Raw genomic sequence first — 121,896 nt, 5'->3', positions numbered from 1 at the left:
GTGGGCGTAGTGGGGTGGGGAAGAGAGAAGATTTACAAAGAGGAATTATGATTGTTCCTTTTGGAGCCCTTGGCACACGAGATAATCCTGGCTGCTTGACAAATTCCCTTTCTGCCTTTAAGAGCTACTTCAGAGGTCACCTCCTCTGCGAAGCGTTCTCTTCCTATTATTGGGAGCCCCTTTTCAGTGCTGCCATGGACATCGGTACATATGTCAATTATAACACTTCTTGGCCTTATGAGTGAGTGTTCTGTGCTTTGTCTGGGCTGGGCATGATAACGTGCGTAGCCCAGGGTAAGCGGAAGCCTATATGCTCCCGAAGTTCAATTCAGCGAGACCTGGCGTAAGCATCGTTTCCAACTGTCACAAGGGGATTGGGATCCATTTTCAAGAAAGTTATTACAAACTATAGATAAAAACGGAGGAGACCCCTTGCCGTGCCACTGCTTTCGCAATGCCGTGACTCGGATTCGAACCGAGGTTGCTGCGGCCACAACGCAGAGTACTAACCACTATACGATCACGGCGAGCTACTAGGGACCCATGAGTTTTTTCTTTCTCGCCGAAGCTCTTCTCTGTTTAAGGCCCCGCCCCTTTGCCGTGTCACTGCTGGTTTCCGCCCATCTCTAACCTCGCCTCTCCCTGAGGGAACGCAGGCGCACTGCACACTTGCTTTCTAGATATCCGTCCGCCCTCGCCCGCCCGCGAGATCCCACCGCTTCATTACCGAGGTGCGGGTGTTCTGCGCGTTCCCCTTACTCCGCATCTCGAAGGAAGTTGTGCGGCTGGGTCCGAACTGATTTTACTTCTTGTGGGATTTAAGAGACGGCCCCATTCCTAGCAAGAGCCCATTCAGATAGCGTGAGCGCCAGGACACGGTGGGTGTGAGAGGGACGCAGCACCGCCATTCGGACGACCCCCGGGCCTCACATTCGTACAGGCTGCGGGAGAGTCCCGGTCGTAGGCCTGGCCTCCTAGGAGTCCTTTAGTTTGCAGAGGACTTTCATGTCCTCTCTTTCACGGGCCGTGCGGACGACCAGCAGAGACCTCGGCCGGGAGTCCACGGCGCCCCTACTCCACTTCGGGCTGGGCGCCAGGGCCAGAGGGGCCTGGTCGACAGTGAGCGGCTTGGGAAGGCGAGAGCGGCAGCCACCTAGACGAGGACGACACTCAATGACGCGCCCCTCGTGGCGTCCCAGTAGCTCGCCGTGATCGTATAGTGGTTAGTACTCTGCGTTGTGGCCGCAGCAACCTCGGTTCGAATCCGAGTCACGGCATTGTGGGAACAATGGCACGGTAGGGGCTTCTTTTTAGATTCTGGAAGCCACATTCTTCGGCGGTTAGGCCCCAGCTGTTGCTTGACGTTAGGTCAGGGCCGAAATTATAACGGGGCAAAGGGTGAACGCGGGGACTTCAGTGAATCAGCCAATTGTCATCTTCCTTCCTATATGATTGTTTAATCTGGGGGGGGGGTTATTCCGTGTTGTACTCATTATCTTTCCTCATTTGGCCCCTGTCAATGGTGAAGTCATCTATTGGGTTTTCTAAAAAGCCTTCACACTCGCTAAAACTTCAATACTTTGGAGTGCAGGGATTATAGGAATACTGTGCAAACATTTATTAAGCGTTAGAAGAGTGCAGAGTAGACAATACAGTGTGACGAGTGAAAAATCTGACTGCTCTGGAGGTGCTGGTTCCCGTAGCCACTATGAGGGTGCGAAAGAGGACTTTGTGGCCTCCATCTCCACAGCCTCCTGGGTGAGAGGGATATTCTCGTTGAGGATTTTTCCTAATCTGCCTCAGGTTTAAAGCAGATTTTATTTGTTACTTTGTTTTATGAGCACTTAAAAAATCCAGACTCAACAAATTTAGGTCTGTCATTTAGGCATTAGGCGAAAATGGAAATATGTTTTGGATTTGGCTCTCAGGTGGCTGGCAGCGGCTGTGTCACTGTCAAGGAAGGAATGAGATAGGACTCAGTGAGCAGTGAGCCTCTCCAGCTTCTCCCAGGGAACCTGGGGGTGGCAGAGCAAGTCAGGAAGCATTCCTGGGAGAGATGGATTGCAGTGGGGTTGTGCTCCGTTTACTGACAGTCTGTCAACAAAGGCTTACTGAACAGCCTGTAAAAGCAAGAAACTGTGGAGGGCTGTAATTTTCCGGGTCTCCCCACTCCCACTTCCGTAAGTTTGATGACTTTAAAGCCACACAACAGGACAGCTCAGACCACGAGAGAATAGAATGAGGGAAGGTGAGCCTGAGAACTTGCCAGACTTTGGACACTGATTTAAGTGTTATACGTATAGAAAATCAACATCACCAGCAAAAAAAGAACCAGCCAACAGAAATGTGACAACTTCTGTTCCTCTGACCACTTACCAAATAACTGTACTGAAGGTTTTTTAAATCTGCAGCCTAGAATAAGATGTCAGGGTACGAAGCAAGGAAAGGATCCAGCTTTTTCTCTGAAGGCCCTCCCTCCAACCCCCATTCCTCTCCTGCTGGTGCTTCAGTGCTGGGCAATGAGCTGCTCTCAGAATCTGGGGAGAAATTCTGGGGCAGTCACTTCCTGAGAGTATTTTGAGTAAAAACAGTCAACCAAGAAAATGAAAACTACAAACATACATCAATGGAGGTAACCCACTCTAGCCATTCACATCCATCCAAGGCAACTGAAGTGTATTTGAAGGCAGGAATGCACTAAAGAAATCTGAACAGAAAGTTCCCAGTTGCAGGAAGAGTAACAGAAGGGGAAGGTGCTCTCCTAACTTCTGACTGCTGACCTTCTTGGCAGGTATGCAATTACCCATGGAGATGGGTGCATCCAGCTATCAAAATGTCATAATATCCTCTTCTGAGGTCGCTCACTCGATTCCCCTTGCTCTGATTTCAGGCCCCCAAACAGATTTTTGATAATGATTTGCCAGCCCACGTAGACATTCCTGCAGGGAAAGTATTGCTCTGAACAAGTTTCTGATTAGTTGGCGTTTGTTCTTCTTACTGTTGGCATTTGGTTTAGACTTTTAAGGGTCTGGCTGGTATGATTCATTTCCCTTGAGTCTGCTTATCTCTGGGTGTACTGACAAAATGGAGTTTCCAGGCTGGCAAAGCTGAGAGCTAGAGACTCTGGCTGCTCTGGGACACCCTCTGAGCAGTCAGTCAGTTCCCTCCCCTTGACCTCTTGATTTAAACCGCGTTTTGCAGTTTCTGATTCTGGGAATGTGTCCTTTCCCGTACCCCTTCCAACTGGAGGTCGAAGCTTTTCTCTAGGGTCTCAGCACCAGGAAAGAGGCAGGCAAACCTTCAAGGGACAAACCTTGAAGGGGAGAAATGTACTTCATAAGCTTCAGAGTGTTTACGTAAATGATCAACCCCATGGCTTGCTGGTCAGACTTGGTACATCTGGGAGCTGCTACTGCTGTAACTGCCAGTCACCACAGGGGTGCAGTACAGACTGGACCAGCATCCTTTGGTGTCACCGGAAGCTAGTTCAGATTCAGAATCTTGGTCCACAACCCAGAACTACTGCCTCAGAACCTTCATTTTAACAAGATTCTCTCCAGATTATTCATTTGCACCTTAAAGTTTGAGGTGCTGGTCTGCTCTAGAGGACTACCTGGCTCTGATGCAGCCCTTCATTATTTACCTTGTGAGTACTTGGGGTTACTAGAAAGGACCTGCCTGAGTCTGCTGGGCCTCATCGTCTACTGGGCTTCATTGATGAGGGTGACATTGAGGGTTTTTTTTTTTTAATTTATTTTTATTCTTGGCTGGGTCTTCGTTGCTGCACGCGGGCTTCCTCTAGTTGCAGTGAGCGGGGGCTACTCTTCGTTGCAGTGCATGGGCTTCTCATTGCGGTGGCTTCTCTTGTTGCGGAGCACGGGCTCTAGGCGTGCAGGCTTCAGTAGTTGTGACTCACAGGCTCTAGAGCGCAGGCTCAGTAGTTGTGGCGCATGAGCTTAGTTGCTCCGCGGCATGTGAGATCTTCCCGGACCAGGGCTCGAACCCGTGTCCCCTGCACTGGCGGGCGGATTCTTAACCACTGTGCCACCAGGGAAGTCCCATTGAAGTTTTGAGGAGGAGAAGATGGAGTTCTGGGAGGGAGTCACCGAGGGCCCATGTTTGGGAGCATCTAGGAAGGAGGAAGCAGCCCTGGACTTCCACTAGGAGGTACTGCACCCCAGGAAGTGGCTGTAGAATGCTGAGGCTGGATAAAACTTAGCCTAGAAGATACCACTTTGGGTTTAGCCCCTATAACACTGAGCCCATTCCTCAGGGATTCTCTGGATATTTAGGACTCAAGTTCCAGTCATTCATTCATTCAGTAAACTAGCATATTTTAGCTCTTAAAGTGCTGTACCTCATGGGGAGCTGCAAAGCTGTATATGATCCTTCTTGCCCAAAATAGTTTATTTTCCAGCTGAAAGAAAATGCTAGTCCACAGGCAACAGTCAGAAAACAATACAACGAATGCTGTAGAAGAGACATCTCTTGATGCAATGGAAGGAAACTCTCCAAGGAAGAGCTAACATAAACTTCCAGAATTGTAAAATAATTGAAGTTTATTTTCAGCACTTCCGGCACCCTCATTCTGATCCCCTTCTACCTCTTTGTGTTGTCCTTATCTCATTCATTCTCGTTCATTTGATCAACAGTATTTACTAACAGCCTACTATGTGCTAGGCACTGTTCTAGGTTCTGGGGTTATAGTAATGAATAAGACAGATGGGTTGTTCTCATAGACCTATAGTCTAGTGCAGGAATCAGAAAGGAATGTTAAATAAAAAATAAACAAAAGAATGTGTGCCAATGGAAAATAACGTGATATAGTGTCCTCCTGTTCCCTGCCTATTATCCACCCATGTAACCCCTCAGCTCCTTTGTCTGTACAAAGTAAGATGACTGATAATAGTAAGTGTTGCCTTTTAATAGGGATGGAAGTTTTACACTAAAAAGATAAACTCTAACCCAGAGTGGCCCACATGTGTCATAAAGAGCCTTCAGATGTGAGGCAGTCTTGTGTGGACAGCGTGAGGAGGACTCCGTGGCGACCTGCGTGGACCTGCAATATAATCCAGTACAAGCAGGTGGATGCTGAGGGCCAGTGAGCAGGACCAGATGACCCTATAGGTAGGTCAAGAACTTGCCAAGGACACAAGGAAAACAAAACATCCACCCAGAAAGTAAGAAAATTTTTTGAAAGAATAAAAAGCAGTGAAGTGATCAATTTCAGGACGAATAAAAACCACCAGAACTTTGTTGGGAAAAAATAAACTATAAAATAATTATTTAAAAAACTTCCAGTTACATATGAGGCAACATAATTTTTTCAGTGCTTAAGACCTTGGGAGGTTTAATCCAGCCCCATTGACGCCCTAAATCAGTCCCCTGGATCAGAGATGCAACCCCTAGGGAAAGAAAGGGAGGAGGGGACCCTGAATTAACATTTTATTTCTGTCACTAGGTTGAACATACTTGGATAGATAATAAATTTGGTAAGCAAAGAAGTAAAATTGCATTTTTTTTGCATTCTTGAGTTTGTCAACTGAGATGTGCACCTCATATACGTGCCAAGTGACTAGCATAGAGGTGCTCAATATACATTAGTTGGTCTCTTGTTCCCAGGTACTTCTGTCTACACCCACACACAAAAAAGCCATGGGAAGATCCTACAGGACTATTCCTGTCATGAGGCCTAAAACTCATTCTTGAGTCAAGAAGATTGCAGGAGCCATGTCTCAGAAGCAAAGGTCAAAATCAGTGGTTTCCAAACGTTATTCTAGAGCTCATAAACAGGGATGAATTTTTCATCATGGAATGAGAAAAAATAAGGTTGATGTGGTAGGCTTTTCAAAAGGCTAAACGTGTTTAATTCAAAGAACTGTTCTCTAGGCTAAGTTATGGTCTTCCTACTTTTGAGGTGTTACAGTGACTTTTTAAAAAGTAGGTGATAATTTTTTTAAAGTCTTTAAATTTGGAAAAATTAAAAATTGGCAATCCTATTTTGGTCTCCAAAATTACTTTTGAAATTTTACTGGTCAGTGAAATCTAAAAGTACAAAGCTCACTACAGAGCCCAGAGAGCAAAGCATCAGACTGAGAAGAGATGGTCCTCAGTTTGTAGTGGGTCTGCAGAGAAATGCTCAGAGGGAGAAGGGTCCCTGTTCTGTCAGGCAATGGTCCAGGCTAACCCCTATCCACCCACCTAACAAATAGTAGTCCCTAGTATGATCTGTGCTAGGCCTTGGAGATACAAATTAGAATAAAACATTCTTACTCAGAGATCATGTTACAAATTCAAATAAAACATTCTTACTCAGAGATCATGTCAGTGCAGGGTTAATCAGATGAGTGAAGAAGTAATTACAGCTATATACATACAAAGTATATTGGAACTTAAATCATTCATTCCTCCAGGATATGACATTTGAGCTGGGTTCCAAGGCATGCAGAGTAGTTTTCCTGTCAGAGAAGGTGAAAGGGTATTCTAGGCAGAGAGAAAGGCAGAAACAAAGGCCAGGAAGTGTGAACAAACAGCATAGGGAAAGATAAAGCTGTGACGTAAGATATGGAGGGGAGAGTGGGTGCAGATGTGGACTGAGAGAAAAACACACAATGTAAGTTGTGAGTTAAGTTTTATCTGAGGAACTTACTGAGGACTATAGCCCAGGAAACAGCCTTTCAGATAGCTCTGAGGAACTGCTCCAAAGAGGTAAGGGAGGAGCCAGGATATATATAAGCTTTTTTGCTGGGAAAACGGTAGTCAAGCATCAAAAGATTACTGCTAATTACAACAAACAGGTATCTCAAGTTAGCGATTTTAGTGCTTTTCTGTGTCTGGGAAAATGCAAGCATCTGAATTCATTTGAAAACTTTTCTTAGATATGCATCTTAACTATCTAAAGGCCATTGTACCCAAAGCATAGAATGTTTCCTTTGTTTCTTCATCCTGAATTCCCCTAAGGGCACAGTGTCAGTGGGCAACTGCAGTGGCTGATGGCCTGATCCTTGTAGAACTGGAACGGCAGGCAACATTTTTTTTTTCTTAATAGAGAGCAAGGGTGGAGCCAAATTGATGAATCTCTTGCCCCTTATTGAGACAGGACTTTATCCTGGAGGCTGGTGGATCTTGACATTTTGTGATAACTTATTGCTTTGGGGATCCCTTGAAAGTTATAGGCTTGTTCTCCAAAATAGTGCAGCTATGATAGAATGTCAGGAATTCACAGAGGCTTTTTTTTTTAATTGAAGCATAGTTGATTTACAACGTTGTGGCAGTCTCTGCTGTCCAGCAGAGTGACTCAGTTACACACATAGAGACTTGCTTTTTTTTTTTTTTTTAAAGGCATGTTTTTCTTTTTTTTTTTTTTTAATTTTTATTTATTTATGGCTGTGTTGGGTCTTCGTTTCTGTGCGAGGGCTTTCTCTAGTTGTGGCAAGCGGGGGCCACTCTTCATCGCGGTGCGCAGGCCTCTCACTATTGCGGCCTCTCTTGTTGTGGAGCACAGGTTCCAGATGCGCAGGCTCAGTAATTGTGGCTCACGGGCCCAGCCGCTCTGCGGCATGTGGGATCTTCCCAGACCAGGGCTCGAACCCGTGTCCTCTGCATTGGCAGGCGGATTCTCAACCACTGCGCCACCAGGGAAGCCCTAGAGACTTGCTTTTTAAAAAATATTCTTTTCTGTTATGGTTTATCCCAGGAGACTGGATATAGTTCTATGCACAGAGGCTCTCTTATAAGCATTGTGGGACCATTTAAGTCTCCAGTTTTAAGCAGAAGTGGGACATAATCGCATCTTCCTTTTAGAAAGGTGAGGTGTAAATGGGTAATTATTGACAAAAGTCTTAATTCAAAGGAGAGATAGAAGAGGATTTCAGCCCCCTGGTCTGGTGGTTGAGGTTGGGGCTTGGGGACTAATCTAGGGGGAGAGGCTCTTCCCTCACATCACACCCGTAGGTGTTTCCTCTTGAGCTCAGAGGTAGAGGGGATGGACATGTTGGATGAAGGGAATGAATGTGAAGCTTGAGAGAAGGTCTAATATCAAGAGTAGAATATTTTCTAGAATCACAGTAGTCAAATAGTATGAAAATAGATGTATCCGTGTTACCCTTATGTATATATACTATATTGTTAGTATTGAGATGTGGATATGCAAATTCAAATGTAACTTTAAGAGGGAGAGACACATGCACAGGTTGCAACAAACTGACTTGACCCTTACTTTTCCTCATAAATTTCAGAGTCAAACTACTTCTGTGTCATGACTACTCTTTGGTTCAGTAGCCTCAGACTGAGTCTAGATGAATTCCTTTCTTACCATATCATCAAAGCTACTAAGAACTCCTTTTCCACTTAATTCTCTTTAGATCAAATGCTCTGAGAGAACTTGTGGTGGTTTTAAAATATGTTCACAAATTCTTTGATACTCCTCTCTTCCAGAGGTAGAGCTGTATTTCCCTCCCTGGACTGAGGGCTGGACTTAGTGACTCCTTCAAATGAATAGAATGAAGTAGAAGTGATGGTGTTTCACTTCCTAGATGAGGTCATAAAGTGCATGTCGCTTCCTTTTTGCTCTCTCTCAGATCACTAGCTCTGAAGGAAGCCAGCCGCCATGTCAAGAGGACACTCAAGCAGTCCCATGGAGAGACCCATGAGGTGAGGAACTGAGGCCTTCTGCCACAACAGGCATCAAAGAAATGAGATTTTTGGCCAGTAGCCATGTGAGTGAGCCACCTTGAAAGCAGATCCTCCAGCCTCAGCCAGACCTTCAGATGACTGCAGCCCTGGCTGACATCTTGACTGCAATTTCTTGAGAAACACTGAACCAAACCACTCATCTAAGTCATTTCCAAATTCCTGAGTTAAGAAACTGTGAGATAACCAATGTTTATCATTTTTTTTTTAATTTATTTATTTTTTGGCTGTGTTGGGTCTTCGTTTCTGTGAGGGCTTTCTCTAGTTGCGGCAAGCGCGGGCCACTCTTCATCGTGGTGTGCAGGCCTCTCACTATCGTGGCCTCTCTTGTTGCGGAGCACAGGCTCCAGACGCTCAGGCTCAGTAGTTGTGGCTCATTGGCCTAGTTGCTCCGCGGCATGTGGGATCTTCCCAGACCAGGGCTCAAACCTGTGTCCCCTGCATTAGCAGGCAAATTCTCAACCACTGCGCCACCAGGGAAGCCCTGTCATTTTAAGCTGCTAAATTTTCGGGTAATTGTTACACTGTGATCGATAATGAATACAGATTTTGTTACCAGAGGTGGGGCGCTGCCATAACAAAAACCCAGAATGTGAAAGTGGCTTTAGAACTCGGCAGACACTGGAAAAACTTTGAGGAGAGTGTTAGTATAAGTCCTAATAGCCTTGAAGAGACTGTCTTCCTCAGTTTCCCCATCTGTAAAATGAACGAGTTGGGCTGGATGAATACCTAAATATTTTATAATTCTCTTAATCTTTATCTAATCAAGGTTCTATAAATAATATTACCCTAAACAAAGTAGTTATAGGAGACAGGTAATAACTGACCCAAGGCATAATTCCCCAAGGCATAGCTCCACAACAGAGACAAGAGGCCCTGCACCTGACTTTTGTGCTGTCTGTAAACCTAGTTTCAGCCTGGTTTAATCTCAGGAAACTGAAGCTGGCTCTACCTTTAACAGGTTGCTTCAACAGCTCACAACCACATGCCCCAAAAGGAGTAGGGGTTTCTGATTCTTTAACAAAGGCTGGTCCAGAGAAGAAGGTTCTTTATATTCGTTCTTCACCTCAATGATTTAACTAAAAGGTTGTCCAGAATAAAATTGTTTTCCTTCTTACCACTGAATTTTACAAATCTCTGTCCTTGTATATATTGCTAGTGTCATCCTGTCACTGGATGGGACCCCTTCAAGGGCCCAAGAGTGGGCTCTTGTCCAACACTCGGAAATGAATTGTCCGAGGAGACACATGTACTGACAAAGCAAAAGATTTTATTGAAAAGGGGCACTCAAGTGGAGAGCAGCAGGGTAAGGGAACCCAGGAGAACTGCTCTGCCTTGTGGCTTGCAGTCTCAGGTTTTATGGTGGTGGGGTTAGCTTTCCAGGTCGTTTCTGGCCAATCATCTTGCTTGTGCCTTCATTTGGTCCAGTCAGGGCCCTTCCTGGTGGTGCGCGCATCTCTCAGTCACGATGGTTTTCATCGTGAGGGTTTCTGGGAGGTTGGTGAGACGTATTATGGACTGGTGTCTCCTCCCCTTCTTGACCCCTCGTGGGTTTTCCCTGGGTTGCTTTTGGACCCTTCACGGGTTGTGTGTTCTTTTGAAGCGTCCTGAGGTGGGAGACTTAAGCAAATCTGTTATTGTTGTGCCTGGCCAGGGTGGGCAGTTTCAGCCAATGGTTCCCTAACAATCCTATCATCTTTAATTTGCTTGGGTCTCAGAAGGCCGTAGTACAGATTTCATGACTCTTGAAAAGAAAATTGTTGGAATGCTTTATTTATATATAAATTGTATTCATAAGTTATTCAGATATATATGAATGGCTATTTTGGCAGCGGAAACCCCAGCAATTTTTAATGGGCCCTAAAAAAAAAATTGTTGGGTCTGTGCTGAGTGATTTAGGGGCCTGCTTTCCTGGAAACCAGCAAGGCAATGAATGCTCAGCCACTAGACAACAGAGTATCTTTTTTTTTTTTTTTTTTAACATCACTTTTTTTTTTTTCTCACACACACACTGTATTTTATTTTTACAAGAGATAAATAGACTGACACCAGGCATTGTACATGGATGACCACAACAAAAGCAACAATGATTGCAATTACCTAACATGAAACACACTCATACTATGTCATAATATTGACATTCAGTCCAGTAATCCTCCACTGTAACAGCTCCTTTACTTTGCAGTGAAAATTGATTTGTATATTCTTTGCCTCTGAGTCCTTGTGTGATTTTTTTTAAAATTCAAACAGAAAGTCACAAAAATTATACTCATCCTCATCAGTTCACTCAGTCCCATGTAATTAATTTTTTTTTCATCTTGATATTTTGTTAGCACTTTTATGAGTTCATCAGTTTTTCATTAGAGTTCTGAAAATGCTTATTCGTTCATTTCAGCAGTACAGTCAGTTACCAGAAACCTGTACTTGTCAAGAGTCTTTTCCATGAATTTATTGAAGATGAAACCCTTTTATAGGAACATATTTGCAAAAGCATCAGAGTACACCCAGAACTGTCTGTAAATGACAGAAGACTTAAAAATGACCACGGTTAAAGATTTGATGAAAGTTCATAATAATGCAGTTGACAGGAAAATTAGTTATTTCTGAGATACACATTTTAAAGTAATAACTAGGATTATGACTTATAACATTATACCAGAACATATAAGATTTTTAGAAATTTCATGTAATGTCTGAAACATTTATATTAACATATTTCCATACAAATAACCCAATGAAAGTTTAGTATTAGTTGTTTTGTTTGTTTGTTTTTTTATACTGCAGGTTCTTATTAGTCATCAATTTTATACACATCAGTGTATACAAGTCAATCCCAATCGCCCAATTCAGCACACCACCATCCCCACCCCACCGCAGTTTTCCCCCCTTGGTGTCCATATGTCTGTTCTCTACATCTGTGTCTCAACTTCTGCCCTGCAAACTGGCTCATCTGTACCATTTTTCTAGGTTCCACATACATGCGTTAATATACAATATTTGTTTGTCTCTTTCTGACTTACTTCACTCTGTATGACAGTATCTAGATCCATCCACATCTCAACAAATGACCCAATTTCGTTCCTTTTTATGGCTGAGTAATATTCCATTGTATATATGTACCACAACTTCTTTATCCATTCGTCTGTTGATGGGCATTTAGGTTGCTTCCATGACCTGGCTATTGTAAATAGTGCTGCAATGAACATTCGGGTGCATGTGTCATTTTGAATTACGGTTTTCTCTGGGTATATGCCCAGTAGTGGGATTGCTGGGTCATATGGTAATTCTATTTTTAGTTTTTTAAGGAACCTCCATATTGTTCTCCATAGTGGCTGTATCAATTTACATTCCCACCAACAGTGCAAGAGGGTTCCCTTTTCTCCACACCCTCTCCAGCATTTGTTGTTTGTAGATTTTCTGATGATGCCCATTCTAACTGGTGTGAGGTGATACCTCATTGTAGTTTTGATTTGCATTTCTCTAATAATTAGTGATGTTGAGCATCTTTTCATGTGCTTCGTGGCCGACTGTATGTCTTCTTTGGAGAAACGTCTATTTAGATCTTCTGCCCATTTTTGGATTGGGGGGTTTGTTTCTTTAATATTGAGCTGAATGAGCTGTTTATATATTTTGGAGATTAATCCTTTGTCCATTGATTCGTTTGCAAATATTTTCTCCCATTCTGAGGATTGTCTTTTCGTCTTGCTTATGGTTTCCTTTGCTGTGCAAAAGCTTTGAAGTTTCGTTAGGTCCTGCCGCAGACCGGCTGCAGAAAGCTAGAAGTTCCTGGCGGTGAGGGGTAAGGAACTGAAAAGCACCAGTATGGGATCAGAAGGGCCAAGACAACTGATGGTTGCAAGGCAAGTTTATTCAAAGAGCATGAATGTATATATAGGTTTAGTATGGAATGAATATTAGACAATAAATCAGTAAACCTTGTATTTCCACATAATTCTGTCGCCACTATCTATGCGTCAGCATGCCTTATGGGCCATTCTTTGGAGATACAGACTTCCCCCTCAGGGCAGCACGTCCTTCTTCTGGGGAACAACCAGGGGCTCTTAGATCCAGAGCAGGCACCTGGAACGAAACTGGCCGCAAGCCATTTTCCTTTTTTACGCTCAATACCGCAGCGTCAGGAGTGCATACCAAGAAAGAGACAAGCAGTTCTCCGGAAAGCAGAAAGCTGAATAAGCTTACAGCTTGGGGGCCACCACAAGGTCCCATTTGTTTATTTTTGTTTTTATTTCCATTACTCTAGGAGGTGGATCAAAAAAGATCTTGCTGTGATTTATGTCAAAGAGTGTTCTTCCTATGTTTTCCTCTAAGAGTTTTACAGTGTCCGGTCTTACGTTTAGGTCTCGAATCCATTTTGAGTTTATTTTTGTGTATGGTGTTAGGGAGTGTTCTAATTTCATTCTTTTACATGTAGCTGTCGAGTTTTCCCAGCACCACTTATTGAAGAGGATGTCTTTTCTCCATTGTATATCCTTGCCTCCTTTGTCATAGATTAGTTGACCATAGGTACGTGGGTTTATCTCTGGGCTTTCTATACTGTTCCATTGATCTGTGTTTCTGTTTTTGTGCCAGTACCATATTGTCTTGATAACTGCAGCTTTGTAGTATAGTCTGAAGTCAGGGAGTCTGATTCCTCCAGCTCCGTTTTTTTCCCTCAAGACTGCTTTGGCTATTCGGGGTCTTTTGTGTCTCCATACAAATTTTAAGATTTTTTGTTCTAGTTCCATAAAAAATGCCATTGGTAATTTGATAGGGATTGCATTGAATCTGTAGATTGCTTTGGGTAGTATAGTCATTTTCACCATATTGATTCTTCCAATCCAAGAACATGGTATATCTCTCCATCTGTTGGTATCATCTTTAATTGCTTTCATCAGTATCTTATAGTTTTCTGCATACAGGTCTTTTGTCTCCCTAGGTAGCTTTATTCCTAGGTATTTTATTCTTTTTGTTGCAGTGGTAAGTGGGAGTGTTTCCTTAATTTCTCTTTCAGATTTTTCATCATTAGTGTATAGGAATGCAAGAGATTTCTGTGCATTAATTTTGTATCCTGCACCTTTACCAAATTCATTGATTAGCTCTAGTAGTTTTCTGGTGGCATTTTTAGGATTCTCTATGTATAGTATCATGTCATCTGCACACAGTGACAGCTTTACTTCTTCTTTTCCGATTTGGATTCCTTTTATTTCTTTTTCTTCTCTGATTGCCGTGGCTAGGACTTCCAAAACTATGTTGAATAATAGTGGTGAGAGTGGACATCCTTGTCTTTTTCCTGATCTTAGAAGAAATGCTTTCAGTTTTTCACCATTGAGAATGATGTTTGCTGTGGGTGTGTCGTATATGGCCTTTATTATGTTGAGGTAGGTTCCCTCTGTGCCCACTTTCTGGAGAGTTTTTATCATAAATGGGTGTGGAATTTTGTCAAAAGCTTTTTCTGCATCTATTGAGATGATCATATGGTTTTTATTCTTCAGTTTGTTAATATGGTGTATCACATTGATTGATTTGCGTATATTGAAGAATCCTTGCATCCCTGGGATAAATCCCACTTGATCATGGTGTATGGTCCTTTTAATGTGCTGCTGGATTCTGTTTGCTAGTATTTTGTTGAGGATTTTTGCATCTATATTCATCAGTGATATTGGTCTGTAATTTTCTTTTTTTGTAGTATCTTTGTCTGGTTTTGGTATCAGGGCAATGGTGGCCTCATAGAATGAGTTTGGGAGTGTTCCTTCCTCCGCAATTTTTTGGAAGAGTTTGAGAAGGATGGGTGTTAAGTCTTCTCTAAATGTTTGATGGAACTCACCTGTGAAGCCATCTGGTTCTGGACTTTTGTTTGCTGGAAGATTTTTAATCACAGTTTGAATTTCATTACTTGTGATTGGTCTGTTCATATTTTCTATTTCTTCCTGGTTCAGTCTTAGAAGGCTATACCTTTCTAAGAATTTGTTCATTTCTTCCAGGTTGTCCATTTCTTTGGCATAGAGTTGCTTGTAGTAGTCTCTTAGGATGCTTTGTATTTCTGCCATGTCTGTTTTAACTTCTCCTTTTTCATTTCTAATTTTATTGGTTTGAGTCCTCTCCCTCTTTTTCTTGATGAGTCTGGCTAATGGTTTATCAATTTTGTTTATCTTCTCAGAGAACCAGCTTTTAGTTTTATTGATCTTTGCTATTGTTTTATTTTTCTATTTCATTTATTTCTGCTCTGATCTTTATGATTTCTTTCCATCTGCTAACTTTGGGTTTTGTTTGTTCTTCTTTCTCTAGTTCCTTTCGGTGTAAGGTTAGATTGTTTATTTGAGGTTTTTCTTGTTTCTTGAGGTAGACTTGTATAGCTATAAACTTCCCTCTTAGAACTGCTTTTGCTGCATCCCATAGTTTTTGGATTGTCGTGTTTTCATTGTCATTTGTCTCTAGGTATTTTTTGATTTCGTCTTTGATTTCTTCAGTGATCTCTTGGTTATTTAGTAACGTATTGTTTAGCCTCCATGTGTTTGTGTTTTTTACGTTTTTTTCCTTGTAATTCATTTCTAATCTTATAGCGTTGTGGTCAGAAAAGATGCTTGATATGATTTCAATTTTCTTAAATTTACTGAGGCTTGATTTGTGACCCAAGGTGTGATCTATCCTGGAGAATGTTCCGTACGCACTTGAGAAGAAATTGTAATCTGCTGTTTTTGGATGGAATGTCCTATAAATATCAATGAAATCTATCTGGTCTGTTGTGTCATTTAAAGCTTCTGTTTCTTTCTTTATTTTCATCTTGGATGATCTGTCCATTGGTGTAAGTGAGGTGTTAAAGTCCCCCACTATTATTGTGTTACTGTTGATTTCCGCTCTTATAGCTGTTAGCAGTTGCCTTATGTATTGAGGTGCTCCTATGTTAGGTGCATATGTATTTATAATTGTTATATCTTCTTCTTGGATTGATCCCTTGATCATTGTGTAGTGTCCTTCCTTGTGTCTTGTAACATTCTTTATTTTAAAGTCTGTTTTATCTGATATGAGTATTGCTACTCCAGCTTTGTTTTGATTTCCATTTGCATGGAATATCTTTTTCTATCCCCTCACTTTCAGTCTGTGTGTGTCCCTAGGTCTGAAGTGAGTCTCTTGTAGACAGCATATATATGGGTCTTGTTTTTGTATCCATTCAGCATGCCTGTGTCTTTTGGTTGGAGCATTTAATCCATTCACGTTTAAGGTAATTATTGATATATATGTTCCTATGACCATTTTCTTAATTGTTTTGGGTTTGCTTTTGTAGGTCCTTTTCTTCTCATGTTTCCCACTTAGAGAAGTTCCTTTAGCATTTGTTGTAGAGCTAGTTTGGTGGTGGTCAATTCTCTTAGCTTTTGCTTCTCTGTAAAGCTTTTGATTTCTCCATCGAATCTGAATGAGATCCTTGCTCGGTAGAGTAATCTTGGTTGTAGGTTCTTCCGTTTCATCACTTCAAGTATATCATGCCACTTCCTTCTGGCTTGTAGAGTTTCTGCTGAGAAATCAGCTGTTAACCTTATGGGCGTTCACTTGTATGTTATTTGTTGTTTTTCCCTTGCTGCTTTCAATAATTTTTCTTTGTCTTTAATTTTTGCCATTTGATTTCTATGTGTCTCGGCGTGCTTCTCCTTGGGTTTATCCTGTATGGGACTCTCTGCGCTTCCTGGACTTGGGTGGCTATTTCCTTTCCCATGTTAGGGAAGTTTTCGACTATAATCTCTTCAAATATTTTCTCTGGTCCTTTCTCTCTCTCTTCTCCTTCTGGGACCCCTATAATGCAAATATTGTTGCGTTAAAGTTGTCCCAGAGGTGTCTAAGGCTGTCTTCATTTCTTTTCTTTCTTTTTTCTTTATTCTGTTCTGCAGCAGTGAATTCCACCATTTTGTCTTCCAGGTCACTTATCCGTTCTCCTGCCTCAGTTATTCTGCTATTGATTCCTTCTAGTGTAGTTTTCATTTCAGTTATTGTATTGTTCATCTCTGTTTGTTCTTTAATTCTTCTGGGTCTTTGTTAAACATTTCTTGCATCTTCTTGATCTTTGCCTCCATTCTTTTTCCGAGGTCCTGGATCATCTTCACTTCATTATTCTGAATTCTTTTTCTGGAAGGCTTCCTATCTCCACTTCATTTAGTTGTTTTTCTGGGGTTTTATCTTGTTCCTTCATCTGGTACATAGCCCTCTGCCTTTTCATCTTGTCTATCTTTCTGTGAATGTGGTTTTTTTCCCACAAGCTGCAGGAATGTAGTTCTTCTTGCTTCTGCTGTCTGCCCTCTGGTGGATGAGGCTATCTAAGAGGCTTGTGGAAATTTCCTGATGGGAGGGACTAGTGGTGGGTAGAGCTGACTGTTGCTCTGGTGGGCAGAGCTCAGTAAAACTTTAATCCACTTGACTGTTAATGGGTGGGGCTGGGTTCCCTCCCTGTTGGTTTTTTGGCCTGAGGCAACCCAACACTGAAGCCTACCTGGGCTCTTTGGTGGGGCTAATGACAGACTCTGGGAGGGCTCACGCCAAGGAGTACTTCCCAGAACTTCTGCTGCCAGTGTCCTTGTCCCCACGGTGAGCCACAGCCACCCCCCGCCTCTGCAAGAGACCTTCCAACACTAGCAGGTAGGTCTGGTTCAGTCTCCCTTGGGGTCACTGCTCCTTCCCCTGGGTCCCGATGCGCACACTACTTTGTGTGTGCCCTCCAAGAGTGGGGTCTCTGTTTCCCCCAGTCCTGTCGAAGTCCTGCAATCAAATCCCGCTAGCCTATAAAGTCTGATTCTCTAGGAATTCCTCCTCCAGTTGCCAGACCCCCAGGCTGGGAAGCCTGACGTGGGGCTCAGAACCTTCACTCCAGTGTGTGGACTTCTGTGGTATAAGTGTTCTCCAGTCTGTGAGTCACCCACGTGGCAGTTATGGGATTTGATTTTACTGTGATTGCGCCCATCCTACTGTGTCATTGTGGCTTCTCCTTTGTCTTTGGATGTGGGGTATCTTTTTTGGTGAGTACCAGTGTCTTCCTGTCGATGATTGTCCAGCAGATAGTTGTGATTCTGGTGTTCTCACAAGAGGGAGTGAGAGCACGTCGTTCTACTCTGCCATCTTCATTCCTCCCGACAACAGAGTATCTTGAAATTCTACAGAACAGCTGGTGACTCACCCTAAGACATTTCCAGGGTTGCAAAGGCCCAACATTTTAATGAGGCAGAAGGTTGGGATTGCAAAATATGCAGAAAATAAGTCTGATAACACTTCTTAACGATTTCATAGAAAAACCCTTATTTTTCCAATGGTCTCTTTTTAGCCCCCCTCCTAAGCAGTTGGTTGTGTATCAGTTTGGAAAGGGCAGTAGTCTTTGTGATTAATGTCCAGGATTATGGCTACCCCAAGACATGGCAGTGATATAGGTACAGTTGTCAGTCAACAGAGTTCTCCCACCTCCTGTCTCTGGCCAACTTACATACTCCTCCCCTTCCCCTTCAGCCTGTTCTAATAGAGTGCCCTCCTGCTACCCTCTTCCTACCCTGGCCCCCCCCTCACATATATATATATAACTTTCTAATCAGGTCCCATACCCTGGGGCCCTGTTCTTTAATTTCCAAGATAATCAGTTAATCATTTAAGGTCTTATCTTAAATGCTTTATAATTGTTTATTAACCTTTGCTGAGGATTATGCTTTGCCAGCATCAAGTGCTTTATTGTAGTTTTCTATCTTCTGGGAAATAGGGGAAAAACTATCAAGTAAGCAAACCTGGTTTGCTGATTTTAGCTTCACATTCTTGTAGACACCAGCTCTGGTTCCTAAGCTTTCCCTCCCAGGGCTCTTGAACCTTCTTTCCTCCAATTAAGTATATCTGTTTATCCAGCTCCCTTCAGAAGGAGCCAGCTGACCTTCAAAGTTGTTGAAGGGTGTTAAAAATATTATCCTCCTACCCCAAAGTAACATGATCATTTTAATGGAGACATCTTTTTTTTTCTTTTTTTTAGATTTAATCCTCACAAAACCCCTTTCAGATAGGTACTGTTAACATCCTTATTTCAAACATGCTCTGTGCCTCATTGCCAGTAAGTAGCAGAGCCTGGGTTTGAAACCAGGAAGTATAGGTCCAGAATTAATGGAGACATCTTAAGCCCAGCCCACCTCCTTGATGCTGAGACCCTGAGACCAAGACAGACTAAGAGAGAAGACTCTCTGTACCACCAGGGCTTCATAGTATACCTGGATCTTCAAAGCATTCTTGTCCTGCAGAATCTGCCTCATTTGTGACTTAATATATAAGATGTGGCGAAGGAGAAATGGAGTGTGAGAAAAAGCAGTGTTGTGTCCATTTATGTGGAATAAAAGATGTATAACAGGAAGAAATTTGGCTCGGGTAAGAGTGGGCCTAGAAGGTATGTCTGCTCATTGGAACCTCTCTGAGCATAAATCTTGAAGCATTATAGAGGAAGCAGGTGTCTTGTTCTGCTCAGGTTGTCATAACAAAATACCATAGACTGGGTGGCTAAACAACAGAAATTTATGTGTGCTGGCCAATTTATTTTCTGGCGAGGACTCCGTTCCTGACTTGCAGATGGCCACCTTTTTGCTTTGTCCTCACATGGTGGAGAGAGAGTGACCACTCTGGTGTCTCTTCTTATAAGAACGCTAATCTTATTGGATTAGGGCCCTGCCCTTATGACCTCATTAAACCTTAATTACTTCCTTACTATAAATATAGTCACATTAAGGTTTAGGGGTTCAACATATGAATTTGGTGGGGGGTGAGGGGGAGGGACACAGTTCAGCACATTAGCAGCAGGGAAGGCTTAATCCAGACCCCTTGCTCTGTGCCCAGAAAGTTGGGGGCATGTCCTCCAATGGTAGAGCCAGCATTCTACTATTTTGGAAGCAGGGATTAGAGGCAGGGGTGAGGCTTATAAATCTCTGCTAGGAGCTGAAGGGCACCCTGGGTACGTGTAGCGATACAGTATTTAGTGTTCGCTTCGCACATTCTGCTGCCTATCTCTCAGCATCAGAAGTTCGTTTGCTCAGAAGCTCTAACACCTGTGGCCCACAGGTCCACAGCCTGGGGCCAATAGGTGTTCAATTTTAGTGTCTTGAGAAGGACTCCCTGGCCTCCAATATTCATTTAGTCAACAACTAAAGAGCCAGGCAATGATCTAGGCACTGGGGAAATAATCCTGAATCAGACAAAGTCTGCCTCCCTCATTTGCTCACCAATTCTTCAAAGCCCTTTACAGAGCACAGAAACTACATGGTTACTTCCTGACTTTGGTTCCCAGGGAAGCAGCCAATCTCAGATCTTTTCCTGAGGACAGATTTTGATCAGGCTGGAGAGGAGGAAGACAGAGGATGGAGAAAAGGAAAAAGAGAGAGGGGGCTTTACCTCCAAAGACTCTCTTTGCTGACTTCCTGTTTATCTGTGCTGTCCTTAGTGCATGTCTCAGACATGGCCCCTCCTCTCTACACCCCCGTCTGACCCAGGTTGGACCCCATTTCCCCCTCCTCTCAGGTGATATGGACAATGGTTTCCTTGGAAAGGCTTGTGGAGGTGGAGAGGAGAGGAGTGAAGCGAGGAGATGGTAGCAACCACTCTGTTCCATCTTTCTCACAGGCAGGTCCCACTCTTTTAGGCCATGGAGTCAACAGGACTGGAAAAGTTCTTGAGAACTTGACGTATAGACTGAATCACAGGCGGAGTTTGCAGACTTCAAAGCTTGCGCAGCCCAGCTGCCCTTCCCTACTGTCAGAATTGCCTTAATTCCCTTAAGGAGAATGCCATTATACTTATCTTCATTGCAACACTGCTTGTGGAAGGCTTTATCAGTAACTGGAGCAGCTTCCTGAGGAGATGTGAACTGAGGGGTGAATCAGTGCTCCAGCTACAATGCCCCTATCAGCACCCTCTGATTAGGGAAGACAAGGCAATTTTGGAACCTACCGATTAGGAGTTTGTGATTCTCCTTGAGAAATACCCAACTGTCTGGATTCAAAACTAAGATTTCCACTTAACAGAAGTTGGGCAAGTTGCTTAACCTCTCTTAAGTCCTAGTTTTTATAAAATAGGGGTTTTAAAAAGCAGTAACTATCGGACTTCCCTGGTGGCACAGTGGTTAAGAATCCGCCTGCCAATGCAGCGGACACAGGTTCAAGCCCTGGTCCGGGAAGATCCCTCATGCCACGGAGCAACTAAGCCTGTGTACCACAACTACTGAGCCTGTGTGCCACAACTACTGAGTCTGCGTGCCACAACTACTGAAGCCCGCGTGCCTAGAGCCCGTGCTCCACAACAAGAGAAGCCACCGCAATGAGAAGCCCGCGCACTGCAACGAAGAGTAGTCCCCCCAGCTCGTGGCAACTGGAGAAAGCCCACGTGCAGCAACGAAGACCCAACACAGCCAAAAATAAATAAGTAAATTTATTTTTTAAAAAAAGGCAGTAATTATCTTGGAGGGGGTTGGGAGGATTCAGTGAGATAATGCAAGAAAGGCCCTTGGCTCAGAGCTTGGAACCAAGTAAGCTCTCCATAAAGGTTAACTATTTTTTTTTTTTTTAAAGGAATGATTTTTTTTTAAAATTATTTATTTATTTATTTATGGCTGTGTTGCGTCTTTGTTTCTGTGCGAGGGCCTTCTCTAGTTGCGGCAAGTGGGGGCCACTCCTCATCGCGGTGCGCGGGCCTCTCACTATCGCGGCCTCTCTCGTTGCGGAGCACAGGCTCCAGACACGCAGGCTCAGTAATTGTGGCTCATGGGCCCAGTTGCTCCGCGGCATGTGGGATCCTCCCAGACCAGGGCTCGAACCCGTGTCCCCTGCATTGGCAGGCAGACTCTCAACCACTGCGCCACCAGGGAAGCCCCAAGGTTAACTATTTTTATTAATAATAACTGAGTTTTTGGTAATCACATGAGGACATGCTTTGTGTGAGCCTTTTCTCTCTCCCCCTAAAGGCCTCTGTCAGGTTCCACTGAGCTCATTCAGTGCTCTGACGTGGAGCTTGACAAAACCTCATCAGTGTCTGGACTGGGCCCGTGGTGCCTGGGTGCCAAGCTTAAGCAAGACCTCCCAGGCAGTCACCACTAAGGCTGCATTCTCCTATTATGAAGATAGGGGATATACACTGATACTTGCCATACTATTTCAAAGAGTTATTGCCAGGATCCAGTGTGTCAATGTACAGGAATGTAATTCATGCAAGGAAAAAAAGCCATACAGATTCAGTGCAACACCTTGTCATAGTTCCTATCCCAAATAGGTTACAATACAGCTAAGGGGATATAACTTAAACCAAGTGATAACAGTATACATGTGACTGAAGTGTTAGCCACTTGGATGTCCCCAAAGTCTTCTGACCTACTGGGAACACCCATCCTTTAATATTTAAATAAAATTGTCTTGAACCCACATCTCCTGTAGAGTGAGAATAATCACCATCATTCCCAATCTTTCTGAGAATTCTTGGGGCCCCTCTCCTTGTTGTCTCTGGCTCTGTTTGAACACTTCTGATGAATTTTCTAACTTTGCTGGATGGGCTGCCTTTTTTTTTTCAATATCATATCCCTGCCCCCACCTCCACCCCAGCAGCCCTGAACACCATCTGGCTTTCTGAATTCTCCAAGCATCACTGGCACCGAGCTGTATGTGTAGCAGATTTTACTGAAGACTTGAGGGAAGGAAGGTGAAGTTCTAGCTCAGTACAGCAAATGTTAAATGTCCCTTTCCCTAATTGCCCCTGAAAAGACCTCACTGGCCCGCTTTTTACGTAGAGACCCAGCAACCACCCTATTGCTCCATTTCCTTCTTCTGCCGTCTTCTACCTGCTCCTCCTAGGTTGGTCCAATAATTCATGCTATATTACTTATGTAGGACAAAATAGACACACCATCTATTGAATGCTTACTTTGTACCAGGCACTATGCTAAGTGCTTTTACATTTCTCAAATAACACACATTCTCACTTTCCTTTGCTCCAGACAATCCAGGCACATATCCTAGGAGCTTCTATTTTTTTCAATAAATAAATTTTACAGAACTTTTATGTGCTAGGTGCTGGGATCTTTGCTCTAACGGAGCTTCATAGCCAAAGAGCCAATCAAGATAATTTGCTAAAAAAAAAAAAACCAAAATAAAAAACCCCCCCCCAAAACCCCACAATTCTCAATGAGGAATTCTACTGCTACTTTTATACAAACTTTTTTCCCTCTGGACTACAATTTAAGACAACATTATAACAAACAGCAATATTAGAGAAAAATATAAATGATGCCACGTGATTGACACATGAGTAGCTCAGGCAATAAAAGAGGACAGTGAATTCACTGGGGACTGAAATAGAGTCCAAAGACTTTCAGGAAAAGGGGGATTCATCTATGTTGGATCTTAAAGGATGAGTGGCATGAAAATAGGAAGAGAAGGACTTCCCTGGCGGTCCAGTGGCTAAGACTCTGCGCTTCCAATGCAGGGGACGCGGGTTCAATCCCTGGTTGGGGAATTAAGATCCCACACACCGTGCGGTGAGGCCAAAAAAAAAGAAAATAGGAAGAGAGGAGGAAGACATGGGAGGCTAGGGCAGGATGAGCAGTAGAGAGGCATGTTTAAGAGCAAGGACTCTGGGCTCAAACTCAGCTCTGTCATTTGCTTACTTTGGGACTTTGGCAGATTGTTTCAGCTCTCTAAGCCTGAGTTTCCTCATCTGGAAAACTGGGATAGCAACAGTACTTTCCTCAAAGGTGTGTGGTCATGATTAAATGAGAAAATGCATGAAATGCATTTCAGGCTTGGAGTAATGCCTGAAATATGATAAGTGAACAAAATAGCTTTAAAAAACAAGCAAAGGATCTATAATAGGATCTTTATACTTCAGCTATTAAAATTTTGGGAACATCTTACCATTTATACAAATGTTTTTTTCCTTTTACTTTTGTTCTCATTTAGTAGGCAGATTCCAAATCTTGTAGGCAGATATACTTATCATCACTTCCATTTTGCAGAAGTGGAAATCAAGATTCAAGAAAGTTAAATACTTTCCCCAAAGGCATGAGGTCACTTTGCTCATGGAGCTTCTGACTCCAAATCTTTCTAATCCTGCCTTAAAAGTAAAACAAAACAAAACAAACAAACAAAAACCCACCCACCAAAAAACCAAAAACCAAAAACCACACACACAAAAACCCAAAGAGACAAACCCTGAAGTGGTTAATAACAAATAGTTTGGCCAAGGATTACTTTCTTATTACTTGTTTTCCAAACAAGGATAGACTTTTACCAATGGCATATAGTTAGAGCATCTAGGGGGAGGGTCAGGAGTGAGAAACCAACACCAACTTTCCTAGACTTTGTCCACCTCACAATTTAGCCATGGAAAATAATTGGCCAACTATAAATCAATAAGGAATACTAGAGGTCAGACTTTTCTAATCAAAACCCAAGCTAAAAGTCTCCCAAGAAGTTCAGCAAATAGAGAATAAAGGTTCTAGTCATAGTCCTGTAAGACTAATTGTGGGAGGTAGTTGTTAACGCTGAAGCTCTGGAACACATGAGCGTGCTCACAGGGCCTCGCTGGGTTCTCCACAAGCATCATCCATTCGCATCATAAAGCCTTGACTGCTCAGCTACCTGCTCCGTGACAAACACGCCCTGAGCACTGTCTGCCTCAGTCGCCAGCTCCACTCTGCAAGGACTGAGGAGGCCCCCGCAGGCATTCCCGAGGCTGTTTGAGTTCTCTCTATCACAGCTTTCTCAGGCAAAGCACTGCAAGGTATAAGTAGGAGAGGTGGGAAACAGAGAGGAAGGGGTTTGAGAGAGAGAGAGAGAGAGAGGAAAGAGGAAGGGAGGTAGAGTCAGAGAGATAGAGAAATTACAAACAGTGTGTCGGGAAAGAATCTTTAGGAATAGGATTCCTTAACACCAGGGCGGAGAGGTTATAATTCCTTAGGATTTAACCATATTTTCACTCTGCTTTCTGTAGTGAGATAACATTTGGTTGATCTTTCAATTAGGTATTTCTAGAAACTCTTTACTGAAAAAGCAGGTTATCCAGCACTTGGTCATTCAATTGGCCAAGACTAGTCCTGTGGAACGGAAGGGGATTTATCATCTCCCCCCTCTATTTCCACGCCCTCCACACATTCAGTGTCTCACTACTCTGAAAGGAACCCGTGTGGGAGACAAAGCTAGAGAGAAAAAGACCTTAAATTTCTCATAGGCAAAATTTTAAAAAGCAGCAGAATTCCATGAAAAATGGCAAACATTTCAAAAAATAAATCATAGTTGGATGTATAAGACATTAAAAAATAAGGGGGTGGGCTTCCCTGGTGGCGCAGTGGTTGAGAATCTGCCTGCCAATGCAGGGGACACGGGTTCGTGCCCTGGTCTGGGAAGATCCCACATGCCACGGAGCACCTGGGCCCATGAGCCACAACTACTGAGCCTGCGCGTCTGGAGCCTGTGCTCCGCAACAAGAGAGGCCGCGATAGTGAGAGGCCCACGCATTGCGATGAAGAGTGGCCCGCGCTTGCCGCAACTAGAGAAAGCCCTCGCACAGAAACGAAGACCCAAGACAGCCAATAATAAATAAATTAAAAATAAATAAATAAATAAGGGGGTGCTTGGAAAACACTAGTCATCACCACCCCTTTAAACTTGCCTTTGTTTTTTTTTTTAACTTTTAATTTTATATTGGGGTATAGCCGATTAACAATGTTGTGATAGTTTCAGGTACACAGCAAAGCGACTCAGCCATACATATACATGTATCCATTCTCCCCCAAACTCCCAACCAGGGAGTCCCATCCAGCCTCCCCTCCCATCCAGGCTGCCACGTAACATTGAACAGAGTTCTCTGTGCTATACAGTAGGTCCTTGTTGAAAGCAACTTTTTTTTTTGGCCATGCCACACAGCATGCAGGATCTTAGTTCCCTGACCGAGGATTGAACCCCTACCCCCTGCAATGGAAGCACGGAGTCTTAACCACTGGACCACCAGGCACCAGGGAAGTCCCAATAAGATCTTTTTTTTTTTTTCCCTTTGGTCACACTGTGCGGCCTGCGGGATCTTAGTTACCCAACCAGGGATTAAACCCACACCCCCTGCACTGGGAGCGTGGAGTCTTAACCACTGGACCGCCAGGGAAGTCCCTAAACCTGCCTTTATATTTTGGCCATACTGCAGGGCATGTGGGATCTTAGTTCCCCAACCAGGGATCAAAGCCCATGCCCCCTGCATTGGAAGCGTGGAGTATTAACCACTGGACTGCTAGGGAAGTCCCTAAACCTGCCATTTTAACTGTCCCCAGTAATTCACATGGCCTGGTGTTCAGGGTCAACCCTTTTAAAACTTGTGACATTGAAGAAGTGGATCTTTAGATGCTTTCCTTTGCCCCCTACTCCATGTCTTGTTTTCTCCTTCACAGTGTCTTCTCTCTGGTGAGAGGGAACAAAGGCCCTAGCTCTAACTCAAGCTCTATACCTGGCTCTAACACATGCCTACTTCTACACAGGGCCAAGTGAGGAAAGCACCACTGGGGGGACAGAAGGAGAAAAGTAAGTAAAAGGAATGCTTTACCTAGTGGGTAACAGAGGGGATTTGGGAGGAGATGGCATCTGAGAAGATAACTCTAATTTTGTGTTTAGAACAATTAGTGCTGAGACATCAGTGGATCTTCTAAGTGGAAAGGTTTTTGGGAAGACAGGAGAATGAGGGGAGATTTCTCAAGGTCACCGTTAGAGAGAGGGACTGGATGTCATCTCCATGAAGTGGAAGGTGTGTAATAGGCTGTCGGGTTCACTGAGGGCCTGAGTGCACCACCAGCAGAGCACAGGGTCCTTACACCATGCTCACCAGGCAGCTGCTTGCAGCTTGATGACGGGCGTTACCCACAGTCAGTTCAGTTGTGGTTAATAGGAAGATCTTAAAGGTCCATTTTGCTCTAAAAATCTATAAGATTCTACAAGATAACCTGCTCCACCCCTCCAGACAGCAGCTATTTTATGACCCTGGCTGGCACCAAGGCCAGATGGAATTGAGCAAGGGAGGAATGGGAGGGCCTAGAAGTTCTTCTCCTTGGATCTTTGATTTCTTCAATCACCCTCTTGAAAGCAGGATAATTTCCAAATCTGTTCTCTTCATTAGGTGGTAACAAGATAATATAATACTATATCCACTTAACATTAGCTCAGCCAATGATTAGAAAGTTGAATTTTCAGTTTGTTGGTTCTCTGCCTTTCCTCTAAATATAATTTCTTCATTTTAAACAAATTTTCTGCATTTTCTCGAAAGGTTGCTAAATGACATTAGCACAGTATGAACCCTGGCAGATCTATCCTTAGAGCTCAAGAAGGGATAACCCACGTGGGAAGATTGCATGGGTGCCGGAAAAATCCTGGTGATCAAAGCTTTTCTAGCTCCTTTCCTTAGGGCATGATTTCTTCCATCTTCTTCATTATTTATTATCCAACAGTGTTTATTAAATGCCTGCTGTGTCACAACACTAGGAGAAGCACTATGCATTTGAGCTGGGAGTGATGAGTGTTTTGATTGGTTTGCTTGTTTGTGCTAACTGTGTTACTGGGCTGCTGGAGAGCCTTTCTGTCTGTCTAACAGATGGTTGAGGGCATCACAGAGGAGACTGGAATTTGTCTGGAGGTGAGACAGGAGCAGGAATGGTTTCATGGGTGTGTGACCTAGGCAGTCACACAAGGCCCACTCTCAGAAGGGTCCTGTGCTTGGTTTAATACTCTGCTGTCAAAATCTGGATATTCTTAATATTTTTGAACAAGGAGGGCCACATTTTCATTGAACACTGGGCCCCACAAATTATGTAGCTGGTCTTGAATAAGAGAGATTCTTCTGGAGAGAATTCTGCATCTGGGGACAGAAGACTATAGGAATATAATAATAGAAGTTGCATAGGAGTGGGAGAAAAGGCACCAAACACTACTCTGAGCTGTAGGTTTGTCCATAATTATTTGCCAGATTGAATTGAAGTGAGAAGAAAAGCAGTCCCCATCGAGCATTGAGCTAAGTAAGTACTTCACATGAATTAACTCAATTTAGGATTCTATTGAACGGGCACTATAGTTACCCATGTTAGCTCTTAAACTAATGCTATTTTGTTACAGCCAACTACCATTCTATTTACAAAATGACAGGCAACATTTTTTTATATAGATGTCTGCTCCACCTCTACCCCTCCGCTCAGCCCTCCAGTGTAATCTGCTATTGTTTGCAGCTACAGCTTTAGATCTGGAAGTCCTGGAAGGTAGAAGTGAAGACTTTTTAATTGTATCCATTCCTGCTATAGAACCCAATACTTGTCTTCACAGGCCTTTGTTAAAATGCCTCTTCCCAGAGGACAGGACCCTTGTCTGTGTGGGTCACAACTGTATGCTCAGCATCTAAGGCTGCATCCAGCACAATTAGTAGGCACTCAGATATTACTTAGAGAGTTCCACTTCTGGCCAAGATGGAGTAACAGGGACCAGACTTACTGTCTCATTCTAAACAACTAAAAAGTCCTGACCAAATATATGGAACAATGATTTTCAGATGTTGGACAACAGGCAGCACAGGATGGTGATCCTTGAAAGAAGGGTGATAAAATGAACCCTATGATTGTCTCAGCTTACTGCCTGGAGAGAGTTTCCAGGCCGTAGCTCAGAGAAGTACGAAAGGGCCCAGTGATCTCGTGGAGTTCAGAGTTCAGTTCAAGGTGGCTGGAATTCACAGGGCAGAGTACTGAGGAGGAGAGAGTAATAGAAAGCTCATGAGGACATGCATGTGAGGAAACCAATGAGGCCTGAGAAAGATGAACTGGAAAAGAGCAGGTAGAAAAATCCTCAGAGCTCACGTAGAACTGGGAAACTATTAACCCAAGTGGAAAGACCTCCTAATCCTTGGGGCAGTGAGTAGAGTTCTCAGAAAAGGACTGCCTCATAGAGCCAAATTAGTCCTAGTTTAAAGGCTGTTTTGTTTTTGTTTTGGCCACGCGGCATGTGGGATCTTAGTTCCATGTGGGATCTTAGTTCCCTGACCAGGGATCGAACCCACACCCCCTGCAGTGGACATGCAGAGTCTTAACTGCCAGAGAAGTCCCTTTAAAAGCTGTTTTGGACCTATATATAACAACCCAGAAAAAAACAAGACTTGCTAGATTCAAGCTGTTTCCAAGTAATAACTTAGCTACATCCTAGAATGAAGTCCAAAAATATTTAAAGGAATACAGAAAATACAGCACCCAACTATGTAAAACTCATATTAACTGTCATCTGACTTTAAAGTACCATCTTACTTTAAAAAATTTTTAATTTACTTTATGTAATAAAGCATAAAAATAAGGCTCATAACAAGGGGGAAAATCAATCAATAGAAAAAACAAAGAAATGACCCATGATAGATTTAGAGGACAAAATCATTAAAACAAGTATTTTAATACATCCCGTATGTATTAAAATATGTTCAAGAAGGTAGAGAAAGTAATGAGCTTAATGAGGAGAGAAATAGAAGATATTAAAAAAAATTATAAAAAAGATATAAGTTTGAAATTAAACTTCTGGAGATAAAAAGTACACTATCTGAAATGAAAAGTACACTGGATGGGATTAATAGCAGTTTACACACTGAGGATAAAAAGATTAGTGAACTTGAAGACATAGCAATAGAAACTATCTGAAATGAAACATAGAGGAGAGAGAGAGAGAGAACACTGTATTAGAGATCTGTGGAATATCTTCAAGGGCCTGATGTATATCTAATTGGAGTCCCAGAAAGAGAGAATAGATGGTGGAGACAGAAAAGTATTTGAAGGTACACTATTTTAAAAATTGTATGGTAAAGTATCTTTCATTAAAATTCATTTTTTTGGTACATAGAAATATAGTTGATTTTTGTATTTTGTTTTTGCATACTCTTGTAGAGATCATTCCCACCAGCAGTGTATGAGAATTCCAGTTGCTCTGCAAACTCATCAGTACTTGGTATTGTCATTTTTTTCTTTTTAAAAAAAATTTATTTATTTTATTTTTGGCTGCATTGGGTCTTCGTAGCTGCGCACGGGCTTTCTCTAGTTGTGGTGAGCCAGGGCTACTCTTTGTTGCAGTATGCGGGCTTTTCATTGCAGTGGCTTCTCTTGTTGTGGAGCACGGGCTCTAGGTGCACAGGCTTCAGTAGTTGTGGCTTGCGGGTTCTAGAGCGCAGGCTCAGTAGTTGTGGCGCACGGGCTTAGTTGCTCTGTGGCATGTGGGATCATCCCAGACCAGGGCTCGAACCCATGTTGCCTTTATTGGCAGGTGGATTCTTAACCACTGCGACACCAGGGAAGCCCCATTTTTCTCTTTACTTTCTTTTCCTTTTCTTCTCTCTCTCTCTTTTTTTTTTAGTTTTAGCCATTCTAATGGGTGTATAGTTGTATCTCATTGTGGTTTTAATTTCCCTTTTCCTGGTGACTGATGATGTAGCATCTTTCCATATGCTTTTTTGCCATCTGATATTTTCTTTGGTGAAATATCTAAGTCTTTTGCCCATTTATCAAGTTGTTTGGTTGTTTTTTTCTTAATATTCAGTTTTGAGAGTTTTAAATATATGCTGGATATAAGTTCATTATCAGATATGGAATTTGCAAATGTTTTCTACCTATTTGTGGTGTATCTTTTCATTCTCTTTATAGTGTCTTTTGAAAAACAGAGGTTCTTTTTTTTTTTTTTAGAGAGAGAAAACCTTATTTATTTATTTATCTATTTATGGCTGTGTTGGGTCTCCGTTTCTGTGTGAGGGCTTTCTGTAGTTGCGGCAAGCAGGGGCCACTCTTCATTGCGGTGCGTGGGCCTCTCACCATCGCAGCCTCTCTTGTTGCAGAGCACAGGCTCCAGATGCGCAGGCTCAGTAGTTGTGGCTCACGGGCCCAGCCGCTCCGCGGCATGTGGGATCCTCCCAGACCAGGAGTCGAACCCGTGTCTCCTGCATTGGCAGGCAGACTCTCAACCACTGCGCCACCAGGGAAGCCCCAGAGGTTCTTAATTTTGATGAAATCCACCTTATTAATTTTTCTTTTATGGATTGTGCTTTTGACATTATATGTAAACATTTTTTGCCTAATCCAAGATCACAATGGTTTGCTCTTATTTTTTTTTTCCTAGAAGCTTTATAGTTTCTGATTTTGGATTTCGGTCTATGATCCATTTTGAGCTGCTTTTAAAATAGGGCACAAGTTATGAATTGACATTAATTTTTCTTTTTTGCATATGGATACCTAATTTTCCTGGTGCCATTTGTTGAAAACATTATCCTTTTTACATTGCGTTGCCTTTACAACATTGTGGAAAATCAATTCACCATATATTTGTGGGTCTATTTCTGGACTCTTTATTCCATTGAACTCTGTGTCAGTGCTTTCTCTGATACCACACTGTCTTAATTACTGTCTATTTATAATGAGCCTTTGCCTTAATCTTCTCAGGCTGCCATAACAAAATGCCATAGACTGGGTGGCTTAAACAAGAAATTTATATTCTCATAGTTCCGGAGGCTAGAAGTTTGAGATCAGGATGCTAGCATGATCAGGTTATGGTGAGAGTTTTCTACCTGGCTTGTAATCAGCCGTGTTCTTACTGCATCCTCACATGGCCTTTGTGCTTACACAGAAAGAGATACTTCTCTTTTTTCCTCGTTTTATAAGACCACTAATCCCATCATGAAGACAGCGCTCTCATGACCTAATCTGACCCTAACTACTTCACCAAGGCCCCATTTCCAAATACCATCATATTGGAACTTATGGTTTTGATGTATGAATTTTGGAGGGACACAGTCAATCCATAACAACCTTGAAAACAAGTACTATGAATCTTCCCATCTTGTTCTTCTTTTTCAAAATTGTGTTGACTATGCTAGTTCCTTTGACTCTCCATATAACTTTTAAAATCAGTTTGTCAATTTTTATTTAAAATCTTTGGGAAGAATTGACATTTTAACAGTATTGAGTCTTTTAATTCATGAACATGGAATATGTCTCCAATTATTTGTTTTCTTTGATTTCGTTCACCAGGGTTCTATAGTTTTCAGCATACAGGATGGGGGTGGGGGTGGGAGGGAGGTCCAAGAGGGAGGGGATATAGGTATACATATGGCTGATTCACTTCATTGTACAGCAGAAACTAACACAACATTGTAAAGCAATTTTACTCCAATAAAAATATAAATAAATAAAAATAAAAATAAAGTAAAATAAAATAAACATAAGTATTTCATGTTTTTTGGTGCTCTTGTAAATGGTACTCTTTTTAAAATTCAGTTTCCAACTGTTCATTGCTGGAATGTAGAAATACAGTAGATTTTATTTATTGATCTTGTATCCTGTAGCCTAATTAAACTCGCTTATAAGTTCTGGTTGTTTTTGTTTTGTTTGTAGATATTTTGAGATTTTCTATGTAGAAAAGTATATTGTCTGTGAGTAGAGATAATTTTCTTTCTTCTTTCCAATCCATATGTCTTTCAGGTCTTTTCTTGTCTTATTGTACTCTCTAGACCTCCAGTATGCTGTTAAATGGCAGTGGTGAGAGCATTCTTGTTCCTGATCTTAGGGAGAAAACATTTATTTAGTTTTTCATGATCAAAAATGTTGCTAAGTTGTAGGGTTTTTTGTTTACCTCCTTTATCAGATTGAAAAAGTTGCCTCTATTCCTAGTTTGCTATAAGTTTTTATCATAAACAAATATAGAACTTTGTTAAATCCTTTTTCTGCATCTACGGGGGTAATAATGTGGCTTTTCATTTTTAGTCTGTTGATGTGGTAAATTAGATTGATTTTCAAATGTTGAATAGCCTTTCATTCCTGGGATAAGTTCCACTTTGTTATTATACATTATTCTTTTTACGTATTGCTGGATTTGATTTACTAGTGTTTTGTTGAGGATTTTTTTCATGTTATGTTCCTGTGGAATGTTGATCTGTAGTTTTTTTTTTATGTTACCATCTGGTTTTTGTATCAGGGTATTGCTGGCCTCCTAAATGAGTCATCAGTGTTCCCTCCTCTTTTACAGTCTGGAAGAGTTTATGAAAACTGGTATTATTTCTTCCTTATGTCCTCTGAAAAAAAATGCACAACCTAAAAGTTGAGAGTTATGTTTTGTTTGGCGGACATTCTTAGGACTTCAAGCCCAGGAGGCAGGATCTCAATTAACTCTGAGAAACTGCTCCGAGAGGGTGAGGGGGGAGCTCAGATATGTAGGACTTTTGCAACAAAGGGCAGGTAGTCGGAAGTCAAAAGATTATTGTTAATTAAAGAAAACCAGATATCTCAAGTTAAGGAATTTAGCGCTTTTCTATGGGAATATGCAAGAGTCCTGGCTCTCTGAAATCATTCCTTTGATATGCACCTCAGCTATCTGGGGCCAGTATCCTGTAGGTTCTCATCCTGAGTTCCCTCAGGGCTTACCAGCTCATCATTGGAGGTGGCTGCAATCGTTGATGACTGTGCATTCCTTTGTTTACAGATATGGCAGGCAATATTTTATTTCTCACTTAGATATTTGGTAGAATTTTAATATTTGAAGACATCTGGGCCTAAGTTTTCTGTGTTGGAAGGTTTTTATGTGTACATTCTTTAATAGATATAAGACTATGCTGATAATCTACTTCTTCTGAAGTGAGCTTTGGCAGTTTTGAGTCTCATGGAATTTGTTTCATTTAAATATTTGAATTTGTGAGCATAGAGTTGTTTTTATTATTCCCTTATTATCTTTTTAATGTATGTAGGAACTATAGTGGTGTCCCCTCTTACTCCTGATATTTGTAACTTGTTTCTTCTCTTTTTTTCCTTCACCATTCTAGCTAGATACTTATCAATTTAATTGTACTTTTCAAAGAATCAAGCTTTTCATTTCATTGATCTTCTTTATATTTTTTTTCTCCTGGTCTCACTTTTCTTGTTTTCTGCTCTTAATTATTTCCTTCAGTCTGTGTTGGGTTTGATTTACTCTTCTATTTCCAGTTTCTTAAGGTGACGTTTTAGATAATTGATTTTAGACCTTGTTGTGGGTTTGTTTTCTAGTATAAGTACTGCTTCAGTTGCATCCCATAGATTTTGATTTAAGATTTTTTTTTTTGATGTGGACCATTTTTAAAGTGTTTATTGAATTTGTTACAATATTGCTTCTGTTTTATGTTTTGGTTTTTTGGCTGTGAGGCATGTGGGATCCTAGATCCCCGACAAGGGATCAAACCTGCACCCCCTACGTTGGAAGGCGAAGTCTTAACCACTGGACTGCCAGGGAAGTACCCCCCCCCCCCCGCATAGATTTTTATTTTATTTATTTATTTATTTTTAAAATTATTTATTTATTTATTTGGTTGTGCTGGGTCTTAGTTGCGGCAAGTGGGCTCCTTTGTTGTGGCATGAGGACTCCTTAGTTTCGTCATGTGAAGTCTTAGTTGTGGCATGCATGTGGGATCTCGTTCCCTGACTAGGGATCGAACCGAGGCCCCCTGCATCAGGAGCACGGAGTCTTAATCACTGCCCCACCAGGGAAGTCCCGGATTTTGATATTTTAAAATTTTGATCAATTAAAATGTTTCTAATTTCCCTTGTGACTTCTTTGAGTCATGGGTTATTTACAACTATCTTGTCTAATTTCCAAATATTTGGGGACTTTCAAGGTATCTTTTTGTTAAACATTCCTAGTTTAACTCCTTAATTGCCTTAGAACATATTTTGTATGATTTCAATTATTTTAAATATTCCAAGGTTTTTTTTTTCCCCTAGAATATGGTCTGCCTTGGTGAATATTCTGTATACTCCTAAAGTCAATGTATATTCTGCACTTGTCAGGTGAAATGTTTAAATATGTCAGGTCAAGTAAATTAATGATGTTGTTTAGATCTTCTGTTTTCTCATATTTTTTTCTATTTATGCTATCAATTATTGAGAGAAGAGTATTAAACTCTCCAGCCATAGTTTTGTACTTGCCTATTTCTCCTTTCACTTTTATCCATTTTTGCCTTGTATCCTTTGAAGCTACATTATTTAGTCCATATGAAACAGGAGGGAAGGGGGCAGGGCACAACCTTTAAAAGAATGACATAGCTGTTGAAGATGTGACATAAACTGGTTAGAACCAACTAGGTCCAAGATGGTGGAAGATTCAACTTCCAGTGGACCTTGAGCCTCATTATACACTCATTGTAATACATTAACATGCTAAATGACACACCTACCAGCACCAAGACAGTTCCAAGGCTGACCATAAAAGGTCGAAAAGTGGGTGGTGGCTCAATTCCTGGAAATATCCTCCCCTTCCCCAAAATAGTTGGAATAATCCTCCCACTCATTAGCCTATGAAATTACCCAGCCCATAAAAACTAACCACCCCATATTGTGGGGCCTCTCGCCTTCTGAGATGACCCACACTCTGTCTGTGGAGTGTGTTTCTCCCAAAGCCATTCTTGCCTTTTGAGAGGGACTGTATTCTGTCTATGGAATGTGTATCTCTCTAAATAAATCCACTTCTTACCTACCACTTTGTCTCTCACTGAATTCTTTGTGTGATGAGACATAAAGAACCTGAGCTTCGTTAAGTCCTGAGACCAGGTGTGTGACCTCAATTAAAAGACAGTGTGTTCAAGTCCCCATCTGAGTTGTGTGGTTTCACATACACATTTAGGATTGTGATATAGTCTTGGTGAACTGACTCCTTTCCATTAATGTAATGTTCCTTTTTATCTCTGGCAATATTCTTTGTTCTGAAGTCTACCTTTCTAATGTTAATATAGACATTCCAGCCTTTTTTTTTTGGTGTTAACATGATATGTCTTTTCCCATCCTTTTACTTTTATTTTGTGTTTTTATATTTAAAATGGATTCCTATAGACAGCATATAGTTGGGTCTTGCTTTTTTTTTTTTTTTTAAATCCAATCCGACAATCTCTGTATTTTTTGGTATGTTTAAACTATTTATATAACGATTGACATGTGTTGACTGAAAAAAAAATGCACAACCCAAAAGTTGAAAATTATGATTTATTCGCTAGACTTACTGAGGATATAAGCCCAGGATAATACAGCTTCTCAGATAGCTTTGAGGGCTTGTTCCGAAGAGGTAAGGGAAGAGCCAGGATGTATAGGAGTTTTTGAAAAAGAAAAAAAAAATAGAAAAAACAGGTAGTCAGAACATCAAAAGATTACTGCTAATTAAAGAAAGCCAGACTTTGAATTTAGCACTTTTCTATGTATGGGAAGATGCAAGAGTCTGGGCTTATTGAAATTATTCCTTTGATATGCAGTGTAACTATCTAGAGCCAGTATCCTGTTCTTTCTCTGTCTTGAATCCCCTCAGGGTGCACCGCTGGGGTGGCTGCAGGGGCTGATGGCTTGATGGCCTCAACATCCTTTGTTTACTGACATGGCAGGCTGAAAGGACTCTAGAGTGAAACCTAGAGGAGTTAAGCTCACAAACCGCAGGATCTTCACTAGTGATTTTGTCTCTACAGACCAACTTTGGAGTGGGGAACAAAGCTTTCATACCCAAAGAAAAAGGAGCGACAGATTGTCAGCCTCCAACTAACATCCCAACCAGGTTTATGTACATACAAAACTTATACTTACAAGTACTTACTTAATTGGGAATTAAAGGAAATCTCACCCTGAAAATGACTAAGATGGAGCTCTTTATTGTGTTTGCTGTTAAGTTAGAGAAAGCCAGCTTGATAAAACAACGCTTCAGAAACATTTGGCAGTCAGTTGAATAGACTGGGATTCTAAACAGGGAATTCCCAGAACTCTTAATTTTCAGTTTAGTTGGAGATCATCTCACTGATACAAAAAGGCAAATTAAAGAAAATATAGCTGGGCAAGTCAATCTTTTAATATCATTTAGGTGGCAGACCAGTTTTTTGGAGAATTAAAAGTAACTGTCTTTGTCTTGCAAATCTCTACAAATCAGAAATGTAAATGCAGTCCACAGTGACCTGAGACTGAGCCTAATTCACTCAATCAGGTAGAACCTGAAACCAAGGGAGAACAAAAAAGGGAAATAAGGCCTTTTTAAACTCAAACCACTGGAAAGGCTCCCCCAACCCAAATCTGATTCATAGCCTCCTTAATGGTTTATCAAGGACAAATACAAATCATAAAAGTCTTTTCCACAAATAGTAAAGCCTTAGTCATCTGAGTAAACAAATTTAACTTATTTCAACTGTTATTTATAAACTAGTAAGTTTATATTGTAATACCTGATTCATAACTGTTAAAGTGAAGCTATGAGATCTCTAGTTTTGTCTGTTTATATGTCTGTATGTACATTATACATATGAAATGTCTCTAACCTCCAGAAAATATTATCAAAACTAAATTTATAAAAGAGTTCTATCTAACTGACTTAAAAGTAAGTGCTTACAAATTAAATGTTTCTAAATATAAAGGAAGCAGGCCAGAATGACTTTCAGGTTCACGTAATCTAGAAAATATTAATATTAAATTAATATCTGGTATTAAAGCTAGCTTAAGCTTGTTGATTTAATCAATATAGACATGTCTTACTTTTATTGTACCTAGGTATACTGAAGGTCAGTAAGTTCATGTTATTTCTATTGCAGAGTTTATCAGCAAAAAAAAGAAAAGAAAGAAAAAAATTAACTTGGTATGATGATATTTTCATAAGTTATAAAATAAAGATAAATGAGGTAAGAATTTTCATGTGCAGTCTTTAGGAATAATTATGTTTTGGGTGTGTCTATCTAAAATAGTTTCTACAGATTTTTTTTTTTTTTTGGCTGTGTTGGGTCTTCGTTGCTGCACGCGGGCTTTCTCTAGTTGCAGCGAGTGGGGGCTACTCTTCGTTGCAGTGAGCAGGCGAGATGGTGCCTTCTCTTGTTGCAGAGCATGGGCTCTAGGCGCGTGGGCTTCAGTTGTTGCAGCACACAGGCCCTAGAGCATGAGGGCTTCAGTAGTTGTGGCATGCAGGCTCAGTAGTTGTGGCGCACGGGCTTAGTTGCTCCGCGGCATGTGAGATCTTCGAACCCATGTCCCCTGCATTGGCAGGCAGATTCTTAACCACTGCGCCACCAGGGAAGTCCTCTGATAACTTTTAGATCATACTGTTACTCAAAAAACTGTGTTTGCCTCTTGAGCCAAAAGATACAGCCAAGCCAAAGACTGGGAGAAGGAAGGATTTATTACTTGCAGCAAGTAGGGAGAACATCAGGGATCTTTCCCAAAGCACTGTCTCCCCAAACAGCAAAATTGGGGAAGTTTTAAGCTAAGGGTACATGCATATTCACGAAGGGGCTTGGGTGGTGTATGTGTATTCATGAAGGGGCTTGAGCAGAGGAGAATTCAGCATAGAATTGGGGCAAAGGTCCACAGAGTCCAAGCTTCAGTTGATTGAAGTCAGAAAAGGTCAACATCATCATTCCATCCTTTACCTGGGTGGGGTCCTTAGTTCCTGCAGAGCTCAAAGATATGTATCAGATTGTTATGTACATCCCTTGAGAAGGAACCAGGATCTATTTTATCCCATTGTTTCTTGACTGTTTTTCCTTTGTTCCTGTATTCTCTCACTTCCCTTAAGATCATTAATTACTGAGACATGATTAAGGGCAAGCACTGTGGCCAGGCTTAGACCACAAACTGACTTAGGCCCACAATGGCTTCTCTTACGTCAGGAAAGCCATACCTGGTTCTCTTTCTCCGGGGACCCCCTCCCCTATCTGCTTACAATACCACTGAACTAGGTAAGAAATTACAAAACTCTAATGAAAAACATGATGATTTCATCCAGATCAATAGGAATTAATTACCTGGGGCTGAATGAACTGATAAATATGGTTTATAATGTTATGACATTTTTCTGAAATATACTGGCTAAACATCTTGAGGCAGTTGATCATATACTTATCTCTACATAGAATAATTATAATAGAGCAACTCTAGATATGGGAAGAAGCAACAAGGGAAAATACTTCCTGGATTATAAGAGACTAGTAAGAAAAGAGAGCCAGAGAATTTCAGATTATCAACAGGGCCTAATCCAAAAAAAACCCCAGCACATTGAGTGGCCTATCAACAGAATCTTCACCTGATCCAGCAATGAGCCTTCCTAGGGTAGTGGGACAAAATTGGTCATGAAATGCCTACCAAATATTGGTCAAATTTATGTCCAAGAGAGGGTGCTGTGGACAAAGAATGTCACAAGCCATTTTATTATAGTAAATAAAGGATGTTGAGGCCATCAAGCCATCAGCCACTGCAGCTGCTCCTGATGGCGCACCTGGAGGGAATTCAGGATGTAGGAAGAAACAGGTTACTGACCCTAGATTGTTAAGGTTCATATCAAAGGAATAATTTCAATAAACCCAGACTCTTGTCTCTTCCTATTCACAGAAAAAGGCTAAATTCATTAACTTGCAATGCCTGGTTTTCTTTAATTAGCAGTAATCTTTTGATGTTCTGACTATCTCTTTGTTTGTGTTTGTTTTTTTGCAAAAACTCCTCTATATCCTGGCACCTCCCTTACCTCTTTGGAACAGACCCTCAGAGTTATCTGAGAGGCTGTATCCTGGACTTAAGTCCTCAGTAAGCCCACCAAATAAAATATAATTTTCAACTTTTAGGTTGTGTATTTTTTTTTTTTTTCAGTCGACTTGTCTTTCCCTAGATTTGGGGATAATTGGTTGCCCTGCAACCTCAGGTCACTGATGGGTTAAAGAAAATTGTAAATTTTCAGATTATCTGAATTTTTAAAATTGTTGTTATGAAGATGGGAGCAAGACTTTTCCAGCTTTCTACATCCTAAATGGAAGATAGAGGTTTTATTCTGCTTTTTACCCCTAAATTTTTCTCTCTGTGCTGTTCAGATATTTTCTCTTGACCACTCCTTGAGTTCACTCACCCTGTCTTCTGTTTTATCCAGTTTGTTAAACCATTTTAGTTAGTTCTTTTTTTTTAATTTATTTTTTAATTTTTGGCTGCATTGGGTCTTCGTTGCTGTGTGCAGGCTTTCTCTTGTTGCGGCGAGTGGGGGCTACCCTTTGTTGCCGTGCGCGGGCTTCTCCTTGCAGTGGCTTCTCTTGTTGTGGAGCACGGGCTCTAGGCATGCGGGCTTCTGTAGTTGTGGCACGTGGGCTCAGTAGTTGTGGCTCGTGGGCTCTAGAGTGCAGGCTTAGTAGTTGTGGCGCACAGGCTTAGTTGCTCCGCGGCATGTGGGATCTTCCTGGACCAGGGCTCGAACCCTTGTCCCCTGCATTGGCAGGTGGATTCTTAACCACTGCGCCACCAGGGAAGCCCAGTTAGTTCTTAATTTTAATCCCTAGAATGTGCATTTATTTTTTACAAATTTTAATTGTCTTTTCTAAATCTCCATCTTTTCATCTATTTCTCCACCTTTCCCCTTATTTTCTTGAAAAGATTAATCATAGTTATTTTAAAGTCCCTGTTTGATATTTTTAATATTTGAGTCATTTACGGATTTGTTTCTATTATTATTATTATTTTTTAAGAATGTCTTGTTCTTTTAAATTAGATGCTGGACATTATAATTGAACATTTGTAGAGGCTCTGGATGATATGTTATATATGCTTAAAGAAGGTTAGCATTTCTTTTGTCAGGAAGATAGGGTAGAAATAGACTGACTTGATTCTGTTGAGCCTTTGTTTTATGTTTATCATTTCGGCTTTGTCTTTCCCCTAGGGCATAGTGTTTATTCTTAAGGCATGTTTCTTATTACTAGGCTATGGCCCCTTTAGGGTCTGAATAGAAAGCCTGATGTGTTTATCAAGGTCCAAAACAAACACTTGTCTCTCCAGTACCACACAGTTGCTGAAATCTCTGCTCAGGTCTTTTTTTTTTTTTTAATATATTTACTTTATTTATTTATTTTCGGCTGTGTTTGGTCTTCATTGCTGCGCGTGGGCTTTCTCTAGTTGCAGTGAGCGGGGGCTACTCTTCGTTGTGGTGCCCAGGCTTCTCATTGAGCTGGCTTCTCTTTGTTGGGGAGCACAGGCTCTAGGGGCACGGGCTTCAGTAGTTGTGGCACGTGGGCTCAGTAGTTGTGGCTCGCGGGCTCTAGAGCACAGGCTCAGTAGTGGTGGCGCATGGGCTTAGTTGTTCCTCGGCATGTGGGATCTTCCCTGACCAGGGCTCAAACTCGCGTCCCCTGCATTGGCAGGCGGATTCTTAACCACTGCGCCACCAGGGAAGTCCGTCTGCTCAGGTCTTTCAGCACTCCAAATACTGTTTTTCACTGAGTTTCTTGGTGTCTTGTTCTGAGCATCTAAAATTTTTGAGTTGGCCAATGACTTTGAAATTGGTTGCAGGTTTTTAGGCTCCTTCTTCATTGTTCTCTTTTAATGATTTTTTTCCTCCAAAAAGACTGCTTGAGCATTATTTCTCTGCATTGTGATTTGAAAAATAAAATGCCCTCAGAAAAAGAGCTAGGATGAATGTGGAACTCAACTGGTATGCTTCCCTTCTCTCAAGGATCAAAAACCTTCAAGTCCTGCTTCCATTGGTTGCTCTGCAGTGCTTTCACCTGTTGATTTATATATTTGTCTAGCCTTTTTAGTTGTTCTCAGCAGGAGGGTTAGTTAAATGTAAGTTACTTCATTAAGACCAAAATTGTAAGTTTCTATATGCTCTCTAGTTCCCCTTGTTTGTACTAGTAATCAAGGAGAGGTCAAAGCAGGAAGGATAAAATCATTTATTATTTATACCCTACTTATTTCCCAGATGGGTTTGTGGCAGGCCACCTGGTTTTCCAGGAGCAACCCCAAGACTTTAGGAGAGCTCTAAGGCCAAGCTTCCATGGAAATGACCATAGCTAGCCTCCAGTCCTGACTCTGCCCTAACCAGCTGTACGACTTTAGACAAATTGCTCGTTTTCTTTGAATATAATTTTCTCTGTACCTAAAATAGGATTAGTAGTTGACTTGCTTACAGGAATATTATGAGGATGAGCAGTGAAAGTACAGGAAAATCTTTTGAAAAACTGTAAAAGGCTGCAGAGACAGAAGCATCTCTTATGTTTCACCCTACAGCCCAGAAATAGCACAAAACCAGGAGTGAGGATCCCAGGATATTGGTTTGGCTTAGCCACTAACTAGCTGTTGACCCTGGGTAAATCATTTCATTCTTCCTGATCTGTACTTTGAGAGAGTTTATCAAACTGTAAATGATAAGAGAAAAAGAAAACATTTAAACAATGAAGCCCAAGCCTGTGAGCCAGCAGTTACTCAAGGGGCGGTATCAGCCGAATTAATTCTCTTCCTCTCCACAGTTGGGTGTTATCAACTGTACCTGCATTTAAAAGAAACTTGGATCTGCTGGAAAAGTGAGATGAGTGCTGTAGGCTGCATTTAGAAGATGAACATGGATTTTTCACACCTTCTAGAGGAAAAAGAAAGAGGGAAGAGGAAGGGCAAGAGAAGACAGATGTGATCACTGGCATCATTTCACCTGGACTGAATGCTAGGCTCTGTGCCTTTAACTATACCTGGGCTTGACCCCAGAACTGGCAATTTTCTAAGGTAAAAATGAAAACAGAGATGAAGTGTGAGCTAGGATGAGTCAGAGAGACTTCACAGTCATACTGAGATTGTAATCAGATGTCAGCTTGAAAATATCTTTAATTTTCCTGAGTTTCTATAAGAATGTACAATAGTATACTACAACTGCAAGTTTACCTACTGTTTTTCAAATTCTTTTTCTGTATTAAATTACTTAATTTTCCTAATCATCTTGTCAAATGGCATTGGGCAATTAGGCAGGGCAGGAATAACAGAAGGGGCCCAGAGAGGCAAAATGAGTTGCTCTAGGTTGCAGAATATAACACACATTTACTCTGGTAGGGCTTTTATGTTGTGTGTGTGTGTGTGTGTGTGTGTGTGCGCGCGCGCGCGTGCGTGCATGGAGCTAGGGGAATAGAGATATGTTTTCCTATTTTGGTGATTGTTATCATCATCTACATACCCAATAATCTAAGCCAGAAATCTGTATTTGTTTGTTTCACTTATTTTACAAGTCTTTGTTGATTGCCTAATATTGTGGCAGGCCTTGAGCCTGGGGATACAGTGGTGAACAAGACAAAGAGCCTGTGCTTGATGAGATCATGGTCTACTGGGAGACAAGTAAGCATTTAGAGCACTAAATGCTCTGTAGACTTCTGCAAGAGCATGTTGCAGTAGGGGTATGGGGAAAGGGATCTTAAGTCTCATCTGGCGGGAATCATGGAAAACTTCATTGAAGAGAGTAGCCCTGCAACAGAGACTTGAAGGTGGTGTAGGAATTTGCCAGGTAAGTAAATAGGAGCAGGGTGTTGGAGGCAGAAGGAACAGCATCCACAAACAGTCACACAGGCACAAGGGAACATCAAGTGTTTAGGGAACAACATACAGCTCAGTATTACTGGCAGGTAGGAGCAGGAAGAAAATAGATCATTTTGAACAATTTTGAAGAATTAACTTCCCCCTTTCATTTACTCCCTTATGCCCAATTAGTCACCACATCCTGTAGATTTGTTTCCTTCTGTCCATCTACTGCTTTGGTTAGAGCCTCACCAGGTCTGACCTGGACTATTGCTTTTGTCTCCTGACTGGTCTCCCTGTCCCCAGTGTGCATCCTTCCAATCCATTCTCCTCTTGCCTCCGCAGTTGGTTCCAAATAAGCCCAAACTTCTAGCCTGACTTACAGAGCCCATCTCCATCTGGCACTTGACTGCATCTCCAGACTTATTTCTTGATAAACTACCACCGTCTCATTCACATTTCCCCCCTCCGTTCCTTAACTAATTTCTTACTTTATTTTGTCCCTCCTTCGTTAGTTTCTCAAAAATTTCCGTCTGTTCTTTAGCTATTTTTTTTTAACATCTTTATTGGAGTATAATTGCTTTACAATGGTGTGTTAGTTTCTGCTTTATAACAAAGTGAATCAGATATACATATACATATATCCCCATGTCTCTTCCCTCTTGCATCTCCCTCCCTCCCACCCTCCCCATCCCACCCCTCTAGGTGGTCACAAAGCACTGAGCTGATCTCCCTGTGCTATGCGGCTGCTTCCCACTAGCTATCTATTTTACGTTTGGTAGTGTATAAGTGTCCATGCCACTCTCTCACTTTGTCCCAGCTTACCCTTCCCCCTCCCCGTAACCTCAAGTCCATTCTCTAGTAGGTCTGCATCTTTAGCTATTTTTTACAGCCTCCTTAGTGTGTCAGGGAAGTCTTCACCTCTGTGCCTTTGTTTCAGTTTCTCGCTCTGGTGGTATATCTTTCCCCTTCTCCATCAGTGATTCCCTACTTACCTTTCAAAACTTTCCAGACTCAGGGCCAATGTTACCAACTCTGTAAAGCCTTTCTTGACACATGTCTTTCTTCACTGATTTGTAATTCCTTCATGGCAGAGGCAATATCCCATTTATCTTTGTGTCCTCAGCCATGGGTGATGGTGAATACATAATAAATATTTGTTAAATGGATTAGTTAGTAAAAGACTTCTTAGCAGTCATTTAGAATTGAATCATGTACAGTCCTTCATTCTTTTGTTTTCTAGCAACTGTCGTTCCCGTACAAAATGATGCTAAGTTTTCTGAGTACAGAGATCCTTCTCTTATTTTTCTTCTCCATGCTACCCCGTGCCTAGTTCTGTGCTGGGCAACGCTCCTGCTGATGTGCCTGTTAGGAATTCCTGCAGAATTCTTAGACCTGACCCTGCAAAATACTCTTTAGAACATATAAATATTTAACTTGAGAGTTGCACTCCTCCTCTACAGAGAAGGGCAGGCACAGCAAAGGAGGGCCCAGGGCAAAATGGGCCAATCAGGAAATCCCTCTCTCTCATCTCCAGCCCATCCCTTCAGAGTCAGGGTCTCGTGGAGCTGAGTTTTTCTTTCTGTCCTTCACTGAGGCAGCAGGGGAATCCTACAAACTGGAGTAAGTAATGGTCTTGGAGGAGGGCAGGAACCTGATTTGCCAGATTTCTTAATTGATCATATTTAGACCAAATTCAAGTAGTTCTGTGCCTATACAGGAAAGCCCTGAAACAAAAGTTGTTTGTTTATGTATGTTTAATAAAATATTTAAATGGTTGAAGAGATCACAGTAAAAAACAAAAACTAAAACAATTCCATAAAATTGAAGGAAAATTTCTACAAAGTAAAAAAAATCTCAGATGAACCTATATTATAACTTTGAATGTTTATCTATTAAGGTTGCTTATAGTGAGGCTCAAGTGTTTGTTTCTTTATTCTCTCATTTTGTTTTAAAACTTTCTTTACTGGAGATAATGAACATTCATACTGATTATTCTACGTGTAGGTTTCTTTTATTTATCTCATGAGGTACTCTCTTAGATGCTCCAAAAACAATTCTCATGCTACATTATAGTCAGGAACTGGAAAGTCTGTTAATCTTGGTTTCTCAGTAATAGGTTGGGGGCTGTGGTCTTCCCAGCCCTCTGCCTTCTTGTTTTCTTCTCACTCAGCACAGCTCAGTGGGGCCACCTGGAGGCTAACGGGAGTAGTTGCCCTCTAACCATTCCTTAAGGGGACTGAAGAGGGTCCTTTTTAGTCCAGGTCCTGGAGCCCTGGGTGAGCCACTGATTCATTTCAGTTCCCTTGCCCTTCATTTCTCTTTTCCTATCTTATTTCTCCTTCCTTTGCTATTCACAATAGGAAGTAGAAGTCTGTATTTCATTGTTTATTATTTTAGAATTATGTTTCCAATTTTCTCAATTCTCAGTTCTTAAACAAATCAACTAAATCTCTAAATATTTTTAGTTTTGTTTTCCTGTGGGTAACTGGCCCTAAAAGTTCTATCCGGCCCCATATTATAGAACAACTAATCTTTCAGCCTTGGGTCTGAATTTGTTTTTCAGGAGAACAGGAGATGGAGAAAACAAATGGGAGAGAGGGCATTGCTCTGTCCACAGTGGAGACTGGCATAGAGAACCCAGGGCTGGAGCTTATGGTAACTCACCAGTTTAGTTTCTGCACATCTCTGTGGGCTGATGCATGGCCTCATGTAGGGTCTTTGGTTGCTCACAATCCCTATCACCCCTGGCAGGGCCTTATGACTGACCTCAACTCTACCTGTGCTTACAGGAAGAAGGAATAAATCCTGAGGGAACCAGGAAGACTGAAGAGCAAGGACACAGCCTTGGGGATGGATTGGAACCTCCCACTCAACAGAGATACAGGTGTTCTGGCATTGATTCAGTTAAGGCCTAGGGTTGGCTAGTATGGTTGGTGGACTCAGAAGAGGTCAAACTTGCCCTGTTCTCAGGAGCTTATGATCTTGTTGTCGAAATAAGACTCACAGCTACCTGCTGTTACCAAGTGCACATATACATTTTTATGTAATTAATTGTTACATAAATCTGTGCCATAAGTAATGAGTTCAGCGATATCAGTGTTGGTTGGACCAGCAACAAAAGAACAAAAATGAGAATGACAACAACATTTATTGAGTACTTACTATTGTGCAGAATGCTTTATGAAATTAATTCATTTAATTTTCATGCCAACAGGTGGGTACTAATTTTAGTTCCCTTTTTCAATTAGAAAATTGAGGCTTAGATATTAACTGATCCATATAATTTTTTTTAAATAGCTCTTTTGGAATACTCAGATTTGGGGATGAGGAGAAAGAGAAATCAGAAATTTAAAAAGATGGAGAAGGACCCACCAAAAGAGATAATAGAGAAAGGTAAAAAGTACAGTCTTGAAAGTCAAAAGAGAAGAAAGTGTCAAGAATGAAGGTACAATCAATCCACAATGTTCTGTGTATCAGGAGACAAGGAAGGAGAAAAAAATCTCTGAATTTGGTCATGGTTATAGTCGCAGAAGTAATGTCTATAGAAGTTGTTGGGGTAAAATAGGTCCGATGGAAGCCGTGTTCCACGGTGTGGAAAAGAGTCTGGATATTTATAAAAAAGTGCAGAAGTCATACGTTGAGAAGCTTAGAAGAGGATATTGGATAGTTTCTAAAGGGAATATATGGATATATGGATATGTGTTTTTTTTTCTTTTTTGGCTGTGTGGTGTCTTCATTGCTGCACGTGGGCTTTCTCTAGTTGCAGCGAGCGGGCACTACTCTTCGTTGTGGTGCGCAGGCTTCTCATTGTGGTGGCTTCTCTTGTTGTGGAGCATGGGCTCTAGGTGCGCGGGCCTCAGTAGTTGTGGCATGTAGGCTTCAGTAGTTGTGGCACACAGGCTTAGTTGCTCCGCGGCATGAGGGATCTTCCTGGACCAGGGCTCGAACCCATGTCCCCTGCATGGGTAGGCGGATTCTTAACCACTGCGCCACCAGGGTAGTCCTGGATATGCGTTTTCTTCTCTTTATTTTTAGGAATTAACTAAGTGACTTCATAGAGAAAACAAGCTTAACTTTTTAAATTCTATTTTCTTCTCCAGAATTTCACGTCTATATACAAATTGATATATATCAATGTGGACATTACTACTTTATATTTTTGTTTTTCCACTTATTTTATACATCACATTTCTATGAACTGACAGTAAGCTTTCTATAAATTTTTCATGCTTACATAATATTTCATACTTTGTTTAGCAATATAGTGGTTAATGTGAATTCTAGAATCAGACTGCTTAGGTCTATATATGAACTCTACCCAGTGATGTGCTGGTAAATGTTTAAGAATTGGCTCTCCAAGAGTAGTTTTGCCATGAATATTGGTTCATATTTTTGCTCGCCTTAGTGAGTAAGACCCTGGGTTGGCAAACTTTTTCTGTAAAGGGCCTGATAGTAAATATTTTAGGCTTTTCAGGCCATAGGGTCTCTGCCACAGCTACTCAACTGTACCATTTTAGTGGGAAAGCAGCCACAGATGATACTAAACAAATGGGCACGGCTGTGTTCTTAAAACTTTATTTATAAAAACAAGGATGGACTGGCCCACAGACCATAGTTTGCCGCTTCTTGATCTAGACAAAATAATAAATCAACCTTTGATTTGTAGCATTTGCCTGTAGTATAAATACTCTCAACGTGGCTTATTTCAAGCTGCCAATGGGACGTCATTGAATGAGGCGTTGGGAAGAGATGGGCAGTGGCACATCATTACATAAGATTTCCACCATACACACAGAAGAGAGACCCTTAAGAGCTTAGGTAACAGTAAAGTGTAGCAAAATAATTAGGAGTTGTCCTGAGATTTATGACCTGTCTTGTTAAAAACCAGAAGCTTGGTGTCCTAGTTATGGCACATTAGTCAGCCTCTGCCTCTTCCAGTAGCGTCAGGGCCTCCTGCTTTGCACCTGCCATGCTGTGGCTCAGCTTCCAGTGACGTGTCCTGGTGTGCCTGGCGGTTGTTGAGACAGGGGTCAGGCTACCTATAGATTAAAGCCTATTTAAACACAGGGCTGTGTCTTTCTCTATTAAACTTAAACCTTCTGACTTCTGTGGAGCCTTTAGAAGATTGTTTGATAATTGGTTTATATTTAGCCCAGTGACTGTGCTGGGCATAGAAAAGACAGAGTATAGATCCACCTTAAAGTGCCCCGCCCAAGTTAGGGTGTGGGTTCCATGAAGCTGCTGATCAGCTCTTGACTCTTCTAATACTGGGCTTAAATTTTTTTTTAATTTCATTTTAAAAAATTGAAGTGTAGTTGATTTACAATGTTGGGCTTGAATTCTTATTCTATTTTATTCTTTTCTGGCTGCATTGCACAGCATGCGGGATCTTAGTTCCCCAACCAGGGATGGAACCCGTGTCCCCTGTAGTGGAAGGGTGGAGTCTTAACCACTGGACCACTAGGGAAGTCTGTGGACCTTCCTACATTTTGTCAGGTTGCTGTTGGTATCTTAAACTGCTCTGATGTATAATTGTGTCCAGTTCCCTCAAATCTCATCAACTTTATGTTTTCTCAGATGAAAAATTTGTTACATAGATGTTAAATCATGCTTTAAAGTTATAACTTGCATTTCTTTGAATCCTAGTAAAGCTATACATTTTCCCCATTTAGTTTACTTTCTGTATTTCTGTGTGTGGTTTGCTTTCCTTCTTTTACCACCTATAGTAGAATCTGGATTTTGAAACTCATTTTGTTTCTGCTGAACTATTCAAATAGCACCCATAAAGATTCTTGTTTCCAGTCCTTCCCACTTGCTACACACCTATCTTATATAGATTCTACCAGAACTGCCTAAAGCATGACTCTGAATTGCCTTGTTCAAAAACCTCTATCATTCCCCACTGGTTGGCATTCAAGTCTTCCCCACTCCTCCTGCTCTCCAACCATGGTTTGTACCTAACTTGACTTTCCAAAATTAACTCTTACAATTCCCTTTCTAATGCTCCTCTATGCATTAGAATTAACCCTCAATTGTTCCTTAAATATAACCTTTCATTTCCTGCCTCTGTGTCATGTTTTCCATCATTCCCTCTGAGTGAAATATGTTTTCATTTTACATCTTTCTGCCCAGATACAACATATCTTTTAAGGCCCAACTCAAGAGCAATCATGTCCATGATATTATCACAAATGGTCTTCCTCCTCCTCAACCTCACTGGCCGCAGTCCAAAGAGGCCCCTTCTTCCTCAAAACTCCCATAACATTTCTATTTGATTTTCTCTAATAACACTTAAAAGTTTTGACACTGTGTTACAGATTTATATGTATATTGCATCCCCTAAACTGGACTGTAAATACATTGAGGGCAGGATCCATGTCTATTTCATCCTTTTATCTCGTATAGCACCTGGTACAATGCTTTACCCATAGTATATACTCAAAAATTCAAAAATATTCAGAGTTCAATAGATACACTTTTGAAGTAGAATTGACAAGATTTGATGAGTGATTAAGGCCAGTCATTCTCAGGACACATACTCATACCCCTGTCTTTATCCTTTCTTCTGTTCTTGGTTCCTCAGGATATCCTTAATCTGATTCTTCAGTGCAAATTATTTTAGCTTCTCTTTCTTTTCATTACTCTTTCTGAATTTAGCCATTTCTATAAAGCAATTTAGCAAAACATAAACATTTTAAAGAGGGTTCTTTCTATTGTTGTTAGAATTCAAAAATGTATGGTGGTGGTGAGGGGTGTTTGTTTTAAAGAACTAGTGAACTTGAGCACATCTGATGGCTGAAAGAAGGAGCCGGGAGAGTCAAAGAAAGAAAAGGAATGGACAATAGAAGAGGATGGAGATAGTGAGATAAATAATTGTCAGATAAGCCCTTAGGAGTTGCAAGGAGGTGGAATTGAGATCAAGAGTTGGAGGATTTGCTTTGGTAAGCGGGAAGGCCAGTTTTCCCTAAGATTTTAGAAAGGAGGCTCAGAAGCTATTGGATCAGAGATGTGCTAAAGGATCTAGGGCGAGAGAGACTGAATTTCTGTAAAATAGAGGGTATACCTGCTGAAAGCAAAGGAAACTAGGCTTCATAAGAGCATCCCTCTCCCCCTCAGTCCCACAGACCCTCAGCCATATGCCCTTATGCCCCCACCACCACCCCCACAGTGATGCTAGGGTCCTGGGGCTGGCTTAGCAGGGAAGCATCCTGTCCTAAGTTTAGGTCTGGCTGACGGAAGGGCCAGTAGACCTGAGAAGGGCTCTTCTGCCCTAGAGGAGAAGAGTCATGTACTTTTTCCTAGCTTGTCTTCTAAATACTAGCTCTTCTGGTTCTTGATTCCAGAAATGAAGAGTTGGATCATTAAAATTTTCTTTTACGTGAATGGTTTTTTCATTCAAGCCAATTACCAGGAAAAAAAGGATAATGATCATGTACCAAATTAATATTGCTTTAAATCTTGCTGAATTTCAGCTATAAATTCTGTTCAGACAGGCCTAGTCTTCACATGGAGCCCAGTAAAGTCATCACAACTTAAAACAATTAAGTGGAACTTTGGTGCCAAACTGGACTGCCTGAGCCGTCTTCAGTGGTTTGGCACTTCACTTTGTTACATGTGGACTCACCTGCTTATTTACCTTTAGTAGTTGTTTTACAACTTCTATTCTTTACAAATTCTCAACGCCATTTTTTCTTACCCATCCCCATCTCCACTGGTATATAATAGCTATACAGTCTCCACTGTATATAATCCAATATCATTCCTTTCTAAGAAGACTAAGTATTTTTGTTACTAAGACCCCCATTCATCACTTATAATTTTCTTTGTCTTTGTCCTCTTTTTTTTCCCATTCTCTCAGAAAAAGAGCAGTCTCCCTCTTGCTTTTTAAAGCTAACCTTCCAGTCTCTGCTTTTTAATTGGCGTTTTTAGACCATTTACATTTAAAGATTTAAATCTACCATCTTGCTATCTATGTGTGTGTGTGTGTGTGTGTATGTTTTTGTTTCGTTTTGTTTTGCTGCACTGTGTGGCATGTAGATCTTAGTTCCCTGACCAGGGATCGAACCCACGCCCCCTGCAGTGGAAGCATGGAGTCTTAACCACTGGACTGCCAGGGACGTCCCAGCTATTTATTTGTTTTTATTTGGCTCCACTGCTCTTTTCTTTTCTCAACATATCAAATTTATTTCTTCCACTGTTAACTTTCCCAGTCATCCATTAAGAATAGATTGTCTTTTCACTAGTTACCCAATATTACATTCCTCTCATCAATTAAAGTCACCCCATGCCACTGATTTTATGAAAGTTTTCTTAATGATAAAATTTAGGATTTGGGAAGCATTTATAATTTCATTTGTCACTCTTGGCTCCACAAAACAAAACTAGACAAAATAAAAAGTAAAGGCCCAATTCACAATCAATGAGAATTTAGCTCAGCTGTTTACCCAGATCCTTCCTCTCATCTCTGGATTGCAACTAAATGTAATTTTTAAAGTTGAAATATGTTTGACATATAACATTCTGCAAAGATAAGGTGTACAACATGTTAGTTTGATACACTTATATTTGTAATATGATTGCCACTGTAGCAATAGCTAGCACCTTTATCATCTTACATAATGATCATTTCTTTTTAGTAGTTGGACTCAAGTTCTAGCCTCTTAGCAAGTTTGATGATTATAATACAATACTGTTATCTATATTCACTATACTGTGTATCAGTTCTCTAGGGCTTATTTACTACTTGTTGAAAGTTTGTACCCTTAACACCATCTGTCCTATCCCCTCACCACCCCATTCCTTGGTAACAACCATTTACTTTCTGTTTTTTAATGTTTGGCTTTTTCATTTTTAATTTATTTTATTATTATTATATTTTTGGCCATGCCACAAGGCTTGCAGGATCTTAGTTCCCCAACCAGGGATTGAACCAGAGCCCCGGCAGTGAAAGTGCCAAATCCTAACCACTGGACCACCAGGGAATTCCCAAGTTTGGCTTTTTTATAGATTCCACATATAAGTGAGATCATACAGTACTTGTCTTTCTTTCTCTGACTTACCTCATTTAGCATGATATTCTCAAGGTCCATCCATGTTGTCGAAAATAGCAGGATGTCCTTTTATCTCATGGCTGAATAATATTCCATTGCATATATATATGCCACATCTTCTTTATATATTCATCCATTGATGGGCACTTAGATTGTTTCCATATCTTGGCTATTGTGAATAATGCTGCAGTAAACATGAGAGTGCATATATCTCTTTGATACCCTTTTTTCTTTTCCTTTGGGCATATACCAGAAGTGGAAATGCTGGGTCATATGGTAGATCTATTTTTAATTTTTTGAGGAAACACCATATTGTTTTCTATAGTGGTTGAACCAATTTATATTCCCACCAACAGTGTATAAGTGTTTCCTTTTCTCCACATCCTGGCCAACACTTGTTATCTCTTGTCTCTTGATGATAGCCACTCAAACAGGCGTGAGGTGATATCTCATTGTGGTTTTGGTTTTTATTTCCCTAATGATTAGTGATGTTGAGCGTCTTTTCATGTACTCATTGGCCTTTTGGATATCTTCTTTGGAAAAAATGTCTTTTCAGTTCCTCTGTCCATTTTTAAATTGTATCTTTTGTTGTCATTGTTGTTATTGAGTTGTATGAGTTCTTTATGTATTTTGGATATTAACCCCTTATCCAGTATATGGTTTGCAAAAATTTTCTCCCATTACATAGGTTGCCTTTTATTTCATTAATTGTTTCTTTTGTTGTACAGAAGCTTTTGTTTTTTTAAAAAATTAATTAATTAATTAATTATTTTATTTTTGGCTGCATTGTGTCTTTGTTGCTGCACATGGGCTTCCTCTAGTTGTGGTGAGCGAGGGCTACTCTTTGTTGCGGTACACGGACTTCTCACTGCAGTGGCTTCTCTTGTTGCGGAGCACAGGCTCTAGGTGCATGGGCTTCAGTAGTTGTGGCACGTGGGCTCAATAGTTGTGGCTCACGGGCTCTAGAGCTCAGGCTCAGTAGTTGTGGCGCACGGGCTTAGTTGCTCCGCGGCATGTGGGATCTTCCCAGACCAGGGCTGGAACCCATGTCCCCTGCATTGGCAGGCGAATTCTTAACCACTGAGCCACCAGGGAAGTCCCGCTTTTAGGTTTGATATAGTCCCACTTGTTGACTTTTGCTTTTGTTGTTTCTGCTTTCAGTTTCCTATCCATAAGAGTATTGCCAAGACCAATGTCAAGGAGCTTCCTCCCTGTGTTTTCTTCTAGGAGTTTTATGGTATCAGATCTTATGTTTAAGTTTTTGATTCATTTTGAGTTAACTTTTGTGATTGGTATAAAATAGCGGTCCAGTTTCATTGTTCTTTATGGGTTTATCGAGTTTTCCCAACACCATTTGTTTAAAGAGACTATCTTTCCCCAATTGGGTGTTCTTGGCTCCCTTGTCAAATATTACCTGACTGTATATGTGGGACTTTAAGTCTGGGCTGTCTATTCTATTCCATTGGTCTATGTGTCTTTTTATGCCTGTACCATACTGTTTTTATTACTATAGCTTTGTAGTATAGTTTGAAATCAGGACATTTGATACCTCTGGATTTGTTCTTTTTCTTCAGGATTGCTTCAGCTATTTGAGGTCTTTTGTGGTTCCGTACAAATTTTCGGATTGTTTTTTCTATTTCTGTGAAGAATGCCATTGGAGTTTTGATGGGGACTGTATTGAATCTATAGATGGCTTTGGGTTGTATGGACATTTTAACAATATTAATTTTTCTGATCCATAAACACAGATGTCTTCCATTGTTCTTTTTTTTTTTGAATGCCTTTCCTCTTTAATACCCTTTCCTCTTTTTATGCCTTCTTTCAGATTAATTGAAAAAAATTTTTTTTTGGCTGCGCTGCACAGCTTGCAGGATCTCAGTTCCCCAACCAGGAATTGAACCTGGGCCCTTGGCAGTAAAAGCATGGAGTCCTAACCACTGGACCACCAGGGAACTCCCTGAATATTTTTAAATGATTCCATTTTACCTCCTTTATTGGCTTATTAGGTATAACTCTTTGTTTTGCTATATTAGTGGTTGGTTTAGAGTTTGTAGTATATATTTTCTTTCTTTCTTTCTCTCTCTCTCTTTCCTTCCTTCCTTCCTTCTTTCTTTCTTTCCTATGCGGCATGTGGGATCTTAGTTCCCTCACCAGGGATGGAACTGGTGCCCCCTGCAGTGGAACCATGGAGTCTTAACCACTGGAGCACCAGGCAAGTCCCCCGTAGTGTATATTTTCAACTTATCAAGTCTACCTTCAAGTGATATTATACCCCTTGGCATATAGTATAAGAAACTTATAATAGTATACTTGGCATATAGTATAAGAACCTTATAATAGTATACTTCTGTATGTCCTCTTCCAGCCTTTATATTACTCTTGTTTATGTTTATACATTTTACTTTCACATATGTTATAAACCCCATACTACAATATTATTATTTTTGTTTAAACATTAAGTTATCTTCCCATATGTTCCAACTTAAATATACCTGCACCTGCATGAATCCTTATCTTTTCCCCTCCTTATCAGAAGGCCTACTCTCCCTGAGTTTGAGGCCAACCTCTTTATCCATCTTCTTAATGCCACCCTTCTCCATCCCCTTCAACAGGGCCTCTTTCCTCTACCTCTTCAATTATTCCTTCCCTCCATCTATAAATATACTCAAGTTTCTTTCCTCAAAAATCAACCTTATCTCAAACTTGTGTAATCTTTTTCCTTCATGGCCAAGTTTCTTGGAAACACAGGATTTCCTTGCTCTTTCCATTTTTCTCACCTCCCCATTCAATTTTCAGCCCAGTACAATCTAGTTTTCACCATCACTGCTCTGCTGAAAATCTTTTACTCAAGTGAGCAATGAAAACGTACTTACCAAGTCCAATGTACACACACTTTCACTGGGCATCTGCAGCATGACCCTTCTGACCCTTTCTTTCTGGAAACTCACTTTTTGATTTTAATGGCACTATCCCCTCCTCATTCTTCTACCTCTCTGGATGTTCTTTCTTGTCTGTTGTTTTCCAGAGCCTGTCATTTGTCTTCTCTTCTCACTCCTGCACTTAATGTCTTGATTCCTAAAGCCACATCTGAAGCCTGAATCTTTGTTCGAAGCTTCTGGCCTATATATCTAACCACTTACCAAACACCTTCATCTAGGTGTGACATACACACTTCAAATTAAACATTAAAACCAAATTTCTGTCAGCATGGGTTTGATACTTTTCTACTCAGTCAGGCCCTAGTCAGGCTGGGCTCTAGGCACATAAAGATAAATAAGCTCACATTTCCTCCTCAGGTCTGTTCCTCCTCCTGTCTTTTCTATTTTGGTTCATGTTATCACCCTGACTGAGTCACTCACAGAAGGAACCTCATTTGTCATCCCAGGTTCCCTCCCCTTGATGTTGATCCTCTTTCTCAAACACCTATGCCTTTGTTACAAAGCTTTAAAAGAAGAGATTTTTAAAATCTTCTAAAGTGGAAATGGAAAATAATTTAAAATAATTCAATGCCTTAATGAAAAACTGATTAATGAATTAAAGTGGCCTAATGGAGATACAATTTCATGAGCAAAATTCAGCAAGGTTCATATGATTCTGAATAAAATGTTTATAATAAAAACATGAATTTCCTAATGAATTAAGAGATCCTGGCAACAGTCGTCAATGCTAACATCTCAAAAATAGAGACAGCCTGTGCCTCCTGATAAAAGCATGCAACGTCTCGGACACAGTCCTGCACACCCGCCTCCCCCCCTGAAAATGGAATCTGATCAGGTCTCTAACTCTACCTACAATTTATAGGAAATACAGGGGGAAGGAGTAACAGGTTCAATTGTTCCGCAGGGATGCAATCATCAAAATGCAACCTGGGGGAAACCTACAGAACAAACAACCTACTTTCCTCAACAAATAAAAGATGGCAGGACATTCAGATGGAAAGACACTTGAAAGAAGCTTCATCCAGCTGCAACATATGGACCTTAAAAAGATCCAGATTCAAAACCCAAACTGTAAGAACAAAACTAACAACGCTTATGAGAAAATCAGGGGAATCTGAACTCTGACTAGATAACTGATATTAAGGAATTGTGTCATACTGTGATTAAATTGAAAATTAAACAACAAACAAACACCTATGCCATTCACCTCCTATCAGTCCTCCCCTGCACCTTCAGTTACTTCCATACTGGCCCCTAGCCCATCCCTCACCACCTGCCTCCAGAGTGATCTTTCTAAAAAATACATATATACTTATGTTATTACCTTGCTTAAATTCCTCAATGGGTCTCTGCTTTCTACAAGATAAAACTGAAATTCCTAAGCATGATATATAGTCTAAATGACCTGGCTTCTGTCTTCTTTGCATGCTTTCTTCCCACCATCCATCCACATGCTCCCTGCTTCTCAGCGACAGTAAATCATACTGTTCTTTCAAAATGCTTGGCTCACTCAAGTATGCTTTTGCTCCTCTAGTGGTAGCCCAGCCCTCTCTTCTAACTCCTTGAAACACATCCCCTTGGCAAATGCCTTCCCCTTTCCCTTTAGGATCAGTTCATCTGTCCTCTTCTTTGTGAAAGCTTCTTTGACATTCACGGGCATGGTTACCTGCTCCTTCTCCTCTACTCTCTTCGCAATTATAACTTTGGAATTCTGGAATGTTCCCTGTGGAATTCCAGTCTTTCATGTCTAATTAGAAGCCACATGGAGTAATGGAAAGATCTGGGGTTTAAATCCTAACTTTGCCAGCAGGCTCACTTTCCTTGCCTGTGAATATAATATTAACCCTGTGGTTTTGGAGGAGGATGATTGATGAGGTCTTGCAGTACCTGGTAAAAAGTGCTTACTAAATAGTATCTGGTTTTTCTTTCCTTTAGAGGCAATTTTTTGAAAAAGTGGTCCATATATACTCACACTCACTCAATCCCCTGCAATTCCATTTTCATCCAGTCACTCTCCTGTAAATGGCTCTTTCAAACAGAACCAGTCACCTGTTCACGGCCATCTTCTCATTTGCTATGCTACCTGATCTTACACATCACTGAATGTTGTTGACCTCTCCTCCTTTTTTTTTTAAATTATTATTATTTTTAAAAAAATTTATTTATTTTTGGCTACATTGGGTCTTCGTTGCTACGCACAGGCTTTCTCTAGTTATGGCGAGCGGGGGCTACTCTTCGTTGCGGTGCACGGGCTTCTCATTGTGGTGGCTTCTCTTGCTGCGGAGCGTGGGATCCAGGCACACAGGCTTCAGTAGTTGTGGCACACGGGCTTAGTTGCTCCGCGGCATGTGGGACCTTCCTGGACCAGGGCTCGAACCCATGTCCCCTGCATTGGCAGGCGGATTCTTAACCACTGCGCCACCAGGGAAGCCCTCTCCTTCTTAAAGATCATTTCTCTTTTTCGCTTTTCCTCCTAGCTCTCCAACTGCTCCTACTAAGTCTGTTGTTTCTTCTGGCTGCCCTATCAGAGCAACAGTTCTAATTTCCTGGGAGGATGATGGTAAGCCTGGCAGGGACAGATGGGGATGGCAAGATAGGTGGGTGGGTGTGAACTGCACAAGTTACTGGGAGGGAGGTCTGGAAGGGCATCTTGGGCTGGACTAAGTTGCATGTCAGTTCACATCTTGAGTGAAGAACTTTAGGCAGCTCATCCTTGCTGGGAACTCCTCCCCCCAACCCCTCCAGTTTTTGTTTTTGTTTTTTTTTCTCTTTAGGGCCTCAGCCTGAATTCAACAGCTAAATGAGCCAGAGCTCCTTTGTCCTCAAATTCCTATTGAAATAGTTAAAAGAAGATGTAAATAGGGACAAATTGTCTCAGCATAGGAACTACATGATGAGCATTAATCATATACTAGAAACTAGAGAAAGTTTTGCTAAAAATGGAACTAAAGGGCTGGCCTGCAAAGGCCATTGGGGAAAGAGTCATGACTCTCCCTAATGAGAGGGAGCCTTACCTAGGGAGACTCTACTGTTTTTCAGAATCCCCGCTACCTCTAACCTGAAGGGATAAGAGTTGTGGAAGGAAGAAGTTGAGGCTGGGTAGAAGGGCCGGTTGGAAAACCCACTAACTAGGTCCCTCTTGTTTTTGTGGATCTTTGAATCTCTACTTTTAGTGTGAAGAAGATCTGACTTTTTATTGCACATCAAGCAGAGATTTGGGTCCTGTGTGGAGAGAGGGTTCTTTTCCAAGGCAACACATCCATCACAATTCAGCAGTTAAGCACCCGGCTGTGTTCTGGTTTAGGTTCCCTTCTCACTCTACCTGGGCTGATGGTTCTCAGAACTGGTCATCCCTCGGTGCACAGAGCCTCTGACTCCAATGTAGGTTTGCTGGCCACCATCTGATAGACTTTTCTCTTGCCTTCCCTGGTTTTCCAACTCCTTTTTGGCTTTCCACTTTGGTTTATTAATAAGCTTTTTGCTTCTCAATCACCGTTCTCCCTTGAACACTTTTTGTAACTGTTCTTGAGCTCCTCTACAACACTATCCAGCAACCCTTGCCCATCCAGTTTTAAACCAGCTTTATACACACCTTTGAATCTGGCAAAGTGGTACCCAGTACAGTACCCACTGACCAGTTCTTCTTATGCTATCATCAAATGAAAACTTTGGACACCTTGAAAAGATTCTGGTCACTTCTACCTGGAGGCCCTTGCCCTTTACTCAGACCATCATTTGGTACTGGGTTGACTCATTTTCTTTCTTCTAGTTCTTACTTCAAGCCAGGGCGAGCAAGGATTCACCCAGGGCCCCACTGTCAACAGTCACAGGAGATGGATTTTTTGAAAGCTATCTACGCCTTCCATTCTAACTGCTAAAAGATAGTACCCCAGACCCTGGGAATTTCCATAGCTTTGTCTCCCTTAGTTGGGGGAGTTTCCACAACTTGTGGAAAGGGTCACTGAGAAAATGCACGAACACCCTTGCTGCTGGGCCTGACCTATAGTGACCACTAATGCTATGTTCAGCTAGCACAACCTATCATCCTTACCCTACTCTTTCCCATGCTGTCACTTGAGGCTGCAGGCAGTAAGCATGTAAGTGAGAGCGTTACTATTAGTCCATATCTGCAAAGCCTTCCACACGCATACCTGGAGAATTTATGAGTGGGTACAGACATCACAGCAAGTTATGGACAAGATATCAAGTGTCAGCATCTACCAGACAGGTTTTTTTTTCTCAATTCAGCTTCTGAGTATAACACAGTTACTAACTCTCAAACTGAACCATTATGTAAAGAGCTTGGTTGTATTAGCAAGATCCTAGGCCAAGCAGGATGCCAGGATCATGAACACCCGTGCACATACCTCTATGCACTGCTTCTCAGTTGGTTTAAAAGGGTCTGAGAACATATATTCTCTTTTCCTTGGAATGTCCTGTATGATTTTTTTTTTATTTTAATTTTTTAAAGCAGATGTCCAGTTGTAAATTGGTATGCTAGGATCAGGTTGTTCATGGGTTTTACAGAAATGAGTGTTCTTCAGACTTCTGGTAGTACCCACTGATCTTTAGTTCCCAGGGAATGGTTGAATGTGGTCATGAGGTAATGGCAGAAATCTTTTCTAGGTATGTGGTTTATATTTATCCTAGACTAGTGAGTGTCCCCTCTAATTTTGCAGTGGCTTTGCTGAACTGGCATTTGATTAGGTATGATTTTAAATCAGCTTCACCTAATAGATCCGTTTGGGTCCTAACAGGAACAGACATAATACTTAAATTAGGATAATTAGAGAAGGGTTTATTTACAGAGGGGGTTTATTTACAGAGAGACCATTACAGGGATGTGTGCAAGATGTAGTGGAATCACAAGGAACAATAGTGCAAGAACCTGAGGCTAGAAGCAATGAACAGTTACTATTCCTAGGCCCAAAGGGACAAGATATAAGAGAAACCAGAAGGAGAGTCAGATGAAGACTTCAATATGCTGACCTCAGTCTTTTCATACACTCTGATCTCCTTTTGGGTCCTCTTGGTAGAACCCAACTAGATAATCCAGAGGGTTATGTAATCCCACTGATGCAGTCCACATGGGTTAGAATCCCAGGGCACAGAGCAAGATGGAGAGTGGATCTGGAGGAGCAAACCAAAGATATCTGGCACACATGGGAAGTCTAGGATTGAAATTACATTAGTTCCTTGATATACTTTGCAAATGATATTCCAAAGATATTGACATCCGTCAGGTACACTGACACCTCTAAGCAACGCTTTTTACTCACTACTTTCTCTATTAAGCATGGAAAGGTAGCAGAGTTCTTGAGATCCTAAAGTGTCCTCTTGAACTGATAAATCAGGTGGTGATAAAGAATGTTTTCTCCTTTCTCAGATCACCTATATCTGATAATACACACTCTACTCAACTAACACAGGGTTGGACTCCCTGAAGAAAGAAGAAATAAGGGGAAGGAGAGAGGAGTGAAAAGGAAGGCTTTGTATAAAGAAGAGGGAGTGTGTTAGATGGGAGAGGTAGCAATGGAGAAAGAGCCATGGAAATCTGTGAGCTAAGTCCCCAGGGCATTTGGAGCTAGTGGTTGGTCCCAGCCCTGGCTAAGCTGTCCTGCCTCAGCATGATGGCCAACTGGGACCTTCTTGCTGGGCTCATCTTCTTTGGAGCTTCTAAGAGTTTGGAAATTAGAGCTTTTTGTTCATATGACTTCAATGTGCTGAGGACATTTAAAAGTGGCAGAGACAGGTGAGCCTGGGGCCTAGGTAAGATGCAGCAAAGGAAGATGGTTAAGAGCTCAGATTCTGAAGCCAGACTGCCTGAGTTTACATTCTGTCTATGCTCCTTACAACTTCCATGACCTTGGGAAAGGTACTTCTCTGTTTTCCAGTTTCCACATCTGTAAAATGGGAATGATAATAGTAGCCATCTCAAGAGTTCTTATTAGGAGTCAATGAGTTAGTACTTTTAAACTTTTTAGAAAGAGTTCAGCACATAGAAAGCACTAGATAAATGTTTGATAAATTAAACTTGAAAAGTTCTACTTGCTGGGTACCTTCTCTCAGGCCCTCTCACCCAGGGATTCTTGAGGGTGGTCGTGTTTTCCATCCAGTCTGTCAATGCATATCTGATTGACTGTTCAGGGTTATGGGTTTATGTGATTTTTATTTTCTCTCAGAAGAATAGGCCCTTTTCTGCATCTGGAAGCTGAGCAATCCCTCATCCCTAGGGAACAGGAAGGAGTAGGTCCCGGTAGTCTCTCCCTGATGTGACCAGTGTTCCCTTCTGTGGTAGGAAATTACTGAGGATATTGCTAGTCCAGGTTGGGTAGGAGTGTTCTGACCTGCTGCCCATTGGCAAGGTTGACCTGGCCTTTTTGGCATCGCTAGAACACTACCGAACTTCCCCAGGATGAATTTCATTAAGAGAAAACTCTTCCTCTGGCCAGGCAATTTAAGTTCTGGGAATTGATATAAACGGGATGGAATAATTTTTGGATCTTAACTTTTGGATTCTCATCAGGAGGAACCTACAGCCTTTCACCAGGGCAAGAAGTTTCTGTAAGACACATGCTGGCTTGTTCAAGAAGATCCTGCTGAGCCTGTTGTGTTTGGGTAAGGTATTGAGGATCCACGGAAGTGAGAGACACAGTCGTTTTAGAAATGTGACCTTGTGTCAAGACTATTACTAGATGGAAAGCAACTTTATTCACAAGTTGATCTAAAGGGCTATGTGATGTGAAGATCTTAATTACTTGTAGGTGAGCTGTACTTTATAGAGTTTCACTTCTAGGAATAAGTAAGTAAGTTGCACTTCTGAGAATAAGCTATTTTTCAAAATGTACTATTTGATAGACTTAAATATGTCAGAGAATCTGGGCTTGTCTCTTTTTTAGTATCTTGATTAGATGAGGGGCATGGTTCTTGAAGTCTGTGAAAGAAGCCTATAGTATGTTACTTATTTGCTGGTTTACTGGTGAGATCAATGATATAAAATATTTTTAAAAGATAGCAAACCTCTTGGGAATTCCCTGGCGGTCCAGTGGTTAGGACTCAGTGCTTTCAATGTTGGGGCCCGGGTTCGATCCCTGATTGGGGAACTAAGATCCTGCAAGCCGCGGGGCATGACCAAAAAAAAATAGATAGCAAACCATTATTTAAAATATACCATCAGTGACGTATGGGACTTTGATGTGAATATTAGAGGCAGCTGGGGTAGTGAGAACAAAAATTATATTTTGGGGTGAGTCAAGGGGCCATGGAATGAGAACCATATGGCTGTACCTCCTAGTAGTAGCCTTGTTTACATGGCTCTGCTGAAGAGGAAAGGTTAAAATGACTGGGGTTATAAAGTTTTGAGAAAAGATGACTTTTTAAGAGTATAAAGGTGGGTGCTGATCAAATCCACTTCCAGGGATAGAAAGAGAATATCAGATAAAATAGAAGGGAATGAGATTTTATCAGGGACAAGTGAAAATATGCAACATTCAAACTAAGTTGTTTCCTCCTTGGGATCCCCCAAGAAAACAGTTAGCCATCTATCCTGGCCTTGAGAATTGCAGCTCAGTCTGACAGGGCTGGGTGGTAAGGTCGCTGGAGGGTTTTACCTGCCTTAAGTCCCAGACATTCATGACTAAATCTTCATTTGGTCCTAGGGGGCTCTGCCTTGCTGATCCTTACTCTGTACTTTCTCTTTTTAGCTTATGCTGCCTACTTCCTGGCAGCTTGCATCTTGAATTTCCATAGGGCACTGGCCTTGTTCGTCCTCACCTGTTTGGTGCTTTTAGTCCTGGTTCACCGCTTTCTGAAAAGGTTCTTTGGTGAAAAGTTAACGAGATGTCTGAAGCCCCTTGAAAACTCCTGCCTGAAGCTTTGGATGAAAGGGTAAGATAAGAATCTCAATATCCCTCATTCCACAACTTGTCTTAAATCCCAGTCCATTACCATTTTCCTCCTTTGACGGTTCCTGAACTGTCTCTCAGACCCTCCCCTATACTTTACAAAACCAAGGCTCATACGGTATTTGTTTTTCTCTTTCAGACTTACTTCACTCTGTATGACAGACTCTAGGTCCATCTACCTCACTACAAATAACTCAGTTTCATTTCTTTTTATGGCTGAGTAATATTCCATTGTATATATGTGCCACATCTTCTTTATCCATTCATCTGTTGATGGACACTTAGGTTGCTTCCATGTCTTGGCTATTGTAAATAGAGCTGGAATCTAAAAAAAAAATAATAATAATAATGGTCATGAAGAACCTAGGGGCAAGACGGGAATAAAGACGCAGACCTACTAGAGAATGGACTTGAGGACACGGGGAGGGGGAAGGGTAAGCTGGGACAAAGTGAGAGAGTGGCATGGACATATATACACTACCAAATGTAAGATAGATAGCTAGTGGGAAGCAGCTGCATAGCACAGGGAGATCAGCTTGGTGCTTTGTGACCACCTAGAGGGGTGGGATAGGGAGGGTGGGAGGGAGGGAGACGCAAGAGGGAAGAGATATGGGGATATATGTATATGTATAACTGATTCACTTTGTTATAAAGCAGAAACTAACACACCATTGTAAAGCAATTATACTCCAATAAAGATGTTAAAAAAAAACAAAAAAAAACCAAGGCTCAGCGAGCAAATAGCAGTGGGCATCTGAGCACTGAACTTAGTCCAGTTTCTTATAGCCTCATGTCTCAATATTGCTAGGGGGCTGGAGGGGTTCCATTTCAGAGAAGAGTTTCAGTCTGTTTATTGTCAGGGCTGGTATCAGAAATGAGAAAAACCATACTCCTCTTCAATGAAGAAATCAAGGCAAAGAGGCTTATAGCAGCATTAAACTATCAAATTGATTTGGTGGTCATGTGTTTCTCCCTTAGTTCCCAGATACTTTTTGTGCTTTTTTTCCCTTTAGTCCTCCAGACTTCCTGCACCCACTGGTGTCTTATAATTCCCTAGAGTTTAAGGAGCAAACTCACTGTTCAGTGTATACTGAGCTGGATGCTACAGCAGCCGCACCTCATCTAACTAACTGTGGCATGCACGTGTCCTTTGATCACACGCCTGGGGTGAGAGGATAACTTGCAGACTCTCTATATGTTCCACTTTTATGCCTTTTGTCCAATGGATGCACGGAAAATAGCTGTTCACGATGTTTGCAACAGCGATCATTTGGAGAAACACACCAGACTACAGCCTAAATTTTGGATCATTGATTTATTTGACATTGGAGAGATAGAGCGAAAGGACTTTCTTCATTAACAGGATGGATTCTGGAAGCCAGATTTATTTATTTATTTTTTATGTTACTTTATTTTTTCAATTTTATTTTTAAATTTTTTATACAGCACGTTCTTATTAGTTATCCATGGAAGCCAGATTTAATTCACTTTGAGTTCACAGTGAGAACAGCTCCAAAATTCAGCCCTGACCTGTGATCCCTTCTGTCATCGTCATCGTTGTTCCTACGGCATCTCAACGGACAATGTGCTCTTTTTGTTTTCTTTTCTTTTCATATGTGATTCACCTTCTAATTCTTCTCCCTTGAATTGAAATCACTCCAACACTCAGACATGAGGAGACTAGTTTATGTATTGATCAAGCATGTTTGGTACATCAAGGGACCACAGGGCACTAAGTAGTTCATTTGTGACTTAGCGTTTACTCTTGCCCTTGGAGTGGTTGGAAATTGGGTGGAGATCCATGGGAGGACTTTTCCTCCTTCTTTTTAAAATATTTTGGTTATGCATTAGAACATTCTTAAAGACTAAGTCTTTATATCACATCTTACTGGTATGATAACTTGAAGAAAAGGAGGTCATGAGATTTATGTCCTCAGATTGGACTCTTTCAGCTTCATTCTGTGAGTAAAAGAGTTGAGGGGAGGGAAGAGGTGGTAACTGGGAAACCACCAGATGAATAAGTCTAAAGATATGTCTCTGTGTCTAATCTATTGAGTTGTTTCATTTATCCTTGTGGTGAATATCTATTTTTTAGAGGTAAAGTTAATGATTTCTTATTCACTCACTGATTTGATGACATGGTCTTGAAATTCCCTCTCCAGTGTGTTCGTGGGAGTCTTCTTGGTTGGCCTTATCCTGTGGCTGGTTCTAGACACAGCCCAAAGGCCAGAGCAGCTGATCTCCTTCACAGGAATCTGCATGTTCACCCTCATCCTCTTTGCCTGCTCCAGACACCACAGTGCAGTGAGTTTTGGGTATTGCAGGGTGGGCATAGTAATACCTAGCCAAGGACCATGTGTTACTAATTACAAAGTGCATGAGCCAAGTATTGATTACAAAGGCATATAACTAAGTTCTTAACAATCTCTGGAATTTGCCCCTTTGACAATTTTGCTCGTAAGTGAAGTTTAAAGTTCTCACAGGCCCTAGACCATTTATTTTCAAACTGTAGGTTGTGACCCGTTAGTAAGCCTTGATATCAATTTTGTGGATCCAGGCCAGTGTTAAAGAAAAAACAAACAAAACAAAAAATAAAGAAGGAAAGAAAGAAAATAGAATACAATAGAGAATCAGCTTGCATTGTACATAGTAATATTAAAGTATTCGTTTATGATGCTTTTATATATTTGTGTGCGTGTGTCTGTGTGTGAGGTCTAACCTGTAGACATAGTTTTGAAAACCACATAGACATATGTGGCTCTTTATATACTACTGCCCTATTTCCCCCTGCTCCCTGTTCCATCTTACCCCAGATTTACTGTTAACATGCTAGGTTGGTTCCAGAGTACACGTACCCATGTTTAAAACCCCAGCCAGGTAATGAACAAGTTGGGTTTAGAGCTCACATTAGAATAACGTTCTTATTGGTCCCAGGTGTCCTGGAGGACAGTGCTTTGGGGCCTAGGTCTTCAGTTTGTCTTTGGGATCTTGGTCATCAGAACTGATCCTGGATTTAATGCATTTCAATGGCTGGGAAACCAGATTCAGGTATGAGAAATTGAATATGAGAGCTCTGGTCTTTTAGAACCCTAGAGAAAGGAGACTGGGGGAAAGCATGAGGAGATCAGGCTGTGTCTTGTTAGTGATGGTGGTGGGTGATCTGGTGGGAAAGGAGAGAGTATACTGGGGTACAACTAAGCATACAAATAAAGAGAACGGAACTGCTGAGTCCTCTGTCATTCAATGAGTAGCTCATAGTGACTTAGGCTGCTTCCCATGCTGTCAAAGGGAGGCCAACCTCAGTAGCAGCAGTAGGTCCTCATCATACATGAGGCTGATCCTATCTTCCCTGTGTCCTTTCTGGCTTCACTCTTGTTCTGTCTCTCTTTTTTTTCTTTCAGATTTTCCTCAACTATACTGTGGCTGGCTCCAGTTTTGTTTTTGGGGATATGCTGGTCAAGGATATCTTCGCTTTTCAGGTCATATGTTTCATGAGCAAGAATGAACGTCAGTGGCAGTGAGGGTGAGGGGGATAAAGCGAGATGATGAAGATGTGTGTCCAAGAGATCAGCCAGTCTGTATACCAATTTGACCCTAAGAAGAGGATTTGATCTTATCCATATAGGAAGCAGCATTAATCTCTTTCCCTTTGATCATTGTCATACTGAAATTGGAATGAAATAGGGGTGGGAGAAGAAGGCTCTATTATTGCAAATAATAGACTTGCAATACATTTAACATTTATTGCTAGACTAGCTTGTGTTTAAATATCCAGAGTATCTATACTGTATCAGCTGTGCTTGGGATGCTAAGAACTTAACTTAGAGACCTGAAACACTGTCTTCTTATGGCGCACAGTTGCACATTCAGTGTAGTATCTCACTGGTTGCCCCATCTTTCTCATTATAGGCCTTACCGATCATCCTTTTCTTTGGATGTGTGATGTCCATTCTTTACTACCTGGGCTTTGTGCAGTGGGTAGTTCAGAAGGTGAGTCATTCTCCTGCATGGTCAGGAGGTGGGCCTTTGTCTTGTGATCTATCAAGAGGCATGAAGATGGCACTTACTTTGGGAAAAAATGATCATATGTCAGATCTAGAGCATTAGAACCAATGTGAAAAGCAAACTCTTTCAAGCGTGCCTGATATCAGATGGTCAGGACCAGGCCCTAGGCAGGCTGAGGGACAGAGCAGGGAGAAAAAATGGGCTGAACTGCCATTTCATACTGAGTTTTAATCTACTTTTTCTGGAAGCCAAGAGTCCTGAGTTCTGGTCCAGGCTCTGTTTGTAACTTGGTTTGTGGTCTCAGCCTTGTCCCTCTTCTTCTCTAGGCCTTAGTTTCCTTACCAACATAATGGAGGAGGGGTTTTGATGGATACACCCCAAGATTTCTGCTAATGTTAATGGTTTGGATCTTTGTATCCCTTTAGATTGCCTGGTTTTTGCAAATCACCATGGGCACCACTGCCACAGAGACCCTGGCTGTGGCAGGAAACATCTTTGTGGGTATGGTAAGCACCCTGAGGCCTTCTGATCTTTTCTCTGGGGAACAGAGAGTATGGCAGAAAACAGTTTGAGAAATGTATGCTTTCCTTTTGAAAAGTCAAATAGATGAAGACTGTATGGGCAGCCAGTCACTCTGATGAAAGAAAACTTGGAACTCAGCTCATTGCTTTCACCTTTCATACCTAATAATACTTATTTGGGTGTATGTAATGGGGACATACTTAACCACAGATCCAACTTCTTACACAGGAATTTAGGGAAATGGCCTGGTCCAAGTCATCCCCCTTCAGGGGCTATGAAAGATGTTTCCTCCGTATTCTGGTTTCTTCCTGTGACCTTTGTTTTCCAGGGTCTCTAAGGAGACAATAGCTTGCCTTGCTCAGGGCTAAAACCAAAGCTTGTCCCCATAATACTTGTTTGATGCATTTGTCTGTATGGAGTAGGTGTTCAATATATGCTACTGACTGATCAACTCAATGTTAGGGACAATGGCTTGTCAAACTGACAAGGAATTAGTATTGAGGTCTTTCTCTCCTAAGTCCTTAGGCTGATTAATGGTATTTGAAGTGTTCTCAGAATACTTCTGTACACTTCTACCATAGCATGATGCATTTTGCTGAACTTCTCCATAATCAGCTTAGTTTCCTCTGCTAGACTATAAAGTCCTAAGAGTAGGAACTTTGTCTTATTCATAGGAATGTCCCTAGCATATCATGTAGCACTAGGCACATAGTTGTCACTCATTAAATAATAAGTATTTCTTAGGTCAATGCTAGATATATATTTTTTTAATTAATTAATTTATTTATTTATTTTTGGCTGTGTTGGGTCTTCGTTTCTGTGCGAGGGCTTTCTCTAGTTGTGGCAAGCGGGGGCCACCCTTCATCGCGGTGCGTGGGCCTCTCACTATCACGGCCTCTCTTGTTGCGGAGCACAGGCTCCAGACGCGCAGGCTCAGTAGTTGTGGCTCACGGGCCTAGTTGCTCCGCGGCATGTGGGATCTTCCCAGACCAGGGCTCGAACCCGTGTCCCCTGCATTGGCAGGCAGATTCTCAACCACTGCACCACCAGGGAAGCCCCAATGCTAGATATATTTTACATAGTTGGGTCTTCATAATTTCATACCATTTTCACAAACATTATTTCTTTGGATTCTTTCATCAACATTGGGCTTCAGTCATCTATTTGCAATTCATTTAATGAGTACCTTTTAAGCAATTAATATGTACTCAGTAAGTACACTATACTAAAGTCATTCACTAAGTATATAGTTTTTGTTTGTTTGTTTGGGCCACACCACATGGCTTGTGGGATCCTAGTTCCCCATCCAAGGATCGAATCCCGGACCTTGGCAGTGAAAGCGTGGAGTCCCAACCACTGTACCACCAGGGAATTCCCAAGTATATAGTTTTAGACATTGAGAACATACAAAAGAAATATACCGTTTGTCTTCTATACCAGTCTAAATTTTAAATAGATGAGACAAACTGATATGAAAACACATGAGAAGAGTGCTAGCCAGGATATGATTAGGTGCCAGAGTGGGTGAGCCAGACACTGGGAGAGCCTAAGAGCAGAGCTTAGTTTTGGAAGAGCACCCACACTGGAGGGATGTGTGCCCGGAGCTGGGGCGGACACTCTGGGATGGGGAGCTGCACCTTCTTGATTCTGACTCTCTTCTCCTTTTTTATAGACAGAGGCACCTCTGCTCATCCGTCCATACCTTGCAGACATGACGCTTTCAGAAGTCCATGCAGTGATGACTGGAGGGTTTGCCACCATCTCAGGCACTGTCTTGGGAGCCTTCATATCCTTTGGGGTAAGCATAGTCTGTTTGATCACTCCTGGGTGAGCCCAAGTCTGGGTTCTGTAGATGCTCATTCCTAAGTCTGGCCTTACAGATTGACGCGTCATCCTTGATTTCTGCCTCTGTGATGGCTGCCCCTTCTGCTCTTGCTTTGTCAAAGCTGGTATATCCAGAAGTGGAGGAGTCCAAGTTCAAGAATAAGGAGGGGGTAAAATTGCCCCGTGGGTGAGTCCAATGAGGCATATAATTTGGGAGATGGTGAGGTCAGGTGCAGAGTCAAGAGTGGTGCTATGGTGGCAGAGGCTTCAAGTCTTCTGGAGAAGAAATAATATGATTCCATATCCCCTCTTGTCTACCTCTGCCTTTAGATAATCATGTTGATTTTTTTCTTTTGTTTAACCCTCCCACCTGCCTCTCTCTTCTGCATGCCATTATCCTCTGTCCTTTGTGTCAGTACCATTTCATGGCGATTAAATCTGATACTGCTTCAGTGTAATTTCCACAAAAAGGGTCACTAGGAACCCCCATCACCCCTCAAGCTGTTCTTGCACTCTCCTGTTGCACTCCTGCACTGCTGGGACACTGGGACAGCTCTTCTCTGAGGAGCCGAGATTACTCTAGACACCGTATTCTTCCCCTATGCCCAATAACCACAGGAAGGAGAAGAGTGTTCTGGAAGCTGCCAGCAATGGAGCCACAGATGCCATAGGCCTTGCTGCTAACATAGCAGCCAACCTGATTGCCTTTTTGGCCGTGTTGGCCTTCATCAACGCTGCCCTCTCCTGGCTAGGGGAACTGGTAGACATACAGGGGCTCACTTTTCAGGTAAAGGATTCCATTTGTTGGGCTGTCCCTCTAGGGTGTGTTTAAGTAGTCCTTGAATTGTGCATGTCCTCCTGACCCACAGTGCACTGAGGGAGCGTGGAGAGGAGAAGGGTGGAGGAGACTGAGTCAAGGCTCCAGAGAAGTCTTTGTCTCCTGACTGTCTCTTTCTCTCACCCAGGTCATCTGCTCCTATATCCTAAGGCCCATGGTTTTCATGATGGGTGTCGAGTGGGCAGACTGTCCGATGGTGGCTGAGATGGTGGGGATCAAGTTCTTCACGAATGAGTTTGTGGCCTATCAGCAACTGTCTCAGTACAAAAACAAACGTCTCTCTGGAGTGGAAGAGTGGATTGGAGGCGAGAAACAGTGGATTTCTGTAAGTGACAATCTAGAAAAGCATAAACAGTCCAGGCAGACAAAAAGTGTTACACTAAAGTTTAACACGCACAGATCCCTTCCCAGGATCCCAGGCCTGACCACAAAGCAAGAGTAACAGTATGCTTGGCTTCGGTGCCTGAGCTGCCCTGAGGTCTGTGTGCTAGTCCCCTACACTCTGACCCAACTTCTCTCTAGAATGTAATTACTGAGCCTTTACAGTTGGGGCAGTCCAAGGAGGATACTATTTCTGATAGTCTAAGGTCTCCTTCTTCATTTATAAGTTTAAATTGCTATAAACTGAGCTCCTTTTTTCTCTCCCTCTCTTTTCTCTCAATCATCCTCATTCCTAGGCCTTCTCCTAATTCATAGGCTTCAACAAGAAGAGCATTGGGTAAAGAGGCCATGGTGGGTCCATATCATTATCCCTATAATAACTCATGAAGCGATTATTTTCTGAGCATCCTTTCCATATTCCTTAGAGGAGCACACACAAGATTGGGGGTTCTAAGTACTCTGGAACGTCTATCATGATTATACGACTGCGCACATAGGACTGAGTTTACTTATTTATTTTTATTTTCCCTAGGTGAGAGCTGAAATCATTACAACATTTTCACTCTGTGGATTTGCCAATCTTAGTTCCATAGGAATCACACTGGGAGGCTTGAGTGAGTTAATTCATTTTCCCAGCTACCCAATATGCCAGCCAGTTCCCAGCATCTGTAGTGGGCAGTCCTGGTGCTTCAGTATGAGTTGAGACCAGATAGAGAAGCTGATGTGAAATGGGCCTCTCAGGTGGCAGTTAATTTGGAGTTAAGGTAATCATGCTACCTGGCTATGCATGAAGCCCAGGCTGGGTTTGCAATCTCAACTTCTGTCATTTTTTTCCCTTTCAAATGGAGGCCCAAAAGACCAATTTTATTTTTATTTTCCCTATGAGGAAGACTATAATGATATTATTTTTATTTTGCCATTAAATGGACATAGTGCATATAAAAGTAAAGGTATTTTGTTTTTTATTCAGTAGTGAAGGTACTTTCTGAAATTATGCTGCTCACCAGTTGACTTCACAGAATTAGGCATTGCACAAGGAATCAAAGGCCAAATAAAAGCAGCAGACACATAAGGCAGATAGATAATTAGAGCAAGTGGTGTGAAGTGTTGGATTAAAAGCTACAAGTCACCAGGTGTGGGAGGAGTGAGTATGTGAAGCATACATAGATACAATTAGATTGCTGAAAATCTTGCTGAATGGTGATGGCTGGAGGAAATAATATGAGGAAAATGGAATTGTCCTTGAAAGCAGGGGATTCCAAGAGTTTGGAAGATCCAAGTGAGAAATAAAGTGTAAGAAAAATACAGCTCAGCTCAGTATTTTATGGCACTCATATTCTGGGCTAGAATCATTAAGTTGATTTACTTGGTAGCTGATCGAACAATTTAAAGGTGAAACAATTTCCTTTCAGTTTATCTTTTTCCCTTCTGTTAAACACTTGTCTGTATTCTAATTCTTTTTTAAAAAATATTTATTTATTTATTTTTGGCTGTGTTGGGTCTTCGTTGCCGCACATGGGCTTTCCCTAGTTGCAGTGAGCGGGGGCTACTCTTCGTTGTGGTGCGCGGGCTTCTCATTGCGGTGGCTTCTCTTTGTTGCGGAGCATGGGCTGTAGGCGCCCGGGCTTCAGTAGTTGTGGCTCCCGGGCTCTAGAGCGCAGGTTCAGTAGTTGTGGTGCACAGGCTTAGTTGCTCCGCGACATGTGGAATCTTCCCGGACCAGGGCTCGAACCCGTGTCCCCTACATTGGCAGGCGTATTCTTAACCACTGCGCCACCAGGGAAGTCCCTGTATTCTAATTCTGATGCCTGATTACAATCTGATTGTCAGCTTGTCATCCAGTAGTGGGATATGCATCATGTGACTAAGGCTTAGGTGAATGTTGCCCTCCTTATTTCTCTGGCACAAAATAGCCCATCTAATTCTGTCCAGATTAAGAATGCAGATTTCAGTTAGTGAACACCCAAGGCATTTGCACCTGTCTGGAGCAACCCAGGGCTTTGCTTAATTCAGATATATCTTGGGAATGTTCACAAAACCACTAAATAGTTAGTGGTTCACACACTTCACACAATCCTTGACCTGGGGAATGTCTAAGTTAGTGACCCCATAGGACTAATGAATATACACACTTCTTAGGGTACCACTGTCCAGCCTCTGGTGGTTGGTGGTAAGAATGCTATTCATCTGCTGCATTTTGATCCTCAGCATTCTTCTAATGGGGTTTCATGGGGTATGCCTAATTGCCTTGTGGGGAAGAGATTGAATTATTTTGTTGTGTTGTCCGCAGCATCAATGGTACCCCACCGGAAGAGTGACTTGTCCAAGGTTGTGGTCAGTGCCCTCTTCACAGGGGCCTGTGTATCCCTTATCAGCGCCTGTATGGCAGGTAAGTGTCTCAGCTTAGTCTCAGAATATTGTTTTAACTCTCCATCTCACATATGCATAGAAAAGGCACCAAATCTACAGTGTTCTCAATTTATACCCAAAGAATTAAGAGCCTTAAGGAACATGTGTAAAATCTTCCCCTTAGCATCTCTGTCTCCTTTACCCAGGAATCCTCTATGTCCCCAGGGGAGCTGAAACTGACTGTCTCTCCTTCCTAAACACAAGTTTCACCAATCGAACCTATGAGACCTATGTGTGCTGCAGAGAGCTCTTTCGGAGGTAAGTGAGGACTGGGATCCCTGCCCCCTTCTCCTTTATGCTCTCCTCCACTCAGGAATCTTCTGGGAGTGGGGAGAAGCAAGGTCTTGAGGGTAATCACACGGATGCTGAATAGAGCGTATAAGAAGGGAGACAGGTATTTGTGGTGGTCTAGATCTCCGTTTTTTTCTCTTATTAGATGCATACTCACTATTAGCTCTAGCATGGACAAGTAACAGATTTTACCTGTATTGATGGGGCACTGAGAAGTGGAGGGTGAGGGGAAGTAAGGGAGGGTGGTTTCCCTGATCAGAAGTGATGTATTTATTGTAATTGGAACATAGATAAGTTGTAGGTGAAGACATGGCAATGGTCCTAAGTGGCTAAAAACTTATAGCCTTCTTCAGACAGAAATGAAGACTGAGAGTGGATAAAGTTGAATTGATAAAATCATGATGCATTCGGATAGTGTAAAAATGAACTTGTTTACCAATTTCTGGGATATTATTAGAATAGTTTTCTGATTCTGCATGTAAGGAGCTCAGAAGTCACCACTCCATCCTAACAACAAGAAAAAAAAACTGAACAGTCTGAAAAATCAATAACTCTTCTTGGATCTGTAAGAGACACAGGGCAAACTGCTGACCTGAAGACTGGAGAGACAGACAGGCAAACACATAGCTTACTGGAGCAGACTCATGAGCGGAAACTGCCACAGAATCCTGTGCTGGGGCAGGAAAACCTGAAACTAATTGCTGGAGCCTCAGTGAGGACAGGTCTGGATGTTAAAAACTCCGGGGGGACCCAGTTATAGGGGGCAACCCTACACTTTGGGGAGTTTTACCTCCAGGAGCTAGACCAAGTCCTCACAGTAAATATCAGACAAAAACCCCCTCATTCTTCTGGCAGGGGGAGGGGAAAAGGAGCCATTTTGAAATACACCAGAGCACTCTGTTTTTTTAAACAAGGCCTGCTCTCAGGAGAAACTAGAAACTAGTTAACCTAACCAGCTGGGGTATTATCAGAGCCTACCTGACCTGGAAGAAGGGAAATACCCAACTAAAGCTCACTCTAGCCATCCCATCCCCCTTAAAGGGGGAGGAAAAACTGAGAAACACTTGTGAAGTTCACAGTGCAGAGGCACAGGCTCACTAAAAGCCTGAGACCTAATCATAGGACTACAGAATGCTTCCCCTCCCCCACACCTCACCACCACATTACTAAGGCCTATTTACAGCAGTTCCTTTTTTGGGTACGTCATGTCCAGTTATCAAGAAGAAAGTACAAGGCCCGCTAAAAGGCAAAAAACACAATTTGAGGAGATAGAGCAAGCATCAAAACCAGACATGGCAAAGATTTCGATTTATCAGAGTGGGAATTTCAGGCAACTTTGATTTATGTGCTAAGGGCTCTAATGGATAAAGTAGAAAGCAAGCAAGAACAGATGGGCAATGTAAGTACAGAGATATAGGAATCCCAAGAAAGAACCAAAAAGAAATGCTACAGATCAAAAAACACTGTAACAGAAATAAAGAATGTCTTTGATGGCTTACTAGTAGACTAAACACATCTGAGGAAAGAACTCCTAGCTTGAAGATACATCAATAGAAGTCTTAAAAACTGAAAAGCAAAGAGAACAAAGACTGAAAAAAAAAAAAACAAAAACTAGAATGGAGCATCCAAGGATTGTGGGACAAATACAAAAGGTGTAACATACACATAATGTGAATACCAAGAGAAGAACAGAAGAAATATTTGAAACAATTATGACTGAGAATTTCTCCAAATTAGTGTCAGACACCAAACCACAGATCCAGGAAGCTCAGAGAACACCGAGCAGCATAAATGCCAAGAAGACTATACTTAAGCATATTTTGAAATTATAGAAAATCAAAGATAAAGAAAAAATACTGAAAGAAGTCAGTTGAAAAAAAAGAGAGTATATCATTAAGCTGAAAGAACTATTTACAGGAAACACAAAATGAAAGATTTGAGGAACTAGAATGTTTGGTGCTTCAAAAGCAAAAGATGTGTGTATTAGTAGTGATATATGGGTGAATGAAGAGAGTTCTGAGATGAGGCTGAAAGATCTTATAAGGCCTTGATTGAAATGATAAGGAATTTAGACTTTGACTTATAGAATTCTTAACACTGGTATGTTTTTTCAAAAGATCATGCTGGTATCCATTTGGATGTCAGGGAGATCAATAAACACATTGCTGTAATACTCCCAAGTAAGAGATGATGAGAGCTGATACTAAGTAGTTGTGAGAATGAAGATGCACTAGAACAAGGAGAATCAATAGGATTGGTTATTGAAGTGAAGGGCAGGATAAGGATGACTGTACCCTTTCCGGCTTGGGTAAGTGGGTCTGAGGGATGCCATTCATTCACTGACAGGAAGAGGACTAGTTCCAGGAATGAGAGTAAAGGGGAGAGATTATGGCTTAATTCAGGTGGATATGTTGACTTGGAGGTACCTGTGGGGCCATCATGTTAAGCAACTCACAAACCAACTTGGGTCTGAAGTTCAGGAGAGAAAAAAGAACAGGAGATAGATTTGGAAGTTGTCATTAAGTAAATGATCTGTTCAGTATATAGGTAGATGTTTGGGTACCAGCTCCTTAACAGGTTACTATGGCAAGTTAACAGACATTACCCTCCTGTGTTTGGAGGTTTTCACCAGAGAAAGCAACCAACATCCTCTGAAAAAATAATCCTTTTGCTGTACTATTAAAGATGAATTATAAACTGGATAGATCATTGGTCTGGCATAGTTATGACTCCTATGTTCTTGGGGAAGTTCAATGGATGTCATTGTAAGCATAGTCTAAAGTAAATGGGTGAAGTGAAAATTGCTAATTTGTGTTTAATGATGAGTTGTCTTTACATCACTGAACTTCACTAAAAAATTAGTAGAATACTCTTTCCTGGCCATTTCTGCCTTCAAAACGGAAACTGACTTTTTGCCTAAAGTCACATACTAAGCATCATTAGTATCTAGAATCTGAAAGAGATAATGTTTTTGTCCAATTCATTCATGCTAAATATATTTGGAGTGACTCCAGACCAAGATAACAACAAAGGAGGCTTAAATTTCCCTCTTCCTATGGATGCACCAAATGTACAGCTATACATGGAGTAATTCCTTCTAAGCAAAATCCAGAAACTAGCTGAATGACTCCTACAACTGAGAAAATACCCACATTGAATTGGGTAGGAAAGACTGAGAAACAGTCTCATCATAAAACCCACCCCTGGCACAGCACCATATAATGGAAGGGAACTCCCAACTCTAAGCTTATGCCTAAGCAGTGAAGGGTTTAGACTGAACATCTAGTGCCCCAATTTTTAAGACGGAACTGTGCCTACCTCCCCACCACCCCCCGTCTGCCCCACAAGGCTCAGTATAGAGGAAGCAGTCAAAAATGTCCATCTCCCACTCTTTCCCTGGAAGGGGTTTGACTGCATACTTTCCAGCTGGTGCCTGAGGGTACAACTTCTAATCAGCCTGCATCTAGGTGCTGGCTGCAAGTCTCCTCTTTGGGACACTAAAGAGACCCACACTGAGACACATTATAATTAAACTGTCAAAACTAAGACAAACAAAGCATAGATAAAGGCAGCAAGAGAAAAGCAACTTGTTATATACAAGGGAACTCCCATAAGACTATCAGCAGGTTTTTCTGCAGAAACCTTACAGTCCAGAAAAAAAGTGGGATGATATATTAAAAAGAAAAAAACTACCAACCAATGCTTGGTAATGCTTTACCTGGCAAAGTTGTCCTTCAGAATTGAAGGAGAGAGAGTTTTTCAGACAAGCAGAGGTAGCTATACTTATATCAGACAAAATAGAATTTAAGCCAAAACAGTAATGAGAAACAAAGAAGGTCATTATATAGTGATAAAGGGGTCAATTCATCAAGAGGATGTAATAACTGTAAATTTTTATGCACCCAATATGGAGCACCTAAATATATAAAGCAAATATTAACAGATCTGAAGAGACAACAATACAATAATTGTAGAGGACTTCAGCATTCCACTTTCAACAACAGATAGATCATTCAGGCAGAAAATCAATAAGGAAACATTGGGCTTAAACTACATGTTAGACCAGATGGACCTGACAACATTTACAGAACAGTCCATCCAACAACAGCAGAATACACATTCTTCTCAAGTACACATGGAAATTATCTGATAGATTATGTGTTAGGCTACAAAGCAAGTCTTAATATATTTAAGAAGACTGAAATTATATCAAATGTCTTTTCTGACCACAATAGTATGAAACTAGAAATCAGTAACAAGAAAAAACCTGGTAAATTCACATATATGTGGACATTAAACAACATGCTCCTGAGCAATGGGTCAAAAATGAAATCAAAAGAGAAATAAAATATCTTTACTCACCACCAGGAAAAATCTGTAACTGTGTGAGTTGATGGATGTTAACTAAACTTATTGTGGTAGTCATCTCACAATATATACCTATATCAAGTCATTAAATTGTACACCTTATACAATGTTATATGTCAATAATATCTCAATAAAACTGGGGGGAAAAACTTGAAAAAATATCTTGAGAGAAATGAAAATGGAAACACAATATACCAAAACTTATGAGATGCAGCAAAAGCAGTTCAAAGAGGGGAGTTTATAGTGACAAACACCTACATTAAGAAAAAAAGAAAGATCTCAAACAACCTAATTTAACACCTCAAGAAAAAGAAAAACTAAGTCCAAAGTTATAGAAGAAGGGAAATAACAAAGATCAGAGCAGAAACTAATGAAATAGAGACAAAAAAAGACAACAGAAAAGTTCAATCAAACTAAGAGCCATTTGTCTTAAAAGACAAAATAGGCATATGTTTAGCTAAGCTAAGAAGAAGAGAGAGGAGACGCAAAGAAATGAAAAAGGAGGTATTACAATTAATAACACAGAAATACTAAGGATTTTGAGAAACTGCTATGGAAAATTATATCCCAACAAATTAGATAACATAGAAGAAATGGATAAATTCCTAGAAATATACAACTGACTAAGACTGAATCATGAAGAAATAGAAAATCTGAACAGAATGATTACTAGTAAGGAGATTGAATCAGTAATCAAAAACCTCCCAACAAAAAAAGCCCAGGACTAGACAGGTTCACTGGTGAATTCTTCCAAACAGTTAAAGAATAATTAATACCAATCTTCTCAAACTTTTCAAAAAAACATAAAAGGAGTGAACACTTCCAAATTCATTTTATGAGGCCAGAATTACCTGTTGCCAAAACCAGACAGGGACACTATAAGAAAAAATTACAGGCCAGTATTCCTGATGAACATAGATGCAAAAATCCTCAACAAAAATTAGCAAACCAAATTCAACAGTACATTAAAAAGGTCATACACCATGATCAAGTGAGATTTATTCCTGGGATGCAAGGATGGCTCAACATACACAAATCAATAAATGTGATATACCACTGTAACAAAATGAAAGATAAAAACCATATAATCATTTCAATAGATGCAGAAAAAGCATTTGACAAAATTCAACATCCTTACATGATAAAACTCTCAACAAATTGGATGTAGAAGGAATGTATCTCAACATAATAAAGGCCATATATGACAAGCCCACAGCTAACATCATACTGAATCGTGAAAAGCTGAACACTTTTCCTCTAAGATCAGGAATAAGACAAGAATTACCACACTCACCACTTTTAATCAACGTAGTATCAGAAATCATAGCCAGAGCAATTAGCCAAGAAAAAGAAATAAAAGGCACCCAAATCAGAAAAGAAGTAAAACTGTCTGTGTCTGCAGATGACATGATCTTATATATAGAAAATCCTAAAGGCTCCACCAAAAAACTGTTAGCACTGATAAACAAATTCAGTAAGTTGCAGGATACAAAATAAACATACAAAAATCATTTGTGTTTCTATACAATAACAATGAACTATTGGAAAGAGAAATTAATGAAACAATCCCATTTACAATAGCATCAAAAAGAATAAAATACTTAGGAATAAATGTAATCAAGGAGAGGAAAGATCTGTACACTGAAAACTATAAAAAAAATTGATGAAAAAGTGGAAGGGATAAATAAATGGAAATATACTCCACGTTTATGGATTAGAAGAATGAATATTATTAAAGTGTTCATACTACCTAAGGTGATCTACAGATTCAATGCAATCCCTATTAAAATTCCAGTGGCATTTTTCATAGAAATAGAAAAAACAATTCTAAAATTCATATGGAACCACAAAAGACCCTGAATAGCCAAAGCAATCTTGAGAAAGAAGAACAAAGCTAAAGGCATCACACATCTTGATTTTAAACTATATTACAAAGCTGTAGTAATCAAAACAGTATGGTACTGACTTAAAAATAAACACACAGATCAATCAAACAGAATAGAGAGTCCAGAAATAAACCCATGTTTTCAACAAAGGAGCCAAGAATATACAATGGGGGAAAGGGTAGTCTTTTCAATAAATGGTATTAGCAAAACTGTATATCCACCTGTAGGAGAATGAAACTGGACTCCTGTCTTACACCATATACAAAAATCAACTCAAAACGGATTAAAGACTTTAACATAAGACCTGAAACCTTGAAAATCCTTGAAGAAAATGTAGGGAGTAGGCTCCTTGACATTGGTCTTGGCAACAATTTTTTGGACTTGAAACCAAAAGCAAAGACAACAAAAACAAAAATAAACAATTGGGGGACTTCTCTGGTGGCACAGTGGTTAAGAATCCTCCTGCCAATGCAGGGGACATGGGTTCGATCCCTGGTCCAGGAAGATCCCACATGCTGTGGAGCAACTAAGCCCGTGAGCCACAACTACTGAGCCTGCACTCTAGAGCCCTTGAGCCGCAACTACTGAGCCCACACGTCGCAACTACTGAAGCCCGCATGCCTAGAGCCCGTGCTCCGCGGCAGGAGAAGCCACCGCAGTGAGAAGCCCATGCGCCACAACAAAGAGTAGCCCCTGCTTGCTGCAGCTAGAGAAAGCCTGCGCACAGCAACGAAGAACGAACACAGCCAAAAAAATAATAAAAATTTTAAAAAACAAAAAACAATTGGGACTTCATCAAACTAAAAAGCTTCTGCACAGCAAAAGAAACCATCAACAAAATGAAAAGTCAACCTACAGAATGGGAGAAAATATTTGCAAACCATATATCCAGTAAGGAATTAATATCCAAAATATACAAGGAACTTATACAGCTCAATAGCAAAAAATCCAAGTAATCCAATTTAAAAATGAGCAGAGGGTTTGAATAGACATTTTTCCAAAGAACTCAACCAAATGACCAACAGGTACATGAAAAGGTGCTCAATATCACTAACTAGCAAGGAAATACAAATAAAAACCTCAATGAGGTATCACCTTACACCTGTTAGGATGGCTGTCATAAAAAAGACAAGTGATAGCAAATGCTGGCAACGATGTGCAGAAAAGGAAACCTTTACACACTCTTAGTGGAAATGGAAATGGTACAGTCACTATGGAGGTTCCTGAAGAAATTAAAAATAGAACTACTACCATATGATCCAGCAATCTTACTTCTGGGTATATATCCAAAGGAAACAAAGTCACTATCTGTACTCCCATGTTCACTGCAGCATTATTAACAGCAGCCATGGTATGCAAACAACCTATGTGCCCACTAGCAGATGAATGGATAAAGAAAATATTGTGTATGTATACAATGGAATGTTAGTCATCCTTACAAAAGAAGGAAATCCTGCTATTTGCAACAATGTGGATGAACAATTACACTAAGTGAAATAAGCCAGACAAAGGCAAATACTGCATGGTCTCACTTATATGCAGAATCTAAAAAAAAAAACAACAACAAAAAGGAACTCATAGAATGGTGGTTGCCTAGGGCTGGGAAATAGGGGAATAGGGAGAAGCTGGTATAATAGTACAAACTTTCAGATATAAGATCAATAGGTTTGAGGACCTAATGTATAACATGGTGGCTATAGTTGATAATACTGTATTATATAATTGAGATTTGCTAAGAGAATAGAACTTAAGTGTTCTCACCAAAAAAAAAATAAAAAAGTAAATATGTGAGGTGGTGGATGTGTTAACTCAATGTTGGGAATCCTTTCACAGTATATGCATATGTCAAATCATCACGTTGTACACTCTCTATATATTACAATTTTGTTTGTCAATTATACCTCCATAAAACTGAAACACACATACATATATACATACACACCAAGCCTGAGCTGTTTTCCTTTCTCAAGAGGAATGTGGCTTTGGAGTACCATCTCACTATTTAGAATAAATTCAATTCTAAATCATTACAAGGCATAAATCTTGCTTCAGTGATGTTTGGACAGGCAATTCCCCAAAGGACTATGGTTTTGAACTGGACAGAGAAGCAGACACATTGTATAGGATTTCTTGCTAGTACTATCTTGGGCATGAATGAGAAAATACACTTAATTCTGTCCTATTTATTGGTTGGCCAAAAAGTTCCTTCAGTTTTGAAGTAAAAATAAAAGACACATTTTCCATTTTCACCAAGAACTTTATTTGAACAACGTATTCACTGTTTTGTTCCACTGCCTTGTGCCATTTTTCAGGCAGCTTCATAATTCCGTATTCCCAAAACTTTTAATCTTTTTGAGCAGAGAACGGTCCCAGGTGCCTTTTATAGTCTTCCAGGGAATTGAAATTTTTTCCATTAAGAGAACTTTGTAAAGACTGAAATGAATGGAAATCCAAAGGTGCAATTGTCTGGTGAATACGGCGGATGAATCAGAACTTCCCAGCCAAGCTGTAACAGTTTTTGCCTGGTCATCAAAGAAACATGTGGTCTTGCCGTACCCTAATGGAAGATTATGCATTTTCTGCTGACTAATTCTGGACGCTTTTTGTCGAGTGCTGCTTTCAATTGGTCTAATTGGGAGCAGTACTTGTTGCAATTAATTGTTTGGTTTTCCGGAAGGAGCTCATAATACAGGACTCCCTTCCAATCCCACCATATACACAACATCACCTTCTTTGGATGAAGACCAGCCTTTGATGTGGTTGGTAGTGGTTCATTTCGCTTGCCCCACAATCTCTTCCATTCCACATTACTGTACAGTATCCACTTTTCATCACCTGTCACAATTTGTTTTAAAAACAGAACGTTTTCATTACATTTAATTAGAGAATCGCATGCAGAAATATGGTAAAGAAGGTTTTTTTTCGCTTAATTTATGTGGAACCCAAACATCAAAGCAATTAACATAACCAAGCTGGGGCAAATGATTTTCAACGCTTGATTCGGATATTTTGAGTATGTCAGCTATCTCCCTCGTGGTATAGCGTTGATTGTTCTCAATATCTCGATTTCATCACTATCAACTTCAACTGGTCTGCCCAACCGTGGCGCATCATCCAGTGAGAAATCTCCAGCATGGAACTTCGCAAACCACTTTTGACACATTTGATCAGTCACAGCACCTTCTCCATACACTGCACAAATCGTTTTTTTCGCATTTCAGTTGCATTTACCTTTCTTGAAATAATAAAGCATAATATGCTGAAATGTTGCTTTTTCCTTCCATCTTCAATATTAAAATGGCTACACAAAAATTCACCAATTTTGATAAGTTCTTTTTTTTAATTGCATGCTGATATGACAGCTGTCACAATACAATCTAATACAATTGTCTCGAATGAAGTTAAAGACAACTAAGTGCTACTAGAGCCATCTTATGGAAAAAACTGAATGAACCTTTTGGCCAGCCCAATATTAGGTCATTGTGATTGGATTCATTAATAAGTTTCTGTTTTTGTTTTCACCTGCTTGGTAGAACTTAATGATACATCTTGTTGCATTGTTTTTATCTGACCCACTATGTATCTCTCTGGCTTTTCATTTCAGTACCTCTCTGAATGGAACCAACCCTCCTTCTTTTCCTGGTCCCTGGGAAGATAAAGAGTTCAGTGCCATAGCCCTTGCTAAATGCTGTGACCTCTACACCAATGCTGTCTGTGCCTAAAGCTGGTCCATTTCCGTAACAGTCCTGATCTGGATGGCTTTTTGATGGCAAAGTTATTTTCGTACTCAGAGTTCTCATTCTACAGCTAACTCACCTTGATCTTTAATAGTAAATGTAAAATATTCATTTTGGTTCACTGTATATCAGTAATGAAAATTAGCCCTCGTTTTTCCATTATTTGGCTGAACCAAATAAATTCCTTATGGGCTCTGTCTGAGCTTAGAGTTGAAATAATAAATATTACCATGTCAAAAAATGTCTTGCAAACCTTGCTTCTAGTTGCCATCTTAAAAATTATGTGATGTGTGCCAGAACTCTTCTATATATGTTCTGGTAAAACAAATATGGGAGGCAGGCACAGTCTGCCTTGGAGTTTGATGAGTATCATTCCTCTCTGCCCCTTACTGAAAGAAGACGTATGCAGGCAAGTTATTCAAAATCTTGTACCAGTTTTCTTATCGTAAACTGGGAAGAATGATGTTTGCCCTGTTCACTTCAAGATTATAATAATCAAAGCGGTGTGTGGAAGTTCTTGGAAGATGTAAAGTGTGTTTCATGACTCTGTCCTAAAGATGCTACCAGAAAACTACTAGAGCTAATCAATGAATTTGGTAAAGTAGCAGGATACAAAATTAATGCACAGAATTCTCTTGCATTCCTATACACTAATGATGAAAAATCTGAAAGTGAAATTAAGAAAACACTCCCATTTACCATTGCAACAAAAAGAATAAAATATCTAGGAATAAATCTACGGAGACAAAAGACCTGTATGCAGAAAATCATAAGACACTGATGAAAGAAATTAAAGATGATACAAATAGATGGAGAGATATACCATGTTCCTGGATTGGAAGAATCAACATTGTGAAAATGACTCTACTACCCAAAGCAATCTACAGATTCAATGCAATCCCTATCAAACTACCACTGGCATTTTTCACAGAACTAGAACAAAAAATTTCACAATTTGTATGGAAACACAAAAGACCCCAAATAGCCAAAGCAATCTTGAGAAAGAAAAACGGAGCTGGAGGAATCAGGCTCCCTGACTTCAGACTATACTACAAAGCTACAGTAATCAAGACAGTATGGTACTAGCACAGAAACAGAAATATAGATCAATGGAACAGGATAGAAAGCCCAGAGATAAACCCACGCACATATGGTCACCTTATCTTTGATAAAGGAGGCAAGAATATACAGTGGAGAAAAGACAGCCTCTTCAATAAGTGGTGCTGGGAAAACTGGAAAGCTACATGTAAAAGAATGAAATTAGAACACTCCATAACACCATACACAAAAATAAACTCAAAATGGATTAAAGATCTAAATGTAAGGCCAGACACCATCAAACTCTTAGAGGAAAACATAGGCAGAACACTCTATGACATAAATCACAGCAAGATGCTTTTTGACCCACCTCCTAGAGAAATGGAAATAAAAACAAAAATAAACAAATGGGACCTAATGAAACTTCAAAGCTTTTGCACAGCAAAGGAAACCATAAACAAGACGAAAAGACAACCCTCAGAATGGGAGAAAATATTTGCAAATGAAGCAACTGACAAAGAATCTCCAAAATTTATAAGCAGCTCATGCAGCTCAATATGAAAAAAACAAACAACCCAATCCAAAAATGGGCAGAAGACCTAAATAGACATTTCTCCAAAGAAGATATACAGATTGCCAACAGACACATGAAAGAATGCTCAACATCATTAATCATTAGAGAAATGCAAATCAAAACTACAATGAGATATCATCGCATACCAGTCAGAATGGCCATCATCAAAAAATCTACAAACAATAAATGCTGGAGAGGGTGTGGAGAAGAGGGAACCTTCTTGCACTGTTGGTGGGAATGTAAATTGATACAGCCACTATGGAGAACAGTATGGACGTTCCTTAAAAAACTACAAATAGAACTACCATACGACCCAGCAATCCCACTACTGGGCATATACCCTGAGAAAACCATAATTCAAAAAGAGTCATGTGCCAAAGTGTTCATTGCAGCTCTATTTACAATAGCCAGGACATGGAAGCAACGTAAGTGTCCATCAACAGATGAATGGATAAAGAAGATGTGGCACATATATACAATGGAATATTACTCAGCCATAAAAAGGAACGAAACTGAGTTATTTGTAGTGAGGTGGATGGACCTAGGGACTGTCATACAGAGTGAAGTAAGTCAGAAAGAGAAAAACAAATACCGTATGCTAACACATATATATGGAATCTAAAAAAAAAAAAAAGGTCATGAAGAACCTAGGGGCAAGACGGGAATAAAGATGCAGACCTACTAGAGAATGGACTTGAGGATACGGGGAGGGGGAAGGGTAAGCTGGGACAAAGTGAGAGAGTGGCATGGACATATATACACTACCAAACGTAAAATAGATAGCTAGTGGGAAGCAGCCGCACAGCACAGGGAGATCAGCTCGGTGCTTTGTGACCACCTAGAGGGGTGGGATAGGGAGGGTGGGAGGGAGGGAGACGCAAGAGGGAAGAGATATGGGGATATATGTATATGTATAACTGATTCACTTTGTTATAAAGCAGAAACTAACACACCATTGTAAAGCAATTATACTCCAATAAAGATGTTAAAAAATAATAATAATAAATAAATAAATACAAAGAAAAAGTGTTTCATGACTCTGTATATGGAATCATTACTATAAAAGTTATTGTAATATATAATTAACATATAATTGACAAATGCTTCACTTTATGTTGGCTGGAGTTGCCCTGAAGTAGACCTTGGATGTTATCTGAATACTTCGGGAAGGATGCTGTTAGAGGTACCCATCTGAGAATGAAAGTTGCAGTTTAATGCCCTTTACTTATAGCTTATTGGGTTTCATTTCATTTTTCTTTTTGTATGAAAACAATGTATCACAATGGGCATTTGGGCAATTTAAACACTTGGATAAAATATATAATTGACAAAATTTTAAAAAAATTATGTGATGTTGGTGTGCTATAAATGTGATTTGGTATGTAATGTGTACTGAGGTGAAAAACTGTATTTCTTGGAGTTCTGTGGATGAGCTGGGTTTATGGTACTAAAGGTACATAAGAAAGTTCCATGAATATTTCATGATAAGATTTTTCTTGTTGCCACACATTCATAAACCTGAAAACTCTTTAACATCATTACACAGTAAACAGTTTTTCCTATATGCAAACTTATAAGGAATATCCGTTTCTTAGAGGCCCTTACTTCATTTTAGTATTCTGCTTTAGTGCCATATTTGCTTCAAGTTTACAATGACTCTTTTAAAAATGTGATTTTCGGCAGGGAGGGGGGACAGTTTTTCCTCCCAGAAGGACATTTGACAATGCCTTGAGATATAATTAGTTGTCACAACTGGGGGAATGCTACTGACATCTTCGACGGAGTAGAGGCCAGAACTGCTGCTAAACATTCTACAATGCACGAGTTAGCCTCCACAACAAAGAATTCTCTAGCCCCAAATGTCAGCGGTGCTAAGGCTGAGATACTCTGATTGAAAATATTTAACATACTTCTTAATATCTAATATTATTTATAATATTAATAATATTATAGCCTTAAGGAAGAGTTTCAAAAGGATGTAGGAGTTCCTCAAAAAGTTAAAATTACCCCCTGGCCCCATAATTCTATTCCTTGGTATACCCAAAAGAACTGAAAACAGGTATGCCAACGAGTACATGTACACGCATGACCATGGCAGCACTATTCACGGTAGTCAGAAGGTGGAAACAGTCCAAATGTTCATCAACGGCTGAACGGATAAACAAACTGTGTTATGTACATACAGTGGAATTCTATTTAGCCATAAAAAGCATGAAGTACTGATATATCCTACACAGAAGAACCTAGAAAACATTACGCTAAGTCAAAAAGCCAGACACAAAGGCTTATTATTGTATGATCCTATTTTGTATGATTCCCTTTATATGAAATATTCAGCATAGATAAATCCATAGAGACAGAATACAGATTGGTGGTTGCCAAGGGTAGGGGGGGAGGGGGAATAGGGAATTACTACTTAATGAGTATGCAGTTTTACTGTGGGATGATGGAAATGTTTTGGAACTAGATAGAAATGGTGGTTACACAACATTGTGAATGTACTAAATGTCACTGATTTGTTCACTTTCAAATGGTTAGTTTTATGTTATGTGAATTTCACCTCAGTAAATTTTATATATATGTAAAATTTATATATATAAATAAATATATATATAATTTTATGTATATAGACTATTTGTATGTTCCCTTAGCTAATCTACCTTCTTCCATTTCACAATTATCTGAGCTCAGAACCTCTTGGTCTGGGCTTCCCTGGTGGCACAGTGGTTAAGAATCTGCCTGCCAATGCAGGGGACACGGGTTTGATCACTGGTCCGGGAAAATCCCACATGCCGCAGAGCAACCAAGCCCGTGCACCACAACTACTGAGCCTGCGCTCTAGAGCCCGTGAGCCACAACTACTGAAGCCCATGTGCCACAACTACTGAAGCCTGTGCACCTAGAGCCCGTGCTCTGCAACAAGAGAAGCCACTGCAATAAGCGCACACACCACAGAGAAGAGGAGCCCCTGCTCGCCACAACTAGAGAAGCCGTGCACAGCAATGAAGACCCAACGCAGCCAAAGATAAATAAATATCTTTATACTTTAATAAATAAATAAATAAATAAATAAATACCTTTAAATAAAGTTTATAAACTTTATTAAAGTTTATTAAATAAATAAATATATAACTTTAAGTGGCGAGGGGGTGGTGGTGTGATGAATTGGGAGATTGGGATTGACTATCCGTATAGTTATCTTATGGATAACTAATAAGAACCTGCTGTATAAAAAAATAAAATAAATAAATAAATAAATAAATAACTTTATAAAAAAAAGAACCTCTTGGTCTTCCTTCCAGTCTCCTGTCCCAACTTCTCTCCCTTATTTTCCAAACTTGAGGTAAAAGAAAACGAAGCCTCAATAAAGAAGCATGCTTCTTGTCCTGCACGCTGATTTTTACCCCAGCCTAGTTTCTTTCTGAGAGGCAGCTGAATGCAGTGGTTGGTGGTACTGGACAGTAGGCCAGATTACTTGGGTTCTGCTTTGAGCTCTGCCACTTATCCCAGAGGATCTTGGGCAAGTTCCTTAACGTCTCTGTGCCTTGGTATCCTTGTCTGTAAAATGGGGTTAATGGGACCTACCTTATAGTTAACGGTTGTGAGGTTGTAAAGGGATCAAGAGTGTCCGCTCACTGTAAGCCCAATGTAAGGGTTAGCTACTGTTATTACCATTTAAGGAGCTGAGTTCATAACCATCAATTTATTGAGTTATGTATGAAATTTAGTTCACACGAGGAAGGGTATGGGGCGGAGGGATCTTCTTATCTCCTTTCAGGGGAATGGGCTGGCTTTCTAACTCTGTCTCCTATTTCAAGCAAATCTGGTCTAAACTCTCACACTTAGAGGGCCGCCCTGTAACAGCCAGAAGCGTGACAACACCATCACCAGCAGAACAGCCTCACAAGCAGGAGGAACGAACAGGGAAAGCTGAGCGTGATATAGACAAACACAATGCTGCCTCCTGGGGCCAAGAGGCACTCGCAGGTGAGCACAGCGAGACCAGGGTGGAAGTGGGCTGGGCTGGGCTGGGCGGGCCCGGGTAGAGTTCGAAGTGCCTGGTCAACCCGGAGGGGAGGCGCAAGACGGGGACCAATGGCCGTCGGGCTCCGTCCTGGGGGCGGGGCAAACATGCAGATGCCCAGTTCTTGGAGACTCCATGGCGCACGCACTTGACTTCCACAAACAAGTCTCCCTGTTTCCATCCCTGATAAAGGAGTCTTAGGCAGAGAGAAGAGAGGAGCCTGAGGAAGAGCGGCCAAGAGAAAAGACTGGAGGACTAGGAAGGGGGCTGTGTTGGGATGTGGGAGCAGTAGTGGGAAATGTTGCAGGAAGGAGGACCCCTTCCAGGGCCCGAGAGTGGGCTCTTGTCTAACACTCGGAAATGAATTGTCGGAGGAGACACACGTGCTGACAAAGCGGGAGACTTTATTGGGAATGAGCACCCAGGTGGAGAGCAGGAAGGTAAGGGAACCCAGGAAGGACTGCTCTGCCACGTGGCTCGCAGTCTCGGGCTTTATGGTGATGGGATTAGTTTCCGGGTTGTCTCTGGCCAATCATTCTGACTCAGGGTCCTTCCTGGTGGCGCACAACCGCTCAGCCAAGATGGATTCCGGCGAGGATTCTGGGAGGTTGGTAGGACCTGTGCACTGGCGTCTCCTCTCTCCTTTTGACCTTTCCCGTATTCTTCTGGTTGGTGGTGGCTTGTTAGTTCCGTGGTCCTTACCAGGATCTCCTGTCGTAACATAACTCATGCAAATTGTTACTGTCTTTGCCTGGCCAGGGCGGGCGGTTTCAGTCAGTGTTTCCCCTAACAGAAGGGAGACTGTGGAAATGAAGAAAGTAGAGTGGCCGACTGGATCACTGAATGGGTAGAGTCTGTTCTTGCAAACATTACACCATAAAGCCTCTTTTGTGTATATTATTCCACAACCTGCAATTTTTGCTTATGTGTGTGGACATCTTTCTAGATCGGTACATGTAAACAGTTTGTGTTTGACTCCCACTTCTGACTCTCCTTTAGATGACTGAACTACTCTTGGTGAAATTCTTTGGCTAAGCTATTGGTTGTCAGACATTTAAAAGGTTATCCCATCTGTGGGAATAACTGACTTTCAAGATAGGAATAAAAAGATTAGGAGCCGGAAGATCTGGATTCAAAGTCCTGTCCTGAGTCCCTTTCAAGCCACATGAAAGTTCTTATAATTCGAAAGCTCAATTTCCACTTCTGCTGATAATTATAATAATGAAGGTGATGATAATTATATCTACCTTATATCTACCTTATAAGTTGGTAGAAAATTTGACTTATATATATGAAAAAAAGTGCATTATGTAAATGGTAAGGTGTGCCAAAGCTATTCTTTTCACAAGTAGTTAAAGTGTACGGATTTTTTTTTTCCCTTTGGGCTGTGCTGTGCGGCATGCAGGGTCTTAGTTCCCCGACTAGTGATCCAACCCGGGCCCCCTGCATTAGGAGCATGGAGTCTTAACTGCTGGACCACCAGGGAAGTCCCAAGGTGTAAGGATCTTAAATAGAGAGCATTTGTTCCTTTATACATGAACATTTGCTTGGCACTTATCAAGTTCCTTGCAGTTGCTTAATGAGATTTGCATGTCCCCTGCCCCAATTTAATCTGTACAACCATCCTTTAAGAAAGGTACTGTTATTATCCCAGTTTTCCACAGGAGGAAAGATAGGCTTAGAGAGATTAAGTTGCTCCCTAGAGTCACATAGTAAGTGACAGAACCATGATTTGAGCCCAGGGAGTGTCTTAACTCCAAAAGCCTCTTAACCACTATGTCTGTTCTCGTTCTATCCCAGCCCTCCCTGCCTTCTTTCCTTCTCTAATCCAGTGCCTCAAGGCTGACCCGTTTAACCCAAGTGATCTCATCAGCTTCTAAAGTATTTATTATTTGTGAACGACTTGTGTGCCAATCATGTCGTGCTGTGTGGCATCTTTTGTATTTTTGTCTTATTTTGCAGTTTGTCTTATTGTTGTCTTCTATTGCAGTAAGTAGAAAAATGATTGTTATAAAAACTGGCAAGTACCTCAAAGACAGAATTGTCTTTATTTAACAAGTTACTTTTATCAGGTCTTTGAATGTGGAGCTCCATGAGGGCAGAAACCAAGTCTGTTTTATTTATTACCAAAGCTCTAGGAGCTAGCACTGTGCCTAGCAAAACAAAACAAACCTGCAAGCAAAAAATGCATTTAATATTGTTGAGAAACAAAAAAGAGGAAACTCCAAGGGTTTTGGCCTAGACACCTGGGGGCAAAACAAAGCGAGAGAAAATGTCTGCTATATGAAAGAACATACCGCCTGGTACAAAGTAGGCTTTTAATCAGTATTAGTTATTATTGCTACATATGTATAATAGGTTTGGGGAGGGTATGGGTAGCAGGTAGAAAATGGGAAGGCGAAAGAAAGAAAAAATAGAGCAAAATGATGCTGGGCTAGTTTGTGAATAGATGGCCAGTGAGGACTTTTCAGGCAGAAATGGGCAAAGAGTATTTAAGAATAGGGATACTTAATATTTAACCCCACCAACTTTGCCCTCAAATCTTCAGTAAAAGTCTGCTCTCTATATGATCTGGTGCCAGTGGTATTTTGATGAATTCAAGAATCCAGGTGGTATCCAGTACAGATAGTATGGTATAGGCACTCCAGTCAACAGGAGTAAAATAGAGCCATAAATTATAAGGAGAGAAGTAAGGTGTCCAAGAAACCTCAGAAACATTGGGAACAATGCTGGTTTTTCTCATTTTATATAGAACGAGGGCTCAAGACCATTTCCATTAAATCGTAAAGGATGGGGAATTCTCCAGTAGGCGGGAGGACTTTTGAGATATCAAGACAGCTAAACCTTGAGTTACACTGCTGTGGTTATTCTCCATAAGTTATGTTTATGTCATGTCCTCCCAGCTGGATTGTAAAATTTTGCAACTTGAAATGATGAGAAATGAGTTGAGTTTGTATGGCATTTTTCTATGTATGAATTTCTTTTTTTTACATGAGTTCATTGGAACTAACAAAACCATTTGTGGTATGTATGATGTCATCACTTTTCTCCTTTCTGTTTTAAAAATAAGGCAATTCATGCACAGAGAGTTTAAGTACACCTGCCCTTGGTTACAGAGCTAGCAAGGACCTAAGCCAGCGTGGTATAGTGAAAAGGATATAGTTTAATAAGGCTTTTCACTATATGGGTGAAATCTAGCTTTCCAATCTCTTTCTTTTATTTTTTCTTCTCTTTTTTAAAAATTGAGATATAGTTGATTTACAATAGTATATTAGTTTCAGGTGTACAGCATAGTGATTCAAAATTTTTACACTTTATACTCCATTTATAGTTATTATAAATATTGGCTGTATTCCTTGTGCTGTACAATATATCCTTGTAGCTTATTCACTTTATACATAGTAGTTTGTACCTCCTAATCCCCTATCCCTATCTTGCCTCTCCCCCCTCTCTCCCCCACTAGTTTATTCTCTGTATCTGTGAGTCTTTTTCTTCTTGTTATATTCACTAGTTTGTTTTATTTTTTAGATTCCACATGTAAGTGATAATATACAGTATTTGTCTTTCTCTGTCTGACTTATTTCACTAAGCATGATACCCTCCAGGTCCAGCCATGTTGTTGCACATGGCAAAATTTCATTCTTTTTTTTTTTATAGCTGAGTAGTAGTTCATCCAGTCTCTTTCTTACCACTATCTCATGCTACCCATCCATGTACACAATCACCACAGAGATCTACCGACTTACCCTAAGAAATCTACACCTCAGTGACTTTGAAAAAGTACTTAACCTCCGAGAGCCTCTATTCTCACAGTTATACTAACAAAGATAATAATGGCTTCATTAAAGGGTTGTTGTGGAGGTTAAATTTTTTAACTCTAAGGTGCTTGGAACACAGAAATGCTTAAGGAATGTTCTCTCCTTGATTCCTTGGCTTTCTTTCTTTTTCATATCTTTCAACTTAAAGTTCAATACTTTCTGCATAACTCTACCAAATATTTCTTATATTTCTCTGCAACTTCGATGGCACCTGGCTTCATGTCCTGTGCATGTCCCAACTCCTCCCCTGGGGCCAAAGGTAGTCTCAGAAGGATGGGGCAAAGGGCTGGGTTAGGTCTGGCTGGTAGTTGCTGAGGGTGGCCTGAGGCACTCCAACAAGAACCCCATGCCACATTTAAGTCACAAGACCAAAGATCAGACTTGATGGAGCCAAATCTTTTCTCAGGGAATGGAGGTGATGTAGATCTGGGAACAGGGGCGACTAGGTCATCAAAGGGTTTCAAACAAGTACCAGATACTCATGACAAACACTTGTCATCAACAAGAAAAGCATGATTTAGGAAATTTATTAGAAACCACCCGTGTTAACAGCTTACATTTTTCATTAGATAATAACTTTTACCAGTTTTTATTTTTAAAAACTCAACTCTTACATCCAGAAAAGAAAAGCATATTTTTTGAAAACCCCAAATGCACTTTTCAGTTTCAAGGCTCATGTCTATCACATTTATCACATAGATTTACCTTGACTATAAAAATCCTTTCTGTATATTTTAAGCAGGAATCAAAACAGAATACTGAAGCCATTTTTAACACATAGAACAGCAATTTCTTTGCTGAAATCGTATTTCCACTTGTCAAGAGCTGTTGTTCCCTCAAGGGAAGTACACATTATGTCTGTGGCACTGAGTGTCTCATACACAAAAAATGGAGGAGGGAGCCCTCTTTTCCATGGTGACAAGACTAAGGTTTGAATTATTCATTAAGTAAAGGATATTTATTTGTGATTAACCAAACTCAGAGGATGATGTAGGAAATTTCCCAAAGAAAATATTATCCTTCAGGTATTTGACATTTGAGGGCTCCTGTGTTCATGGTTTCAGAAGCAAATCTATGGCTCTGTGAAAGGGCGAATTAGCCTTCAGCTACATGGCTATGATTTACAGAACAAAAAACAATACCAATTTATTTCCTTAGTGGATTTCAGAGACAAGTTAAATGTTTAAAGAATTTTTTAAGGTGGCTAAACAGTGAAAGGCAGTATCGCTAGTCATATTTGATAAAGGGAAGATACTCAGCTCCATCGCACAGCTGTTTGCTGCCTGGCCAGTGGCCACCACTCTTGTGAATTTGTTGCACATCCATTTGGCTGCTTGGCTATCCCCCGCTGTTGTGGACCACTGCCTATGGCATTGCTGAACCACTCAGATGAGTCTGGCTCTGTATCAGAGTGATGATTGGGTCCAGTGGTGCCTAACAAAGGCTTGTGGTGGGGGGAGGGGGGAGGAGGATGCTCATAACAGTCATATCACATAACAATCACACACAAAATTTTCACTTAATTACTATTAATAATAATAGCTAACATTTGCTGAGTGCATACTAAATGCCAGGCACTGGGTATTACTTGACCGAGTCCTCACAAAAACACTATGAGGTAGCCTATAGTCGTGAAGTTATAGCCCCTGGTGCTACCTGGCCCCCACAAACTGAGGGTCCTCCACAGGTAGTACTGACTGGGAGGAAGAACTGAAGCACCTGAAAATTGGCCAGAATGAACTGCCGAGGCTTTAGCTTCTCAAGAAGCTACCTGGGTGGGGAGGGGTAGGGCTGGGTAAAACAATCCAGAAGTGTAGGGGAGTTAAGTCTGGGAGTAGATAAAACTTAACCCATGAGAGACAGGAGACAGAAAGAAGCCAGCATTGCTCACTCTTTGTCCTGTGTGAAGGGCGGTTCTGAGAAGTAGTAGCTTCATAAGTACTTCCTGGAGCTGCCCTGGATGATCAAGCAGCCAGCTTTGTTTGCAATGAAGCTGTGGCCATCTTGGTAACACATCCGTTACGTTTGTTTTCACTTTTTCCCTACCTCACTTCCTTTTTCTCTCACACTTTCTTCCCTGGAATTTCACCCATCAACAAAGCATTAGTACATTATCTTCTGCTTCAAGTTTTGTTTTCTTAGGACTCTCTGTTAAAAAGCACTGGTACCAGGAGTGGTCTTTAAGAACGGACCCTCAAAATGAGATTTTGGAGTTGAATAGCTCACCTATCTGAAGGCAATAGGAATGGTTTTCCTGATAGTAAGTGGGATAATAATTCCTGCTATGAAGTAGCATGGCATCACAGTTACTAAAGCTTTCATCTATAGTTAAGTGGGATGAGGTGCAGGTGGAAGATAAAGCACTGGGATACCAAGTGGATGCTGTACTTGATCGATACGGGAGAAACGATAATGATAAGGATTGGGGAAGAGATTGGCTCCTTTTTTTTTGAAGTATAGTTGATTTACAACGTTGTGCCAGTCTCTGCTGTACAGCAAAGTGACTCAGTTATACACATAGAGACATTCTTTTTATATATATATATACTCTTTTCCACTATGGTTTATCCCAGGAGATTGGATATAGTTCCCTGTGCTATACAGTAGGACGTTGTTGTTTATCCATTCTAAATGTAATAGTTTGCATATACCAACCCCAAACTCCCGAGACTGGTTGCTTTTGACAGCACTGGAAGCCTTGCAAAAAGAAAACAATAGTTTGAAGCAGCTAATTGCCGAGGTAGGAACACTATGGAAGCCAGAGGACTTCTCTGGCAGCCATAAAGGAGACTCCGATCTCTTGCAGAGCAAATGAGGCACTGTAGAAAATTAGGTTCAGGATCCAGAGTGGCAGAGCTGCAAAAGAGATTGAATGCATAGCTTCAACAGGTCAAAGACTTTTCCAGATAGGAAAAATGTGAGACCTTAAGACCTGGACAAGAAATATTTGGGTGGATGAGAGCCTCAGAACCTTGACCTCCCAATTGTCCCTAAATCTTCTTAGCCTGAAGAAGCAGTCCATTTCCTCTTAATTCACGTTCTTTTTATTTATTATTTATTTATTTATTATTTATGACTGTGTTGGGTCTTCGTTTCTGTGCGAGGGCCCTCCCCAGCTGCGGCAAGTGGGGACCACTCTTCACCGCGGTGCGCGGGCCTCTCACCATCGCGGCCTCTCCCGTTGCGAAGCACAGGCTCCAGACGCGCAGGCTCAGCAATTGTGGCTCACGGGCCCAGCCGCTCCGCGGCATGCGGGATCCTCCCAGACCAGGGCTCGAACCCGTGTCCCCTGCATCGGCAGGCAGACTCTCAACTACTGCGCCACCAAGGAAGCCCTCCATTTCCTCTTGACTGAAGAAAACAGTCTCCCTTTACCTGGAGACTGTACATGAATGAAATATTAATAGATTCATTGCAAGGTGACTCTTGTTTTCCTCCATTGCCCTTTTCTGATTCCAGTCTGATAACCAATGTCAGAGCTCTGCACACCCTAACAAGGGAAGTACAGGTCCTGCTCCAGAAGGAATTCGCCTACATTCTAAAAGAATTATAGAACCTGAGAATATGTGAGGATCAGAATAATATAGGAAGGAACTTGACAAAAGTCATGCAGAGCCGAATTTGAAAAGACTTTAGTTCTAGGTAGAATAAAAGATCAAGATAATCTCTGATGTCATTTTCTCTTGGAAAATGAAGGTTGTAGGAAAATAACCCAGGAGTGAATCCCCACCTAAACTGTGTTTAAACCTGTAACATTTCATTAATTCCATCATTCTATAAATGGGTGTCTTAACTGACCTCCGAATGTATTCAGAAATTGGCAGTTTACAGGACCACTTTGGTAAGCCTCATGCATCAACTGATATGCACGGGACTTTCACTGTTTTGGTAGGAGTTTGGGGCAGGTGTGCCAGGGATGGAGAGTAGGAGAAAAATGAGATAACGAGGCAATAGATGAGTGTATGTATCAGCTAGAACCAATGATCTAGTTTTGAGGTTCTTTAGAAAGGTTTAGTTTTAGAAAGAGAAAAAGCTCCATATTCATGAAAAACTTTAAGAGACTCTGGGATTATTACCTATATTCCAAAACTCAGGGGGAAATGTAGCCATAGAGCTGGAGAACATGTTGTTTTTTCTGTCCTTTTCCCCTCTGCCTCTGTGTAGCCTTGGGACCCCAAAGGCTCCAGAAGACCATCATCACAAGTCTAAGTAATTACCATCAGTGGCTACTGCATCTAGAGGAAGGACATTCTCACAGAGGGCACTGGGAGTGGAAAATGAAGATTGTAGGAAAATAACCCAAGAGTGAATCCCCACCTAAACTGTGTTTAAACCTGTAACATGTCATTAATTCCATCATTCTATAGACGGGTGTCTTAACTGACCTCCGAATGTATTCAGAAGTTGGCAGTTTACAGGACAACTTTGGCAAGCCTCATGCATCAATAGAGGCATTAGATAGCCAAGCCTCTAAACAAGGTAGATGGAGGCAGAGAACTCAAGACACAACTACTCTGAAGTTCTGCTTCTATTTCTCTAATCCCAGGCAGTGTGGCGTAGAGGAAATAAGACCAGACTTTAGTCAGGTAGCCTGGGACTTTAAAACCTGGCTCTGCCACCTACTGGTGACGTCGATTTTGCTCATTAGAAAACTGCGGTAATAATACGTACCGGCAGGGTGGCTGTGAGGATGAGTAACATCCCATCTGTGCGGAACCTGGGAGGAGGTGCTGAAGAAGAGGTAACTTCTTTTTCCTGTTTTAAAATTCACTTAGAAATACAAGTGTCATCTCAAAGTCTATTTTTCTTTCCAAAGCAATTACTCCCCCAGACCTGTCTTTTCCTTAGTAGCTCTGTCATTCTTCCAGCCAGCCAGGCTGAAAACCTGTCATATTGGACTTCTCCTCATTCTTTATCTGCCTATTTTTAACCAGCCACAAGATCCTGCCCTTTTTCTTTCCTTCTTCTAGCATCCTTGTCTTATATTTCAGAATTCCCTACCTGGACAATTGCCATTGTCTTCTGGCTGGTCTCAGATACCACTTCACCAATGTCATTCCTTTGTGCCAAAATCTTCCATGGATCCTTATTAGCTATGGAATAAAGTCTCAGTTCCTTAGTATATATGAAAACCTTCCATCATCTGGCCATACGGTTGCCAGATTTAGCACATAAAAATACATGGAGCCCAGTTAATTTTGAATTGTAGATAAACAACCAATTTTTTTTGGTAAAAGTATGTCACATGCAATACTTGGGATGTATTTATACTAGTAAATTTTTTGCTGTTCATCTGAAATTCAAATTTAACTGGGCATCCTATATTTTATCAGGCAAACCCACTTGGCCCTAACTTTTCTCTCTTTGGTCCTATAACTCAATACTCTCCATGAATCTAGGCTATTCGTGGTCTGTCCTCAGGTCTCATGTTGCTCATGGCTTGTATTTTGGCCTCAGGTGCCCAAGGAGAATCAGAAAGATCTGATTTGGAACCTCTGCTTTCTTACTTACCAACCCTATGACTTTGGCAACTAATTTAACCTCCCGAACCTCAGATTTCTCATTACAAAATATGAGCCCTAATATTGACACATGAGGGAGTGATTGTGAGGATCAGACGAGCTGTGTAAAACCTGGAATCATGGGGTCTACTGTATGTATGCAGCATGTTAGTTCATTGCTGTTGTTGCTAGGATTTCTGTAAGAGCAGAACTTAGCTCTTCAGGTCCTCAGTTGTACTGCTGGCCATGATTTGCAAGAAGCAGTGGGGTCTAGGTCACATTTGGAAGTTACAGAGGCTGGAGTGGATGTCAGGGTGATCTCTCCCGGGCACACTTGCCTTCCCACGTCATACTCTGAGCCCAGCAGTGGGAATGAAGCAAGCTGTGCAGCAGGGGGGACCTGGGGACCGGGAGCCACTCCCCTCCCCTCCCACTCCTCTACCCCACAAAACCTTCTCTCCTCACCTTACTCCCTCTCAACCTGTATCCCCTCACTCTCCTTGTCTGTTTATTGCCGAACGTCTTTTAGGTTCTCGCACTTGCTGTTTTCCGTTTCTACATATGAAGCTCAGTTGACACCCCAGTAACTCCTTTGCAACAGTTCTTTCAACCCTCTCCAGTCACCTCCTCATTGCCAAATTTGGTCTATTCTTTACTCCTGTATTTGGAACCGCTGACCACTCATCTTCCTGTGACCTCCGTGGCACTGACCTCTTCTGGTTCTCCTCCTACTTCTCCGATGGCTCCTTCTAAGTCTCTTCTGCCTGCTCCTTATGTATGACTCTTCCGAGCAGGATGGTGGTAGAGTATGGAAGCCTAGCATCTCCCTCCCCCAAGTCCACTGAAATAATCAATAGAGCAGGGAGACGGGGGGAAATAATTTATCACTACTGAAAACTAAGGTTGGAATCATCTATAAACTAAAAATCTGGAGGCATTTCTTCTAGCAATAATGATGGGCTTGGATTAAAAAGAGCCAGTGAGGGCTTCCCTGGTGGCGCAGTGGTTAAGAATCCACCTGCCAATACAGGAGATATGGGTTCGAGCCCTGGTCCAGGAAGATCCCACATGCCGTGGGGCAACTAAGCCCGTGTGCCACAACTACTGAGCCTGTGCTCTAGAGCCCGTGAGCCACAACTATTGAGCCTTCGTGCCACAACTGCTGAGCCCGTGTGCTACAGCTACTGAAGCCTGGGCACCTAGAGCCCGAACTCCGCAACAGGAGAAGCCACCGCAATGAGAAGCCCGCGCACCGCAACGAAGAGTAGCCCCCGCTCGCCGCAACTAGAGAAAGCCCGCGCGCAGCAACGAAGACCCAACGCAGCCAAAAATTAAAAAAAAAAATAAAAAAAAAGAGCCAGTGAGGGCTGAGAGCCACCCTCCTTCACGAGGGAGGATGACTCATCTAAGACTCCCTGGCTGCCTCCACCGTCACTCTCTGACTTGCAGAGGCAAGGGCAGCGCTGTTCTGGCAGAGAGGAGGTGAGGCGGGTCGGGGTGGGGGCGCTGCTGAGAGGCCCAGCACCAGGAGCACCTCTGGCCTCTGTGGACCTCTGACACTGTGCTCCACTGCTAGCTTGCAAGGACTGGCTTGCAAGCAGTAAACAGAGACTGAGTGCTGTGTGTGTAGAGGTCTGGGGGTCCTTTTACAGAGCATCATGGCCGTGTGGCTTAGGCTTCCTCCTCACTCACAGCCTTGGCTGGTGACCTCAGTACTCATTACCTCCAGTTGCGCCCGGCCTCGCCTCCAGATTCAGTCCCAGACCATCTGCTGTTTGCCCACGCCCACCCTCTATGCCTCTCCCCTGCCTTCTCTTGTTTCCCAACTCCCATTTGGCCTTTGGACCAACCCAATCCTTTCTGTAAGGGATGACACTTCAGCTCAAGCACTTTAAAAAATGTATGGCTAAAGAGGCAGCATTATGGGCTGATTTTTTTAAAATTAATTAATTAATTAATTAATTTTTGGTTGTGCTGGGTCTTTGTTGCTGCGTGTGGGCTTTCTCTAGTTGCAGAGAGCGGGGGTTACTCTTTGTTGTGGCGCACAGGCTTCTCATCGCAGTGGCTTCTCTTGTTGCGGAGCTCGGGCTCTAGGTGCCCAGGCTTCAGTAGCTATAGCACACGGGCTCAGTAGTTGTGGCACGTGGGCTCAGTAGTTGTGGCGCACGGGCTTAGTTGCTCCGCGGCATGTGGGATCTTCCCGGACCAGGGCTCGAACCCGTGTCCCCTGCATGGGCAGGCGGATTCTTAACCACTGTGCCACCAGGGAAGTCCCTGGGCTGACTTTTAAATGCCCTCCTCCTTTATACTCTTCTCAGGAGGTAGAACACCAAACTCTTTGATACAATCTGGGCTCAAAAGAATATCCCTCAGACGAATATGATGCCACAGCAAAGTAATTTCCACAATTTTCTCACATCAAGATATTTCCCCAAGGGCTCTCCCAGGTCATTAGGACACCATCTGGCTAGTAGTTTGATAAGGATAGATAGTGCTTTCCAAAATGAGGAAGTGAACTACAGCCAGCAGCAGAACAAAGAAATTTTACACTGTTTGAATTTCAAACAGTTTGTGAAAATGTAACAGGTCTCTCTGGGGGGATAGCCAAATATAAAAGAAAGAAATCTTTGCCTCCCAGGAAATAAAATTCCATTGTTGAAGTTCTGCATGCAGTGAAGGAAAACTGGCAGTAAAAACAAACAAACAAAAAAACACCTTCCTTACCTGCCCAAGTTCAGGATCAACTGAAAGACAAAGGAGTTGGTTAGCTGGTTATTTTTTAAATGAGAGAACATCTGCCATTCTTTTAAAATCCCATTCCCTGTCCCCCGCCTTCCCCACCCCAGTCTTGTCTTCCCTTTCGTTTTCTTTCCTCCTGGGCATGAAGGCAGTGAGCTGGGGGCCGGGGTGGGGGTGAGCTGCATGAGGTGGTGTGGCAGCTGCCCACCTGCACCCCAGGACACACACACTGAAGGGGAAAGGAAGGCCCTGTGCAGAGCATGTTGGTGTTGTGCCCACTGGTGCCCAAGAGCGAGGTGAGGAGACAAACAACAGCAGAGCTGGGAGGCTGTTTACATTGAGCAAATAAGAAAATTCATTGAGCAAATAATTAAATATATTTGGGATCAGAGAGCCAGGTTTCTCACCATTGGAGAAGGGAAACATGGAAAGAGGCAAAGTTCAAAAGAACCCAGAGGTGTTGTAGTGGTTTTAGAAGTACTGGTATAAATTCATGGATATGTATATACACACATGCCTACTTATGTACATAGACCTCCTAGCTCTGTCCACTGAAAAAAGTCTGGAAGCAATGACACTCTGGAAGCAGTGAGCACATCTAGTAGCCAGATCTTGGTTTCCAAATACCACCCTTCTCTAAAATGCCAGGACTCCTTGAAAAAATGGCTGATTCCAGAGCTGGGGCAGGGAACATACAAGGTGATCCTGGAATACCTTGTTCCAGAAAGCAAGAAAATATTTACAGAAGGATGGGGACATGTCAAAAGATCTTAGAAGCCCCTTGATGGAACTCCCATTGGCCAAACCTGGATCAATTTAAGCATGAAAATAATAATAGTAACTTACGATAATGAATGAATAAATGAATAGGAATTCATGAGTCCATACTAATATAAATAAATAAATGAAAGAGTAAATAAATAAGGAGGAGGGAAAGATCTTCTTTACAGTAGAATATCAAGTACTAAACGTAGCAGGAATGCTGGCAGTAGGAAATCACCATTTGGCAACGTTCATAGTAGTGGTTTATTGAGGTAAAGTTGTCAGTGAAGGCTAGGGCTATAACTGGAGGTTGATGGCATAATTTGGCAGCACATCTGCAGGAAGTACTAATCAACATTTACAAAGGTGAATGGGGACCTTACAGGAGAGAAAACTGCAGACGTCAACACCACCAGGTAACTAAGGTTAACATCACCAGTGGTGGGGTAGATTGACAACGCAGGCCCCATCTCTACCCTAGAAAGTGTCCAGCATCATTTCTGAGGAATCCCTGACGAGAAAGCACAACTCCGGCGTGGTCAAGAGGAAACACCAAACTTAGATTAAGGATCATTTCTCCAGAGTGTAAGGTCTGTATTCCTTAAAAGTGTCACAGACATGAGGTAAAACTGTTGAGGGTGTGAAAGGCAGGGAAAAAGGGAGAACAGTTTCTGGCCAGAGGAGATGGAAGAGACGTGACCCCAATGGCAGCGTGTGTTCCTGTGAGGGATAGTTGCCAGAAAGGAGGAAGAGGCATTATTGGGAGAGTTGGGGAAATGTGAGTTGGGACAGGATGGGGGTGGGAGTCTGTGAACTAAATGGTGGTGTTGTATCAATGTTGATTTCCTAACTGGGAGGGTTTTATGGTAGTTGAATAGCAAAGGGTCCTTAATTTGGGGAAATACACACTGAAGTATTTAGGGGTGGTGGGGTATCATGGATGTAACTTGTTCTCAAAAGGCTCAGAAACAACTAATTATATATATACATACAATACACATACGGAAGGAGCAAATGTGATCAAATGTAACACCCCCTGGGTGAGGGGGATGTGGATATTCTTTGTACTGTACTTGCAATTTTTCTGAAAGTTTGAAAATAAATTTAAATTTATTTTCGATAAATAAAGTTAGTAATTTATCAATTTCAAAAAAATATCTTTAAATTAATTAAAAGAGAATGTCAGCTTTTTTTCTTTTCCTTTTTTGACTGATGAAAGCTAAGTTGAAGAACGTACAGCCCTTTTCCACCCAGGACAAATAGCCAAGGACAACCTCAGGCCTCACTCTGCAGGAACAGTCTCTTTACTCTACAGACTAAAATATCTGCATCCCGAGATTAGGCTGGGTCCCAAAGAGGAGGAAGTGAGAGGCTGAACGTCATATGCTGTGTCCCTTCTCCCAAACTCACCACTCACACAAGTCTCCTCCCAGCACATCCCGAACACAAATACCCAAGGAGGAGTGAGGGAGGGAACCTCATTTAGCTGACGTCTCTCTACTTGGAAACACAAAGATTGAACATAAGTGTTATTCCTCAACAGCCTTGTTTTGAGGAGCCTCCTGTTTTTCAGGTGTTGGTGGGTTGCCCCGTGGGCTCCTCGATTACCTTGGGAGGCATGAACCCTGCAGTTGCCCAGAAATTCCTCTGCTCCAGTCTCACCACCCACTGAGACCAAGTGTGTTGATCTCAGCACGGGTGTGAATGATCTTGCAGCTGGTGCTGCTTCTCTGGTATCTGCACGTGCTGTCAACTCTCAGGCAAGCGACTCTGTGCCAGGTGTAGAGTCAGAACCACTTGGTAGTCTCCCCCAACCCAATTCTCACCCTAGGAAGACCTACTATTTTCCTGTTTCTCAGCCCACTTGGGCACCCTCTCCCAGGAAGTTAACTGGCTTGGGCAATAGCTGAGCCTGTCTACTGCGCCTCCTGAGTCGTTTTGGGATGTTTCAGTCTGACCAGGAAGTCACTTCCATCTTTCTTTTTCCATCTGCATATGCTGGGCCACCAAGGTCTGGGACGGGAGTCCTCCCAGACCCCATCCGGGCCTCCCCCTTCCTTAGAAATGGTTTTCTTCCCTTTCTGTTCTGCCAGCCATCTCCCCACTAACGTCCAGTCAGCACATTTTAAGGGGTCTTTTTTTTTTTTCTTTTTTTTAAGTTTCATAGCATTCTCATTTTACAAATGAGGAAAGTGATGCTCAGCGAGGTTAAGATGCTTACCTAAGATCACCCAGCTGGGATGTGGTAGAGCCAGGACTTACACACACTCTAACTCCACAGGTGTGTCCTCCATCTCAATCAGCGAGGCCTTCAAGGTTCCACATTCACTGGTCTCCTGTCTCTTCTCCCACCACATCCCTCTGTCCTCCTGAGACTGCTGGTTAGTGCTCTCACTGGTGCATTCATTCTTCCACCCACATCCATGCTATTTCCTAAGTCTGGAAGGACACTGTCTCATTCCCCATTTATAGAAATCTTACTCAGCTTTTAAAGCTTACTCAGCTCAAATATAAATTATCATATTAGTTAGAACTGCAGAAGACTCAGGAGGAATAATGCTGAACTTAATAAAATCACAAGTGAACATGGACTTGTTTACCCAGTTCTACAATATTAAAGGAAGGGAATATGTCGTGGAGCTTCAAAAAGACATTTTGGGGGCGTGTAAGAGAGGATCACATGAAACGGTGAGTGGTAAAGTAGTGGAACCTGTTATTCCACAGGTGATAAAGCTGGAAGATCAACAGCTGACATTTATTGAGCATTAACTCCACGCTGGTTCCAAGAGACTAAATGAGTAGCTTAGTGTTTAATTGGAGAGACATGTGCTTAAGTACACAATTACAATGCAATGTGCCATGTGCTGTCATTTGGTACCATGAGAGTGTTGAGTAGGTCTAAAGAAACCAGGGAAGGCTTTATAGGTGATGCTGCACTTACAGTTGAAGGAACAGGAATTTCTCAGGTAGACAAGTGGGAACAGGGAGTAAGAAAGACATTGTAGGCAGATTGAGCAGCAGTGTAAAAGCATGGCAACATGAGAGAGTTTGAAGGGTTTGCGTTTGATATTGCTAGAGCAGAGGTCAGTGTGAAACTTGAACGTGTGTATGTGTGTGTGAGTGTGAGATCGTCATCAAGTGTAGGTGGGTGAAAAGATTTCTTGGAAATAAAGCCAGGAAGGTGGTGTAAGGTCTTATCATGAAGGTTTGATGTGAAAAGTTAAGGAGTTTAGCTTTTTCCTCTGTAATTTTGAGTAGTTGCATGATCAGAGTTTCTTTTTGGAAAGATCATTCTTGGTTGCCATGTGGATGCTGAATAAGAAGAGATGGTTGAGTCTAGAGGTAGAGTTTCTAACGAGAAGGCTACTGCAGTAGTTCAAGTGGTGACGAGGGCTGGTGTGGTAGACACTGGGGTGCCCTGCCCAGATCTCCTTGCACCGGGCTGGAGCCCCCAGCCCCGGCAGTGACTGTGGATGCTGATGGCTCACAGCTGCCTCTTTCTCCAGAGAATTACCCACCACTGACTGCAGCCACCTCACCCAGGAAGTTACGATGCCCCCACTTAACCACTACCTGTAATCAATTACAGGGGGTGGATACAAGAGATTGGCTACTACTAATTAGAGGAGTGAGAAGGGAAGATGAGGAGAGGAAGGGAACTGGAATGTTCTCTAAATCTGGCTTGAGTCTTAAGGAGGGGCTGCTATTCATTTACTGAAATAGTTCTGGGGTGGGGGTAAGGGAGGAGATAGGCTAATTCCGTTTTGTGTTTGTTTGGTTTTTTTTTTGGTCGTGCTGTATGGCATGTGGGATCTTAGTTCCACCTGCACCCCCTGCACCCCCAGAAGCGCAGAGTCCTAACCACTGGACCGCCAGGGAATTCCCCCATTTTGGACACTCTGGGTTGGAGATGCTGTGGGATACCCTGGGCATCCAGGTAGAGATGAAGAAGGCAGCTGGAGTTTAAAGTTCAGGATAGCAAATCAGAGTTGGAGACATAGATTTGGAACCAACAGCAAATAAGTGACAGTCACAATAGAGGTATTATGTTCTCAATCCTGGCTCCATGCAGGGAAAGTTACAAGATGCTCTCCTGTTGAATCTGTAGGTTAACATCAGGGAAGGCAATCTAGTTCTCCAATTTAGTCCTTTTGGTCCATTGTGAGAATTCTGAGCTGTACAATCTGGACCTGGTCTTTTTTTTTTTTTTTTTTTTAATTCTTTTGTTCCTATTGTGGCTCTGTGTCATCATTAAGGCCAAATGTAGTACAGAATAGTATAAAAATAACCAACTTTTGTTCACGAGTTGTAGTCACATCACTCATATATATTATGCCAAAATGAAAAAAAAATACAACAGTGAAAAATGAAAAAAATGAAAAAAAATGAAAAAATGAAAAAAATACAAGAGTGTTTCTTATTCTCTTCTTTCAGAGCCAGAATTGACTGTTTGCTAAAGCTCCATAATGAAGGCCATTAGCATCCAGAATCTGAAGGAAGGACAATTTTTACCCAATCAGTTATACTAGACATTAAGCCTGAATTTCTATCCTCTCTGCCCCAAAAGTAAAGAGCCCTGAGGATACCTAACTCAACTTTTAGGATGGAGGCCACCAAAGAAATTACTTGGTAAAGCATGAACTAAGTTGCAGCAAAGGTTGGGAAGTGAATTTCCCAACAGGGGCAGAGTTAAGTATGAAGCATGGGAGAAGAAAGGAAGGAACTAGTTCTCCTAACACATCCTGTAGAGTTCCTTACTGGTATAATTTGAAGTATGAAAGAGAAAATACATTTTTTATTCACTTATTCACTGCTGAAGTCCTCACCTCCAGCTACTTAGCATAACATATTGATACAGTCTCGTTGCTCTGTGGTAATCTGAACCACTATGTATTCCTTTGCCTTTTCATGTCAGCACTTCTCTGAAGGGACCATCACTTTCCAGTCCCTAAGTGAAAAAGAATTTAGGGTTTAAATAGGCCACTGTGAGACTGGTTCATTTCTTTACTATTTCTTATTCAAATTACCTTTTTGTTGGTAAAGTTAGTTGAGTTCCTGCTCTACAATCAACTTACCAAGATCTTTAATAGAAAATCTTAAATTTAGTCTGTTCACTGTATCCTAAAAATGAAAACTTACTGAACAATATTAGAAATTGACCATGGACCTTACCTGAACTTAGATTTGAAATAATAACTATTACCATAATATGGTAATAAATTCAATCAAATAAATTCTTAACATTTTTGTTCCAGGTAGTCAGTCTATAAATTATATGATGTAATGTGGTATACACGTGTTATGGTGAGTAATGGAATCATGGTGAACGTGACCATGTATTGCGACCTTAGTAAGCACCAGGTGCTGTGCATGTCTTATACGTATTCTTCAAAAACCTGGGCTGTAGGTACTATTGTTCCCTTTTTACAAATAAGGAAACAGGCTGAGTGATTAACTTGCTAATATGTGGTATAGCTGGGATTTGATCCCAGGAGATCTGACTCTAAAACCTGCCTGCCTAACTGATTAAGTACAAAAAAAAAGAATTACTAGATAGTGGCAGGGCCATGATTTCTTTTTTTTTTTAACCACACCAAAGTTTCCATGTCTTAAGTCTAAGGCTCTTCATACTTATCACAAGTTCAGTTATCTATACTGTATATAAATGGCGCATGTATCTACTTCGCTACCTCAAGTTCAGTTCCTCCATTTGGTCATAAAACACTTTAGTTTCAAGAAAATTTTATATTTTAGGCTTCCCTGGTAAATTAGGAGTTAGGGAATGCTGACTTTACAGTTCTGACTGTAGCAGTAGATTTTGCTATGGCTACTGTGGAATAGGCAATTAGGCAAGGGTGAAAGTTGAGAAGTAAAGCTGGAAATTATTGGAATGACAATTGCTGGCACTTCAGGGTTTAATCTATTAGGTTCCCTTCTACTCAAGGCCCTCAGGTTTTAGGAGTGGCTTAGGCAGGCTTTAAATGTATAAGTGTCCTCTTATACTGTAGCTACTAACTTCTATTTAAATTGAATATCATGAAGCTGGAGTTGTCCATCTTCCTATTACCATTTTTTCTTGCATGTGCAACTCTTGACGTGATGAGCAGTGCCATGATTTCTGGCATCTCTTGATATCATGCAGTAATCTCAAATCCTTATCACCTAGAATTTGTCCTTTTCGTACTATTCATTGCCTTTTTATAATTTATTCTTTTTTCTATTTATAATTAGATAGCTTATTTTTTCAGGAGCAAACATCAGTCATGAAACAGCCATCTACCATTTTAATTCCCAGAAATTGGCATGAGATATATATATATATATGTCCATATATATGCCATATAGATAAAAAATATATACCTTCTCTCTCTATATTAAAAATATATATTTGTTTTAAATTATATAATTTAAGTCCCAGAAATTGGCATTTTATACATAATTACCATATATATACCATATTTTAAAATATATTAATATTCTATATTAATATATATTAATATTATATATTTAAATATTATATATGTGTTTTAATTATATAATACCTGAATTAATGTTTATTGTAAAAAATTAAAACAAGAGATGTATATAGAGTAAATGAGAAAATCCTTTTATTTACCTTATCCTTGTATCCCACTTATTTTACTGAAATAATCACTGTTAATAATTTGGTGTATTCCATATCGTCTGTACATTTACACAGGTGTGGGGGGGTGGGTATGTGCATACACATACACACAGAGGTTTTTAAAAACATAAATGAGACACTGTATCCAGCTAGGGTCTCAGTCAAGAGACAGAAACCACACATCAAATAGAGTAAGTTTGACATAGAGAATTAGTAACTAGTAATAGGGAATTAACTAAGGGGTGAAGAGAACTCAAAGAATTCGATAGCCGATAAAGGGAGCAGCCGCTTCCTCCAGGGTTAAGGCAAAGCATTCAAGGAAGGAAAGAATTTGGAAGAGGCCCTCTTTTCCTCCCAGACTGATAATTGGACTATATGGGAGAGTATGTAACGGTTTATGTCACTGGATGACAAAGTTTGCTGAGTTTCTGCCCACTGAAGGGCTGGCATGCAGGAAACTGGATGTGCTGGAATGCCGAGTTGGAGGGCTGATGAAACTCGCCAGGAAGCCACCACGATTCTGGGAAGCTGCTCACAGGGATGCTGAGGGAACTCAGTGGGAAGACACCCACAGGGGTGCTGTTGAAACTTGATGGTAGGCAAGCACCCAGGCACGGAGAAGCCTACCCGTTCCTCATCAGAGTTCCTCCGGCGCCCTCTACTGGTAGAGGTTAAAATCATATCAGAGGGCAAAGGAAAAATGCTTACAAAGTCCAGGATCACAAAACGGGCAAAGAAGGGTAGATTTGGAGCTAAGGAGCAATAAACTACCTGGCACAGATTCACAACTTACTTTTTTTCACTTAACATCTTAGAGAATTCTCCATTTGATATATACAGCTGTATCTTATTCTTTTTAATGATTACATAATATTCCATGTGACTTAATTTCATTCCTTGATAGATATTTGGGTTATTTTCAGTTTTTCACTGCTGGGTGAGCATTCTTATACACATCACTTTGTGTATATGGCAACTATATCTTTAGGATTGATTTCTAGAAGTGGAATTGCTGGATCAAAGGATATACATGTTTAAACCTTTATAAATATAATATAAATTGATTTTTCACGAGTTGTGCATGATAATGCTGCTTCAGTCAAACTTTTAACAAAATGGATATCATAAATGTTTTATTTTTTGCCAATCTAATGGGTAGAAATGATGTTGTTGTTTTAATTTGTATTTTCTTGATTCTTAATGAGATTAAGCATCTTTTCATATGTTTTTGGCCATTTGTTTTTCTCATTCTGCAAGCATTGTTTTTTTAAATTACAGAAGTAATTTTTATAATAATTCAGTGTCAAAGTATATAAAGTGAAAATGATAGTGGTTAACATGTAATGAGCATTAACTATGTGCCAGGCACTATTCTGCAGGCATATTAACTTAAGCACAGTCTGTCAATCATTACCACCTGAGGTAACCGCTGTTGACAGTTGTGTGTGTGGTCTTCTAGACTTTATTCTAGGCTAACACAAACATATGCATTTATAGAACTTGTTCCTTGGGACTTTTCGTTTGCTTTGGTTTTACAAAAATGGAAACTCTTGTGCATATATTGCTCTACATTATGCTTTTCCCCCCACTTAGTTATGTTTTGGACCTCTTTCAAAGCCAATATGTAAAAATCTACCTCACCCTTTTAAATGTCTTCATAATATCTCATTGTATGGAGGTACCGTAAATTATCCTTTTCCATTCTGGTAGATATTCACTTTGATTCAATTTTTTTCTTTTTCTAAAAGAATCAGCGCTGCAATAAACCTTTGTATGCATACCTTTATACACTCATTAGGTTAACCTTTCAACACTATTTTCTGAGAATTAAAATGTTAGATTACTGCTTTGTGAATCCTCACATCTTCCAGTCTGTCCACTGTAGTTCAACTCATAGAGCTCCAATGCATATGTACTGTAGTATGTGTATATACTGTACAGTATATACACAATGTGTAGTTGTAATATAATCAAGGTTTCCTCACAAATTACTTAGATAGATGTAGGTTTTAAAGCTTGAATAGTCTCTGTTAGGTATTCAGTGTCTTCCTATCTTTTATTACGATATCCTGACCGTAGGTCCTGATCCTCAGGGTATTAGTTTTTCTTTTCTAGTCTTCCCTGTATCCACTTTTAAACCATTCTGAGATATCTCCGTCAAATTCCCTTGTTCTCAGAAATGCAGGGTTCTTCCCTATCTCTATTCCCTCTAGGTTTCTTGCCCTTCAGTATCTTAGTGAGTCTTATGATAATCACTCGTCTCACCTATTCCACCAGCATTCCCAGAGCTCTGCCAATGAGAAAATCCTTGCATTTGCTTTTTTGGGGTTATGTACACTCTGCTCCCTTTTTTTGAGCTAAGAATGTTCATATCCATCATTGTTTCCAGGGTGAAATTCTCAGTTTTGTAATTCCTTGTTTTGATTTTCTTTGTATTTGTGTCACTATGCTTTTTTCTATCTTACTCCTAAGGCCTTTTTGGTGGGTCTTTCAGCATCTCCCCCTTTTCTTTATTGAGGTCAAATTCACATAATAAAATTAACCAGTTTAAAGTATACAAATCAGTGACATTTAGAACATTCACAATATCATTCAGTCACCACTTCCATCAAGTTCCAAAACGTTTTCATTAACCCACCCCAAACAGATAACCCCATACGCGTTAAGCAGTCATTCTTCACTCTTTCTTCCTCCAAGTTCCTGACAACTCCAGACTGTTTTCTATCTCTATGGATTTACTTATTCTGGGTATTTCACAGAAGTAAAATCATGTGATCTTTTTTGTCTGACTTAAACTAAGCATAGTGTTTTCGAGGTTCCTCCACGTTGTATCATGTATCAGTGCTTCATTTCTCTTTATGGCTGAATAAAATTCCATTGTGCGTATGTGTGTACCATAACTTGTTTATCCATTCATCTGTTGACGGACATTTGGACTGTTTCCACCGTTCAGCTTTGTGAATAATGCTGCTGTGAACATTCATTTACATGTACTTGCTTGAGTCCCTCTTTTCAATTCCTCTGTATACAGTATACCTAGGGGTAGAATAGCTGGGTCGTATGGTAATCCTATGTTTAACTTTTTGAGGAACCACCAAATTGTTTTTTGCGGCAGGTGCGCCATTTTACATTTCCGTCAGCAACGCACAAGGGTTCCAATTTCTCCAATCCTTTCCAACACTTAGTTCCACTTTTCAAAAATAGTCATCCTAATGGACTTAAAGTGTTATCTCGTGGTTTTGATTTGCATTTCCTTAATGATTAATGATACTGAGCACCTTTTCATGTGCCTGTTGTCCATTGGTTAATTTTTTTAAATTAATTAATTTATTTATTTTTGCTGCGTTGGATCTTCATTGCTGCATGCAGGCTTTCTCTAGTTGCGGCGAGTAGGGGCTACTCTTCGTTGCGGTGTGCGGGCTTCTCATTGGGGTGGCTTGTCTTTGTTGAGGAGCATGGGCTCTAGGCGTGCGGGCTTCAGTAGCTGTGGCACGCAGACTCAGTAGTTGTGGCTCGCAGGCTCTAGAGCGCAGGCTCAGTAGTTGTGGCACACAGGCTTAGTTGCTCCGCAGCATGTGGGATCTTCCCAGACCAGGGCTCGAACCCGTGTCCCCTGCATTAGCAGGTGGATTCTTAACCACTGCGTCACCAGGGAAATCCCGGTATAATTTGTTTGAAGACATGTCTATTCAAGTTATTTGCCCATTTTTACTTCGGGTTGTTTATCTTTCTGTTGTTGAATTGTAAGAGTTCTTTATACATTCTGAATACTAGAGTCTTTTTTTAAAATATTTATTTATTTGGTTGTGTCGGGTCTTAGTTGCAGCAGGTGGGCTCCTTAGTCGCGGCTCAAGGGCTCCTTAGTTACAGCAGGTGGGCTCCTCAGTTGTGGCATGAGAACTCTTATTTGTGGCATGCATGTGGGATCTAGTTCCCTGACCAGGGATTGAACCCAGGCCCCCTGCATTAGGAGTGTGGAGTCTTAACCACTGTGCCACCAGGGAAGCCCCTAGACTCTATATTAGTCATGTGATTTGCAAATATTTTCTCTTATTCTATGGGTTGTCTTTCTCATTTTCCTGATAATGTCCTTTGATGAACAAGTTTTCAATCTTGATAAAGTCTAATTTATTCATTTTTCTTTTGTTGCTTGTGCTTTTTGTGTCATATCTAAGAATCCATTCTGATTCCAAGGTCCTGAAGATTTACCCATATGTATCCTTCTAAGAGTTTTATAGTTTTCTCTCTTATATTTAGGCTGTTGATCCATTTTGAGTTAATTCTGATATATCATATGAAGTAGGAGTGTGGGCATCCAGTGGTCCCAGCACCATTTATGGAAGAGACTATCCTTTCCTTGTCAAATAGTCTTGGCATGCTTGTTGAAAATCAATTGGCCATAGATGTACGGGTTTATTTCTGGACTCTCAGTTATATTCCATTGGTCTATATGTCTATCCTTATGCCAGTACCACACTGTTCTAGGTTACCATAGCCATATAGTAAGTTTGGAGATTGGAGAGGGAGTCCTCCAACTTTGTTCTTCTTTCTCAGTATTGTTTTGGCTGATCAAGGTCCTTTGCATTTCGCTATGAATTTTAGAAGATGGGCTTTTCCATTTCTTTAAAAAACTTCTTCTTCTTCTTCTTCTTTAGTATTGTCTCTTCCTCCCTCAGTTTATCCTTATAATTGATACCAAAGTTTCCTACGTTATCTTTCTTTTCACGCCTTTCTGATACCATTTCACTACCTAAAGCCTGATGGTAGGTTCCTGTTGCATTCTGGATCAAGAATAAGTTTGCTGTAGGCTCCCTCAACTTCTCTTTTATTCCACTCCTGCTGCTTTTTAAAATGTATAAATAAATAAGTCCTCAGGTTTAGTTATTAAAATATTTTTTCATCTACTCTGTGTCAAAACGAGTATTTCTTATCATATAAATAGTTCCTCAAATTTTGCTTTTTCCATAAAGCCTTCCCAGACTGATTATTGGGGGGGAAAAAAGCTAATTACCTCTCTTCTCCTAATGCATTTGGACATGAGATTCCTAAGTTGTACTTGCTCCAGTATCAGTCCCGACTGTGTTCACTCTTGCTTTAACAAAAATGCACTTAAAATCACAGTATTTAGTGTTGGAGGGAACCTTAGGAATATAATGCAGACTCCTAGTTAAATGTGGTTGAATAAACACATTCATTTATCTCTGCTCCCTATGCAAAGTCTTCTAAAAGGAATAAGTTCAAAATGCATAAACCCACAAGACAAAGAACCTGGGTGAGCAGATGACAGCAACCACATTTTAGAAGAGTGGAAACTGACTTAGCAGAGTAGTAATTCACTAAGCTATTAGTGGGGAAGCCATAACAAGCCAATTTTTAGAACCCCCAGGAAAGATTAGGTGGTGGAGATACTAGATGTCTCTGAAAGGCGGAGTGTGAGTGAGACAAAAAAATAAGAGGCATAGCTGAGGACAGAGATACTGTAATGAAAATTGGAATTAAGTGAACCTCAGTATTGGATGGTGATATCTCAGCCCCCTTCTGCAACACAGCTCTGAGAACGCGGGCAACCAGCCTTGTTCCATGCCCTCCTTGACCCACAGGCAATTGGATAATTCCTCAGTGGGAAAACTTTCCAGCCCAAGAGGGGTAAAACCCTGCAGTCCTAATACGATCATCCTGCACTGACCGGCCCGGCCTCCTACCCTGCCTCACCCCTGCTGTTGGTCTCATTGATCCTCACGGACAGCCAAGGCTCACCCTCAGACAATCCAGGAAAGCCCAGCATGAAAGACAGACACCAAAAGGAACTCAGAGGACATTGAGGCAATAAAGCTGGCAGGGAAACTTGTTTTAAAAAATTCTATTTTCTGTCCTTGTTGATACCCTTGTTCCCCCAAAGAAAGAAGGCTTTAAAAAGGAGCTTTCAGAAGAAAAAAGACTCATAAATTGAAGATACTATAGTAGAAGTGAAAAATTCAACAGAAAGGAAGGAAAATAAGGTGAGGAGACCCCTGAGAACTGAAACCATCTGTACCCACACAGCTTATTGTTTGCATTTACAAGACTTACTATTCCACTCATCTCAAGTGTAACTTTATTATTACAGGGAACTTTTTCACAAGGCAATGACAGATGTAAATAATTTTGTTTATTCTGGGAATGTCCTTCCCCCAAACCCATTTAAATGCTGAGCTTACCAATAGATAGCATCAAGGAACAGTTTACTCCCCTAGACTCTTTGAATCTGCGTCTCAAAATCCTTCCTTGCTGGGACCACCAACACTAAACTATTATTCTTGTCCAATCCTAATCAAGCCCTAGCATTGAAAGACCTGCCCTAAACCAGGTTGCAAAACCTCAGAAATAACTAAGCTTTGCCCTCCCCCCTCCAAGAGGCTAAGGCTCCGTCAAGTTAGTGCTGTCCCTTCCTTCAGTAAGAATAAACTCCGCTTTATTGTTTTTAAAAAAATTTATTTATTTTTATTTTTTAATATTTGGCTGCGTTGGGTCTTTGTTGCTGTGCGCAGGCTTTCTCTAGTTGCGTCGAGTGGGGACTACCCTTCGTTGCGGTGCGCAGGCTTCTCATTGTGGTGGCTTCTCGTTGCGGAGCACGGGCTCTAGTCGCACGGGCTTCAGTAGTTGTGGCACATGGACTCAGTAGTTGTGGCTCGCGGGCTCTAGAGCGCAGGCTCAGTAGTTGTGGCGCACGGGCTTAGTTGCTCCATGACATGTGGAATCTTCCCAGACCAGGGCTCGAACCCGTGTCCCCTGCATTGGCAGGCGGATTCTTAAGTACTGCGCCACCAGGGAAGTCCCTCAGCTTTGTTTTGCCAAAGGTTGTTTTGGAGATATGTTGGTGGAGCCAGAAATATCGCCTCTATAAAAGTAGTACAAAAAAGAGAGGAGGAACATGGGAGAAAAAGGATAAGAAAGTTAAAAGCCAATTCAGGAGATCTAACATCCAAATTATAAGAATTCCCAAAAGAGAAAATGGGGAGAAAAATATCAATGAAATAATTCAAGAAAATGCCCTAGAATTGAAGGACATATGTTTCCAGAATAGAAGGCATGATGGATAAAAAGAGACTCATACCAAGGTTAAAATCATTGTTAAATTTCAGAAAAATTGAGACAATTAGTAGGCAGAGGGAAAAGTTCTTGGTTGCCTGCAGATTAATATTATTGCCCCCAGATGGCAGTAATGCCTCAAAAGGTCTAAGATTGTTTTGTTTTGTTTTCTTTATAAAATGTCATCTCTTTCCAAAGCATTAGGAAGAGGCAGGCTCTGTCTGGATTCTTTCAGAGCTCACTCTGATTTTTTCCTAAAAGACTCAGCTAAAAGATCACCGTACAATGAAGGAAGGAAGTAAAAAGACAGTTCTCTTTGAGGAATGGCTCATGTGGCTCTGAGGGAAAAAAGACTCTTAAGAGAATGGACTCTGAACCTTACTTGTCTGTGTGGACAGGAGGACTTCTATCATTCATTTATCCTCTCAAGTCATATTGATGCCTACTGTATGCCAGGTACTGTGTTAGGCACCAGGAATACCCCCAGTAAAAAAAAATCAGAAGGGGTCTTTGTCTTCACGGAGCTTACATTCTGAGGGGAGAAATAGCCAATAAACAAGTTAAATCACATATGTATCTGAGGAATTTGATAGAGGTCAGGGTAGAAGCAAGCACACCAGCTTGGAAGCTAATGCAGTTGTCTGCGTGGGAGATATGCATGACTTGGGTTACAGTATTGGTAGGGGACAGAGAAGTAAGCAAATTCAAGATGTACTGGAGGGTAGAGTTGACAGGAATTGGTCATGGTCTGGACTCGGTCATTGTCTAGAGCAGATGTGTTAACGTGTCCAGATAGAGCAAGTGGCTGGGAGGATGGGTTGCCATTTTCTCAGGTACAGAAAGCGTGGAGAGAAAGAGGTTTTGGAGGAGGGGATGGTGGTTAGAATCAAGAATTCAGTGAGGAATATTAATTAAGTTAGTCTTTCTCCCCAGGCATTAACGTTCTGGTAGATGTCACTGATCCAGGCTAAGATGGGGTTTGCTTTGATTACTGCCCAAATAGGATGGCTTGGTCTGGCATATTTGTTTTAAATTGGCTCACAGTTAGTGTTCATTAAGTTAAAATTTGCTTTAACTCAGTCTCCCACGGAGCAAGAGCGAAATCAGCTGAAATTTGCTGGGTTTTTTTCCCTGAGGTCTGCATTTGAGAGTTAAAGAGCATGCCAGAGCACCTTTTACATTTTATTTTTTGTACTCTGTTCAGAAATGGCACACAATCTCAAAGACAAGAAGCTTCTAGAAAATGCAAGACCAGTTGTGTTGGTGGATCCTTGCGTTAGTATGTACAGGTAAGATCCTGAGTGTGATTCTGAGATGTCAGAGATGAAAACGTCTTCCATTGACTCTGAGGATAGAGACCTTTGTCTTATTTTGTCCCCAACGTAGTGCCTGATACAAATGTACCCAGTAAATATGTATTGAATTGAAGCCACTCCATCTGGATTTTTTTTTGAAGCCTCCAGACCCAAGTTAAACTCTCCATAGGACTTGAAATAGCTCATATTACCTGTTTCCCAAAAAGCTGTTACATGGGAGGAGGTGCCTCTCCAGACTCATCATGGCTTAGGACCACATCACCTGGTGTGTTAGGAAAAGACACATCTCCTTCCTTGTTCCTATAACCCCCCTCCATGGGAATATTTTGCCATCATCAACACAGTGTTAAGGCAGAATTTTAAAATCAACTTAACCCTGAACATCTGTGTTACCATTTGTAACCTGGAGGTTGAGTAGTTCTGTACTGTGCCCATAGTCAACAGTAGGTTACCTCAGTCACCTTCTTTGATTCCCTCCTTACATTCTCTTTACACCTTTGGATTGTGCTTTTCTGAGGGTAAGAATTGTATATTTTATTTTTATATTTTTATTTTTTAATTTTATTGGAGTGTAGTTGATTTACAATGTTGTGTTAGTTTCTGCTGTATGGCGAAGTGAATCAGTTATACATCTATCCACTCTTTTCTAGATTCTATTCCCATATAGGTAGAATCGTATCTTTTTAAGCTTTATGCTTTCATACAATTTAGAACAGTGCTTTGTAGACTTGTGGGTGTGAAGGAGTAGCCTAGGAGAGCTTTAGCTTCCCCCACCGATTTGCATAAAACCCACAACGGCCCTCCAGAATCAGAATTCATATGTAAGAAGAAAAACGTTTGTAAATTATAAATAAGAGCATCTTTAGAAAACACGTTATTTTTATTGTTGTGTAATATGCATTGGAGGTAAAAACAGTGTGCTAGCTACCCAAAAGCAGCACTCAGTTAAGACAAGTCCTCCAGCTTCCCTTCCGGCCAGATAGCTACCCCTGTTTCCCAGCTAAAAAATCTGACACTCCCACTGCTCAAGAGATTTATTAACAGCTGTTGTTTAAGAGAGGGAGCCAATGCCCGGCAGAGCATTCCCCTGTGAGCTGTCTCTCTCTCTGGGCTTTTCTTCTCCCTCTCCCATTAGGTTATGTTGTTTTTCTGCTGTGGACTGTATTTTGGATTTTCAGGAGTCCTTATTTATCTGTATGTGTGTGATTCTTGTTTTCCTGATCCAAAGCTTTTTATGTAATACACTTTTGGGGGAAGTGACATGTCTAAAGTCCTGTGAAAATTTCCCTTGAATGTCTGCCTGAAATGGTAAGGAAAAAGTTCCGCTGTTTCTGGAAGGCAGACTTTGTTATAAGTTCTTTCAAAGCAACGCAGATGTGAGATATTTAAAAAAAGTGAAATTCTGGGAAGCTTTTTGTGTAGCAGATTTGGGGAGGGTAGTCTGGAAACATCATACTTACAGTTACACCTCAATCTAAATAATAAAATGTGTAAAGTAGTTTTCCTATATATTATTTTCTCCCAATTCAGAAGACTATTCCGAGGCTCAGGTTTTTCTAATAAAAATGATAACTGCTTGATAGACAGTATAATCAGTCAAAAAAACGAAATTAGAGGTTTAAATATTGAAAAGGAGGTGGCAAAATTATCATTAGTTGCCGATGACATTATAATGTACCTGGAAAACCTAAGGGAATCAACTTAAAAGTTATTAGAAATAATAGGAACATTCAATAAGGTAGCCATTACAAAATAAATGTACAAAAATCAATAATAGTCTTGATCGGAGGAGGGAGAAGATAGCGGAAGAGTAAGACGCGGAGATCACCTTCCTTCCCACAGATACAGTAGAAATACATCTACACGTGGAACTGCTCCTACAGAACACCCACTGAACGCTGGCAGAAAACGTCCGACCTCCAAAAAGGCAAGAAACTCCCCCCGTACTTGGGTAGGGCAAAAGAAAAAAGAAATAACAGAGACAAAAGAATAGGGACGGCACCTGCACCAGTGGGAGGGAGCTGTGAGGGAGGAAAGGTTTCCACGCACTAGGAGCCCCTTCGCGGGCGGAGACTGCGGGGGGCGGAGGGGGGAAGCTTCAGAGCCACGGAGGAGAGCGCAGCCACAGGGGTGCGGAGGGCAAAGCGGAGAGGTTCCCGCACGGAGGAGCAGTGCCGACCAGCACTCAGCAGCCCGAGAGGCTTGTCTGCTCACCCGCCGGGGCGGGCGGGGCTGGGAGCTGAGGCTCGGCTTCGGTCGAATCGCAGGGAGAGGACTGGGACTGGCGGCGTGAACACAGCCTGAAGGGGTTAGCGCACCACAGCTGGCCGGGAGGGAGTCCGGGGAAAAAGTCTGCAGCTGCCGAAGAGGCAAGAGACTTTTTCTTCCCTCTGTGTTTCCTGGTGCGCGAGGAGAGGGGATTCAGAGCACCGCCTAAACGAACTCCAGAGACTGGCGCGAGCCGCAGCTATCAGCGTGGACCCCACAGCAACAGGGGCGCAGAGGGCAAAGCGGAGAGATTCCCGCACGGAGGCTCGGCGTTGAGTAGCACTCAGCAGCCCGAGAGGCTTGTCTGCTCAGCCGCCGGGGCGGGCGGGGCTGGGAGCTGAGGCTCGACTTCAGTCGGATCGCAGGGAGAGGACTGGGGCTGGCGGCGTGAACACAGCCTGAAGGGTTTAGTGCACCACAGCTAGCCGGAAGTGAGTCCGGGAAAAAGTCTGCAGCTGCCGAAGAGGCAAGAGACTTTTTCTTGCCTCTTTGTTTCGCGGCGGGCAAGGAGAGGGGATTCAGAGCGCCGCCTAAACGAACTCCAGAGAAGGGCGCGAGCCGCGGCGATCAGCGCGGACCCCAGAGACGGGCGTGAGACGCTGGGGCTGCTGCTGCCGCCTCCAAAAAGCCTGTGTGTGAGCACAGGTCACTCTCCACACCACCCCTCCCGGTAGCCTGTGCAGCCCGCCACTGCCAGGGTCCCGGGATCCGGGGACAACATCCCTGGGAGAACGCACTGCGCGCCTCGAGCTGGTGCAACGTCACGCCGGCCTCGGCCGCCGCAGGCTCGCCCTGCCTCCTCCGTACCCCTCCCTCCCAGCGGCCTGGGTGAGCCAGAGCCCCCGAAGCAGCTGCTCCTTTAACCCCGTCCTGTCTGGGCGGGGAACAGACGCCCTCAGGCGACCTACACGCAGAGGCGGGTCCAAATCCAAAGCTGAACCCCAGGAGCTGTGCGAACAGGGAAGAGAAGGGGAAATCTCTCCCAGCAGCCTCAGAAGCAGCGGATTAAAACTCCACAAACAACTTGATGTGCCTGCCTCTGTTGAATACCTGAATAGACAACGAATCATCCCAAATTCAGGAGGGGGACTCTGGGAGCAGGAGATATTAATTTTTCCCCTTTTCCTTTTTTTTGTGAGTGTATATGTATACGCTTCTGGGTGAGATTTTGTCTGTATAGCTTTGCTTTACAATAGCTTTATTTTACTTCACTATATTATAGCCTCTTTCTTTCTTTCTATTTTTTCTCCCTTTTACTCTGAGCTGTGTGGACGAAAGGCTCTTGGTGCTCCAGCCAGGCATCAGGGCCGTGCCTCTGAGGTGGGAGAGCCAACTTCAGAACACTGGTCCACAAGAGACCTCCCAGCTCCACGTAATACCAAACGGCAAAAATCTCCCAGAGATCTCCATCTCAACATCAAGACCCAGCTTCACCCAACGATCAGCAAGCTACAGTGCTGGACACCCTATGCCAAACAACTAGCTAGACAGGAACACAACCCCATCCATTAGCAGAGAGGCTGCCTAAAATCATAATAAGGCCACAGACACCCCAAAATACACCAGCAGACGTGGACGTGCCCACCAGAAAGACAAGATCTAGCCTCATCCACCAGAACTCAGGCACTAGTTCCCTCCACCAGGAAGCCTACACAACCCACTGAACCAACCTTAGCCACTGGGGACAGATACCAAAAACAACGGGAACTACGAACCTGCAGCCTGTGAAAAGAAGACCCCAAACACAGTAAGATAGGCAAAATGAGACGACAGAAAAACACACAGCAGATGAAGGAGCAGGCTCAAAACACACTGGACTTAACAAATGAAGAGGAAATAGGTAGTCTACCTGAAAAAGAATTCAGAATAATGATAGTAAGGATGATCCAAAATCTTGGAAATAGAATAGACAAAATGCAAGAAACATTTAACAAGGATGTAGAAGAACTAAAGAGGAACCAAGCAATGATGAAGAACACAATAAATGAAATTAAAAATACTCTAGATGGGATCAATAGTAGAATAACTGAGGCAGAAGAAAGGATAAGTGACCTGGAAGATAAAATGGTGGAAATAACTACTACAGAGCAGGATAAAGAAAAAAGAATGAAAAGAACTGAGGACAGTCTCAGGGACCTCTGGGACAACATTAAACGCTCCAACATTCGAATTATAGGGGTACCAGAGGAAGAAGAGAAAAAGAAAGGGACTGAGAAAATTTTTGAAGAGATTATAGTTGAAAACTTCCCTAATATGGGAAACGAAATAGTTAATCAAGTCCTGGAAGCACAGAGAGTCCCATACAGGATAAACCCAAGGAGGAACACGCCAAGACACATATTAATCAAACTGTCAAAAATTAAATATAAGGAAAACATATTAAAGGCAGCAAGGGAAAAAAAACAAATAACACACAAGGGAATCCCCATAAGGTTAACATCTGATCTATCAGCAGAAACTCTGCAAGCCAGAAGGGAGTGGCAGGATATACTTAAAGTGATGAAGGAGAAAAACCTACAACCAAGATTACTCTACCCAGCAAGGATCTCATTCAGATTCGATGGAGAAATTAAAACCTTTACAGACAAGCAAAAGCTGAGAGAGTTCAGCACCACCAAACCAGCTTTACAACAAATGCTAAAGGAACTTCTCTAGGCAAGAAACACAAGAGAAGGAAAACACCTACAATAACAAACCCAATACATTTAAGAAAATGGGAATAGGAACATACATATCGATAATTACCTTGAATGTAAATGGATTAAATGCTCCCACCAAAAGACACAGGCTGGCTGAATGGATACAAAAACAAGACCCATATATATGCTGTCTACAAGAGACCCACTTCAGACCTAGAGACACATACAGACTGAAAGTGAGGGGATGGAAAAAGATATTCCATGCAAATGGAAATCAAAAGAAAGCTGGAGTAGCAATTCTCATATCAGACAAAATAGACTTTAAAATAAAGACTATTACAAGAGACAAAGAAGGACACTATATAATGATCAAGGGATCGATCCAAGAGGA

General features: G+C 41.3%; 1 protein-coding gene and 2 non-coding genes across 13 annotated transcripts; 2 read left to right on the top strand and 1 right to left on the bottom strand.

The window, feature by feature from the left end:
• Positions 1-455: 455 nt before the first annotated feature.
• Positions 456-527, bottom strand: TRNAH-GUG (transfer RNA histidin (anticodon GUG)). Its single transcript has one exon. It is a non-coding gene; the product is annotated as a tRNA-His (tRNA).
• A 172-nt stretch (positions 528-699) lies between these two features.
• Positions 700-85,574, top strand: SLC28A2 (solute carrier family 28 member 2). 11 transcript variants are annotated; one of them, XR_009007686.1, is made up of 20 exons: positions 700-1,296; positions 8,580-8,652; positions 26,189-26,231; positions 45,543-45,634; positions 45,769-45,863; positions 61,495-61,586; positions 62,672-62,855; positions 65,035-65,176; positions 65,807-65,920; positions 66,274-66,351; positions 66,782-66,862; positions 67,303-67,383; positions 69,072-69,197; positions 69,280-69,410; positions 69,842-70,010; positions 70,189-70,386; positions 70,975-71,056; positions 72,733-72,831; positions 73,017-73,109; positions 83,001-83,124. XR_009007686.1 is itself a non-coding variant. In XM_007169688.2 (20 exons), the coding sequence occupies exons 1-20, from the start codon at positions 1,289-1,291 to the stop codon at positions 83,116-83,118; spliced, it is 2,118 nt and encodes a 705-aa protein (XP_007169750.1). In that variant the 5' UTR covers positions 702-1,288; the 3' UTR covers positions 83,119-85,574. The 11 variants fall into 11 exon arrangements, 10 of the variants coding, with proteins under 10 accessions (XP_057399963.1, XP_007169750.1, XP_057399962.1 ...); XM_007169688.2 differs by having other exon boundaries at positions 702-1,296; positions 72,998-73,109; positions 83,001-85,574; XM_007169692.2 differs by lacking the exons at positions 700-1,296; positions 8,580-8,652 and adding exons at positions 17,157-17,313; positions 41,950-42,199 and having other exon boundaries at positions 72,998-73,109; positions 83,001-85,574.
• On the top strand, positions 1,206-1,277 carry TRNAH-GUG (transfer RNA histidin (anticodon GUG)). The gene has a single exon. It is a non-coding gene; the product is annotated as a tRNA-His (tRNA).
• Positions 85,575-121,896: the final 36,322 nt, after the last annotated feature.

Source organism: Balaenoptera acutorostrata, chromosome 3 (assembly GCF_949987535.1).
Source record: "Balaenoptera acutorostrata chromosome 3, mBalAcu1.1, whole genome shotgun sequence".
Taxonomy (NCBI): Eukaryota; Metazoa; Chordata; class Mammalia; order Artiodactyla; family Balaenopteridae; genus Balaenoptera; species Balaenoptera acutorostrata.
The sequence above is the reverse complement of the archived record's forward strand: the minus strand, read 5'-3'. Positions and strand labels throughout refer to the sequence as shown.

Excerpts from the sequence above, each read along its gene's own strand:
- SLC28A2 (XM_007169688.2), top strand. Across the intron at positions 45,864-61,494 it reads CCCACTCAACAGAGATACAG|GAGGAACCTACAGCCTTTCA; the intron begins GTGTTCTGGCAT and ends GATTCTCATCAG. Across the intron at positions 71,057-72,732 it reads AATCACACTGGGAGGCTTGA|CATCAATGGTACCCCACCGG; the intron begins GTGAGTTAATTC and ends TGTTGTCCGCAG.